The 144,179-nt window shown below is 39.0% G+C and overlaps 6 protein-coding genes and 1 long non-coding RNA gene across 21 annotated transcripts in view; 4 read left to right on the top strand and 3 right to left on the bottom strand.

Annotated features, from left to right (window-relative positions):
- LOC129111554 (inositol polyphosphate-4-phosphatase type I A-like) overlaps positions 1-29,517 on the bottom strand; it is a 34,259-nt gene extending 4,742 nt beyond the window's left edge. The window contains exons 1-28 of one of the 8 annotated variants that reach the window (XM_054623545.1): positions 29,423-29,517; positions 28,904-29,068; positions 22,083-22,165; positions 16,536-16,783; positions 15,406-15,450; positions 15,118-15,236; positions 13,985-14,101; positions 13,667-13,746; positions 13,296-13,407; positions 12,805-12,895; positions 11,924-12,071; positions 11,294-11,424; positions 11,085-11,189; positions 10,892-11,000; positions 10,582-10,599; positions 9,710-9,896; positions 9,409-9,624; positions 8,322-8,463; positions 7,823-7,972; positions 7,336-7,368; positions 6,531-6,703; positions 5,273-5,396; positions 5,082-5,149; positions 4,747-4,946; positions 4,558-4,655; positions 4,316-4,428; positions 4,051-4,205; positions 1,134-1,672 (exon numbers count right to left, since the gene is read on the bottom strand). In XM_054623545.1, coding sequence (XP_054479520.1) covers positions 1,492-1,672; positions 4,051-4,205; positions 4,316-4,428; positions 4,558-4,655; positions 4,747-4,946; positions 5,082-5,149; positions 5,273-5,396; positions 6,531-6,703; positions 7,336-7,368; positions 7,823-7,972; positions 8,322-8,463; positions 9,409-9,624; positions 9,710-9,896; positions 10,582-10,599; positions 10,892-11,000; positions 11,085-11,189; positions 11,294-11,424; positions 11,924-12,071; positions 12,805-12,895; positions 13,296-13,407; positions 13,667-13,746; positions 13,985-14,101; positions 15,118-15,236; positions 15,406-15,450; positions 16,536-16,650 — 3,030 coding nt within the window. In that variant the 5' untranslated portion in view covers positions 16,651-16,783; positions 22,083-22,165; positions 28,904-29,068; positions 29,423-29,517 and the 3' untranslated portion in view covers positions 1,134-1,491. Of the gene's footprint in view, positions 1-1,133; positions 1,673-4,050; positions 4,206-4,315; positions 4,429-4,557; positions 4,656-4,742; positions 4,947-5,081; positions 5,150-5,272; positions 5,397-6,530; positions 6,704-7,335; positions 7,369-7,822; positions 7,973-8,321; positions 8,464-9,408; positions 9,625-9,709; positions 9,897-10,581; positions 10,600-10,891; positions 11,001-11,084; positions 11,190-11,293; positions 11,425-11,923; positions 12,072-12,804; positions 12,896-13,295; positions 13,408-13,666; positions 13,747-13,984; positions 14,102-15,117; positions 15,237-15,405; positions 15,451-16,535; positions 16,784-22,082; positions 22,166-28,903; positions 29,116-29,422 lie in introns of those variants that run through there. The other 7 variants (XM_054623539.1, XM_054623538.1, XM_054623543.1 and 4 more) reach the window with 7 other exon arrangements.
- A 1,408-nt stretch (positions 29,518-30,925) lies between these two features.
- Positions 30,926-38,501, top strand: LOC129112005 (sodium/hydrogen exchanger 2-like). The gene is made up of 14 exons (XM_054624178.1): positions 30,926-31,217; positions 31,608-31,933; positions 32,631-32,768; positions 33,676-33,926; positions 34,650-34,867; positions 34,954-35,153; positions 35,402-35,491; positions 35,585-35,655; positions 35,792-35,959; positions 36,401-36,506; positions 36,684-36,800; positions 36,894-36,987; positions 37,063-37,456; positions 38,330-38,501. The coding sequence occupies exons 1-14, from the start codon at positions 30,926-30,928 to the stop codon at positions 38,499-38,501; spliced, it is 2,637 nt and encodes an 878-aa protein (XP_054480153.1).
- Positions 38,502-75,168: 36,667 nt separating this feature from the next.
- Positions 75,169-102,211, top strand: LOC129111693 (inactive dipeptidyl peptidase 10-like). 8 transcript variants are annotated; one of them, XM_054623749.1, is made up of 27 exons: positions 75,169-75,249; positions 78,827-78,941; positions 79,039-79,134; positions 86,090-86,184; positions 88,168-88,242; positions 89,791-89,843; positions 89,944-90,025; positions 90,868-90,988; positions 92,206-92,360; positions 92,928-93,025; positions 93,160-93,283; positions 93,370-93,408; positions 93,562-93,669; positions 93,752-93,843; positions 94,462-94,509; positions 94,607-94,725; positions 94,838-94,885; positions 95,528-95,620; positions 95,703-95,772; positions 96,157-96,285; positions 96,370-96,435; positions 97,467-97,521; positions 98,237-98,336; positions 98,753-98,811; positions 100,573-100,645; positions 100,858-100,931; positions 101,189-102,211. In XM_054623749.1, the coding sequence occupies exons 1-27, from the start codon at positions 75,193-75,195 to the stop codon at positions 101,309-101,311; spliced, it is 2,367 nt and encodes a 788-aa protein (XP_054479724.1). In that variant the 5' UTR covers positions 75,169-75,192; the 3' UTR covers positions 101,312-102,211. The 8 variants fall into 8 exon arrangements, with proteins under 8 accessions (XP_054479724.1, XP_054479730.1, XP_054479731.1 ...); XM_054623755.1 differs by lacking the exons at positions 75,169-75,249; positions 78,827-78,941; positions 79,039-79,134 and adding exons at positions 84,739-84,758; positions 84,919-85,007 and having other exon boundaries at positions 89,791-89,851; XM_054623756.1 differs by lacking the exons at positions 75,169-75,249; positions 78,827-78,941; positions 79,039-79,134 and adding exons at positions 84,770-84,853; positions 84,919-84,973 and having other exon boundaries at positions 89,791-89,851.
- A 3,450-nt stretch (positions 102,212-105,661) lies between these two features.
- LOC129111694 (tubulin alpha-1C chain-like) lies at positions 105,662-110,800 on the bottom strand. Its single transcript, XM_054623758.1, has 4 exons — positions 110,689-110,800; positions 107,476-107,698; positions 107,002-107,150; positions 105,662-106,923 (listed from the first exon to the last, which is right to left on the bottom strand). Exons 1-4 carry the CDS (start codon positions 110,689-110,691, stop codon positions 105,949-105,951), a joined length of 1,350 nt encoding a protein of 449 aa, XP_054479733.1. The 5' UTR covers positions 110,692-110,800; the 3' UTR covers positions 105,662-105,948.
- A 2,781-nt stretch (positions 110,801-113,581) lies between these two features.
- On the top strand, positions 113,582-116,400 carry LOC129111691 (uncharacterized). The gene is made up of 3 exons (XR_008532340.1): positions 113,582-113,667; positions 115,371-115,501; positions 116,318-116,400. It is a non-coding gene; the product is annotated as an uncharacterized LOC129111691 (long non-coding RNA).
- Positions 116,401-117,627: 1,227 nt separating this feature from the next.
- On the bottom strand, positions 117,628-122,066 carry LOC129111690 (nuclear receptor subfamily 4 group A member 2-like). Its single transcript, XM_054623748.1, has 6 exons — positions 121,380-122,066; positions 119,149-119,278; positions 118,903-119,057; positions 118,596-118,795; positions 118,172-118,350; positions 117,628-117,875 (listed from the first exon to the last, which is right to left on the bottom strand). Exons 1-6 carry the CDS (start codon positions 122,064-122,066, stop codon positions 117,628-117,630), a joined length of 1,599 nt encoding a protein of 532 aa, XP_054479723.1.
- A 2,605-nt stretch (positions 122,067-124,671) lies between these two features.
- gpd2 (glycerol-3-phosphate dehydrogenase 2 (mitochondrial)) lies at positions 124,672-143,681 on the top strand. Its single transcript, XM_054623747.1, has 17 exons — positions 124,672-124,776; positions 127,796-127,902; positions 130,433-130,604; positions 131,052-131,176; positions 131,267-131,364; positions 131,553-131,716; positions 133,559-133,723; positions 133,998-134,142; positions 134,674-134,867; positions 135,226-135,360; positions 135,442-135,617; positions 136,944-137,075; positions 137,156-137,314; positions 137,797-137,909; positions 138,096-138,174; positions 138,285-138,383; positions 141,214-143,681. The coding sequence occupies exons 2-17, from the start codon at positions 127,801-127,803 to the stop codon at positions 141,337-141,339; spliced, it is 2,184 nt and encodes a 727-aa protein (XP_054479722.1). The 5' UTR covers positions 124,672-124,776; positions 127,796-127,800; the 3' UTR covers positions 141,340-143,681.
- The last annotated feature ends 498 nt before the right edge of the window (positions 143,682-144,179 follow it).

Here is a 144,179-nt window from a genome sequence, read left to right as displayed (position 1 = left end):
ACTTTGTTTTCACACTTTAGTGCTCAGTTTAATTAACAATTAACTGAATAGATTGATTCCTTTTTTAAAACCCAATGAAGGGTAAAGTTTTACTCTAAATAAATACATTAAGCTGCATGTAAACAGAGCAATAACTGACCCAGATCTGCTGGAAAGTGCACAGGCTTGAAAAGCAGGAAGACCTAAATAAATAAAATCAACAAATACTGCCTGGAAATGTATATAAATATAAATATATATAAGCAAAAGTAAGTTTACTTAATTTGGTACAAATAAAAGCTTTTTTTCCCCTCCACTTTAGCTTGTAAGGTGCAAAAGCACATGGAAGACAATGATAAATCAAACAAGCAAACAAATTGCACAAACAAAGATAAATAGATTTCCATTATAATAGTTACCATCAACAATAAAATCTTTCCTGAAAGCAAGATTTATATATAATCTGCATTTTTCTTTTATACATATTCACAACAGGGTGTCATTTCTAGTTTTTGTTTCACAAATATACAAACTGTCACTTTGTGTTTTCTGTCTCTTTTGTGTTTTGTTGTCAGTGAATGAAGAATAAGGCAGAGCAGTCACACAGATCATAAATCTATCCATTAGAGGGCGCTATCCACTTCAAATTTATCAATGAGATTAAGAGGTGAATGCACGGTTTAAGACCATTTTTCTAAATCCTAAATATAAACTACTTGTACTTGTACCTGTTCAATTTGAGGAGATTTTCTTTTGTGTTAAACAGATGCAATACAGCTGTTTTATAGCACAGTTTGGGAAAACGCAGCATTAATATTAAGCGGCTTTCTCACCCAAAAATGGAACTAAATGGTCTCAAGAGAGGGGAAAAACTTTAAAAATCATACATCTCTGGTCACTCATTTTAAATGTCACTATAGCAAATGGTAACATACAGGTGCTGTCATTGAGCTACAAAACATTTTGATTTACCAGCATTTCAGTGAAATAATTACAAAACTATTATATATGCCTGTTCAATTGTCTGACAACAGGAACAGAAAGTATGTAAATGAGAGCAGAAGAGGAACATATTTCTCTATTTTCCTGTACCTTTGAGGCAGAGATTCACCTGAAAACACTACTGTAAATTACACCTACATAACCTGTGTGTTTAGATTCAGCAGGGTTAGCGTGGACAGCGTGGAGCCATCTCAAAGAGTGAATGATAATATCTGTGTTGATATTTTTTTCCAGGCCAAACGTGCAGCTTTTTGCAGCTTGAAAAAAGGGAAGAACAACAAAACAAATCAAAAATAAGAGGTGGGGTTTTGCTGCTGATAAACGGGGCATCAGTTGCGTACAGCCCTGAGTCGGGGTGGGACAGTGTGTATATGGTGTACAGTGTTAGTGTGCATGAATCACATACACACTCACAGCTTCAGAAACACCCTCAGGAGTCAGTAAGGAGTTTTCCCACCCTCCATATAAACGCTGGACTATGTTCACAGTCAGAGAGCAGCTCGTGGCCGTTCAGCTGCAGCGGAGTTTGGCCAGGAAATAGGCCACGCTGAGGAAGATCCACACCACCAGGAGGTTTGGGCTGAGGGCCAGCAGGGGCAGCGAGTACAGGAGGCTGGGGTCCAGATGGAAGTCACGCACCGGCAGCAAGCCGCTCAGGTTCTTCTGGATCACCCCCTCCCTCGTCCCAATTCTGCCGGGTCACGTGAAGGTAGGAGGAAGAGGAGGTGGTGTGGAGCAGCCAAAATAAAGGGTTGGAGGAAGGGGAAGTTGGTGGAGGAGAGGTTAGGAAAGGAAGAGAGGAGGGAGGATTGAGAGAGGAAAGACAAGGAAGAGGAAAACAAGGATGAGGAGAAAGTATAAGGGCAAAAAAAGATGGAGGAGGAAGGAGACGAAATAGGAAAGAAAATAAAGGATTGCAAGAAGGAAGCGTGTGGCAACAAAGCCAAAATAAACAGATGGCATGTGTATGCAGGCAAAGAGGTGAAATGTCAAAGTAACAGGTGATACAAAGAAGCCACAGCAACGACGACAGACAGCAGTTCCCATGGTGTGACGTAATAATAATAACAATAATAATAATAATAATCGTATGGAGGTCACAACAAATGGAAATGAATCAACCAGAATAAAAGAATCCCGCAAAAATGAGCAACATCATGACAAAGTCAAAACAGAGGAAGAGGAGAAAAAAACGAGAAAGAGAAAAAAGAGAAAATTAAGAAAGATGTTTGTACGTCTTTCAGAAAAAGGACAGAAGATAAGAAAAAAACCAGTAATGGCTCACCATGTTTATTAATTCTAAGACATGGGGTGAGGAAGGAGGAAGGAAAGGAAGGAAACATGGCAGGAAAAATGTCTGTGCGTTATAATGACATGCCTTTTTCATTCTGACATGCTAACGAAGCTAACATGCAGTGCTATTGCATACTTCGTTTCAAAATGTATTTCAAGGGTGTATTGTCAATTTATTTATTTTTAACTACTTAGTATGAATAAGAGGGGAAAAAGGTGTAATGAAGGAAAAGGGTGCAGTATCTCCAAGCTTTTTCCAACATGCATCACAGCTCAAAACCATTCCTAACTGCAATAACTCAAGCTCTTATAATGATCAAAAAGCTGTTTTCATGCTCGTCGGCTGATGAGGCAGAGAGGCAGGAATAAGGGAGAGATGAGAGGAGGAGAAAAAGGGGGGAGGAAAAGGTGAAGAGATGTCGTATCATGCGAGTATCTGTGCGGCAGTGCAACTTTATTGAGCACAAGAACAACGCAGACAGCTGTGATTACATCTGTTTTTACAAAAACAAGTCACATAAAACTCCACTTTTAACACACAAACGTTTTTTGAAACAAAGATACAAACACTTGAGTTTAAACTGATATTTTTTCAGGTTGTTTCTGAGAGAAGTCAGACTTTTTCTGTCCTCTGGAACAAAATCACATTTGCTGTAACACCGTGGATCAATATCAATAAAGCTCTGTTGGGGAATATAAATTCCCTGTACACCTTGAATCTTCTGTCACTGTCATTTATAATATTGGTTGACTTTTTCCAGACAACAAACTACGTTAAATATGTTTTGTAAAACATTTTAAATGAGACGCTTTCTGGAAATGTGCTGTTTTTTGACGCAGGCATTCAGTTTGTCTCCTTTCCATTAAGGGAATTCTTACTTATCTCTTTTTACTTACAGTTTCTTCTCTTTCTAAATTATATTTCTGCGATATTTCATTTCTTTTTTACTCATGGAGGAGTCTGTTTTTGCATGAATGTGTTCGCCATGCTGCAAGACAAATTTCCCATGCCGAAAAACAAAAAATGCTTTTGACTAAAACTCTCTTGACTTTGCTGCAGTTTAAAGGAAAACTAAAGTTTTCTTTATATCCTCTGAACAGGCGGCATCAGACAAATTATAAAAATGAATGAAGGAAAGTAAAAAAGACGGAGGGACCAAGGGAAAGAAAAGGTGACGACGATGGAGGGTCAAGTGCTCCCATGACAAATTCAGTAAAAGAAATACTCTGCCAGCCTTTTAGCAACTCAGACTATAAAGAGCTTTACAGAAAGGACAGACAAGACAAGACAATGTTGGACAGACAGAACAGACAAGAAGACCAACAAGCACTCAACACACATCAAAAGAGGATCCTCTCACTTTAATATCAGTTTGTGTTACCTCTCTTCTCTAGACCCTCATCACAGAAAAGGTCAACTAAATTCAAACCTTTTTGACAACAGTCTGGTGAAGTAAGCAACCAACTGAATATCAAAATATTCAAGTATCCCCTTTGAGATGAACCGGCAACTCCTGTTTTTTCTTTTTTTTTCTTTTTTAAATCGCACATGGGCAAAACATCCTTTTACACACATTTGTTTCCCTTTACTGCTTTTATTGTTTAGTACTGCATTTTGCAACATCAGTGGGTTTATATAGTAGCCAAATAATAATAAAAAGATTCTTAACCCTATGAAGTAACCCTTGCAGACAGGAAGTGAGGTGTTTTGCCCAGGTATGATTATCAGGTGTGTGTTTTATTTTGTTTCATTCGGGCACTGAGAGGGCGTCCTACCTGCGCATACAGTCGAGGGCCTGCGTGAAGACCTGCGGCGCCATGCCATGCTCGTGCTGCAGGATCAGGCACTGCTCCAGGGTCACCGACATGGCCGTGCGGTCTTTGGCGCTTTTGCAGCTGGTGAAACGAACGCCGTTCAGCCGGCGGCAGATCTGAGACGGAGAGGGAAGAAAAACATATGTCCCATTTTATCACATTCTGATTTATTATACGGTGTTTTATGATCTCGTATTTGATGCACAAACAAAGCAGAGAGCTTCACCTCGGCCGCCTGCCAGAGGATGTCCACGTTCTTGTTTTTCCTGGCGTGGACGTTCTGCCCCAGAAACCTCAGCAGCTCTGGGAGACAAGTCTGAGAACGAGACCTCGGGAGGCCTGAGGGGGAGATGGGAAATGTAGGTGAGAGGGAAAAGTATACAGTACATGAGTAGATGTACTTCGACCGCTGAAGATATCTAACTAAAATGTTATTGCTCTGGAACAAACCAGAACTTTTGTACTTACAGTCCTCCGGCAGGACTTCTTTGAACTGTTCATAGTATGAATTCAGCCTGGTGAGACTCTCCAAGTTGATGATCTCCTGCAGAGATGTGTCTCCAAACCTGAACACGGAGAGACAGCAGCATGAATTCATCCATTTATGCACAACATCTAGTGAAAAAAACATCTTCTTTTCCTCTCCTACTCACTCACTTCTCAGCGAGTGTCTGCTGCTCGTTGATGCCGACGTTGAAGTGCACCGGCTGCACCCTCAGCAGCATGCCGCTCTGGATCTCCCGCGGCAACGCGTCAAACATGGTTCCCGGCAGCGGGATGCGGACGTTGAATCCGTCCCGGTTCCCTGTGATGATCGGCAGCATGTCAGGGGCGGAGCTGCCGGTGGCTTGGGTCACCTGGAAGTGAATGTATGAGCATGAATAATTTTTGCTGCTACACTCGAGCAAAACGAAAAACATTATCAATTAAAACCACAATTAAAAGTAGCTTTTTACTTTATTCCTCATGAGGATTATTAAACGTCTTCCTACCTTAAAGGTGACGTTGCGTAGATCCATGATGCCAACGCTCATGTCCTCCAACATGGCCAGCTCCTCTCCTGAAACCACACACACGGTTAACAGAGAAAAATCTGATTAATCTCTGTTGGGAGTTTAATAGTGTGTGTGTGTGTGTGTGTGTGTGTGTGTGTGTGTGTGTGTGTGTGTATGTGTATTCGTACCGTAGGTGCTGAGCAGGGACTCAAACTGAGCCAGCAGGCCGATGGTGTACAACTGTCGGAGGAATCCGTTGTCACGGAGACAGTTCCTCAGTTTGATAATGAAGCCGCAGATGAGAGCGGTGAGCTGCAGCACAACACACACACACACACACACACACACACACACACACACACACACACACACACACACACACACACACACACACACACACACACACACACACACACACACACACAATCAGCTTTAACATCAGTTCATATAACTGCAGCTTTTATTCCTACTTTGATGCAAATTATTTTCAGTTAATCATCTGTCAGATCTTAAATCCCTCAACTGTGTTGTTGTTTTGTCGTGGTCTACATCATTTATGTAATGGAAATCGACATACGGTTTTATATTTAGACGCAGTAAAGCTCAGATGCTTCCGAGATGATATAAGTTGACGCATGTTGATGGTTTCTGTGCATCCATGTGAAAGAAATCCTGTGTTTTATATAACAGAATGAGGGAAGTAACCATGGGGAGCAGGGGAATCAGAATTGTCTGTTAATGTTTTGTCCTTGCTGAATTAAATGATTAGATGTTTTGGCTGCTTCTTATTCAGTGGGGTATAGCACTTTATTTATTGTACATTAAAGAGGACAAAGCTAATACAACTATTTACTTCACTGGTATGAAATTTGAAACTTAAATTTAATTCAATTAATTTATTTTTGATTTATTTATAATTGATTTTGGGATTGCAATTTAGAATTAATTTTCATTAATCTGATGATTATGTTCTTAATTAATCTCAGTTAATGATGCCCACTACAAGTGTCAAAAATATACCTACATAAAAAAAAGCTGTGTAAATATAACCGTTATTGTAACCGAGCCAAAACTCCAGAAATATAAGGCTGCAAATATAACAAGTTGTAATAGAAAAAAGCAAAACCTCAACTTATGTTAAGGTTTGGCCCAGAGAACTAAACGTCTGGAGAGTGGGAGTGAATGGGTCTGCAGGTGTGGAAATCCCGTCTTCTGTCTCAGTTTCGTATATGTTTTTATTTCCTGGCTCTTACTTTTTATACAAGAGTTCAATAGGGATATAAATACTGTAGAGCCACTAAGCGCTGTTACTTCTCACCCTCCAGTTCTGTAATATTTACAGATTCTCTATCGATTCCCTTGCTGTGAGTCATTCTAGGATGAGCCGAGGTAAACGTGTGTGAATGTCTGAGTAAATATCACGTCTCTCTGTGTGTTTGTTCTGACCGTCTGGCAGAAGACGACGTCGCGGCGGTACTGCAGAGACAGGTCCATGGCTATCGTCGGGGCGCTGTCCTGCATCAGCAGGAACACCATGGACTTTTTGGCCTTGTCGCTCATCATGACGACGCACTCGGTGAGCGTGGTGAGGAGAGGGTACAGCGCCTCACTCCACTCGCCTGGAAACACACATGCAGCATAGAAATAGTGGGAAAGTACAGAGGTTAGACTAAACACCAACACATTGATCCTCACACAATGCAGGCTAACGTTAAAGTGAAAGTTAGTATCAATAATGCCACATAAAGTGAATTTTTTAAAAAGTTGTTAAGACAGAAACTGAAAACAGATGAAACAGAGAAGCAACAGGAAAAGCAGAAGCGCTGGTAAAGATTACACTCCACTGGGTAAAGCTCCAGGACATTTTAAGTTTAGTCTCTTTCTACACAAGGTACTTGCAGAATAAAATAAAAACTTTATTTAATCCAGAAGATGAACATACTGCAAAAGTCTTTAAAAATACCTAGTATAAAGCCATTTACAGAGACCAATTTAATGTGCAAGGTGAGAAAAACTGACTTATTCTGTGGCCTAATCTCACATGATAGATAGATAGATAGATAGATAGATAGATAGATAGATAGATAGATAGATAGATATTTTTTTATTTTCGTGTCATGCACAAAAACGTGCCCAACCCTCATGGGTTTACAAGACACCATACAGTACAGCTGCAGTGGATAATGATAATTAGTGATAATTAAATATTTTCTGTTGAGTCCTGGAGCATGGGAGGGATAGCAGCTCTTACCTGGATACGCCTCCTCAGCACTGGGGCTCCCATCTGGAAGAGGGGGATTGAGGTGCAACATGCATGATTAGCTGGCGCTGAAAGCCACACAAGGCAGCAGAAACACACACAGAAAAAGACTCCAAAACCAGGGTCAAAGATCCATCCAATAACCATTAAAACAAAGGTGCATAGTAGTGGCCTGTTGGTCCCTTTTCCAGCTTATTCCACACCACGTTTCTGAACTCCCACTTGATTGCACTGTTTTGAAGTAAAGGTTTGGATAGACGTGACCCTGGTCTTGTACAACATATAGAGTGAGCACAACATCTCATATACAACCGCCGTTTTTCTGCTACATAAATGCTGCAACATTGTGGACGGACCCAACAACAAAGATAGCACACAAAACAAAAAGCTTCACACTGGAAAGTTTCTTTCTGCTCTTTAAGCTGACCTGAAAATATGAGTAGAAGCTTAACAAGAATAAGAAATGAAATAAACCTACAGGTTTCCTGTGCAGAGGAGAGGGCAGGCAGAGAGGAAGAGGATGGTGGTGGTGATCGTGGTGGTGAGGATGATGAAGATGATGGTAATGATGGAGATTCCTCTGATATACTTTCTGGGTTGATCCAGAAAGCTCGTCTTTTTCCTTCACCTTTTCACAGCCATAAACAGCATACTAATTAATTATATTTCTGCTATAGTTGTTTATTTATTGCTATTTTTAATTAGTTACAGGCCTGTGAAAACTGTTTTTAGAAATTGCATAATTATAATTTAGTTAAGTTGTTCTCTTTTCTAGTCACTAAGTTGATATACTTTTAATGTTAAGAAAAACAACAAAGATATATAAAACAAATAAAAATTCTAACAAAATGAAAAACTGCAAATAATATCTACTTTATTACTTGTCATATTTCTACTCCAAAAAGTAAAAGTAAAATCCAGGGTGTTAGTTACAAAGAACAGAAACCTAAAAAGTATTTTTTGCGTGTGTGTGTTACCTTTCTTACTGGCGCCGCCCTGCAGGTCAGAGTGGGTACTGTCCTGACTGCCGACGCTGGGCCTCCTCTCCTTCTGCAGCAGCTTGTCCACACGCTGGATGATGCACTCCAGAGACTTATCCACGTTCACCCAAACCTTCTCCTGAAAGGACACAGACACAAGGCGCTGTAATCAATGATTCAAAGCTTTGGAAGAAAGGCTAAAAGGGCTAATAGAGAAATTACAGCAGGGAAAAGAACATAGCCAGAGGGGAGAGAGGATGCATAAGAGATGAGATGAATCACATCAGTATGCAAAGCAGAGAGCACCCCACAATTTTTGCTTGACAAAGACTTTATGTAATGCAAGCAAATGTAGAGCTCTGACTCCATTACGTAACTACAAACTCTTGTCTCGGGCTGCCCAGGGGATAAAGATGCTGCAAATTGAGACTCAGTAACATTACACATTTGTTTTTATAGTGTTTTTTGGTATAAAAAATGGAAAACAAGTATAAAATGTCTTTAAGTTAGTGGTTTGTCATTTTAACTTGTGTCCACATATTTTATTTTGACCCAATGTGTGAATATTTGATAAAAACAAACAACAAAAGTAGAAGTCATATTAAATGCTGCGATTTTTAACTTGACTACAAATAAACCTCATTACAATATTTTTGATATTCATGCTGTAGTACATTTTCTGGCAATTCACAAAAAGGATTATGAATAAATAGAATAACCGGGTGGATATTAACACTGGGCAATACCGATTAACTCAAATATTGTGATTCACATGTGTATGCTTGACTTTTGGAAATAGTATGTACAAAATAGTAAGTTCAAAGGTCTACTTTCTAGCTTTTCTGAGCACATTACCACATCTCACAGTCTTCTTCAGCAAACAAATATTTGTGTATTAATATAATATATTATAAAATCTTCCCAACATGTTCAGTATTGTGGTACAGCCAAGAGTCTTAATATGAAACAAAAAAAAGTCAGCAATAACACGAAGTAGTTCCTGCAAAATGGGACACAACTTCAGTCAGAAAAAACTATAAAACTGCTTCGATTAGTTTGGGTTACTCCTCACTAACTAACTCACCCACTCCTCTTCATGCCAGTCTACGTGCAGAGAGGATCGACTGTTGGAGCCGCTCCACTTGGCGAGCAGCGTGTCCTGGTCGTTGCGCAGGACTACATGTTCAGAGTCGGCGGAGGGAGACGCCTTGGATGCGATGTACTCTGGCCGTGCTGCGTTCAGGGCCTGAATGGCTGAAGCCAGCAACTTGCAGTCGCATACTGTCACCAACTGACGAGTCTGAGGGGGAGAGGAGATATCCATTAGATCTCATCAGTCCAAAATTAATTCTTTATGAATGATATATAGTGCTTAAGTAAAATACTTTATCAGCCAGAATAGCGAGCGTCCTCTCTAGTCCGCTGGCAGATCGGTCCTTGGCGGCTCTGGAAAGCCTTTCAGCGTAGTAGCTGACTTGAGTCTTCAGCGTGTTGATGTGGGCGATGATCTCTTTGGCTCGGACGATGTCCTGAGGTATGTAGACGATGGACTGTGAGCTGGAGAGGGCGCTGCTGCAGAGAGCAAAGAGTGTATGCTGATGACACTCTCTTATATACTCAAAATGTATAAAGTTGACTGTTGAGCCACCATCTTTTTATCTCAACATCATATCATTCTCATGCACATGCCTGTTCTTAACAACAGTCCTATCCAGTGGCTTAGCAAAATGCTACAGGTAAAAACATAGACAACATTAAACTGACTATAATAAACAGGACAGGGAGTGAAACCGCTCACTTTAGAAATTCAAATAGATCTAAAACATTCTCATCAATGCCTTAATGTCATCTTTACATGTTTTCCAAGTGTAGATATGTTTTTACTAGACGACAGATTTGACAGAATTTACAAAATGAGCGGTATTTCAACAAACTTTGTGTTCTGTGTTGTAAAATATCTGGGTGTGCTTGTTTTAGGAAAACATACATTTTAGTTACTTTCAAACACAACACTGTTAATGCCAAATGCATCTTGTGTTATTTGTTTGCTGTTAACACAAGCAATGTGACGTGTTTGCAAATCGCATTCAGTCCCCGTAAACCGACTCACTAGTTCATCCAAAATGCTTTAAAAATCAGTTAACATTGTTGTACGACTCAGAGAAACAGTGAAAGTATTTTTTGTGGTGGTACGAGGCAGTGAGAGGCAAACAATGTACGAACAAATGAAAACAAGCAAAGCAGTGCAACAACTCACCATTCCTCCTCATATACGCTGATCAATAAAAAGTAACACAAACAAAATTAAGAGGAAGCCAGAAAACTGAGTAAATGCAATAGATGAAGAAACAATGCATTCATTTTTTAAAAGTAAAAATGACCCTTTAGCAACCAAATAAAAAAAGATACATCTTTTATGTGGATCAAATGTTTAAAGAATTTAAAACAACACAAGTAAAATAATGAATAAATTAAAAAAACAGCAGATTTCACTGTTTGAGGGGGAAAAAAAACATGCAAGTTGTCATTGTTGATCTGTTTTCCAAGTCTGATGCCTCTGAACTTACTGTTTCTTTGCCTCCTCAAACTTCTGAATAAGTTTCCTCAAACCGTTGTTTTTAAAACCCTGGCAGTGAGCCGCCGGAGCTCCTATTGTTATCAAATCGTACGTGTGTTCTGCAGAGGGAGAGAGGAGGAAAATCATGTGTGTGAATAGAAGAAAAAGTGGTTTGTTTATATTAGTTTGTTCTCGTGTCTCACCGAAGCCCAGCTCGTCCTGAACCCTCATCCTCTGCACGTGTAGGTTGGTTGGCATGAACTCGAGCTTCCTCTCTGCCTTCAGGTTACTGGCTTTGAACGATGGACCTGACGTGGAGACGGAAAGAGGAGCAGGGGGGAAATAATTATATTTGAAAGGAACTTTGATGGTTTTACTCTATTTCTTTAAAACGACAAGAGAAACCTCTAACCTCTGTAGTCGTTGAGGTCCGACAGTGTTTCCTGGTATGCAAGTATTATGGTCTGGTACTGGGAGACAATCTGTCGCCTCAGATTCTCCCAGCAGGGCGATAACTCTCCCAGCTCCTCCAGCTCACACACCCTGGAGAGTTGTTATGGAAAAATGGGAGTTAAGCATCTCAGAGATGTAAGATCAGGTGTTGTTAATGCCACATTACTACATTTTTATGGAGATGCATTTAAAATTACTGTTTTTATTTTGCAAGTAAAAAATGCCAAACATCCGCCTGGTTCAAGCTTCTCAACTCGGAGGATTTTTGCTGCCTTTGTTTATCTTGTGTGACAGAAAATGGAATATCTTCAGCAAACTGCCGGCTGCATTGCAAAAAGAGTCTTAAAGGGAGAGTTTTGATTGTATGAAGCGTGTAAATTGAGTGACTTTGGTGTTTTAATATAAAAAATATATATATTTTGATTATTTTAGGTGTCTAAAATACGTCCACAGCTTCTGTGTTTCTCCAAACTCCATCTACTGTAGTAATACACTGACTATGTAGAAATACTTCATACAACCACACTTCTAAACATCTGAACTACCCTTTTAAGTGAAATATTAGAAATATAGATGTGTATGTTTGTACCTGGCTGCGTCCTCCTCCAGCAGCAGTTTGACAAACTGTCTGGGGACGTTTAACGAGAGGACGCTCTCAGCCATTTGCTCCAGCACCCGTAGGTGGTTCCCATCAGTGGTGGGGAAGCGGTACATCCTGGACATCGTGCCTCCAAACACTGACGACACAGAAATGTGTAATTAGCCTGGATTAGATTGTGATAGATCAGACTGTTTATCTGATCTTAGTCTGCTGTTATAGGCTTGAATTCACTTTAGTAAAGTTAAGTTATAGCCTCTTAAACATACTTTACTATACAGAGTGAAACAATTATTATTACACGAAAAGAACATCTAAAGCTTAATCCGTATTGTTTTACTACTAAACCAATAGATACCATAGAAATGTAATGGTCCCCTTCAAACATTTGTGTTATTTTTGGATTAGCGATCTACCCCGGAGGTAAATAGATCCCTTCCACTCACTGGTGACGATCAATATATTTCTGCCTGATAATTAGATTTACAGTCTGATGTATTGGTAAACATGGAGCCATGTGGGTTTTAAGAGGAAGAAGATGGAAAGAAAGGGAAAAATATTTCATTATTTATTTGATTATACCTGTAATATTATCTATATTCATATTTATTTTTATTCCCTCACTTTCTGGACATTGTGGTGTACATTTTTATGATCAGGTAAAAAACCTGATCATAAAAATGTACACTTTCATTAAATTATGAACATTTTACGTCCCCATCTACTTTCTATTGTCTTTTTCTAAATATTTGAATTTTAGAATTATTATGTAGATCTTGTAATAATATTCTTACGTGTGAGGAAAAAGGATTCATGGCTTTTAACTCATAAAGTCAATATGGAATGATTCTGAAAATAAAGAGCCGTCACACCTGAGCGCAGCAGCGTGTCTTTGCATAGCGAGGCGTACTTTATCCGGACTCCCATCGACTCAGTGAGGCTCTCGTCGACAGGCAGCATCGTCTGCAGGACACACACACGCACACACACACACCTAAGTACTGGTGCTACACGATCATCAAACGCCTCCATCTGCCGGTCCACTCTTTCAGGCCTACACTCACCTGTACAGTGCGCCTACACAAACCCAATCCACTAACATAAGTCCTTCTACTGCCACATGAGGCTGTGTGATTTGTGTATATTCTGACATAAAGAAGGTTAAGTGACTTATTGTTGAGTTATAAAGCACTACACACAGACAGGAAGCCTCAGAGATGCACATGAAACACATTTAGCACAACAGTTAAGAGATGATTGCTGTGAACCGCGGGAAATCAGACTCACTGTTAGAAATAATAAAGTATAATCTGAAATGTAATGAAATTACATTTTACACGGTGTCCCTCCCATTAGCTCTTACCCGTCCATTGATACTGTCCGGCAGGCGGCCGACCGACATCCTCTGATCCGCTCTCTCCTCCATCTGCCAGGCAGCTACGGTTAAGTTCCCCACCCGCTGGTTCTCTGCTGATCTGTCCAGTGAGGCACATTTACGTGATTTCTTTCATATGAAAATACACAAGGGATAAAACCTACACTTTTTGGATTCACTGTGGAGTTTTTGAGATGCCAAAAAACATTGAAAAAACTAATTTATTTAAGTTACAAGTATACAAAACAGAAAAAACCTTACATATTATTCTTTGAATTTATTTTAATATCTCAAATTAATAAAAAAACTTTTATTAAGATACAGCAGAAAGAAGCTAGAAGAGTGTGTGTGAGTGTTACCTCAGCTCCAGCTGTAATCTGTGGCTCTTCTCTTGCAACAACTCTTTAACAGGAAATAGTGCCGAGCCCAACATATACATCTAAAGAGACAGAAAGACAATATTATTGATTTGTTCATATTCAGCGATTTCCTTATCTCTTCTTATCAGGTGTGAACTCCTGAGAACAGCTGCACGGACGAGACGGTGTTTGTCTTTGTGGAGCTGAAGTTGCAGAATCTTGAATCCCATTTGTTATGTGGGACAAAAAGTCAAACTTAAGCAAACCTTAACTCAAGAGTGTAATTATAATAAAGAGCTGCATGTCTCTGGATCGTACCGTGCCCTGTGAGCGGTCCTTGACGTCGTAGACGGCCAGCTTCACCTGCGTCTGCTGGTTGATGTTGGACTCCTGGAAGAAGGCGATGCTGCTGAGGAAGGTGGGGTTACTGGTGCCCTGTGGACGGACGGACGGAGTCACACTAGAGTTAATTCAACACCATTTTAATAAAAATTTACTTTAACAATCACTTTGCTTTTCAACTTATGTTACAAGTAAAACCCTCAGTTGTGTTCTTTAGTTTAAAAAGCACCTCTGCACAGTTTACTATGAAAGAAACTCTTCTGTAGCAGTGGGAATTATCACATTAGATTTTAAAAAGGAAACTGTCATTTGATGCCATTTTACAAAGTTTTGCTTTTTTACATTTTAAATATGTTTTGTGCCAAACATGGTCTTGTTCCAGCTTCAAGGATTTTGCTGCTTTTCTTTGTCTTGAGTGACAGTTAACGGGATTGTTTCAGGGGTTTTGTTCTGTGCTCAGACTAAATAGGCAATTGGAAGACATTATTTAAGGGTTCACAAAATTTTATAAAGCAAAAAATTCATTTTTAAAGTAATCAGCAGATTAATCAGGAATGAAAATAAGCATTAGTTGCAGCCTTTTTAAGAATGACATGCTAAAAACACAGTTATTGCAATATTAAGATGCTTTCTCATTGTCATGCATAACAGTTTCAACTAAAGACACAGCAAAATAAAAAAATACAATATCCGTTGTCAGTGTGTTGTATATTTTCTTTTCCATTAAAATATTTTTTCATGACTCATTCTGTGCTTCTACAGAAAAATCTCTCCAGCTAAATGTGATTTGAAACGACCAGCTGAGTGCAAACTGCACTTGTTCTCGTTTATGGCAATGGATTGTTGATTATCAGTTGGCAAAAACATTTCCCAAAGTGTGTGGCTGCTGCTGAATTTATTAATTTCTCCCTCGTCCTCCACCTCCTGATCTACAGTAACAACGTAGAGGATGGAGGCGTAGGTGGAGACAAACATTGAAACAAATCCCTGAACAATCCTTCTCAAAATGACACATATTTAACCTGTATATAAGTCACATGATGGTCTGAGGAGACTCTAACTGCTGTTTCACTGTGACTTTAAGGGATTAGGAGTCTAGAGAGACTGACCTCGATGACCTCGGTCTGGGCGTGTTTAGTCCAGAAGGCCTGCGGTGGCGTCGTGCAGCTCACTGCTACAAAGCTGTTGGGTTTTCGGTCGAGAGCAGGAGTCAGCAGGTCTGTGCAGGCTGGAGGAGAAACAGGACATGAGCCAAGAGGCAGGAGAACAACCCAATGCTTTTATTATATGTGGATTATTTAGACAATACATGATGAACTGATAATAATAATAATAATAATAATAATAATATTAATCGATGAGTTCAAGTTGCTAAAAGACTGAATTGTGTAACTCACACACACTGAACTCAAGCACAGGCTCATCTGGGTCCTGACTGTTTCCTGGAAACCAACAAACAAGTCACAAAAACATGAGATATAAAAAAAGACAACAACTTCTGATACACACAATTCATTAAAAATTTTAATCAAACATGAACATTTCAAAATACCACAAGGCAGTTTTTACTGTTGGTGCTCAAAGCCTCTAAATTATATTTATATGGAAAATCACATTTTCTGGATTAAAGAAACTTTTAATTATTTCATTCTTTTATTTCCCCCTGCGGTGTAAACACTTAAACCAACTGTGATAAGTTGACAAATGAGCAGCTCTCAGGCCTCATTATGTTGCTTCAAGGCAATTGTGGTTGCAGAGTGTGTAATTTTAGTTTTAGTGGCTGACATTAATAGCAGGCTTTGTGTATACTGAACCTCTTGTATGTTATTAAAATTAAATAAAAATAACGCTTCTTTCATGCTAACTAGACAGAATGAGGGACAGGATCAAATAAGAAAAATTAGGACAAACTAAAAGAAATCAAAATTGAATATGTCTGTGTTTTAGAAATGTGAACATGTATTTCTTACATTTAACAGACTAAATTAATAATTATTCATGACAATAAGCTCTAATCAGGATGTTTTCCAATATTTACTCATTAAAAATTCAGCATGGACAACTTTTAAATATTGAAACTACCCATTAATATTATCCATTTATTTATTTGTGCTCATAAAAAAGGGAAACAATCCTATTCTTCATATTTATAGTTTAACGACCGGCCTTTAAGTTGTCAATGATGAGTGGCAACTTCCCTTTTGATAAATAAAAGGTGGGGTTACTGGTGCCCTGTGGACGGACGGACGGAGTCACACTAGAGTTAATTCAACACCATTTTAATAAAAATTTACTTTAACAATCACTTTGCTTTTCAACTTATGTTACAAGTAAAACCCTCAGTTGTGTTCTTTAGTTTAAAAAGCACCTCTGCACAGTTTACTATGAAAGAAACTCTTCTGTAGCAGTGGGAATTATCACATTAGATTTTAAAAAGGAAACTGTCATTTGATGCCATTTTACAAAGTTTTGCTTTTTTACATTTTAAATATGTTTTGTGCTCTGTAAAGAATCAGATGTCTCTCACCTGCGAGAGCCAATCCGATCATCTCGCTGGACAGCTCGAATGTGCTGGCCCGGTACACCGACCACGGCCTCTGAATGCGGGAGCCGCGCTCGCCACGCTCTCGGAACCCCGCCATGCCTGTCCGGGAAGAGCGGGCGACGGCAGGAGGCCTGAACACACACCCTCACACACACGGTCACACACTCCCATGTGAGGTGACCCTCTTTCTGCGCAGATCCACGGCTGCTCCAGAAAGCAGTGTGTCCTCTCTAGATGAGAAAAGACAGGTTGGTAAAAAATTATATGAAGTAAAAAACACATGCATTTTAAATTAATCAAGTTGGTTTTTTTCAGATGGTTTAATCAGACCAAAGTTTACAGAATCCACTTGTTATTTTGAAATGTATCAAGTGAAGCTAAACAGTAAAATCAAGTGGAGCTACAAGGTTTTAGTGAGTTGGTAATCAATGTTTTCAGGACAAATATTTGTTGCATGCATGCACAAAGGATTTTAATGGCAGCATATATTGGGATCTATATTTTATATTTAAAAACGTAAAAAAATATATTTCTTGAAAGTCAATGACGTTTTTTGTTCAAAACTTTTCTCATAAATCAACTGTGGTTTTTTATCATAAAGTTTAATGTTCAATGTAAAATATCTTTAGGTCAGTATCAATATTGGTGTGAAAAATGCAATACAGGTCAGCAGTAGTTCATGTTCATTTGTATTAATATATAGATTTAACTTATAAAAAATAATAATACAAAAAAGAACAATTTGAACAAGTAGATACATAAATGGCATCTAAAGCATCTGAACCAAAGGGACAAAACATGTACACAAGATTTCATTTGGTATTCACATTCTAGTTATAGTAGTCAAAAAGGTGAAAAGCCTTGTTTATGGATCATTTTTATGCTTTTAAAGTGCTATAAAAAAGAGGAAGTCTCACTGCTGAAAAAGGCAAATTGGTCAACAAAAAACCCCCCAAAACGTTCATGTATGAATTCCAATAAACTGATGTGCCATGTGATCGTGTGAAGGGAAAGCATGAGGAGACAGAAATAAGGAACAAAGTACAGAAAGTGAGACAGAATATAAAACTAAGAATCAACTGCAACGCAAAAATCAAATAATATAATCTATATTCACATTCACCACCCACACAGTCTGCAGCATTTGTTCATATGATTCTCATTTTATATCTTATATTCAAAGCTCTGGTAAACCCTTTTGCTTTTGATGCTTTCATGAATATCAAATATTCAGAAAGCTTTAAATACATATCAAACAAGAGGTCCCAGTTTCACATTTTATATAATGAAATGTCTGTGCACTGGCAGACTGAATAGAACAGTCAGTAATGCGGCAATGGAAAACACAACAGTTGCTTGCATCCCACATAGAAACTTTTAAATTAGCATTTTATGTGCCTATTTATTCTCCCCATATGATGATGTTGCTAAGAGACTGAAGGTTTTTCTTTAGGTCCTCCACATTTTTTTTTTTTTTACATTTCTTCTTGCCCTTCTTTGTCTTTATATCCATACGTCTCTTCTATATCCTTCGATGTGTTTTGGGAGTTTTTAACTGTTGTGCTCCCCTAAATCTACAGGTTTTTTTTCTCTTTTCCCCCTTATGTTTCCCCCCCTACCTGAATCTTTTGGGATCTGTTTCCCTGCTCCACTCTTTCCCTCCTGCTATCTGTCCCTCTGTCCCATTTTGGTAAAGAGCAATTAGCCCATTTGCAGCAAGGCAGCAAACGCAAGGGACAGTAGCTGGCTGTGGTCTAGTTAGACAATGTGTTGTAGTCTATTCTGGTAGATTTCTGCTCTATTTATTGAAGAAAAATGTGTGTCAATAAATCAGGTTTAGGTTATAGTTCTATAAACCTCATGGCTGAACTGTTATGGAAAAAACGTAGCAGAAATTCTGTTTTTCTCAAACGAATAGACGTTTTACTTGGTCATTAGTTTTTATGAGATTAAGCTCTGTTATAAACTGGACTCTTAATAATTCATCTTTTTCAAATAGGCCCATTCAGTGATCTTATATTAATTGTGGTTCTGGGTTAATAGTTGGTGGCCTACTTCCTGATATGTGGTCCACCGCTGATCTCCAGCACTTACATCTGCCCCACATCTGTCAATGCAAACATCTGGAGCACTAGCTGAACTCCTTTCTGGACGGCAGAGAATCTACCGGATTTATATTTTAATTTATTTGTTCCTTCCTTTATGCTCAAAACATATTTTAAGTGGTAAACTCTTTCTATAAGTTTTATCATTGAGATATTTATATATTAATAAAGGGATAGAGAGAGGAGATGCTCAAAAGGTTCCCAGCTAGGACTTATAAGATATGTTTAAGAGTTTAGTGGAAACAGAAGCTCACAGACAAAATATCAGAAAAAATATTGAGATCTTTTAAGAATATTTTGCCCATGAACAGACAAAGAAGTTGTTCAACTAAATATGCCGGCCAGCTTTAAATTATGGCGATCAAATAACCTCACAACCGTTGTGATGAACGATAGAATACCTGCCTACCGTGAGTTGTAAGAGATTGCGTTACAAAGCTTTGTGCAGCATTAAAACACAGTAATCTGTCACTCCACCTGGACTAACTGGATTGTATTTCATGCATCACACCAACGCAAAACCATTGCACTGTTTCAACACGGCTCAAACCTCTGCAAACACTTATCCCACAACTTTCTGTCGCACCCAAACATCTCGTTCCTATTATAGCAGCAAACAAACATTCAGTCTATTTCTCTGTAAGTGCTGGAGTCACGTCAAAAGACTCACCTGCAGGACTACAAAAGACTGCTAAACAACACCAAGAATCTCTGGAGCCGGCGACATTTCTGCTATGTCTCTGTGGGGAGTTGTTTGTGACATGAGCTTTGACAGCGGGGTTTGAAGGCACCACCAACACTCAGCAGACACTCAGTCATCAGCCTGTGGGGCCTTTTAGCTGAATGTTGTGCTGATGAGCAGAGACTCTCAAATATTTTGCATAGAAGAGACAAATATCAAGCTACGGATTTATGAATCCCAAACACACACACACACACACACACTGCAGATCAAAGACTAAAGCTCTGTCATCATGGATCTGGTTCTACAAGCTCCTAATATAACACAATGCCTAATGCCAAAACCTGCAACAGAGACAGTACTTTTCAAATACTTATGGTAGAGAACAGTAAAAGTAAAAGACAGCATGCATTCACTGTTTTCATCATGTATTTGGATAAGTTTAGATCATCAATTTAAACTTCTAATATAAACCTCTGACCTTCAGAATAAAAGGGGGTGGGCGGTTGGAAAATTTGTTTATAATGAGTTATGTATTTATGTGGTGGGAGATTCAGAGAGATGCCAATCAAAATCTATACCAACCCACACAACACTAAGAATAAGTCTGTAAGTGCAGCATGCAGCACAGCATTGTGTTTCCAATACTTTTTAAAACCGTATTATATATTGTGAATACCAGATGCATTTCCTTGAAATATCAAAAAATGGGTAATTCTTCCTCTGCTGCAGGTACAAAACACACATGCTGTGTTTCTACCTCGGTCATAGAAACAATAACGTACTCCAGATATAACCAGACTGGATGCATCTCTGGTCTTTGTTCCAAAACCTAGAAGGAACTTTCCAGCGTCTCAGCCAACTGGAGCTACATTTTCCACTCACAAAGCCAAAAAAACACAGAGGAGCTTAAATCGAGCACTTGCTTCCAAGTTTACTTATCAAAAGGTGGATTTCCACACATCATGCCATGCTTTTTAATGGACATCAACTTCCTGACTTTATTTTATGTTACAGGTCTGTCAAACACTTTTTCTGAGACAATAAAGGAGGAATTAGCGTTCAGCACAATTCCCTTTAGGTATGACCTGCAACAGATGACAAATATAACACCTCAAATCAATTAAGTCACTTGGCAGGCCTGGCGTATTTACTATCTCATCGTAACAGTCCAGTGATGCCAAAAAATTAACTACCGAGCAGCAAACACAAGGAAGTCCAACAGAAACTTCACTGAGGGGGGAAAGCCGCCATATAAGGGAGCTCCAAATTTAGCCTGGTGTATCAGTGAACGCGTGTGTGTGTGTGTGTGTGTGTGTGTGTGTGTGTGTAGGTCTGTGAGTCACATGAATTGGAGCACACACATTGAATAGGCCACAGTAAATCTGGTCCAGAGCTACTGACACATAAAACCCCAATCCAGTAGAAACAGGCTTAAAGATCCATTAACAACATCACTTATAGAGGGCTTTAAAAGGTACATTTCATAAGTTTTGTTCTAAAATACCACAAAAAACCACTCTCTAAAGTATGAATAATTCAGTCACCAAAGGACCTGATTACTCAATACCCTAATCTGGATAAATGCAGTAGAAATATTCTTGTTTAAATATTTAGCTTAGAGCGAACAATGCATTTGTTGGAGAGATCTGACAGGTTGATTTAGTTTCATTTGGCAGCACAGGTCTAGTATTTACAGTCAAATTTAACTTGCATGTTTTTGAGTTCTTTATTATCGTAGGTGACTTGATCCACGTTTATCCAACATTAAAAAGGAGTGGAAGTGGAAGAAGTGCTGCAAAATGGCTGAGAGATGAGGATGGGATTGTACACAGCTGATGACCTTGACACTCCAGCTCGCTGTTCCCAAAGCTATAAAAAAATTTAATGGTAATTTATTTGTCAAGGTCAAGACTAAACCTTTAAATCTCAGCTCATGTGAGAGGTATTGAAGGGGCCATGATGAATGACTTGTTTAGGTTGGAGGAAAGGCTGCAAGAGTCAATCCATCAGTGCAGAGATTTCCAAACAAGATACATCATCTAAAGCCTGTTGTGAAATTTACAAGACAAGACAAGCTTTAAGTAGCTTAGCCACTAATAGCACAGACAAGATCCTGCATGTAAGGCCATTAAATGTAAGAAGTAAGAGGATCTTGTACTAGAAATGACCTGACGCTGCATATATCTTATGATGTATGTGTGTGTGTGTGTGTGTGTGTGTGTGTCTGTCTCAGTGTCACAACGGACTGTGTGAAGGAGGACAGAGTGCGTGAGAGTGAGAGTCTGCTTGACCATACAAGGTGAAACCCCATTTTGCAGCTTCCTCTTTGCCAAGAGGCCTTCGAAGACGGGGCATCACACCACACGTTCCTGTGTGTGTGTGTGTGTGTGTGTGTGTGTGTGTGTGTGTGTGTGTGTGTGTGTGTCGGGTCACATGTGTGCAACAAAACGACCACGCCAAAATCTAAATAAACATCTGATAAGTTTCTCTATCAGCCGAGGATGCAGCAGATGGCATTAAAGCTAAAGCAACACTTTATTTCATAAGAAGAAGAATATAAAATGTTACTCCTGATCTGGCACAGGAATCCCATGATTGTTTTGATGTGTTATGCGATGGGAATTTCTCCCTATTTTTAAATATTTAATAAACCAAACAGTGTTTTTGTTGGTTGTAGTTCTGGTAATATGATATTCTGAGAATGTTTATGGGCTCAATGACCATTTAATATCTACTCACAGTCTATTGGTGGGATGAAGGAGATGAGGAAGTAAGCTGATCCAGGTTCAGTCAGTCAGGACCGGGTAGCCAAAGTTCACAATCTGAGAAAACATGAAACGGCAGGTTTTACTTCTAAGATAAGATAAAATAAGATAATACTTTATTAGTCCCGCAGCGGGGACATTTGCAGGATTACAGCAGCATAGGGTAAAGTGCACACAAGAGACATAGTAAAATAAAAACAAGATAAAAATAAAATGAAATAAAAAACAAGTATTATAAATAAGCAATAAAAAACAGTAAAATCCACAATAATATATATTGTATATTATTGTGGATATATAAAATATTATATGTACAGACAGAAAAAAAAAAATAATGTACTTTTTGCAAAAAATCTATACATAAAGGTTTGGATTTCAACCTAAAGTTAAAACTGTCTTATACAGATCATTACATGCTTGTTTTTGTTTGTTTGTACACATCATTTTATCTATCTAAAAGTGTGATATTTGTTGGTTGGCCATTATCGCTCACTATCTACCACAGTGACCTAAAAATAAAAACGGACGCGTGGTTCTGTCAGAAACAGATTTGCCCCCGTGTGGATCTATTGAGCCAATAACAGAGGTGTTCTCTGTCTCCATGTGTGTGTGTGTGTGTGTGTGTGTGTGTGTGTGTGTGTGTGTGTGTGTGTGTGTGTGGACCCTGTGGGATCGGCATTAGAATAAAGCATGAATAATTTCTTTAGAGGGACGGAGCAGCTGTAGCCCTTTCACATGAAAATGAGCATCACCCACACACTGCGACACACACACACACACACACACACACACACACACACACACACACACACACACACACACACACACACACACACACACACACACACACACACACACACACACACACACACACACACACACACACCTTTCCCCCGCTGCGGGACTAATAAAGGATTATCTTATCTTATCTTATATTGAGTTTCAACCCTTCACTTTCAGCCACATCACCAACTATCTTATTTATATGACACTATAAACACTGCTGCTGGGCAATAAATTAAAATAACATTTGAATTCAGCTATTGTAATATCAAGGTTGGTTATATCTTAAATACATCCTTCTCAAGTACATTTAAACTGAGTGAGATAAATGTATATAGCTCTTAAATCTTCCAGAACTATATTCCACATTATCTAATTCACTCTAATAAATTAGTTTAATTACAGTAATGATTAGTTATCAGTGTCTCTCTCTGACATCTCCACATTACAGCTGAGCAGTACCAGCTTAAGTGAATGAAAACATTCTCAATGCTAAATAAAGTTCATTACAGTCACAGTTTTAAATGTAAAAGAGTCTAGTACAAAAGGAGAGTAAAAGCCTCCCTCAGTGTGAGTGTGAAACTGCTTCTTGCTCAAGAGAGCATCACTTCCTTCTGTTGTTTCAGGAAGTGTCCTAAACGAGTTGGTCTGGCTGACAACAGAGACCTTCAGTCAGATTTCAGTCTGTTACACAAACACCTGGCTGCACTTCATATATGTCTGTTTCATCACCACATTCTTGGCAAAGAACGGTTTTAAATATCTGTAACATCTGTCTACTTTGAGGCACATATATCTGATATCTCAGAACAATGCGTGCATACTTTAGCATTAAAAAGTGAAGGAGGATTAAGATGTGGTCTATGACTCAGAGTGATCACAACCCTTATCTCCTGTGAAAGTGAAACTGCACAGGAATACATTATTTCAACCAATTGTTGGATTTAAATGCCACTGAACACAGAACCGTTTCTCACTGCTGCTGCTTAACACAGAGCTGGGGGATTTCCTGACACTGACCAAACCTGGAAACAAAACTGAGTGTTGAGTCAAAAATGAAGCAGGAGATTTATAAAAAAAAAAAAAAAAAAAAAAAAAAAAGACCTGAAAGCAGAAGTTTGCTGGCATGCTTGGCCAAGTCTGACGGAAAACGGCAAGAAACTCAATATGGAAGTAATCAATAATATTGATATGTTGGCCAGCGCTACATGTTAGCATGCTGAACATTAATATACAGCCAAAACTGATGGGAATGTCATTAGTTTTGCATTTGTTCTTTACACCAAATTAAAATGTTGATCTCAAAAAGCTCAAGATGAAAAGTCAGAGGATCACCAAATATATTACAGTTCATCCTGAATGACAAGAATGTTGTTACTTTAGTCAAACAAGTTAAAAATGCAACTAATAAACCTGAATAGCAGTGGTGTTTTACTCTTTGTCAAAAAAAGATTTTATGGCCACAAATTATGCCAGATTATGTTTGTTATGAGCAACCGTGACCTCGTCTGGTCTGAGGATGTGGGCATCAGCAAATTAATCATCAACATGAGGAGACAAAAACATACATTGGGGTTGACTACAACCAATGAGTCACCTCAATGAAGTCACATGGTTTAATTAGAAAAGACAGGTTGATTAAATTGCTTTTTAACACTCTAGAAATGTGCATTGCTTTGACAGAGAGGAGCAAATGTTTCAGGTGGCAAATGGTAGAAAGTTTGAAATGTTTTTGGTAAAACGTCAAAAATGACAAGACAAAACCCCGAACATATATAATTCAGAAAAGGGCGCCTGTCTGATCCTGGACTGTAAATGTTTTTACAAAAAATGAAGCTTTTAAGAATAAAGTGCATGCTGTCTAACAGGTCTGCTTCATGTCTCTGGTTTGCATGAGAAGCCAGAGAACATGTCTGCAGCCTTCTTTGCCACAAACGATGCGGTTTGCCAGGACGCACATTTGTCTGCTTAACGTCACAGGGTTGCAGAAGAAAAGCGTAAAGTGTAACACAAATGTGCACATGTTCATTTATTTATCAAAGATGTTACTGCTCTGATATCTTGCTAGTAACTGATGTTTTGCAATGATTATAGGCAAAGGAATTATCATATATTTGTTTCTAAATCTCTTGTAGAATATCTGTTATCCCAGTATAACCTGAACACTCACATCTAGCTTGGCAAGCTGACCGGCCGGTGTGACACAGCCTTTTCTGCACTTGCAGTCCAACTGAATTTATTTGGTTTACATTTGCACACTGTAAACATTTATCTGATCCATATCTGTGCAGAACTGTGGTTCAGTTTACACTATAACTAAGGAGGGGAAGGGTCAGAGGTCAACAAGTTTACTGCAGAAGCGGTCGACCACACAAAGACTAGCAAACGTCATAAAGATAACTGTTATGGCAGTTTAAGAAAGCAGCGGAGCCATTGCATATATTTCACGATTGTGGCTATCTTAATAAATTGACTGCATTAATTGTTCCAATTTTTTTGTGGAATTTTCAGAAAATAAACCAGTAACCACTTTACACACATATTAACATCTGCCTACATCCGTCTCATACAAAACCTCGTTAATAGCAAGGGAGAGACACAAAACAGAAGGTTAAACATTACTGTCTTCGTCTGATCGTATAAAGCTTATTTAGCTGTTTCATTACATCCTCCAGCCAGCGTTTATGAGATACATGATGGTCTTTTTCCATCCGAGAGGAATCAGTTCTAGAGCCAGCAGAGAAATAGGCCACTTCAACTCCAACTTGGTTAGTGGAAATCTTTAAGTCCTCTGGGAACGGTTAGGATCAATAACTGTCTCTGGTATGGTACATTTGAGAAAACACTAACAAGCCCTTTCCAAGAAACAGATCCAAAACTATTGGTTGATTTGTCATTTTTTAAGGAGAAAAAAAAGCAAAAATACTCAATAGTCTAACTTCCAAATTTGATCTGAAACTTTGTAGACTCAACGGTTATTTAATAATCTAGAAAATAATATTCCGTTCGATAAAGATGCACCAGAATCTGGTTAGCTTACTTCTTCCAAACAATATTCTGGGGTCACCTTGAGAGTCTGTCTCTATCTCTGCTCATTTTGAGTCACTCTTTCTGCACAATAACCAACATTTATTATTACTCATCTCACATCTTAAAGGCTTATCTCTTCCTTCTCTTCCTGAATGTCATATTGCAAAATGACAGGCAGCATTTTAAGTAGAAAACGGAAAAAAAACACAGTACACCTGCCTGTGCTGAAACTTTGTAGTACAGCAGGGTACAAGTCTCTTAACTGACAGCAAAGACTTGTTGGTGAAACTAGTACATCATCGCTTTGCATCTCAGCAAGAAATTCTACAATTGGTTCAAAGTTAACCTATTAGCATCCAGCATGATTGTGCATTTTCTCCCAAATGCCCAAACACAGCTCATATGTCATTCTGAAGATTTAAAAACCAGCGTCACAGTTCAAATCCTGGTGGTGATGGCGGCTTAAAGCACCGGCTAAACAGATGGCAGCCTGAGTTTACACACACGTACCCGAGGACGTCTGCTGCCGATGGATGTAAACAAACCGACGCTGCAGACGGCGTCACGAGGCAGAGACTGCAGCCAGCCGTCGCCCTCTCCTCTTCCTCCTGCTCTCTATCTCCTCCTCACCCTTTACTCTCTCTCCCTCTCTCTCAAACAGCTCGCTGCTTCACAAACATTCAAGCCAATTAACTCTTTCTCTGCCTGATCTGCAGCCACAGCAGCATCGTGTCTTCCATCAGGGATCAAACAAACATTGAACATTATAACCTTCATGAAGGGGGGATTTATTACAGGACGTTCCAGATCTTTACCTTAGAAAAACATCTTCTCTAAAACCGGCAAAGTATCTATGTATATCAGGAATTATGTAATCATCAAATCAGTAAACAAGATGACATTTGATGCCACCTCTTTGGTATTTAACAGTTTGATACTAAAAGCTGTTTTTGTCAACACACGATCGTTTATATCTCTTAGAGGTATAAAATCCTCAAATTTGAGAAGCTGGAACCTGTGAATTTAATCAGTTATCAAAATAGTTGCACGTTATTTTTTCAACTTGTCAATGAATACACTAATTGTCTGAGTTCTACATGGAAGAAAAGTAAGTTGTGCTTAATGGCAGTAAACAAATGGGCCAAAGAAGTCTGGCTAACCTGATCTAAAATAAATATATTGATCACAAAAACATATAGATAACAAATGCATCAAAATGTATTTTAAATAGGAGTCAAAAGCGTCAAACAGCTGATATTTTTAGCAGAGGAGATGGCGTGCACACAGAATCTGTAGGGACACAAATCACGTTATTTGCCACGCCATCCATGTGGTGGTCCTAGCTCTGCAACACACACACACACGGCTCACTTTCCCTTTTGATGCCTCTCCATTTCCCCCCAAAACTCATCAATAATTAATTTGACTGTTGCATGAGAGCAGCAGCAGAGCAGTGTGTCTGTCTGTGATCTGTAAGTTAAACCCTCTCAACTGTACGCTTCTAGAGAGGTTTTGCCTCCGTCTTATGGTAATAATTAAGAATAAAGTTGCCTAATTGGGTAGAAAAGAATTGTGTGCATTTAATCTTCCTAATTTGAGTCTTGCACATTTATTTCTTCCTCTCAGTTAAGATGTTTTTTAAATAAATAATCAATCTGTTTTGGAATGAAAGTAACAGTGAATGAATCCTGAAATGTTAAACTTGTAATATAAATTATCAAGAAAAACAGGCCCAATTTCAGTTTCAGCTCGTCAAATGTGAATATTTTCTTGCTTGCATACTCTTCTTTGATAGTAAACTGAATATCTTTGGGTCTTTGACCAAATAAGATGAATGAAGACACCACCGTGGGTTCAGGGAATAAAACAGGCTAATGACATTTATTTTATTCTGTATTAATGGACTTTATTAACGCATCTGTTCTTATATTTGTTGTTTGGGAACAATCTGTTGTCTTCATTATGTATACTGTGATTATTAACTTTATATTTCATGTGTTTCTGACTTCATATCTGCATTTTGCTCCCTGCATCAAACATGATGATGAGACTGATGACTTATGGAGCGATCCATTTTGGGTGAAGAGGATGACACGGCTCATTGTGTCTAAAACTCCTCATATGTCATCTATACGCTTTCTCTTCCTCCTTCTTTTGAAAACCAGATGGGAAATGAGAACAGCGGCTGACACATGCTCGCTGTATATAAATATATATTTATGTGTGTCTGTATATGTATGACGAGCGCAAGAAAGGCAGATGCAGAGGAAGACACAGATCAAGATGAATCAACAGGCGTCTGCTCGACCCGCTTGAGCTGCGTGGGTTTGATGAGTCACCACACAAAAACATGTACACGCACACAAAATCGAAAATATGATGATATGAGAGGCCATCTATGTGATTTCAAATCAATCGCACTTAATCAATAATGATCCGACCGGGTCAGTGATAAAATATGCTTCTCCCATCTGAATCAAACCAATTAACAGAAGTCAGAAGAGATTAAACAATAAGCTGATTTATTAATTAGACGACTGACAGACAATCAGCCAGCAACTACTTTGTAAACAAGTAAAGATGCCAAATATTTTCTGGTTCTGTGTGACAGAGATAATGATTTATGTGGAGATGCAAACAGTGGGGTTTTCCAGGACTAAAAGGATTACAAAACAGATGCAGAAAAGGTTAAGAATAACTTTTGAATTGTTGGATTTATGCTGAAAACAAAGAGATTCAGTGACTGCCATGTTGTATTGGGAGCAAAGAAAGAGAGCATATAGGCACCATAAGTATGTTATAATCCCCAAACATATGACTATAACTCAAGTCATGTGATGACAGCTCCACTCTCTGAACAAAGGCAGTTGAAATAGGGCTGCCAAAGGTTTCTTAGACTATTATTTTTGTCACAACTTTCATCTGCAACTTGGAAACATTTAACTCTCAAATCATGAAGGAAAAACCTGACAAAACTCTCACCTGAAGTCACTTCCTGACTCAAAACTTTCTCCCTAAGGGCCTCATTCTCAAGCAGGTCACTCTCCTCCTCCTCCTCCTCCTCTTCTTAAAAAAAGAGCATCATCAGCTGTTGCAAATCGATGTCCAGATGACCTTGACTCCTGCACGGCGAAACTCAAAACCTCTCTGCAGGGACAGCATGCAAAACACACTCAGAACCTGTGTGCAGCATCCTGCATCACACACACACACACATGTTACACTGTGAAATAACCAGAATGCATGTGTGTGTGTGTGTGTGTGCAATCTTTTGCAGACTTAGGCTATGATTGCTCCATCAATGCTACATCATTAAATACATGTCTAATCATGACATTGCATTAAATACACCATTGTTTACCAACATGCGCAGCAGCAAAACCAGCTTCCGTTTCCAAAACTTACTGACAGTATAAACATAATAAAGCCACAAAGGGGTGAAAAACTACAATACCCAATGCATGTTTGGATTTAAATGCACAGCTGAAGGCCGTGACTTACCGCTCTGGTTGAGTTGCAGGTCAAATTCCCGTCTGTAGGGTAAAAGTGAACTGTTGTGGGGAGCATGTCCACATACTGCCGCACTGTTCCCTTTCTGGCTGCAGTCTCTGCAGCGTTGGCCACGCCCCCTACGTAGCACGTCGGTGACGTCATCACGCAGACTCTCACGCAAGCCCCATGTGGATATTCTTCAAGACAATGAAACTATGAATAAAAAGACATGCATAACTGTTAAAATCAAGTACTTTTCTTTAATATTATTATAAGGTATTGTCATTTTATGCTTGTTTAATAATTCCACTACATTTCTGGGGAAAATATTTCACATTTTTACTGCTACATACAGTACCAGTCAAAAGTTTGGACACACCTTCTCATTCAATGGTTTTTCTTTATTTTTATTTTTATTTTTTTCTACATTGGAGATTAATATTGAAGACATCCAAACTATGAAGGAAAACATGTGGAATTATGTGGTAAACAAAGAAATGCTCAACAAACCAGAATATGTTTTATAAAATAAGATAAGATAAGATAATCCTTTATTAGTGCCGCAGCGGGGTAATTTGCAGGCTTACAGCAGCATAGGGTAAAATGCACACAAGAGACATAGTAAAAGAAAGACAAGATAAAAAATGAAATAAAAAAACAAGTATTATAAATAAGCAATAAAAAACAGTCAAAGACTTGTTGGTGAAACTAGTACATCATCGCTTTGCATCTCAGCAAGAAATTCTACAATTGGTTCAAAGTTAACCTATTAGTATCCAGCATGATTGTGCATTTTCTCCCAAATGCCCAAACACAGCTCATATATATAAATCAACAATAACTGAAATATTATATTTACAGACAGAAAGAAAATATTATTATTATTATTATATTTTAGATTCTTCAAAGTAGTTGAATGAGAAGGTGTGTCCAAACTTTTGACTGGTAATGTATATTTCATTTACAGCTATAGGCTTGATCCTACTTGCAAAACTTGCTATAAACTGCAAGGATTGTAGTAGTAATGTTGTCCATAATTGCCATAATTAAAGTATAGTTGACTTATGTCGCCATCATGTGGAATTTAAGTGGTATTACAAGTGTCAATACTTCTGCATTAACCTGCTTTGTCCATGTTTGTTATGGTTAAATTAAACACTGATTCTCTCTAAATTAAGATAGTTGGATTTGTGTAATACCAGCACTATTGCCCAGCTGTTTTCTTATTATAATGAGGACATGCACTCCCAATGGGCTCCACCCAGAAGTCAGGACACATAGTTGAGACAAGCAGGTTCTGCAACAGTTAAAACCTGAATTGAGTTACACCTCAAACAGGATCATGTTAACATGATTCTTTCTTCAGTCGAGACCTCGTTGTTAATACTTCTAGGCCTAAATATTTTTTATTGGCAACAGCCTACTGAAGCTGCACAATAGACTTATTTTCAAAACCATGGGACTTCTATAAGACACACTGGAAATACTTGAGATCTGTGTTGACCAGTGGAAATGGGGACCTCTGTTTTGTTTGAATCCAGGACTGAGAGACGAGTCTTCTTCTTCATGCTTCTGCTCCTCTTTCTCTGCTTCTTTGGAGGAAGATGTGAGCTCCAGGAACCCAAACCTTCGGCGCAGACAGACTTCCCAGGTGTCAAACCGTTCAACAGCGAACTGGATGAGCCCCAAGCCTTCCCCGATGAGGAGAGGGCCAACCTCCCTGTGTTCACCATGGACTACCCTCGGATCCAGGTCCCCTTCGAGTTCACACTCTGGGTCCTGCTGGCCTCTTTTGCCAAAATTGGTAAGTCAGGATGAATCACTTGGTTTATATCAGGGTTTGCCAGAAAGTTACCTGTACTTAAGTACAATTTTGAGGTACTTGTATGATACTTATTTCCATTTTCTGCTCCTACTCCTGCAAATATTGAACTTTCAACTCCACAACATTACTTACTTTGTAGATACAATACAATCAACAATCATTATGTAATATTATTAACTATAATTAAACTTTCTGGACTTTATACCACATCTTGTAAAAGAGAGGTGTTGTTAATTTTACTCAAGTACAAGATCTGAGTACTTCCTCCACCTTTTATGCAACCTTAAATAACAGCAAAAGTTTATTTGCATCACAGCAGCTTTAGGTTTTGTATTGGAGGACATAATCTTCTCATTGTCTTCTCTCCAGGTTTCCACATTTACCATAAAATCACCATCTGGATCCCAGAGTCCTGCCTCCTGATTACCATCGGCCTCATCGTGGGCGCCATCATGCACTCGGTCAAAGAAGAGCCCCCCGCCGTGCTCACCTCCAACGTCTTCTTCCTCTACATGCTGCCGCTCATCGTCCTCGACAACGGCTACTTCATGCCCACGAGGCCGTTCTTCGAGAACGCCGGCACGGTGCTGTGGTACGCCGTGGTGGGAACCCTGTGGAACAGTGTCGGCATCGGGATGTCCCTCTTTGCCATCTGCCAGTTCGAGGTGTTTGGACTTCAGGATATCAACCTGCAGGTCAGTTAAATCCACAGGAAAGGTCACGTGCAAGTTTGTCTGTTTTAATGCAACGTGTGTGATATTTATATATCATTTAGTTTTTAGTTTTCTCAGTGAAACAAGAAGTTGAAGGACCAGAAATGCAAATTTTAATGATGCATGCTTTTGAGGGGAATTCATCCCTTTACTACTATCTTCGGTGGACAGATAGTGGCACAAACACTGCATACAATAAGGTTTAGAGTAAGTTTCCTAACATGTTTGAGAAATAGGTACTTTGCAACCCATCATCATACTTATTCTATCAGCATTTAAGTAATTTCCTCCTTATTTTTATAGCATTTTGTGTAAAAATGTTTGGAATAAAAGCAAAAATCTGATCTAAATGGCTCAAATGTTGCTCAAAAACAAAAAACAATAATCGGGGAAATGTAAATCTTAAACTTTCAAAAAGCAGTTGTGAAAAAAAATCTATTTAGTAGCTGTACTGGGGCTTTTAAATGATGTGTGTGTATGTGATGTGATTGGAAGCTGTTGTTTGTAAGGTCATGAGTAAATGTTAAACATCAAATAAATAAATTCAAACATCTACAACTTCATGTCAAGTGATCAAAAGCTTCCTTATGTCTAATAAGATTATTGAAAAGGAGGTGCATGCAGCGATGGATTAAGTCCTCACCTTATTTTTAAAAAATTTCACTCATCTTCCCTGCAGGAGAACCTGCTGTTTGCCTGCATCATCTCCACCGTGGACCCCGTTGGTGCTCTGAATGTGTTTGAGGACATCGGGGTCAACGAGCAGATGTACATAGTCATATTTGGAGAGGGGCTCTTCAACGACGCCGTCACTGTGGTGAGTACAGGAAGTGTCAGAAAAATTGTCATAGAATACTTAAAAGAATACTCAAAAGTATGCCGATTAGCTATTATCAGTTATTAGTTGCAGTGTACCCTTGGATGTCCAGACAACTGTCACTGGTTTTCTTTGACACTGAAGAAACCTTAAAAACTTGATGTTTCTGAAGCAAGTTCTGCAGAAATATGGAGCGCTTTTTTGTATGATTTCTAAGTTGATTTATGGATGTTTATGAATGCACAGCTCCAGAGATATTTATATACTCTGGAAATTTAACTGATTGTAAAAATGTGTGCATCATGTCTGTGTGTTTAGATTTGTTTTCTGACAAGCAGCTTGAATTTTCTGCTCTGTCACAGTTTCAAAAATATATTTCTGCAGAACATCCCTCAGCTGAAGTCAGAGGGAAAATAGATCACTAAAGTGTAATACTTACAGAAGAAAGAAACTCTTTGAATTTTGTGTACTGCTAATTGGCAGAATGCAACATTAAATCAGTAAATCTCACATTTCTCTGCTGGGGTGTTGTATATTTGTGAAGAGCGGGTTCACATGCAGTAGACGGGTTTGCTCCTGCAGGTTTCCCTCAGTCCAGTTCGGCCTGTTTCCCCATTTATAGAGTGGAAATGTCATCCATAATAAGTCCGCCTTTGTTTTGTCTGGAGAGCCAAGTTTCACCTCACATTTCCTGGCTCTAATTGTCTTCAATTGCATTTCCAGTGACATCAGTCATGTTGGCACATGATAGTCAGCCAGACCCAAATCAGTTTCAACTTTAGTTTAACTGGTTCAGATTCTTAAGTGGTTGAGTGGTTGAACCTGCTTGACAACATCTGTGTGCAGTAACCCTGACTGAAACCTGCTATGTTTTACTCATAGTCTGTATCTGTCCATGTCTCTCCAGGTCCTTTACAACATGTTTACCTTTCTGGCCGGCCTGCCCGTCGTTGAATCCGCCGATGTGTTCCTGGGAACGGCCCGGTTCTTCCTGGTGGCGGCCGGAGGCATCCTCTTTGGCCTCCTGTTTGGATTCGTGGCCGCGTTCACCACCCGTTTCACCCACAACGTCCGTCAGATCGAGCCCCTCTTCGTCTTCATGTACAGCTACCTGGCATACCTGTTGGCCGAGTGTTTCGCCATCTCCAGTGTGATGGCGTAAGTTTAGGCCAAACAAAACACCTTTGCAAGAAAAGTCTTGCGTTCAAAGTTAAATCTATATATATAAAGTATTGAAAAATGTCACCTTATTTACACAAATCATAAAAACAGATGAATTATTTTATTAATAAGTCTTTTAGGACTCAATCAGGATCAATAAGTGAATGATAAATGTTTTTTTTGGCTCCTTTTTTTCCACTTTTGGAGATTAGTTAACTGATCAAAAAGCCAAGATAAGAGCTGATCAGATTGTCTCATAATGTCGTCTCATAATGTGGCCAAAGCTTCACACTAAGATATAAATCTCGACCCCCGAAACTTGCTCCTCCACCTAGTTTTCCAACCTTCTGTTCAAGTTCAAAAGTGACATGTGTGGCGTCATGTGACAAAAATGTGATTCACTTTCATGAAGGTGAAAAGGTGCTCGCTCAACTTTGCTGGCAGTTTGTAAATAGGACAAAGTGTACACTGGAACAAAGGTGAAAAGAGACAAGTTTAAAGGCAAAAATAGCTTAAAAGCTTAAAATAACATAAATAAATGCATTTTTAAAGAAGTAGGGCAGTTTAAATCAATTTGTCAACAAATATAGCTCCTCCAGTGGGCACTAATACATGGAGAGAAGTGTTTGAATAGATACAGTTACATAAAACATGTCATCATAGAGGTCATTATACATTAAAATACATTAAAATGCCTGCTCATCATATATTTTCCTGCAGCATTACAACCTGCGCCATCACCATGAAGTACTACGTGGAGGAGAACGTGTCCCAGAGGTCCTGCACCACCATCCGCCACGTTGTCAAGATGCTGGCCACCATCTCCGAAACCCTCATCTTCTTCTTCTTGGGCGTCGTTACCATAACGACGGAGCACGAATGGAACTGGGCCTACATCCTGTTTACGCTGCTGTTCACCCTCATCTGGAGAGGGATTGGTGGGAGTCTTAATTTAAATTCAGCCTAAACTGTCTGTCCCTTCCTTTAAATTGTCCTAATTAAAATCCAAATGTCTTGTTTTAAGGCATCCTGGTCCTGACCCAGATCATCAACCCGTTCCGTACCATCCCGTTCCACTTCAAGGACCAGTTTGGCCTCGCCTACGGAGGCCTGCGAGGGGCAATCTGCTTCGCCCTGGTCTTCACCTTACCCGATGACATCAACAGGAAGAACCTGTTCGTCACAGCTACAGTCGCCGTTATTATATTCACCGTTTTCATACAGGTGAGACCTTCAGCTGCTTTATAATAATATTATTTTAGCAGCTTGGAATGAAAGATTTGAAATGCAGAAGAAATAAAGTGAAGCACAATATATATTATTATATGCATTTCCCCATTTAATAATGTTAAAGGGGCATTTATTTACTTCGGCCTTTAATAACTTTAAGGTTGATTGTTTATTTAATTGTATTTTGGTCCTACAGACACCTATCACAAATTAAAAGCCCTAATAATTGTTGTTTTTTTCAGGGCATCAGCATCCGTCCAATAGTAGAATATATGAACATCAGGAAAACCAACAAAGACCTGAACAACATCAACGTGGAAGTTCACACCAGGGCAAGTATCCTCCTTTACTTTCTTCTTCTTCAAAATTTCTTTACGTCAAATAGTACATGTTTGAATCACATTTATTGTTTATGTTTTGTGCAGATGATGGATCACGTCCTCAGTGGTATTGAGGACTTGTGTGGACAATGGAGCCACTATTACTGGAAAGACAAGTAGGATCTGTCTATCAATGTTTTTTTAATTGATATAATGTATTGATTTGGGGAATTTCCTGCAGATTTAGACGGACCTCCTCATTCATTTAGATCAGTTGACATGTAGTCTGTGTTCTTTTTATGTTTCTGCCAGGTTCAAGAAGTTCAACGACCGTGTTTTGAGACGCATCCTGATCCGAGACAACCGGGCCGAGTCCAGCATCGTGGCTCTGTACAAGAAGCTGGAGCTGCAGAACGCCATCGGGTTACTGGACACACCTATGGGCGACCTCAGTGCGGCACCCTCTATCGTTTCTCTGCAGTACGTCCAACAACATGTCCTTATTATTAAAGAAAGACTTGAATTATTTCTGTAAAGTGGAAAAACTTTCATATAAGGATGTTTTTTTCCTCTATAAAGTCTGTATTCTTTAACACTAGTAGGTTATAAATACATTATCTTTACTCTTCAACCCAACCTCACAACCTGGCAACCCAAAAGTGGTACTTATTATTGCATTATAGGAGTTATTAGTGAAACTGTATCTGCTCCTAACTGTATGCTTGCATCAGCTAAATGCATGAAACTATATCTGATTAGGCTCCATCTGATGGGAGAAACAGCATCATCAGCTGGAGCCTAATCAGATATAGTCATATATTCATATAGTCATCCTAATTGCCGCCTTTCTTTATGTCGATAGCAATAACAGAACATTTAAATGTACGTCTGCTCATTGCTTTCACCTCCTTATTATGTCAGCGACGAGAGGAAGGATGCAACTCGACCCAGGAAGAAGTTTCTGACTGCTGATGTGAGGAAAATGCACGACATCCTGTCGAAGAACATGTACAAGATCCGACAGAAGGTAACGACACCTGTTTGTTGGGACTATTTTTAGCCGCGGATTAATCCACATGTGTTGCTCTATTGAGGCAGCAGGACGGTTCCTGTGGGATTGATTCAAAATATACTACAGCGTGTGTTCATGGTGAAGAAGGAACATTGATGTGTTTCTATTAACAATGTTTAACATGTTTTCCAGACGATGGCGTACACCAACAAATACAATCTGCCCGACGACAGCCTAACCAGGGAGATTCTGATCCGCCGCCACGCCAGCATCAGACGCAGCGTTCGTGCTGAGAGTTTCCGCGAGCTGGTGGGTTTCTGTTTTAGAGAACATTAAGTATAAACTCACTATATCACTTTCACCCCCTGACCTTCCTGACCTTTACTCTTCCTCCTCTTCCAGCCTTCACAAAACATCCCCAGGTCTCAGAGGTACTACTCCCTCCAACCAGGAGGAGATCTAGAGAAGGCCTTCCCCCTCAGAAGACGAAATCACGGTGAGGACTTGTTTAAATAAACTGGTTCAAACGTAGACTAAATGAAATAATGCTTAAATATTTGTGTTATGTCAGGTGGAAGTGGAGACGTGGATTTCTCAGCTCAGACACCGCGCTCCTCATCCCGCTCTCTGGTCCCCATGAGGAGGTTGAACACCATCATGGAGACTGGAAAAGCAGGGGAGCAGCTAGTTTCTTCTGCCCAGCTACACTCACCTCCTCCTGGGGTGGATGGTTCGGACGAGAGGGGTCCTGGAAGTCTGGAGGGTTCAAGCCTCGACTCAGTTCCTGCAGACTTGAGTCGTCTCTCGGATCGGGTAGACGGAGAGGAAGACCCCGCTGACTCTGAACCTGCAGGAGAACCAGTGCGACCACCCCAGCTACCTCCACCTCGTGGCTGGGTACCCGAAGACCAGGACCCCAGAGAACAGGAGACGGGGAACCCTTTACTGAGACACTTATCACACGGGTCTCGAGGCTCAGGGAGATCTTGATTGACTTTCCAAAGAGGAAGAGCTGCAATGAAGCATGAACTAATCTTACTAATTGAGACAAAAACTAAAAACACAAAGATCAAAATATTGTTGAAAATATTTAAAAATGAAATATTTATTTATGGCCACGTTGCATTTTAAATATTTAGTTCTGGTGAGATAATTCTACCTCCTCAGATCTTTCTCAGAGAAATGTGTGTAATAAAAACTGAAATCTGCCTATTTTATGTGCAAACACGTTCTCCAGTGTTACAATATTTTGTGCACACACACCATTTTTTATTTGTCGGCTTTGTATATATGTGTTTTTATGTTATGTTTGCATGATTTATGGTGGTATTGGCCAATAAATGGGAGTCAATAGCTTACTTTTGAATATTTAAATGTGCTTTTTTAAACATTTGTGGTGAATTTAATGACTTAATGTTGCTAAAAGTACTGCAATGAGAATAAATGTGACTTTACCTGATCTATTTACTCTAGTACTGTCCTTAAACAACAGACAAAGGGACTCAACACCAGGAAGTGGATCTAAACAAACCTTACAAAATCAGGGTCTAAACCCAGGGGAATAAAGTGGACACTAAAATGCTGGAACACGAATAACAAAGAGCTTAGACGAACTCGTCCAGACAAAGTGGAGCTCACAGACTTAACACACAAGAGAGGAGGGGTAATTAGCAACAGGTGAAACTGATCAGGGCGGAGCAGGAATCGAGGTATCTGAAACAACAGAAAACAGCTAAATGACTAAATAAAACAAGAAATGAAAAAATGAAAATAAATCTTTTGCAGGTGGCAGTGAGGCGCCGGGCCACTCTCTATGTAGTGAACCTCCTGCTCCCCAGCTGCTTCCTCATCACAGTGGACCTCTTCAGTTTCCTGATGCCTCCCCAGGATGTGGACCGTTCCTCCTTCAAGATGACACTGATCTTGGGCTACACTGTCTTCCTGCTCATCATGAACGACCTGCTGCCCGTCACTGGAAACACCATACCTCTCATTAGTGAGTGTTATTAAGGTTCAGCAAAGGTTCTCTGTGTACACTGAAATCCGTGACATCTGCAGCTTGCTCTTAAATGTGCTTGTTGTATTCTGCTGTTGCTCTAGTTGTGGCTGAGAAGCATCATTCATTGTTTTAATGAGTATATGAGCAGCTGCATGAGTGTATACTGCCTACCTTATGGTCAAAAGTGTAAACAATGATATAATGATAATGCACCTACTCTATCACATATTAGCATAGTCAATATATACTGCGTGAGTGTAAAACAAAATGTTATTTTGGGGAAAAGCTATCATCCCTCATTCATTCCTCCTGTTCAATTAAAGCAACTACAAAGACCATTCATTTTGTGTTGATTTTGGCACCAAAGCTCTCCTCATGGCCGGAGGGTGAGACGCTTCTCCGGGGTAATGAGCTCCCTTCCTCTTACATAAGTAAAACATTTTTTTTTACTTGTTTGTTTTATTTAACCTTTATTTATCCAGGATAATTCCAATTTCCTTTTCTCTTGGTCATAAAAAACACACATACCAGGCTAAAAAGAACAGCAAAAAGGTTAAAAACAACATAAAAAAACTAAAGAAATTGAGTATTTCTACACTGTTGTATTGCTAATTTAGCTAATGGGCGGCTGTGGCACATGAGGTAGAGCTGTGGCACATGAGGTAGAGCTGTGGCACATGAGGTAGAGCTGTGGCACATGAGGTAGAGCGCTGATGAGCAAGACACCTAACCCCAAGTTGCTCCCCGGGCGCTTCATTGCAGCCCACTGCTCCTCCGGGATGGGTTAAATGCAGAGAAATAATTTCCCCATTGTGGGACTAATAAAGGCTTAATTATTATTATTATTAGTACAAGATCTGAAGTACTTCTCCCACCACTGTGCATTCATTAATAAAAGTCTAACTGATCTGTCTCCTCTTCCACATCTGCTCTTTTCTCCTCTTGATGCTTTTTTTATGTAACAAACAGCAGCAGGTTCTTTAAGTTGAAGCCGTGTGAACATCCTGTCAAAACATCTTTCATCCGAAACACTAAACTCTCTCTCTGTAAAACGCTTTTTTGAAGAAGAATGTCAACTTCAGATGTAAAAAAACGCCTGCAAATATCTTTGCCTCGGGCGCATTTGCATGCTGATGCTAAAATAAATATTTACGCAGCTTCATGTCATTTTATTTCATCAGATAAAAGGAGGACTTCCGTGAAACTTTCACACATCAGATTGCGTGTCAGCCAATCAAGGACTCAAAGGTAGGATTGATTCGTTCATGCTGTGCTCCCTTTATCACACTTTTATTAAGCAATGCATCACAAACACATAACAGATTCATATGTGACAGCTGCAGACATTTTGATTTTGTTTTCGACCAAGCTTTTAATCAGTTGTTCAGTACATAATTTAACATAATAATTTGGTTATTCATATTGTAATATTACCTTCTTGAAAAGGTGGAAATGTTTTAAATGAAAGTTGTATGCCTTTATCTTACTTCTCCTACTCAAACCAAATTTCCAAATCTGTTAGCATTTGTTGCAGAGTTTCTCTTTTGACACTTATTAATTCTGACTAAAAATAGCCTGCAAGAGGTTTAAATGTAAAAGTTTGGTAAATATCTATGCGTTTAACACAGTATTTAGGATAAAAACATCACGGATGAAGAATCAGTAAAAGAAATGTAAACGCTGCAAACAGAAAGTCTACATTGAGCGACAGCAGTGACCCTCCATCCATAATCAGGGAACTAAAAGAATCGGGAAACTAAAAGAACAAGTCACCACACAGCATTCAACATCATACAATTAACAACTAAAAGCAGATCTTCCAATAATGCAGTTTAATAATCAATCTGTGTGTTCTCCAAACATGTGATACTGAAGAATCGGCTTTAATCGGATATCTGGGGAAAGATCAAGATTTGACTCTTGCCATCATGACACCAAAGGTAACATATCTTCTCCTGGTGCATATTCTGTATGTTATGATGTATTTCAGAGGCTAAATACAGTATCAGATATCAGTTGCATCTTTTCTGTAACTGATAGCCTTTTTCTTAAACAATCCAGAATAGTTTGAATGTTTTTAGTTGCTTATATTAAAACAATTGTTGTAATTGTTGTATGATTCTAGTGGCTCCCTTCGTCAGCCAGGCCCACCCTGGTCATGCTTCTCATTCTTATGCCAGGTAAGATTTTTGGTCACACAATATTGAGTATTAGGCATGCTAGTATCACAAGTTTTTTGCAAACGAGATAAATAACAAGGTTAAGTAGAATGAAACAGCTATGGAGAATGTGCACTGCATGGCCACGTATTCAACGTATAATGTAGCCTAAGGGCAATATTTTACGACAAATACTGGAAGACTTACATTTTTTGTATTCTGCATTAAATTGGAAATAAGTTAGTAGAAATCCCAATGATTACTGGTAACTAATGATGACACCACCCCTTATTTTTTAATCCATTTTGTTAGTTGCAAGTCAGCTGATTTGTTGAAAGTAAGCCATAGCATGTTTACGACTGGATTTTCAATTTTTTAATCTTCCCGTCAGCTGTGAGCAGTGCCTTCAAGGTGAACTGCTCTGAGCCGAACCAAGTAGCCCTGCTGGAAGGTCTGAGGCCATTGTTTAACCTGAGCGCCATACGACCCGTCATGAACACATCAACCTGCACCTACGTCGGAACATACTTCATCATGTATGGGATACTCGGAGTGGTATGTTTCAGCTCTCATGAGATAAGAATAAGTAGCATTATACTGTATACTGAGGAACCCTCTCCATTATATATGTGGGCTCCATTGAGACTTCCTTGAGGATTCAGTTGGTCCTCAAAAAACACATTAGAAACACTGTCACAGTTTTTGTCTTAAAGCAGGTTTTTTTGTCTTCCAGGATGAAAAGGCTCAACTCTTGGTCACTTACCTTTGGACTCATTATGTATGTACTGCAATCGTCCATGTTAGTTTCTCGCTCTGTGATGTAGGGATAATTGTGGGAATATTTTTCGTGAATGATGTGATTATTACTTATACGACGTGCTCTGTGCACTGACACCAGCTTTGTGATTTTAGTGGTGGGAGAACGAGTTTGTCAGCTGGGACCCAATCCAGTGCGGCTCTGAGAAGATTACACTTCCCAGAAGCAAGTTTTGGGTGCCAGATATTGTTATCGATGAATTGTGAGTATATATTATGTATATATATTATGTAAAACTAAACCATGTTAGACATCAACGTTTTTTAAATTGCTAAATAATTTCCAAAAACAGCTGGGCCCAGTAGTTTTTACCAAATGTTACTCAAACAGGAGTAAATAGTGCATTTTTAAGGACTATTTTCAGCCGCGGATTAATACACAATTGGTGGTCTCGAGAGTGTTTCCGGGAGCAGCACGATGTATTTGGAATCAACTCACAATACACTGCAGTGCACATGTTCGCTGTAATGAAGGAAAATGTCACAGAACAGAGTAATTCATTTATGAGTTTTCAGGTTATTTTGTAAATTCAGAAATTAGAGGTGCCATTGAGTAATTTTGCAGGTGTTTAACTCATAACTCCTCTGCTTGTTCCTGTCTTTCAGTATGGATGAAGACACAGCCCCCCCTGTCCCGTATGTGTTCCTGAGTAGCGATGGTAGGGTAACAGATAATCATCCACTCAGAGTTGTCAGCTCTTGTAACCTCGATATCTACACCTTCCCCTTCGATATACAGAACTGCACTTTGACTTTCACCTCCTACCTCATCGCTGGTAAGGCACTTCACCAATTGTCTTGTTTCCTGTCTTCATAGAAGTTTACAGTGTTAAGCTTGTTACAGACAACAAATTTGAATAAGATATACATAATATATATACATTTTTTTAACTATGTATTCCTATATTTCTGCAATGTCATGTGGATATGTTAAGTGACCTTGACTTTAGAGGATATTATGTTTCTCTATTCTCTCCTCCCAGCGCGCGACGTTAAGATTACCATGGGGAGGAGTGCAAAGGAAATAACAGATCTCTCCAAGAGGTTTATGAGCACCATGGGGGAGTGGGAGCTGCTGGAAATCACCTCCTACAATGACAGCAGCCATCTTGGTAGTGAAGACGGGGATGAGCTTAAATTTTATGTAGGTTGATTGTCTGTAAATTGCAGATATTGCACCTTATATTGCATTTCAGTTTCAGATTATGAGTGTATTTGGTTTGAAGCACGCAAACCTATGTTTTGAAATTTCTTAATTTACCTTATTGTTCTGTCCGTTTAACCTTCGTTCATCCTATTATAAACAGCAATATTTCACAGCAATTAAATTTGCATAGAATGGGTACCTACCAATGTGTTTTGCATCTTTTGCAGGTGGCAGTGAGGCGCCGGGCCACTCTCTATGTAGTGAACCTCCTGCTCCCCAGCTGCTTCCTCATCACAGTGGACCTCTTCAGTTTCCTGATGCCTCCCCAGGATGTGGACCGTTCCTCCTTCAAGATGACACTGATCTTGGGCTACACTGTCTTCCTGCTCATCATGAACGACCTGCTGCCCGTCACTGGAAACACCATACCTCTCATTAGTGAGTGTTATTAAGGTTCAGAAATAGAAAATAGAAAAAATAGAAATGGACGGTCTTCTCGTTGATTGTATAGCCTACTTATGATGTTCATATAGAGGCATCACTATTAAATTGAGACTGTTTCATAAGCAGTTAAAAGTTCCTCACAGTTCCTTAACTTTAATTTCACCCTGCAGAGGAGATGTCTATCCGTGGTCCTCAGTGGACCGTTTGCCATCATAATTAAAGAGATTACAGGTTTTCATTGCAGAAAAATCAAAGATATTATGCACATGAGCAGGTATTGTGAACAATCGTTAAAATTGGCTGCAATTTTGATTTCCATGCCTAATTCCAAAAACAGATACTTTGGGCAAACAATGTTCAGATTTACGTATAATGTCCATATGAATTTCCAAAAGGGGTACAGGGAGGTTTTCATGTTTTACCAGCATAGGCATCTGTCCTCTGTATGATTTACAGTAAATAATAAAAACAACATTCTGACCCCTCTCCTCGGTCTCTCTCTCTTGCAGATGTGTTCTTCTGTCTCTGCTTGGCTCTAATGGTGACCAGTGTAGTGGAGAGTATCCTCATCACCAACCTGCTCGTTGGCTCTGGTGTCTCCTCTCCAATCCCCACCTGGGTGCAAGTGCTTGTTATCCAAATTCTGGGCCGTCTCGTTTTCCTGACTCCGAAGACTAAAGAACCAAGAGATGCAGGTGGTTAAATATACATTATACATTTTGAAATGTTATATTACAGAATATGACTTGATATACTGTGCAAAGTAATTCCAATGGATCAGTATGATTGCTCATACGCATTCACACATTGTAGTGGTGAATGTAATAATATATTTTTCCCCTTGAAAACTAGAAATGAAACCCAACGCTGTGGTGGCACAGGGAAAACCTGATGATGAGTTTGCAGAGGAGATGGGGCCGGTGGTGGAGGACAAGGCTCTTCAGGAGCTGAAGAGCCTTGCCGAGAACCTCCAGGCCATCCGCCTCCAGGTGGACCAGCAGCTGAGTGGAAGCGAGGGCTCGAAGGATTGGATCCAGGTGGGATTTATCATGGACCGCCTGATGTTCGGCCTCTACATCGTCTTCGTATCAGTCAGCTTCATTACCATCATCATTCTCTGGTCTAGGTCATACAGTCAGTAGACAACTGTTGTCTGTTTTAAGGGGCTCCATTTATGTAGCTAGTAACTCAAAAGTATGTTGAATTTGAGCAATACATAATATTTTTGTTGTTTTGTTTGGAGCCAATACATTTTTACATATTCTAAAGTTATTGTGTTAATTATAATCACAAATGGTCATGGTGTTCCTATTTAATTAAATTAAATCTGCTACATTAATTGGATGCAGTTCTAAGCCTCATGTGTTATATTGTGTGATTCTAAAATGGAGGAAAACATTGTATTCCAAATAAAATTACTTGCAAAGATTCTTTCAGTTTTCGATTGACATTCATTTCAAATATAATAATAATGTTCCAATTATTTTCTTATTTATTTATTCAATTAAATGCCAGTTTTCAATCCTATGGGGGGTGTCAGATACTTCATTCAGCTATTTAAGTCAGTATCGGAATGATATCTGTATGGATTCATCTTTAATGTGGACATCCAATCACAAGATTTTGAAACATTGCTGCATTACTGAGGTCAGACACTGATATTTTGCGATAAGGCTTGGCACACAGTCATCCTAAAGGTTTTGGATAAAGTTTACAACTTTAATCTCTGTATCTGCCAGGAATAGAGAACTAAAGCTGAAAAATATACATGTTTTGTACGGTGCTTTGTGACAAACCTGTTTCTTAAATGTGCCAAAAAGAATTTAAAGGTTCAAAGTCCCACTGAAAATTTATTTTTAGAAGCTTACTTTCTAACCTTCCTGCATAAAACTTAGTTATAATTTATATATTTATTTAATACATTTATTTTTAAAAGGAAACAGTTTAAAAAATACACTTTTTGGGGAGAACTTTCAAAATATTAGACTAACAAAATAAGGCAGGTTGCTTCAAATAAAAATGAATAAAATAAACCTGATATTTGAAAATACTTAAAAGCATAAAATTCTAACTTTGAGTACAAAAACAATTCCTGACAAATACCTTTTTACAGTGTAGTCATGATTGCAGGAAATGAAAACATTATAAACGTCTTGGCTTTTATTGTGTACATCAGCTAACAAGAGAACAAAAGTAATTATTCATTAACTTAACGAAGTGTAAACTCTCCCGGCGGCCTGCAGCCATTACACTCTGCTTCCTGCACAGTCGCTCTAATCAAAGATCTTCCACTGTGATTAGTTGCATTTAATTATTTACTGAAAATCAACACAGAATGAAATTAACTATTTTTTATACTTGGGTAAAGAAAAAATAACTCATGATAAATAAACAAATCTGATTTAGAACTTATGCCAGAAAAGGCTTTGTAATGATGTAAATATCACAGAACAGATGAATTAATGAACTTAATTTGAACAAGAATTAATTCTTAGAAATGTTATGTACCATTATCAGACTAATTCAACAAATTCAATTACAGAAATAAATAGCAATTTTGGGCTCCATAAAAACTAAATAACTTTTGATGTAAATATCACAGAACTTAATGCCTTAATTTGAAACATTTTCAAAAACAAAAATTACAGAACTTAACAATTCCATACAAAAACAATTTTATTTTACATTTATTTTTAAAAATAAAAGGCAGTAAATACAAAACTTTGCAATTGAGCACGTTGGGGACGTAAAAAAAAAAATATATATAAGGAAGTTATTATATGGAAATATATTGACTTAAAAAATTCAAAAAATTAATTTGAACCCACATCTTAAAGAACCCATATTATAAATTATAAAGTGAGATTTCTATGTATTTTTATTATAATTGTTTAATATAAATTCGAAAATCACGTAAAAAAAACCACCCAACTAAAATATATATATAGACAGTTTTAATGTAAACATTATAAATTCCGGTTTATTTCCTGTTGCAGTGTTTGTGATTGAATCAGCTGACAGGAAGTAAACATGGAACCAAGCTGTTGCCTAGCAACACAATTCCTGTAAAACAGAGCTGAGGAGCAGAGACAGTATGAGAACAAATAATGTGTTTATCGAATATTAAAGCGTGTAAACATGTTCTGGTAAAAACCACCGACCAATCAATTGACAGCTCGATACAAATCAATAACGATGGGGAAATGGAATATTGGAGTCTCCAATGTCAAAAGTGCACTGGAAATATAAAGCTCTTCAAATATTAATCATGGACATACATTTTTAATGGGGACAATTTTATATAATTAGATAGAGCGGCTGGCACTGGAAATATAGACAAGCTCTTCAAATATTAATCATGGAATGCACATACATTTTTAATGGGGAATAAAACATTTATTCTTATTAATGATGGCATCAAAGAAAAGCAACATTTAGTCCACACGTTGAGTCATTTGAACGACATTAAATGGTCATTAAATACAATCCTGCACCAAAATGAGACAATCATAAAGCATATTATCAGAAACAATAAATAAAAAAACACAATCAACATTTCTGCTACGTTAAACTTCTCCAATGCATTTTGGAAGACAGCTGTTGCCCTATGCAACACAATTCCTGTAAAACAGAGCTGAGGAGCAGAGACAGTATGAGAACAAATAATGTGTTTATCGAATATTGTACTTTTTACCCCACTGTATTTATGTAATAACTTGCAGATTTAGATAAATAATGCAAAATATATAATCAACAGATAAATGATGTATTATCATTTATAAAGATAAGACCCCTGGGGCTAAATTCTTCAGCAGCCCAATTACTGAGCTCCTCCAGGATGGGTCAAATGCAGAATGAATTGTAATTTCCCCATTGTGGGACTAATAAAGGATTGATTATTATTATTATTATTATAACTATAATACTGAGAAAAGAGATTTTTTTTTTACAAGGGGGTCTTGTTCATAAAAAACACACGACAGGCTAAATAAAAAACTGTAAAAAGGTTAAAAACAACATAAAAAACATAAAAAGTTAGGAGTATTTCTACACTGTTGTATTGCTAATTTATAGGTACAAGATCTGAGTACTTCTCCCACCACTGTGCATTCATTAATAAAAGTCTAACTGATCTGTCTCCTCTTCCACATCTGCTCTTTTCTCCTCTTGATGCTTTTTTTATGTAACAAACAGCAGCAGGTTCTTTAAGTTGAAGCCGTGTGAACATCCTGTCAAAACATCTTTCATCCGAAACACTAAACTCTCTCTCTGTAAGACGCTTTTTTGAAGAAGAACGTCAGCTTCAGATGTAAAAAAACGCCTGCAAATATCTTTGCCTCGGGCGCATTTGCATGCTGATGAAGAAAGCGTCTTGGTATGTGGGAGGCAAACTGGCAAACATCCTGGTTTATGAACTGTCTGTCAGCTGCATGTGAAGCAGCACACACTCGCTTTAGTGAAGAAGAAGAAGAAGAAGAAGAAGAAGAAGAAGAAGAAGAAGAAGAAGAAGAGGAGGAGGAGGAGTGAGCATTCATTGCCAGAGAGAAAGACAAAGGATGTTTATTTGAATGTATCTCCAACAACGAGGGAGAAGAGCAGATCTGCAGCTTTCAGCATCATCAGCATCACTTTCTGCTATAATAAAACTTTACGCAGCTTTATGGGATTTTATTTCGTTGGATAAAAGGAGGATTTCCGTGAAACTGTCACACAAAGATGAATCAAACGGCGTCCGTCTCTCATCAGATTGAGTGTCAGCCAATCAAGGACTCCAAGGTAGGATTGATTCGTTCATGTTGTGCTCCCTTTCTCACACTTTTTACAATCAATGCATCACAAACATATAACAGATTCATATGTGACAGCTGCAGACTTTTTGACTTTATTCTTTGTGTTTTCGACTAAGCTTTTAATCAGTTGTTCATATTGTAATATTACCTTCTTGAAAAGGTGGAAATGTTTTAAATGAAAGTTATCACAAGTTTGTATGCTTTTATCTTACTTTTCCTTCTTAAACCACTCATTTTTCAAATTTCCAAATCTGTTAGCATTTGTTGTTCCCTTTTGCCATTTATTCATTCTAACTAAAAATAGCATACAAGAGGTTTCAATGTAAAAGTTTGGTGAATATCTTTACATTTAACTGGGTATTTAGGACAAATGTACTGTGTATGGACAGTTTATTGACTTCTGTGATGAATTTATCACTCTATTATTTGTTATCACGCTGGAAAACTGACCGATTACATAACAATTAAGAAACAACAACATGAAAACATCAAAATGTTCATTTGTGTCTTTATTCACGGAAACTAAAGCCACTAAATCAAACTGGATCATCTATTCATCAACCAGATCAAAGTGCATTCATGTATTGGTGACTTCTTCTTGTTTTAATGGGTGATATTAACAGTTAAAATGCAGAGACACAGTGACAGCAGAGAGCAGCATGAAGACAAGGACGTTCAAGAGCTTCATTATTGCTCAGTTTATGCAAAGCTTCTAGACAGAAAGATGAAGAGCCAAAGAATAATCCCGTTCAATTCTGTGCTCCAGCATGGAAATAATCTGGCAGGATGGAGGTTAATTTATGCAAAGAAAACATTACACTTTGCTGCATTTTTTTGCTTTTATTCGCTGCCTTTTGAAGATCTGAACATCTTCACATGCTGTAAAATGAACAAGGATGATTTGTTGCTTTTCACGTGCATTATTTAGCATGAAGTGGTTTTAATTGTTTCATAAATCACAGCTCAGTAAAACGCCATCTGGTTTTTAGCCGCTTCATAAATAAGCCACTGCCTCTCGAGATACATTAGCTCACATTTAGTGTTCTTGCAGGGTGTAAAACACATTTTTGGGACATGCTTTAACACATGTAATACCTGGGAAACATCACGGATGAAGAATAAGTAAAAGAAACGTAAACGCTGCAAACAGGAAGTCTACATAGAGCGACAGCGGTGACCATCCTTCCATAATCAGGGAACTAAAAGAGAAAGTCACCACACAGCGTTTAACGTCACGTCAATCATCTGAACACAAATCAAAAGGTGCTCTGGAGGCGTTAAATCTAAACATAGTCATCTCCGAAGCAGAAACAACAAATACAAACTGATTGACATTCATATAGAGGCTCTAAATATGCATCAAAAACACCTTTTTTTTCTAAAACAGTGCTTATTTTGCACGACTTGAAGGAATACTTCACCCACACAATGACCATCGTTTCCTGCATCGTTTTAAATAGACAAGACACTTCTTCTTTCATCTTTAGAAGGAAACGGATCTGCTTAAAACTGTGTGATTTAGATATTTCTATTTGAGTGAAAACAATGTTTTTGTTTTTATACAGTGGAGAAAAACTATAACTCAGTTTTGTAATAATCAGTTTAAATACTTTCATCAGGGGGCCATGAGCAAAATGACCATTGTGTCACTTACTTTGAAGATAGATGGTGACTAAGCAGATTTTATATTCACTAAGAGGGGATTTTATACACTTCAAAGCCACATCTATTTGCAACTATTAAACTTGTCCTGCTCCAAACAGTTTGTGATATTTGAATTTTTTTGTTTGAGGTTCCTCAAATTAGTTGAGTTTCCTCAATGATTTCAAACTTTGTCTTCAAGATTGAAACCACTTTTATTACATCACTAATTATTTTCGGACCAACAACTGAACCGTCGACCCTAAAACCTGTGAAACTGAACAGATTGCCATCATAACGGCCCGTTTGGTTCCCACTCGCAGTCAAAAATCACTGAATATCATCACTTGCCCTGTGTCATCGCTGCCATCTGTTACCGTGGAGAAAAGACATGGAGTAAAGGAGCATGTTAGCCTTTGAGCATTTCTGTGCATCAGTAAAGCCTAAATATGATTATGATCCATATATAAAATGCTTCAATGAGTCAAGAGATCAAAAGATTTGTTCTGTATGAATCCTAAATGCAGAGTTGAACCAGTTTCATTTGCACATCCTACACTGTGATGGTGTGAAAGCCAGACTGTGCGTGAGAAGAAAAGTCACGCTGCCAAGTTCCCGACTATGTAATGAGCATGAACGTGTTATAATAAGTATTCAGATGCTCTACTTCAGTAAAAAGTATTGTACCACACTGTGAAAATACTCCACTGCAGTAAAAAGTATTAAAATATCAAGCAATCATATCAAGTAAAAGTACTCATTCTTTTAGTGGTTTTTATTCTTATTAGTGGTCAGCACTAAGGCCTCACAGGTCCTAGTCTGGGCTAGATCTTTAGTTAAGGTTTACTCTGGGTGCTCCGGTTCCCTCACACACTTTAAATGAATTATAATAATAATAAATAGGCTAATTTAATAAAGTAAAAAAATTAAAATAGTCAAGAGGACATTATGAGTGTATTTCCACCAGAGGTCCTACTGAAATGAACACTGTAACTGTTGTGATAGATGTTCTTTCCGAGGGTTACCGGATGTCCCGGTGTCTCCCGTAATAGAATCCCACAGTAGAAAATGAATGAGTGCTGGTCTTATTTTTCGTTATTAAAGAGCTGTCTTTTGCAATACTAGTCGACACTACTGTCAATTAATTTGTTAGGTATTATATAATATATGTTTGCATTAATAATCATAATCTGTAGTGGAGTGTTTTAGAAAAATAAGAATATTTGGTATTAGTACCTTTGCTTTGAATCTCTTAATAGCTCTGTTGAAGCAGAGTCGGGCAGTGGAAGAGTACTGTTACGTACAGATAACACAGGATATCGCAAGAAGGCCGCCCAAATTATCAGGATGGAAGATGAGAAAACCAAACATGCTCAGTTGGATCTTGAAGATAAACTCCTCCAAAGAAAAACTGAGGAAGCAGAAAGATTGCATAGGCTCAGGATTCCTGGTTTCAGGCTCAAAAAGGGGCTGACAGGTTGTCTCTAGAGGAGGAACAGCTGAAGGCCCAGAGGACCAGGGAAGAAAACATTCAATTTCTGAATTTCAATGTCTCCCTTGCAGCTAAAAAACATGAGCGGCTGCTGGCTCTGGAGAGGAAGGACAGTGAATCTGCAGTTAAAAATGCACTGAGGGATTTCCACCAAATCCTCCCCAAAGTGGCAGAGGTCCTTCCTCGGTGTGAGAGACACACCAGCATGGTAGCACAGGGACCAACCTGTCTACCACCCCTTACCTATAGAGGTAAGGCCAAAAGGAAGCTGTGGAAGTCAATGACACAGACAAACAGTTGGACAAGGTCAAGGTTTTCACCCAGGGCCACAAGAATATGATGAAAATATATCCGACTCCCCCAACGGCAGAGCAGAAGACAAACTCTAAAAGATGCAGTGGGCCCAGTCAACAACAGCTTTGATTTACGGAGACATCTGCAGAGGGATAACCTGGAGCTGGTCAAAATAAAGAAAATAAAACCAAAAATGGCTAAAGATGAACATCAATATGAGGAAGGGAAGAACTCGGACCGAGAGAAAACGGCCCAAATAATCAGGGATGAGAAAACGAAACGTGCTCAGCTGGACAATGAAGAGAATCTCCTCTGAAGGAAAACTGAGGAAGCAGAAAGGTCACGGAGGCTCGGGACTTCTTCACGGATCGTTGAGGACGAGCTAGCAGACGTTAAAAAGGAACGAGCTGCTGCCATCCTGCCGGTTACCCCATACACTTTAAATAGTTATAATAATAATAATAATAACACAAAGGCTAATTTAATCAAGTTTAAAAATGGAAAGAATTATGTATTTTTACTCAACAATTTAACTGTGGTGTTGTTGTGATAACTGTTCTTTCTTTAGGGTTACCGGATGTCCCGGTCTCCTCCCGTAATATAAATCCCACAGTAGAAAATGAATAAATGCTGGTCTTATTTTTCGTTATTAAAGAGCTGTCTTTAGCAATACTAGTCTGCACTACCTTCAATTAATTTGTTAGGTATTATATAATATATGTTTACATAATCTGTAGTGGAGTGTTTTAGAAAAATAAGGTATTAGTATCTTTGCTTTGAACCTCTTAATAGCTCAGTTGAAGCAGAGTCGGGCAGCGAAAGAGTGCTGTTATGTACAGATAAAAGAGAGATCAAGCATTGACAACGTTAGCGTAATCCCTTCAAGGGCCCGTTAGAAAATGCAGATGGCAAACAAAAAAATGTGCAGCTACGCTTTGGCAGAACATCACCTTGTTCAAGTCAAAGAAAAGGCTCTGCAGAAAGCCAAAGAGAGACGGCAGGGAAAGAAAGACGCCTAAATGCTCTGACACCTGGATGACCCCGACGCACAGGAACAAAGACGGCAGGAGGGCAAAAATTTGAATTTAGTAGGCGGCCCAAATAATCAGGACAGACGATGAGAAACCGAAACGTGCTCAGTTGGAGAATGAAGGGAAACTCCTTCAAAGAAAGAGTGAGGAAGCTAAAAGGTTCGGTACTTCTTCACGGACCGTTGAGGAGAAGCTCGCGGCCTTAAAAAGAGGCTCGGACCGAGAGAAAGAGGCGCAAATAATCAGGACAGAGGTTGAGAAAACTAAACATGCTCAGCTTCATTTTGAAGAGAAACTCCTCCGTAAGAAAACTGAGGAAGCAGAAAGGTAGCGGAGGCTCAGGACATCTTCACGGACCGTTGAGGACGAGCTAGCGGCCTCCGCCATCCTTCCTCCCTGTCCCTGTTTTCTTCCCCTTGAGGCTTAGTGATTAGCACTAAGGCCTCACAGGTCCTAGTCCGGGCTAGATCTTTATTTCAGATTTACTCTGGATGCTCCCGTTCCCCCACACACTTTAAGTGAATTATAATAACAAATTTAGTTAATTTTACAAAGTAGAAAAGAGTCAAGAGGACATTTAAAGTCTATTACTAATCATAATCTGTAAAGTAACCACTGCTGTGAAATACATGTACTAGAATGTTTGGTACTAGTACCTTAATAAACACGTGGTTAGCTGATACCCGCTAATGTTATGTTTTTTAAATTTAGCAATATAATCAGAGGTGGTCTCTTGGTGTTTTTTCTTTACTGTCCCACTGCACAGGTTTACCTTAATATTTTTAATATTAGTAGTTCCTGGTTTATGACTGTAACTGGAAACTGTTCAGTAAAAACAGAGTTTTGATTGAGCTGTGGCGCATGTAGATAAACGTTAGCACAACGACTCTAAACCAGCTGCTCAATACTGAACACATTATCTTGTTTGACTAAGTTTTTACAACAAGGTATAACATTGTCTTCACACCTGACTAACGTTTCCTTGGTGCTTTGTTTTAAAAAAGTAAAATAAATGATCATTCAGGAGGTTTTTACCGGGAGCCAAATTATCTGCAGAGTTCTCCTCCAAAAAGTAAATGGATCCATTGATTAACTTTAATATAACATATATCATTCAGCACAAGGAACTCCTCCATTATTTCAACATTATTGTTACAATATGTTAAGATAATGTTATTAAGAACAATACAAGCAAGTGATGAACATTAACAGCTATCAGCTAACGTATGAAGTTAACGTTAGCTAGCTAATGATGTTACATGACACAGAACAAAAATCACTACCATCGTCAGTACTGAAATATTTTCTGATGTATAAAGTGACCTGTAGTGGCTGAAAAAGAAGTATTATAAGCTGCTTAGAGCTAGTGTTAGGAAGTTAAACAGGTCATTATTCTCTCTCTAATATCTATTTAATATTTCTGTCTTGTAGCATCTTCAAAGATTGGCTCCCGCCACAAAGTGTATAAGCATAATTATTCAACACGTTATAAATTGAAAACGCAAAAGATTGAAACCAATTCCTTCCATGCTTTTTATTATTTTTGAAGCAACAACTGAATACTCTAAAACCCTTTAAAACTGAACAGATTGCGATCATGACGAACCAATCGCAGTCAAAAAAATCGCAGAAAATTGTCATTAGCCCCGTGTTGTCGTCATGGCCAACTGTTACCGTGGCGATGGATGGTTAGATAGCATTCTATCCTTAAATTTAAAAAATAATTGAAATTGAATAAAAACAACACACATCAGAGCCACGGAATGTGATGATGTCACAAGAGCTTCATATCCAAGCCACGGAATGTGATGATGTCACAAGCATCCTTTGATCTTTCGTTAGATATCTCTATGAATCTCTCAATAGCTCAGTTGTATCAGCGACGGTCAATGAAGCAGAAGGTTTACGGACAGAGAGGAGATCAAGCATTGACAACATTAATTTAATCCCTTCAAGGGCACCTTAGATAATACAGATTGAAAACAAAACGGAGATGGAAAACCAGGCACTGAGGAGGAGAAAACAAAAAAATACTTTAGAGGAGGGATGCGTTTCTGTGAAGGAGATGCAGGTCAGACGGGAAGAAGATGTGAAAATTTGCAGCTATGCTTTGGCAGAACATCAACTTGTTCAATTTGAAGAAAAGGCTCAGTGGAGAGTGACTCAGGAACGCATCACCGTTGTTCCCCAAAGCACAACCTGTCTCCCTCCAATTAATAATAGAGGTAAAGCCACTGCAGCTCCTATTAATCTGATGGGAGGTGGGGTGAGTTTTAGCTGCGCTGAGGGCAGCAATTACTTGACGGCAGACACCTTCAGGCCGATGCCTCGATACCGCAGGGCTAACCCGACGCAGAAGCAGGGTGGCAAAAGACTGGGTAATATTCCCATGGCAACTCCAATCTTCTATCCAGTGCCAAAGGTGAAACTGTGGAAGGCAGTGACACAGATAGACAGCTGGACAATGTAGAGGTCAAAGTCTATCCCGCTCCCCATCAGCAGAGCAGAAGACCTCCAAAAGATGCAGTAGGCACAGAAAGCTGATCGGCTTTCACGGCGGGCCAGAGGCCACGTCTGTCAACAACAGTGGGGAGAATATACGGAGAGATCTGGACAGGGACAACCTTGAACTGGTAGAAATGAAAGTTGACGAACGGAAATATGAGGAGGAGATGAAAGTAGGACAGGAAGAAGATTTGAAGTGTCATGAGGAGAAAATGACACAGGAAAAGCTGCCGTTATGCTTTAGCTGAAAATCAGCAGGCTCAGATTAGGGAAAAGGTCCTGCGGAAAGCCCAAGAAAGAGAGAAGAGTAAGAACGATGCAGAAATGCAACGAAGACTTAACGACCTCGACGCACAAGAGCAGAGACTGCAGGAAGAACAAAAATATAAATTAAAAAAGATTAAACTAAAGAACCGTCTGGAGGAAATCACAAGAAAAAACTTGGACCGTGAGAGAGAGGCACAAATTATCCTGCTAGAGGATGAGAAAACAGAACGGGCTCAGCTTGACCTTCAAGAAAAACTCCTCCAAAGGAAAAGCGAAGAAGCAGAAAGGTTGCGGAGGTTCAGGACTCCTTCACAGGCCGTTGAGAAGCTCGCAGCCTTAAAGAAGGAGAAAGCTGCTGCCACAGCTCTGAGGGAGGAGCAAAACCCAAAGTGTTGGGCGGAGAGAGAGGCTGAAATGGCAACGAAGAGGAAGATGGAGAAACAAAAGAGGGCCGAAACACTTCAATCCATCTCCACCCACAGAGAGAAAAGAGTTCAGGAGAAGCTGCAGAGGGAAGAGGCGGAGCGTCAGAGCGGCGTGGCCTGGCTGGAGGCTCAGAAGGAGGCAGACAGGTTGTTTCTAGAGGAGGAACGGCTGAAGGCCCAGAGGACCAGGGAAGAGAAAATTAAATTGCAGAATTTCAATCTCTCCCTGGCGGCTGGAAAGCAGAAGCAGCTGCAGGCCTGTCTGCCTCCAATTATTAATGGAGGTAAAGCCACTGCAGCTCCTATTAATCCGATGGGAGGTGGGGTGAGTTTTAGCTGCGCTGAGGGGAGCAGTTACCTGTCGGCGGACACCTTCAGACCGATGCCTCGATACCGCAGGGCTAACCCGACGCAGCAGCGGGGCGGCGGCAGACTGGGTGGTAATCCCATGGCAAGTCCCATCTTCTATCCAGTGCCAAAGGTGAAGGAAACTGTGGAAGGCAGTGACACAGATAGACAGCTGGACAATGTAGAGGTCAAAGTCTATCCCGCTCCCCATCAGCAGAGCAGAAGACCTCCAAAAGATGCAGTAGGCACAGAAAGCTGATCGGCTTTCACGGCGGGCCAGAGGCCACGTCTGTCAACAACAGTGGGGAGAATATACGGAGAGATCTGGACAGGGACAACCTTGAACTGGTCCAAATGAAAGTTGACGAACGGAAATATGAGGAGGAGATGAAAGTAGGACAGGAAGAATATTTGAAGTGTCATGAGGAGAAAATGACACAGGAAAAGCTTCGCGTTATGCTTTAGCTGAAGATCAGCTGGCTCAGATTAGGGAAAAGGTCCTGCGGAAAGCCCAAGAAAGAGAGAAGAGTAAGAACGATGCAGAAATGCAACGAAGACTTAACGACCTCGACGCACAAGAGCAGAGACTGCAGGAAGAACAAAAATATCAGTTAAAAAAGATTAAACTAAAGAACCGTCTGGAGGATATGGCAAGAAAAAACTTGGACCGCGAGAGAGAGGCACAAATTATCCTGCTAGAGGATGAGAAAACAGAACGGGCTCAGCTTGACCTTCAAGAAAAACTCCTCCAAAGGAAAAGCGAAGCAGCAGAAAGGTTGCGGAGGCTCAGGACTCCTTCACAGGCCGCTGAGAAGCTCGCAGCCTTAAAGAAGGAGAAAGCTGCTGCCACAGCTCTGAGGGAGGAGCAAAACCCAAAGTGTTGGGCGGAGAGAGAGGCTGAAATGGCAACGAAGAGGAAGATGGAGAAACAAGAGAGGGCCGAAACACTTCAATCCATCTCCACCCACAGAGAGAAAAGAGTTCAGGAGAAGCTGCAGAGGGAAGAGGCGGAGCGTCAGAGCGGCGTGGCCTGGCTGGAGGCTCAGAAGGAGGCAGACAGGTTGTTTCTAGAGGAGGAACGGCTGAAGGCCCAGAGGACTAGGGAAGAGAAAATTCAATTGCAGAATTTCAATCTCTCCCTGGCGGCTGGAAAGCAGAAGCAGCTGCAGGCCTGTCTGCCTCCAATTATTAATGGAGGTAAAGCCACTGCAGCTCCTATTAATCCGATGGGAGGTGGGGTGAGTTTTAGCTGTGCTGAGGGGAGCAGTTACCTGTCGGCGGACACCTTCAGACCGATGCCTCGATACTGCAGGGCTAACCCGACGCAGCAGCGGGGCGGCGGCAGACTGGGTGGTAATCCCATGGCAAGTCCCATCTTCTATCCAGTGCCAAAGGTGAAGGAAACTGTGGAAGGCAGTGACACAGATAGACAGCTGGACAATGTAGAGGTCAAAGTCTATCCCGCTCCCCCATCAGCAGAGCAGAAGACCTCCAAAAGATGCAGTAGGCACAGAAAGCTGATCGGCTTTCACGGCGGGCCAGAGGCCACGTCTGTCAACAACAGTGGGGAGAATATACGGAGAGATCTGGACAGGGACAACCTTGAACTGGTCCAAATGAAAGTTGACGAACGGAAATATGAGGAGGAGATGAAAGTAGGACAGGAAGAATATTTGAAGTGTCATGAGGAGAAAATGACACAGGAAAAGCTTCGCCGTTATGCTTTAGCTGAAGATCAGCTGGCTCAGATTAGGGAAAAGGTCCTGCGGAAAGCCCAAGAAAGAGAGAAGAGTAAGAACGATGCAGAAATGCAACGAAGACTTAACGACCTCGACGCACAAGAGCAGAGACTGCAGGAAGAACAAAAATATCAGTTAAAAAAGATTAAACTAAAGAACCGTCTGGAGGATATGGCAAGAAAAAACTTGGACCGCGCGAGAGAGGCACAAATTATCCTGCTAGAGGATGAGAAAACAGAACGGGCTCAGCTTGACCTTCAAGAAAAACTCCTCCAAAGGAAAAGCGAAGAAGCAGAAAGGTTGTGGAGGCTCAGGACTCCTTCACAGGCCGCTGAGAAGCTCGCAGCCTTAAAGAAGGAGAAAGCTGCTGCCACAGCTCTGAGGGAGGAGCAAAACCCAAAGTGTTGGGCGGAGAGAGAGGCTGAAATGGCAACGAAGAGGAAGATGGAGAAACAAGAGAGGGCCGAAACACTTCAATCCATCTCCACCCACAGAGAGAAAAGAGTTCAGGAGAAGCTGCAGAGGGAAGAGGCGGAGCGTCAGAGCGGCGTGGCCTGGCTGGAGGCTCAGAAGGAGGCAGACAGGTTGTTTCTAGAGGAGGAACGGCTGAAGGCCCAGAGGACCAGGGAAGAGAAAATTCAATTGCAGAATTTCAATCTCTCCCTGGTGGCTGGAAAGCAGAAGCAGCTGCAGGCTCTGGAGAGGATGGACCGTGACGCTGTAGTCAAAAATGCACTGAGGGAGAGACAACTCCGGCAGGACGTCCCACAAGTTCTCCCGGAAGTAGCAGAGATCCTTCCTCCCGCCATTGTTCCCAAGAGACCAGCCTGTCTGCCTCCAATTAATAAAGTAAGGAGTAAAGCCACTGCAGCTCCTATTAATCCGATGGGAGGAGGGGTGAGTTTCAGCTGTGCAGAGGGGAGCGGTTACCTGTCGGCGGACACCTTCAGACCGATGCCTCGATACCGCAGATACTTGACCCAACAGCAGGCACTCTACAGGTCGGACACTCGTTCACCAAGCTTCCGCCGATCCTAAATACACAAAGGCAGTCCGAAGACTGATCATCTTGACCAGACGGATCTCCTCAAACCCCACCATGTCCCGTCACTTTACTCCTTTCGAACACATCCTTCTTCCCTCTAATTTTGTTCTTCCCCTTATTTAATTTCCCCTTAAATCTTAGAATTAGTGTATTTTCACTGGAGGAAGGAAAATATCCTTCCTCTGCTGAAATCAACACTATTTCTTTGTACTTTTTAATCCAGGGTTTAGTCTTGGCTATACATCTTTATTTTGGGTTTTCTCCAGGTGCTCAGGTTCCCAAACACAATTTAAATTAGTTATAATAATAATAATTACCAAAAGGTTGATTTAAAATTGTAAAAAAAATTGTCAAGAGGACATAGTTAGTGTGTTTTCACTGGAGAAACTATATCCTTCCTCTGCTGAAATGAACACTAACTGTTTACTCTTAAAACCAGGGTTTAGGCCTGGCTAAATCTTCATTTAGGGTTTTCTCCGGGTGCTCCGGTTCCCTCAAAAACATTAAAACAATAATAATAATAAATAATAATATATATTAAATATACTATATCATTCATAAATAATATATAATAAACATTAATAAAAATACAACGTTTTGTCTGTCTGTTTAGGGCCTTTATATGGTGCATATTCCTAAATAAAAACAAATTTCAATGAGTTTAATTACCAAAAAACAATTGAAACAGAGTAAATCTGCATATCTCAGGGCAAAAGTGAATCCCACATGAATGCATGTCTCATTTTTGCCACTAGAGAGCGGTATTTAGCAAGACTAGTCTGCACTTCTGTCAAGGCTTGTGGATGCAGGAAATTGTGATCTGCAAATCAACTAAAGTAACTACAGCTGTTAATCTTTTTTTTAAGCTAAGTCCTAGGATACGTTAGTAAGATGGAAAGGATGTGAAAATAACCTTTACTGTCCACCTTTATTCAGTATTTTAAATGCTGGTTCTTATTTTCAATGTGTTTATTTTCTGCTCACAAGAATCATCTCAGGTTAGACTGCTTTGAAAAACAATTTCCCAAACCAAGGTCACTGCACATCCCTGCACAAGAAGAATAAACTACTGTGTTTCTCCTCATCCAGAATCCGCTGCAACACTCAGGAAAATATCAGGTATTAGATAAGTAGTGTTCAAACTCTGGGTGCTCCGGTTCCCTCACACACTTTAAATGAATTATAATAATAATAATAAATAGGCTAATTTAATAAAGTAAAAAAAAAAAAATAGTCAAGAGGACATTATGAGTGTATTTCCACCAGAGGTCCTACTGAAATGAACACTGTAACTGTTGTGATAGATGTTCTTTCTGAGGGTTACTGGATGTCCCGGTGTCTCCCGTAATAAAATCCCACAGTAGAAAATGAATGAGTGCTGGTCTTATTTTTCGTTATTAAAGAGCTGTCTTTAGCAATACTAGTCTGCACTACCTTCAATTAATTTGTTAGGTATTATATAATATATGTTTACATAATCTGTAGTGGAGTGTTTTAGAAAAATAAGAATGTTTGGTATTAGTATCTTTGCTTTGAACCTCTTAATAGCTCAGTTGAAGCAGAGTCGGGCAGCGAAAGAGGACTGTTACGTACAGATAAAAGAGAGATCAAGCATTGACAACGTTAGCGTAATCCCTTCAAGGGCCCGTTAGAAAATGCAGGAGAGGAAGGACAGTGAATCTGCAGTTAAAAATGCACTGAGGGATTTCCACCAAATCCTCCCCAAAGTGGCAGAGGTCCTTCCTCGGTGTGAGAAACACACCAGCATGGTAGCACAGGGACCAACCTGTCTACCACCCCTTACCTATAGAGGTAAGGCCAAAAGGAAGCTGTGGAAGTCAATGACACAGAAAAAACAGTTGGACAAGGTCAAGGTTTTCACCCAGGGCCACAAGAATATGATGAAAATATATCCGACTCCCCCAACGGCAGAGCAGAAGACAAACTCTAAAAGATGCAGTGGGCCCATTCAACAACAGCTTTGATTTACGGAGACATCTGCAGAGGGATAACCTGGAGCTGGTCAAAATAAAGAAAATAAAACCAAAAATGGCTAAAGATGAACATCAATATGAGGAAGGGAAGAACTCGGACCGAGAGAAAACGGCCCAAATAATCAGGGATGAGAAAACGAAACGTGCTCAGCTGGACAATGAAGAGAATCTCCTCTGAAGGAAAACTGAGGAAGCAGAAAGGTCACGGAGGCTCGGGACTTCTTCACGGATCGTTGAGGACGAGCTAGCAGACGTTAAAAAGGAGCAAGCTGCCGCCATCCTGCCGGTTCCCCCATACACTTTAAATAGTTATAATAATAATAATAACACAAAGGCTAATTTAATCAAGTTTAAAAATGGAAAGAATTATGTATGTTTACTCAACAATTTAAAGGCATACTGTACGGTTTCCAGTGATATGCACTTTTTAATATGTTGTTGAAATTGGTTTTTACATCCTGACAGCAATAAATAACTTATGGGCAATGAAAAAGAAGCGAAACAAAAACGAATTCTGTATCGGCTATAAACCTGTTAAAATGCTTACCAATCGGAGACATTGTACCCGAATCTAAAGAACCAATCACAAGCCTGCGCGTTCTCTCCCCTCTGTGTACGAGCCTGAGCCGGCCTGAGCGCGTTCACGGAGGGCAAAGAAAGCGTTGTTGTCATAGTAGCGACCGTTAGCTCAGCTCTCGCTCAATGAGGCAGCAGCAGCGTAGCTACCTGGTTGCTAAGTAGCAGCAGCGCTCGTGCACGGCTCTGTGTCGAGGGGTGGGGGCAGGGAGTCCTGAAGGGTGGGGGAGGAGTTAAACGGAACTCCGAAGAGAAGCTAATTTCAAATCATGCTAGCTCTCTCAAATCGTACAGTATAGCTTTAACTGTGGTGTTGTTGTGATAACTGTTCTTTCTTTAGGGTTACCGGATGTCCCGGTCTCCTCCCGTAATAAAATCCCACAGTAGTAAATTAATAAATGCTGGTCTTATTTTTCGTTATTAAAGAGCTGTCTTTAGCAATACTAGTCTGCACTACCTTCAATTAATTTGTTAGGTATTATATAATATATGTTTACATAATCTATAGTGGAGTGTTTTAGAAAAATAAGGTATTAGTATCTTTGCTTTGAACCTCTTAATAGCTCAGTTGAAGCAGAGTCGGGCAGCGAAAGAGTACTGTTATGTACAGATAAAAGAGAGATCAAGCATTGACAACGTTAGCGTAATCCCTTCAAGGGCCCGTTAGAAAATGCAGATGGCAAACAAATTTTTTTTGCAGCTACGCTTTGGCAGAACATCACCTTGTTCAAGTCAAAGAAAAGGCTCTGCAGAAAGCCAAAGAGAGACGGCAGGGAAAGAAAGACGCGGAAATGCTCTGACACCTGGATGACTAGATCTTTATTTCAGATTTACTCTGGATGCTCCCGTTCCCCCACACACTTTAAGTGAATTATAATAACAAATTTAGTTAATTTTACAAAGTAGAAAAGAGTCAAGAGGACATTTAAAGTCTATTACTAATCATAATCTGTAAAGTAACCACTGCTGTGAAATACATGTACTAGAATGTTTGGTACTAGTACCTTAATAAACACGTGGTTAGCTGATACCCGCTAATGTTATGTTTTTTAAATTTAGCAATATAATCAGAGGTGGTCTCTTGGTGTTTTTTCTTTACTGTCCCACTGCACAGGTTTACCTTAATATTTTTAATATTAGTAGTTCCTGGTTTATGACTGTAACTGGAAACTGTTCAGTAAAAACAGAGTTTTGATTGAGCTGTGGCGCATGTAGATAAACGTTAGCACAACGACTGTAAACCAGCTGCTCAATACTGAACACATTATCTTGTTTGACTAAGTTTTTACAACAAGGTATAACATTGTCTTCACACCTGACTAACGTTTCCTTGGTGCTTTGTTTTAAAAAAGTAAAATAAATGATCATTCAGGAGGTTTTTACCGGGAGCCAAATTATCTGCAGAGTTCTCCTCCAAAAAGTAAATGGATCCATTGATTAACTTTAATATAACATATATCATTCGGCACAAGGAACTCCTCCATTATTTCAACATTATTGTTACAATATGTTAAGATAATGTTATTAAGAACAATACAAGCAAATGATAAACATTAACAGCTATCAGCTAACGTATGAAGTTAGCGTTAGCTAGCTAATGATGTTACATGACACAGAACAAAAACCACTACCATCGTCAGTACTGAAATATTTTCTGATGTATAAAGTGACCTGTAGTGGCTGAAAAATAAGTATTATAAGCTGCTTAGAGCTAGTGTTAGGAAGTTAAACAGGTCATTATTCTCTCTCTAATATCTATTTAATATTTCTGTCTTGTAGCATCTTCAAAGATTGGCTCCCCGCCACAAAGTGTATAAGCATAATTATTCAACACGTTATAAATTGAAAACGCAAAAGATTGAAACCAATTCCTTCCATGCTTTTTATTATTTTCGAAGCAACAACTGAATACCCTAAAACCCTTTAAAACTGAACAGATTGCGATCATGACGAACCAATCGCAGTCAAAAAAATCGCAGAAAATTATCATTAGCCCCGTGTCGTCGTCATGGCCAACTGTTATCGTGGCGATGGATGGTTAGATAGCATTCTATCCTTAAATTTAAAAGATAATTGAAATTGAATAAAAACAACACACATCAGAGCCACGGAATGTGATGATGTCACAAGAGCTTCATATCCAAGCCACGGAATGTGATGATGTCACAAGCATCCTTTGATCTTTCGTTAGATATCTCTATGAATCTCTCAATAGCTCAGTTGTATCAGCGACGGTCAATGAAGCAGAAGGTTTACGGACAGAGAGGAGATCAAGCATTGACAACATTAATTTAATCCCTTCAAGGGCACTTTAGATAATACAGATTGAAAACAAAACGGAGATGGAAAACCAGGCACTGAGGAGGAGAAAACAAAAAAATACTTTAGAGGAGGGATGCGTTTATGTGAAGGAGATGCAGGTCAGACGGGAAGAAGATGTGAAAATTTGCAGCTATGCTTTGGCAGAACATCAACTTGTTCAATTTGAAGAAAAGGCTCAGTGGAGAGTGACTCAGGAACGCATCACCGTTGTTCCCCAAAGCACAACCTGTCTCCCTCCAATTAATAATAGAGGTAAAGCCACTGCAGCTCCTATTAATCTGATGGGAGGTGGGGTGAGTTTTAGCTGCGCTGAGGGCAGCAATTACTTGACGGCAGACACCTTCAGGCCGATGCCTCGATACCGCAGGGCTAACCCGACGCAGAAGCAGGGTGGCAAAAGACTGGGTGGTAATATTCCCATGGCAACTCCAATCTTCTATCCAGTGAAGGAAACTGTGGAAGGCAGTGACACAGATAGACAGCTGGACAATGTAGAGGTCAAAGTCTATCCCGCTCCCCCATCAGCAGAGCAGAAGACCTCCAAAAGATGCAGTAGGCACAGAAAGCTGATCGGCTTTCACGGCGGGCCAGAGGCCACGTCTGTCAATAACAGTGGGGAGAATATACGGAGAGATCTGGACAGGGACAACCTTGAACTGGTAGAAATGAAAGTTGACGAACGGAAATATGAGGAGGAGATGAAAGTAGGACAGGAAGAAGATTTGAAGTGTCATGAGGAGAAAATGACACAGGAAAAGCTTCGCCGTTATGCTTTAGCTGAAAATCAGCAGGCTCAGATTAGGGAAAAGGTCCTGCGGAAAGCCCAAGAAAGAGAGAAGAGTAAGAACGATGCAGAAATGCAACGAAGACTTAACGACCTCGACGCACAAGAGCAGAGACTGCAGGAAGAACAAAAATATAAATTAAAAAAGATTAAACTAAAGAACCGTCTGGAGGAAATCACAAGAAAAAACTTGGACCGTGAGAGAGAGGCACAAATTATCCTGCTAGAGGATGAGAAAACAGAACGGGCTCAGCTTGACCTTCAAGAAAAACTCCTCCAAAGGAAAAGCGAAGAAGCAGAAAGGTTGCGGAGGTTCAGGACTCCTTCACAGGCCGTTGAGAAGCTCGCAGCCTTAAAGAAGGAGAAAGCTGCTGCCACAGCTCTGAGGGAGGAGCAAAACCCAAAGTGTTGGGCGGAGAGAGAGGCTGAAATGGCAACGAAGAGGAAGATGGAGAAACAAAAGAGGGCCGAAACACTTCAATCCATCTCCACCCACAGAGAGAAAAGAGTTCAGGAGAAGCTGCAGAGGGAAGAGGCGGAGCGTCAGAGCGGCGTGGCCTGGCTGGAGGCTCAGAAGGAGGCAGACAGGTTGTTTCTAGAGGAGGAACGGCTGAAGGCCCAGAGGACCAGGGAAGAGAAAATTAAATTGCAGAATTTCAATCTCTCCCTGGCGGCTGGAAAGCAGAAGCAGCTGCAGGCCTGTCTGCCTCCAATTATTAATGGAGGTAAAGCCACTGCAGCTCCTATTAATCCGATGGGAGGTGGGGTGAGTTTTAGCTGCGCTGAGGGGAGCAGTTACCTGTCGGCGGACACCTTCAGACCGATGCCTCGATACCGCAGGGCTAACCCGACGCAGCAGCGGGGCGGCGGCAGACTGGGTGGTAATCCCATGGCAAGTCCCATCTTCTATCCAGTGCCAAAGGTGAAGGAAACTGTGGAAGGCAGTGACACAGATAGACAGCTGGACAATGTAGAGGTCAAATTCTATCCCGCTCCCCCATCAGCAGAGCAGAAGACCTCCAAAAGATGCAGTAGGCACAGAAAGCTGATCGGCTTTCACGGCGGGCCAGAGGCCACGTCGGTCAACAACAGTGGGGAGAATATACGGAGAGATCTGGACAGGGACAACCTTGAACTGGTCGAAATGAAAGTTGACGAACGGAAATATGAGGAGGAGATGAAAGTAGGACAGGAAGAAGATTTGAAGTGTCATGAGGAGAAAATGACACAGGAAAAGCTTCGCCGTTATGCTTTAGCTGAAGATCAGCTGGCTCAGATTAGGGAAAAGGTCCTGCGGAAAGCCCAAGAAAGAGAGAAGAGTAAGAACGATGCAGAAATGCAACGAAGACTTAACGACCTCGACGCACAAGAGCAGAGACTGCAGGAAGAACAAAAATATCAGTTAAAAAAGATTAAACTAAGGAACCGTCTGGAGGATATGGCAAGAAAAAACTTGGACCGCGAGAGAGAGGCACAAATTATCCTGCTAGAGGATGAGAAAACAGAACGGGCTCAGCTTGACCTTCAAGAAAAACTCCTCCAAAGGAAAAGCGAAGAAGCAGAAAGGTTGCGGAGGCTCAGGACTCCTTCACAGGCCGCTGAGAAGCTCGCAGCCTTAAAGAAGGAGAAAGCTGCTGCCACAGCTCTGAGGGAGGAGCAAAACCCAAAGTGTTGGGCGGAGAGAGAGGCTGAAATGGCAACGAAGAGGAAGATGGAGAAACAAAAGAGGGCCGAAACACTTCAATCCATCTCCACCCACAGAGAGAAAAGAGTTCAGGAGAAGCTGCAGAGGGAAGAGGCGGAGCGTCAGAGCGGCGTGGCCTGGCTGGAGGCTCAGAAGGAGGCAGACAGGTTGTTTCTAGAGGAGGAACGGCTGAAGGCCCAGAGGACCAGGGAAGAGAAAATTCAATTGCAGAATTTCAATCTCTCCCTGGCGGCTGGAAAGCAGAAGCAGCTGCAGGCCTGTCTGCCTCCAATTATTAATGGAGGTAAAGCCACTGCAGCTCCTATTAATCCGATGGGAGGTGGGGTGAGTTTTAGCTGTGCTGAGGGGAGCAGTTACCTGTCGGCGGACACCTTCAGACCGATGCCTCGATACCGCAGGGCTAACCCGACGCAGCAGCGGGGCGGCGGCAGACTGGATGGTAATCCCATGGCAAGTCCCATCTTCTATCCAGTGCCAAAGGTGAAGGAAACTGTGGAAGGCAGTGACACAGATAGACAGCTGGACAATGTAGAGGTCAAAGTCTATCCCGCTCCCCCACCAGCAGAGCAGAAGACCTCCAAAAGATGCAGTAGGCACAGAAAGCTGATCGGCTTTCACGGCGGGCCAGAGGCCACGTCTGTCAACAACAGTGGGGAGAATATACGGAGAGATCTGGACAGGGACAACCTTGAACTGGTAGAAATGAAAGTTGACGAACGGAAATATGAGGAGGAGATGAAAGTAGGACAGGAAGAAGATTTGAAGTGTCATGAGGAGAAAATGACACAGGAAAAGCTTCGGCGTTATGCTTTAGCTGAAGATCAGCTGGCTCAGATTAGGGAAAAGGTCCTGCGGAAAGCCCAAGAAAGAGAGAAGAGTAAGAACGATGCAGAAATGCAACGAAGACTTAACGACCTCGACGCACAAGAGCAGAGACTGCAGGAAGAACAAAAATATCAGTTAAAAAAGATTAAACTAAGGAACCGTCTGGAGGATATGGCAAGAAAAAACTTGGACCGCGCGAGAGAGGCACAAATTATCCTGCTAGAGGATGAGAAAACAGAACGGGCTCAGCTTGACCTTCAAGAAAAACTCCTCCAAAGGAAAAGCGAAGAAGCAGAAAGGTTGCGGAGGCTCAGGACTCCTTCACAGGCCGCTGAGAAGCTCGCAGCCTTAAAGAAGGAGAAAGCTGCTGCCACAGCTCTGAGGGAGGAGCAAAACCCAAAGTGTTGGGCGGAGAGAGAGGCTGAAATGGCAACGAAGAGGAAGATGGAGAAACAAAAGAGGGCCGAAACACTTCAATCCATCTCCACCCACAGAGAGAAAAGAGTTCAGGAGAAGCTGCAGAGGGAAGAGGCGGAGCGTCAGAGCGGCGTGGCCTGGCTGGAGGCTCAGAAGGAGGCAGACAGGTTGTTTCTAGAGGAGGAACGGCTGAAGGCCCAGAGGACCAGGGAAGAGAAAATTCAATTGCAGAATTTCAATCTCTCCCTGGTGGCTGGAAAGCAGAAGCAGCTGCAGGCTCTGGAGAGGATGGACCGTGACGCTGTAGTCAAAAATGCACTGAGGGAGAGACAACTCCGGCAGGACGTCCCACAAGTTCTCCCGGAAGTAGCAGAGATCCTTCCTCCCGCCATTGTTCCCAAGAGACCAGCCTGTCTGCCTCCAATTAATAAAGTAAGGAGTAAAGCCACTGCAGCTCCTATTAATCCGATGGGAGGTGGGGTGAGTTTCAGCTGTGCAGAGGGGAGCGGTTACCTGTCGGCGGACACCTTCAGACCGATGCCTCGATACCGCAGATACTTGACCCAACAGCAGGCACTCTACAGGTCGGACACTCGTTCACCAAGCTTCCGCCGATCCTAAATACACAAAGGCAGTCCGAAGACTGATCATCTTGACCAGACGGATCTCCTCAAACCCCACCATGTCCCGTCACTTTACTCCTTTCGAACACATCCTTCTTCCCTCTAATTTTGTTCTTCCCCTTATTTAATTTCCCCTTAAATCTTAGAATTAGTGTATTTTCACTGGAGGAAGGAAAATATCCTTCCTCTGCTGAAATCAACACTATTTCTTTGTACTTTTTAATCCAGGGTTTAGTCCTGGCTATACATCTTTATTTTGGGTTTTCTCCAGGTGCTCAGGTTCCCAAACACAATTTAAATTAGTTATAATAATAATAATTACCAAAAGGTTGATTTAAAATTGTAAAAAAAATTGTCAAGAGGACATAGTTAGTGTGTTTTCACTGGAGAAACTATATCCTTCCTCTGCTGAAATGAACACTAACTGTTTACTCTTAAAACCAGGGTTTAGGCCTGGCTAAATCTTCATTTAGGGTTTTCTCCGGGTGCTCCGGTTCCCTCAAAAACATTAAAATAATAATAATAAATAATAATATATATTAAATATACTATATCATTCATAAATAATATATAATAAACATTAATAAAAATACAACGTTTTGTCTGTCTGTTTAGGGCCTTTATATGGTGCATATTCCTAAATAAAAACAAATTTCAATGAGTTTAATTACCAAAAAACAATTGAAACAGAGTAAATCTGCATATCTCAGGGCAAAAGTGAATCCCACATGAATGCATGTCTCATTTTTGCCACTAGAGAGCGGTATTTAGCAAGACTAGTCTGCACTTCTGTCAAGGCTTGTGGATGCAGGAAATTGTGATCTGCAAATCAACTAAAGTAACTACAGCTGTTAATCTTTTTTTTAAGCTAAGTCCTAGGATACGTTAGTAAGATGGAAAGGATGTGAAAATAACCTTTACTGTCCACCTTTATTCAGTATTTTAAATGCTGGTTCTTATTTTCAATGTGTTTATTTTCTGCTCACAAGAATCATCTCAGGTTAGACTGCTTTGAAAAACAATTTCCCAAACCAAGGTCACTGCACATCCCTGCACAAGAAGAATAAACTACTGTGTTTCTCCTCATCCAGAATCCGCTGCAACACTCAGGAAAATATCAGGTATTAGATAAGTAGTGTTCAAGGTCAGTGGATTTAATTATCTACGGAAAGAAGAATTTTGCAATGAACCATAAAAAAGTATGACACTAAACACATGACATGCTTCACCAGTAAAACCAAACAAATGAAAAATTCTTGATACAAAAACAGCTTGTGGCGAAAACACAGAATTAAATGTAATAAAAAAAGGACAATTACCACAAAAACATTCATACAAAATACAATATAATACTGTAAAATGCGCAGTATATCAGAATTTGAACTGCAGGAAACCTTAAAAAAACGGTACTATAGTCAGATTTACACCCAAAAATCCCATAAATTACACTGTTTTAGGGTTTTCTTCACACTAAATATTTGCCAGTAAAGGTGTAACAGAAGAAAAATTAACAAGCAGATGTTCAGTGAATGGTGGCCAGGAACAGTCGGTCCAGTATGGAGCTGAATAAAAATCACTGAGACAGAGATGAGACTAATAAAATCTTTTCCTCTTAATCAGTAATGAACTCTGTGATCCATGGCGTCCCTTCAGGTGGTTATATTTTCAGGTAATAGAGAGTTTCACGGGAGAAAAGATTGAATGTGGAGACAGTAAAGAGCTCTCACTGTGAGAAAGTCATTTTAAATCCTCACCCTCAAACCTTAATTGGACCTGAAATCTTTAAGCTACCTTAAAAGGGGGGATTTTTTCTTTTAGTTAATACACCTTATTGATATAATTTGCTTTAAAGTGAACGTGGAGACCTATTCAAAACAACAAAGAGGTGATCTTTGAGGTGAAAAATATTAATTATATAAAAAATAACCAACATAATCTCTTTTAAACCCATTTTAACTTTAATAATTGTCCTTTCACCACAGAATCCGGGTGAATTCAGCCCAGAGCCTCAAATTCCCCCTGACACAGAATTAGATTATCAGAGTAACGACGCCAAGTGAAACTGGGTTGGCTTGTTTTTTTAAATAAATTAATGACACCATTTTTTAAGTGGTTAAAATCAGAACAGAGGGGTTTTGTGAGTGTGTGTGTCAGACGTCTGTTTACTCTGAACGGAAAAGTCAGACAGAAAAGACGCTGCTGCAGGAGAGGAGGCTGTCTTTTACTGGATTTTTATAGTTTTACAGAAAGGAATTCGTTTTCTATTGGTTTTGGACAATATTGCTCACTTTTGAGGCATCATATTTCCGTGTTTTGACTGAAGAGACGTTGACGTGATGGACCCAGAGCTCAGGTACCCAGAGGTGAGGTGTCAGCACGCTTTTATTTATAGAAACCCACAACACTGTGCTTCTTATAGAAGGTGTTGAGTGAGTGTTTTGACATGCGGGCCTTCAGCGGTGGCTGAATATTCACAACAACAAAAAATAAAAACATCCTAAAGTTTCCATGATAGTTGGAGAATCAGCAGAGAAGAGTGACGCTTGTGTTTTATCGTAGAGTCCTAGGAGTGTGTGCCATCTCCTGGGAAAGTTATGGCTCGTGGAGAAACAGAAACACATCCTCTGGGATTTAAAGTGTGTCGGCTTGTGTGAGTGTTGAATGTGCTTCTGGGTGATTTGAACACATGACGCTGAGGTTGAATGGTGCACAGTTTGGCCAATGGAGAAACAGGAAGTACTCGTCTCAGCGGGGAAAAAAGACGATTTAATTGAGGAGATGATGGAGTTTGTATCACATAGTGAAGCAAAGGAAACTTAGAAATAAGAACAAAGATTGTGTCCAAAACAATAACATGTTCATGTCTTTCTGTTTTGGGCATGAATTGTTTTGTCTATAAGTATCAGTATCCAAATTATCCAAACACTAAAAGGGACATCTTCCAATTGTTTGGTCTGACCAACGCTCCCAAACTTAAAGAACTGGGTTTAATATCACAGAAGACGAAGAAAAGCAGCAAATCGTTGCAATTAAAAAACCAAAAATGTGCAATATTTGTTTGTTTTTTTGGCTTAAAAGTTGACAATCAAATAACAAAATTGTTTCCAATTATAACATTGTTTTTGTTGACAACTAAATGGTTAATTGACCCGTCTGTTCATACATTTGTCAGTCTCTTATGCTAGTTTCTGGTTGTGTTGGATCCAGAAACGTGTCTACTAAAGACATCTGCACTCACACTAATTAAACTAATATGACTAAGGAGTCTCTGGAGGCCGAGACGTCAAACATCGGCGCAATTTCCAACCGTTCAGTTAGTTTTTTGACAGTATTTCTCCGGATGCTCGGCTGGCAGAAGCCCCATCACGTCCTGCAGGGCGGTTAATGGGTCACTCAGGAAACCCTGACCTACTTTTTTCTGGGTCAAGGTAGTGGATCTTCTACTATCCGATCCACTGACAGATTTCAGTTTGTCTTTTAGTCATGGAAGCTTTTATTAGCTGTTGTGTAAATAATTACATTTTGATCTAGAGAGTTCATTTTGTGGTTTGTTTTTGAAAAACCTCTGCATATATTAAAGTATGCGTGCGTATTTTCATGGTGATGATTAATCTGTTTTGCAGGTAGCTGCTTTCATGTGCCAGCTGCACTACTACTCCCACACACAGCTTATTGTTTGTGCCAGTGCTGTTTAGCAGTTTAGCATTTCTATAAATGGACATTTAGGCCCTGAGCAGATTTAAAGCATTCCCACACTTCTGCAAAACCCAAGGAATATGAATTAATGTGCAAGGAAGGGAGTGTTGTTTGTTTTATTATGATTATCTACAGGTTGGTCCGTTCTTTATGAGCGGTAAGACAATGGCTTTATTCTTTTTTGTTGGCTCTTTGTTATAAGCTTTTATATTTTGAAAAACTACATGAAAACAAACACTGTTTTGTGTTGCTACGTGAAGTAAAATCTGAAATATTCCATACATATAATTTACCTCTTTGTCTGGATAGAGTCAAAGCTGTTAGGACGGTTGTAATTTACATATTTGTTCTGGGTTGAACCTCTTATTTTTGCCATTTCAAGCTGCATATATTATATTTAGCTCTTTACCACACTGGAACAATGACATAATAATGGACACAACATGGATGCATGGACAAATATACAGAGAGAAATGCTTTCAAGTGATTAAAAAAATGGTACTAGAGAGAATAATCTTGATAACAATCTCCTCCAAATATGTAAAAGTAGCTCATTTACATTTAATTTTAATTATATTATCACAAGGCTAACATTTGAGTAGCCATTTTGGATTAAAATCAGAATAACAGGTGTTTTTTTACTGCATGAATTTCACATTTGGTCTGACGAAATCTTAAGAAGACAACTGAGTAACATCAGCCTGTATAATTAAGTGACGATGCATTGAAGCACTTTCTTCCAGACTTTAACCGGCTCTTATCAGGACTTCACCTCGGATCCTTCTGGGTCAATTAACCCACTTAGGAGGCTTCCTTATCTAAAAAACACACTATTAAACCTAACGTCAGTGGTTCCAGACTCAGAGACCTGCAGGTTTCCGTGCAGGCAGCAGGTTAATTACATTCACCTGGAGTCCCAGGTGTTAGTCTGTCCCTGATTAGGAAGCAGAAGAAGTTAAAGACTCTCAACTGTTTTGTCTTGTGACCCATAAAACAAAGTGCTGCTGGCAAAAAAATAAAACATAAAAAAGTTAGAAGGCTTAAAGTAACAATGGAGTAAGAGTGTTTTACTTTGGATTTTTCCAGGAGGCCAAGAGGCTCAAAACTACCTCATATCTTACAAGAAAAAAAGATCATAAAATAAATCTGTAAAAGCACCAAACAGATAAAAGTGTGATTTAATCATTTAATATGTTCTAACCTTCTCCAATAAATCAAGTCATCGGCTAAATAATCATTTGGTTCTGCAGGCTGCATATTAGTAGTTGTTGCAAAGCAAATGCACGCTCATAAATCAACATGAGTGAACGTGCATGAGTTTAAATTGACAAAAAAAATGCATGAAGGCTGGTGCACAAATACTAGAAGTCGTAATGCATCTACAAATATACACGATATGTTGTTGTTTGTGGATTTCAGCCTTCGGGAACGTTAGTGAACTTCCCAAACACCAGCAGAGGTCAGAGAGAGAGAGAGAGAGATCATTTCCATGTGCTCTCTGATTCCCTCGTTAAATATTTAATGAGGAGGGCGAACAAGCTTTGAGGATCTTTTCTTCTCCACGCTCTTTACTTCTTCCTCTCTGCTTGCCTCAGGATTTTTCGATCTGCTGCCACTTTTCCTCCAGTCTTCACTCGACCATGAACACCTGCTATTTCAGTCCACATCGAGCTGTACGCACTCACGTTTCTGCACGTCTCTTTATTAGAGTATCCTTCCTCAACCCTTCAATCTGAAGATCAGAAAATGATATAATCCAATAAACCTGCATAATGAGTCTGGAAAACAGATTAATCAAACTACAGATGTGAATTTTCAATTAATTAGTGACTTAGATAATGACTGATGGCTTTTTAAATGCTTTCAGCTCCTGTAAATCAATTACTTCATCTCTGAATATATGTGTATAAGTACATTTACTCAACTACTGTTTTCAGGTACCCTTAATTTTATGCTACTTTATACTTCTACTCCACTACAAATAAATTCTTTAAAAATGAAAATATTGTTCTTTTTACTCCCAATATATTACCTAAAGTTACTAGCTACTTTGCCGATTCAAAGTATATTTTGAATTCTTTACTTAAGTGATATATTTTACTTGTAACAGTTTGTTGTTTCTACACTGTGGTATCAATACTTTTACTTAACTACAAGACCTTTATTTATGCGTTAGGCTCTAGAAGGATGATATAATCCCTTTACCTTGCATAATGAGTACTTTTAATTTTGGTACTTTAAGTATTGCTCATACTTTTCTGTCCTTGTGGGAGCATTTTGTCATTAGAAGATAATCAAGAAGATGAACGCATGAAGAGACTAATATCTGCAGGCTGGTTTGTCTATTGTCGTCCATCTTTATTTGCGTTATCACCTCCTGTTATCTTCATTATTTTGGGATAGTGGGCTCAGTATTTGGCTTTGGGTTTATATCTTCGGGGCTTCTCTTTGTGACACCTATCAGTTTGCATCCAGTCACATGGCAGCAGGAAAAAAAGCCAGCTGGTTCCTGATCTGCTCGGTTGTCTCGTTTCGTTCCCCTCAGAGGAGATTTTCACATGAAGCCTCGGAACGTTTCCTTCTCCGATTAACATGCACACGGCTATAAGCCTGTTACTGGTCCCTGAAGTGATACTGTAGGAGTAGTAGAGTGACGTCATCAGGGGTAAAAATACCACAAAGTGCAAGACCGAGTCCCTATGGGAATATTACGCTGCCATATGAATACTCACAGGATAAAACTATGAATATAAATACCATGCTATGGCATGTTTTAATCATTTTAATTAAATAAAGGCATGTGCAACATCATATGTCAGGAAAACAGATTCATTAAACTACAGATGTTAATTTTTGTTTAATTAATGACAAAGATAATGACTTTTTAAATGCTTTCAGCTGCTGTAAATCAATTAGTCCATCTCTGAATATATGTGTATGAGTACATTTACTCAACTACTGTTTTAAGGTACTTTCAATGTGCTGCTACTTTATACTTCTACTCCACTACAAATAAATGTTAAAAAATGGAAATATTGTACTTTTTACTCCAATATATTATTTGATAGCTATAGTTACTTGCTATTTTGCAAATACAAAGTACATTTTGATGCCAATACTTTTGTATCTTTACTTAAGTAAGGTATTTAATGCAGGAGTATTACTTGTAACAGTTATTCTACATTGGGGTATGAATACTTATAGATAGATGGATAGATAATTATCCATATTTGTACAGAAAAAAAAAATAGACACTGAACATCTGAATATAGCTTGAAAGTGACACCGGATGTTTGCAAAAACATTCCCAAAATAAAAGCAATTGACAAAAAAATACATCAAATTTTAATTTTAATTACTCAAATATAAATCTAGAAAATGTTTTATACAGTTATTATATTAATAAACAACATATAAATTACTTTTAAAAACTATTTTGTGCGACCACAAAGCGAAAGCCTGTGATTATTGTGAAAGCAGCACCCTGAAGTGGTCCTTGTGCTGATTAAAGCCAGCTTGACGAGTCTCTCTAAATTGACGCTCCGACAGTCTCTGGATGTTATTACCGGGAGGTCCGCTGGACTCAGGCTGAGGAAGAGGACCAGGGCTTCGGTACAATGACTGCATCCAAAGACCCGACCAAGAAGAAGCCAAAAGAGGCTCAGCAGGATGAGGTATTCAGAGACAACACAGGGGGATATATTTATTTATTTTAATTAATTCATCTGTGAGGAGGTGAACCTTTATTTTATTTATTTTAATTTATTTGTAGATTAAAAAATGCAGCACACTGTGGGAGTTTTAGTATGTTAATATTGTCATATTTTAAAGGAATTAATGCAGTCTCATTTATCCCCACTGTTGTCTTCAGGAGGTCAGCTGTGGTTGATGATGTTGTCTGTGTTTGAGCAGGTGTGATATCATAAAGTCATTATCATAGATGGAGCATCTGTCTGGAGCATTACCACATCTGTGCAGCTGCAGAAAACCTCTTTAAACAGATAATACTGTTATGGAATAATGACATAAAATGCTAAATGATGTTGGTGTGGAGAAAATATGGAGTATTGTTTTGTTTCTAGGCTGAGGAAGTCTTGCTGTAATATATTGGCAAGGAAATAATATTTTAAAAGGAATGAGAGTCTTTAAGAAGTAGTGTTGGAGTTCTTTCATATAGGCTAATAAGGCAACAAAAGCATTGCGTTATATAAGACATAAAAAGGGATTAAGACGAGATATTAAAGAAACGCAAGCGGAATAAAACAGGAGTCAAATATAACAGTAGATAGAAATAATCTAAAATTGACAAAGCAGGAGAGTAAAGGTTATAGTGCAAAATACCAGAAAGTCTTCTCCAGTTAAGAAAGTACATCATAATTGTAGTATTTCACTTTTATTTTGGTAAAAAAAAACTTGCAGTCAAACTGACAGTGTCCAGTTTTAATGTCTTTATTTAATGTTTGGATTTTCTCAGTTAATTTAATGGCATTAGTTTATTTTTTATCCATTGTTTGTTGTGTTTTTTCTGAGATTATTTCATCCCATTTCTCAAATAACTGGGCTATTGTTTGGTAAAACTGGTTAAATAGTGATTGTGAGTATATTTATATAACATGGGTTATGTTGGTATAAGCATGATTGGAGATGTTTATGTTATAAAACAGAAAGTCCAGCACCTAGATGTCAGTGTCTTAGGTCACTGACATCTAGGCTCAAACAGCATGTTTTAGTCCTAAATATACATTTATTTATGTGTTTGTTCAGGTAGAAACCTGTATGGGTTTCCATCAACCTCACAGTCTTCTCTCCTTTCCACATTGTCGATCCATTTCTGTGTCTTTATCCCTTTAAAATCAACACACACACACACACTCGTAAACACAAACACCGACACACACACTTGATTTCCTCGCTTGCTTTACTTTCCGCTGAAGTGGGTCCGATCAACAGACTGTTGCAGTGAACTGTGTCTGCTTAAGCTTCCTTTTAGGCACACACACACATTAACACACACACACACGAACACACACACACACACACACAATCAGCAGTGAGTGTATTCTTCTTTGCACACCACTGGGCCATCGACTGCTGTCTGAGTATTAGTTCAACATCTCGGAGCTAATTCTCTGCATGCTGGCTCTCTCTGTGTGTGTGTGTGTGTGTGTGTGTGTGTGTGTGTGTGTGTGTGTGTGTGTGTGTGTGTGTGTGAGAGAATCAGTTTCTCTTGCTTCATTAATTAAACAGTTTCCTCCTCACCCAGCGGTACATGTGATACAGATTGTTCTGGACACATTAGTGCCTTTTATCTTGATGATTATAGTCCTTCAGTGACACTGCAATCAGTACTATATAGTAGTATTAGTAGGAATAGTATAGTGTACTCTACTGTATACATGATGTATCCAGTTTCTTTTAAGGCAAAGGCTGTTTTAGAAAAGATTTATGCAATTTTTCTGTAGATTAAAGATAGTGAGCATTAACTTTAGAGACAGGCTAGCTGTTTCCACCTGTTTCCAGTCTTTGTGCTAAACTAAGCTAATCTAACCAGCTGCAGAATGGCTTCATGTTTAATGTGCAGACTTTGGGTCTCATTCACCAACTCATCCTCCAAAGAATTTTCTTCTTAAAACTCACTTACAGTATGCAGTTTTTACTATTAATTGACATGTTATTTGGCACATTTTACAGTCAAATGAGTGCTGTCATGTTTGTGCAAGATAATTTGTTATCATAGGGAATTTTAATTACAACGGCATTTTTATCCAGCTATTTCCTAGCGGCCATGATTGTGATAACCAGAGACATAACCAACGTTTTCTATGTTTTATTTATCTGGAAGTTGGTTTCTTGTCAGCTATCAAGATGTTTCTGTCTCTTCTCAAACACAAAAACAAATCCCATACTTTGAAAGCAACATGTGTTTCCTGCTCACTCGTCTACACGGTAGTTTTACAGAGGAAACAAGCAGAACTTCTGCAAAAGAGTCAACATTAAATGTGACACGTTTGATGTGAGGACGAGGCTTCACACTGACTTCTTTGATGTATCACTCTGTCTTTTTTCTCGAGCTCTGAAGAATGGTGAATTAAACGCCATGTGACAGCTACCTATTACAGAACCCTGCAGAGTCGCTGCTGGAAAAGCTCGTCCACGCACCGGTTTCTCGCCAAATCCATAGTTGAACTGAAAAAAAACCTTCTTGCATCATTTTTCTCTTTTTAAGTCTTCAGGTAACTTTCATCATTCTAGCCTGAAGTGAGTGAAAAGATGAGTCCAGAGAAATTATGTAAATCCAGTAGCTTCTCGACAGTCGGGTTAGAGATGTCATTATGTAGAAAGTTACAGATTTCAACGTCCAAGAGTCTTTTGTTCGGATGAGAGCATCAACATTTTTCACATCAAACAAACAAAAGTACTGTGCACAAGAAGATTTGTACTCTGATGGCTCTTTTTTTGTGGATAATCATCAGCTGCACTGCAAAATTCAAAAATCAATTAATCTGGTTGGATACCAGAGATGACTGCTAAGTCTGCTTCAATCATCATGTTTTTTTCTTTTCTCCCTTGAAAAACATCGAATATAGCCTTGTTTTATTCAGGATATTCAGACAGGAGAAAAAAATATGTATAACAAGTCTCTGATTTGTTGAGATCTTGTTCTTTCAGAAATCTGGTTGCCTTTTTATTCCTCTTTCTTTCTTAGACCCTGGTTTTATAATCAGATATCAATTTTTAGAAATGACGCACAGGCTGTTCTTTCTGTGGAGATGGGGAGAAGTAATAAAGGATTACAGTAATCTGTCAACAAAGGAAACAAAAGAATAAAAACAAGGAATACATAAGATAATTTATCATGCATTTATAACAAAATTACACATGAACATATCTCCTTAGATTTATCTTTTTGAGGTTATAAGTAACTAAAATACTGGTTTTCAAATGTTGTTACTCTTGTTAGAAGTCCCTTTCACAAATATAGGGAAAACAATTACATTAAGAGCATTAATATGCATCAAACAACTGTTTAAAATCCAGCACATCTGATGGAAAGCCTGAAACCAGAAGAGTGGAAGATGAACGCCCTTTGTTTTAAGATGACAGCAATCACGTATAAGTACAATGCCTGGGTGTCCACATACTATTGGCCATGTGTGTATTTTATAACTTGTAGTTACAGCCTACATTATACACGGTCCGATCAGGGTGATGCACCAATGCTAACTCTGTGTTTTTTGTGTGTGTCTGCAGGAGTTTGTGGACGTCAGCCCCCCACAGAGGAACTGGAAGGGCATCGCCATCTCTCTGCTGGTGATCGTGGCGGTCTGCTCGCTCATCACCATGTCCGTGGTCGTCCTCACACCTGGTAGGTCAGCTGTTTATGTGCTAGTTTGTTCTCAAGGGATGAAACTGTTTATAGAATAGACTGGATTTGACTTTGAGTTTACTGTGTTTTCTCCCAGCGGAGCTCCCCAGCAGCAGCCAGTCCAGACTGACGGTGGCGGATCTGTATAAACCGGAGTTCAGCGTCCACGACCCCGAGGCCAAGTGGATCAGTAGTGAGTACCGCAAAGATAGCAAGAAAACAAATTGGAGTGACCAAATCCACGAATATAAGCCTTTTTTTGCAGCAGTACATTTTTTTTGTTGTCAAAAAACTTGCACTCACATGCAAATTGATGGCATCGTTGCGTAGCCCAACTAATCACGAAAACAACAATATAAGGAATGTCTGGCTGTCACTCGTGGTGACTCTGCTAAAAGCTTGTACTACATTTCCCATAATGCATTTGACCAATCTCAAGAAAAACTGCTGTGAACATTTAGTGTTGTTCCGTAAGTGGAGAATGACGACAAGATCAACGAGAGAGACGGAGAGTTTGTTCTGATCATGAACAAGGGACATTCATGTCATCTTGTGTTTTAGCTGCAGTGTATTCTGGGTGATTTGGGGCTGAATCAATTGAGCAGCAGTGCATTTTGTTGCTTGTGAAATCAACTTAGAAAAACAATGTTTTCATAATTTTCTCAAAGGTGATACAGTCTTGCATTAAATTATGAAACTGATGATAAATGTACGAGTGAAAACAATTAATTAAGACTTCGACAGCATAATAAACGTTCAAGATAAATCCAGCAATGTCACGTCGTGCAGAAACTCCTCTGTTGTGTTGAATGTCTGCAGAGAGTCCGAGACATGGAGGTGATGCAGCGTGACATTGTGATGATAAAGAGTGACGGTGATGTAACCGAGAAGAATAAAACAGTGTGACATTGAGAAGAAGTCAGGGAGGTCACATCTGAGAGACACAGTTTGGTATTTTTATCTCATTAGAATAAAATATTTGTGCTCTTTTGAAAGGTGTTGGGTGGAACAGCTGGTCATGTCTGGCTGCTACTGAGATTTAAAACAGTGTCAGGTTGGACAGATGGTTTGAAATCAGAGGGGTTTTACACCTTTTACTGAGAACAGACTTTATGATCACACAGCTTCAACCAATTCCTGTAATTCGTCATCTCAAAGCTAGAAAGTGCAGACTTTCGGCTAACATATGGGTTTAATAAAAAGCCAAATATTGTCCAGATAAATTCATCACACCTAAGGAAGACGATGGTTTTCTTACCAGGTCAGGAAAAAACTCTCCACCTCAGTTTTATTACAGACATTCATTCACCAAGACTATAATTGATAAAAGGGTTCTCATATAGAAGGAAAAAACTCCATGATGCATTTGAGGTCATATACAGGTTTTTAGAAATACTGACGGATTGAGTTTGCAATTTTTTACGAGTAAACTTAATTTATTAATGCAATGTTTCAGCTGTATTTCCTGTAAGATTTAAAAAATGCAATTATATCCAATATTAAAACAAATTGAATCATGAATTACTGAAACTTAAAATCCACTTTAATTAAAAAGAAAAGTAAATTAAATCAAATAAAAATGTAAATTAAATCAGAATAAATGTTTTTGCATTGGATTAATAATACCATTTAATTAAAATAGACAAATATTAATATTTAATTAATAAAATATATTAGATGTTTTTTGTAGGTTCACATATAAGAGACAAAATAAAATATTTATTGGGCAATTAAGAGCTTCTTTTAGCCTTAGGATGTTGAATTTAGTTTATTTCTTGAGCATCTCTCTGTCATTTATCGCTACACTTGTTTGCATAAACACATAAACTCCTGCTGACCTGCATGTTCAAACACAGATGGCCTCACAGTAGACAGTAGCATCGACAGCCTGCTGTGGCTCAGGGTCGAACATCCTCCCACTTTGGGATTAACCATATTAAATAAGCAATAATAATAATAACAACAACAACAACAACACTGTGCTTATTGGTAAAAGTGTGCAAAGGTCACAGGAGATAAACCCCAGCTTTAAACTTGATCCTGTTCTTATTGAATCAATGCTACAAACACATGCAGTCCTTAATGAAGCCTAGAATTAAATGAAATATTAAACCCCCACATTAGAATAATAGAAGCAGGCCAGTGAAGATACATTTATAAAAGAGAGTTGAATGAGAATGAGCTGGATAACCTGATCTTTTGTGCTAAATTATTCTTAGTCTTCAGCTCCTGCAGATGCAAAACCAGCAAGCGTGAACAAGTACTCAATAAAATATTTTAATCATGTCTCTACATTTTTACTGGAAGCCAGAGGAGTAGAAATACTGAATTAATATTGCAAAACTTATGTGGACCTGGAGTTAATGCACCGTTACATCACGTCTCTTGTTTGTGCTTGTTTGTCCGCTGAAGATTTACATCATAGGTTTAAGTATTTAAAACATTTGGTAAAGAGACAGATTGTGGTTGTGATTAAATATCAGAAAAGTCAAAAGTAACAAGTTTTTATTGTATTAATATTCAACTAAAACCACAATATTTTCCCTGACATAAAACTAAATTGCATTTCCACATGTGTAACACAATGGAAAAAAATTGTATTATATAATTATGATTTGTAGGAGACAAGAAAGATGATTTTTTTGATTTTGCATTTTTAATAATAGAGTTAAAATGTCAAGAATAAAGCTTTCAAACTTTCAGTATTAGTGCCAGAGATAAGAAAAAATTATCAGAAGAGGAATAATTCTTATTTATTTTGAGAATAAATGTAAAACTACATGCACTTAAATGTCAACTTTTTTTGTAATCTTTTGACTTGAGGTAGCATAGCGGTTAGAGAAGCAGCACATTGTCTCCACTTCGGAGCAAAAGCGTCAAACAATTGTAATGTAAATCTTTTTACCTCACAGCGGGAGAAATGTTGCTTCCACTTGAGTCCACTGACCTTTTCTCCTCCTCGATCTTCCTCCAGGCCGCAATCGCCAACACCTCATTACATTTTCTTCACACGTTATATAAGATGGAGGTGTTGCAGCACCGGCCTTGATCTGTGGCCGAGGACTTTATTCTGTCTCCGTGTAGAAAGTGCCAAATGTGGAAACTCTCAAATGTCGTTTAACTGGCGAGTTGACAGCGAGGACAGATTGTGTTTTGCATTCGTGCTCGGAGAGGAAGGAAAAAGATAGAGAAGGAAAGTAGCAGCTGTGGAAAGGAGGCGCTAAACATGACACCCACATTATAGCTTTAATGGTTAACTCAGGGGAGACTTGAATGGGGGGACAGAGGTGGAGAGAGACGGTGAGTGATGGTCGTCCCGCTTTGGATATGAAACAGATCCACCGCCTGCTGCGTCCTTCACTTCCACCGGGAGATAATGCTAATGACATGTCCTCTGGCCTGTGGCTTCTCATTATGGGCTCTGGTTGGGACGGCTCCTATCACACACACACACATATATGAATATGTGTGCTTGTGTGGATCTTAATTCTACGCCTCAAAGCGGGGACACGCATGTAATCGCAACAGGATGTTTAGAGTCATATCCCAATTCTGCAGTTTCCCACAGTTTTATGAGGCTTTTTTTAGCGTCTTTATGCTCCTTGTTTGGGTTATGTGTTTCTTTCTCACTACACACCACCTGCTCAGTGTGCAAATCAGGTGCCTTTGAGACAAGGTCAATCAGATCAGGTAGATAAATCACTAACAAAATGATGGATTGGCTGTGTATTGTTAGCAAGTTGATAGCTGAAGGCTTACATCACCTGGGAGAGTAAGAAGTTACTTGTTTTGTAGCACAGTGAATGGATTTTCAACCCAACAGGGTCAGCCGTCCCATTATTACCAGTTTTTATTGAGATCGATGATGAAGTTGGGAAATTACCCTGCTGACATGTTGCTTGGTGTAAATCTAACGTTGGCAGGGCGATGAGAGCCGAGGGCCCCGAGCAGACGAACGTGGTCTGGAGCTGAATTTACTGCCGGGGCCTCTTGGAGGAGTTGTCGATGTAATTCAAACATGTCTGTAATGGAAAATCTTTCTCGACGAGCTACAACTTATTTCCTTTTCTCTCCTCTTAACATCCGAGTCAGACTTCAAGAGCTGCTCAGCCTGAAATAAACAACACAAGAGACACTTACAGAGGAGAGACAGAGAAGATTGAGGATGTCAGAATCATGTCCAAACACTTAGAAAAACTAAACAGTAGAAGAAATAATTAAGATGTGAGATTGAAGCTCCTTGAGCTCAAACAAGCGCTGAATATAACACATCAAATCATCAACAAATCAAAACAAAAAAATATTTTCCTATGGTTCGCTTCATATGTTTAGATAACGACAGTAAAACACTTGTTTTTCATATCGTTGTTTTTTCAATATTCATGTTTTTTTCACAACTTATGACAAAAAAACAAATTTCCAATAAGACCTATACGCTCGCTAAAGTCAATAGAGTGCTGCAGGAATGAGTCCTCAAACCAGGAAATGAGTCTGAATATTAAGTTATAAGTAAATAAGTTTTTCTAGTTAACACAATCTGAAGCCATTTTAACGTTTTATTTCACAATATATATAATATGTCAGTAAATATCCCACTCGTGAATTTTAAAGCTTTTATGTTTCTTAAAAAAGGCAGTCACTAACAAGTGTCTAAATACGATTACAGAGTAATCTCAACTCAACAAGCTCTGGCATTTCAGTGAACAGAATCCCATCATTTCCTAACCAGGGTTTTATTTTGACCATGTTCTGGACCATTTAATTGTTGAATTTATTAAATTAAAGATATGGAACTATACACATTATGATTAATTGAGTACCAGCTTTTATTTGACAACCATGAAGACAAATATCAACGCTCTGCAGGCTTCGGTGCAGGAATCAGGAAGCCGTACTATCAGTATTGTATTACTGCTCTCTGTTCTTGTTCATGATCTTCAGCATTATGGATGCTACACTGACTTTTGAACCACATAAACATATTTCAGAGGAGACGGTTTCATCTCTTATTTTCTGTTTTGACATTCCTATACGCTGCGTATTCACAGGCTAAAGGTTGTAGTGAATTATTCATGGAGTCATTGTGTATTCCTAATGTACCGTTAAATGTAAACAGAGAGCTTCTTCATATCAGATGAAGAAAACATTCAGGTACTTACATAAGAGAAGAATATAGTGTGTGTGTGTGTGTGTGTGTGTGTGTGTGTGTGTGTGTGTGTGTGTGTGTGTGTGTGTGTGTGTGTGTGTGTGTGTGTGTGTGTGTGTGTCCCCAATCAGAGCGGGGCATGGACGAGTGATTCGCGCTGCTCGGCTTGTCAGCCATGATTGCTAATGAGGTTCGCACAAACAATAGGTTACATCTTTAGCAGTGACCCGTATGAGTAAAAGAACATGAATAATGCATTCATTATGATGATGTTGTGTAAAATATGTGGAGACAAGAAGCAGAAATAATAAGAGCAGCATTTCTACAACTGATTCTAGAAGTATGTAGACACCTAAACATCATGTACAACAACTCTTTTTAACACAATGTATAGTTTTCCAGTGTTTAAAGTGATGTATCTGGATGTTAATTAAAAGAAAAATAAACAATAACTTCCAAAAAGATCAAGATAAATTAAAATAAATCAACAAAAAAAGCTGTTTTTGCTTTAAAAAATAAATAAATTTGATCCTTTTTCTCATGCATATGTTGCTTTGTTACAATTCTTTATCAATTTACATTTAAGGCTGAAAGCTGCTTGTTCCTCCTGCAGCAGTGAGTGATTTCCTCCTCTGCAATCAGCCACGAAAATCATTCCAAATGAGCTTCAGGTGTTCATCAGGGGGGAGAGGGAGGAGGCACAGCTGCTTCTGGTTCAGTTTGACCAGGGATCTTAGTGAACGTGAAACAGTTTGGATTCAAGAAAGTAAAATATGATTTACTTGGATGTAAAGGAGATGTATCATATTGTGTGTGTGTTTGTTGTTGCAGGATGTAGGAGATGCATTAATGTGACAGCAGGTCTGGAAGGTGAAGCTATGACCCAGTATGTACGATAAGAGAAATCCAGGACAGCAAGTGTGCGTGTCTGCGTATGTGTGTGTCTGTGTGTTTGTGTGTGGTTAAATGCCAGCCAGTGTGGCTTTTTGTGTGTTGCCGTGAATTCCAAATGTTCCCAGACGGACAGACGGTGGAGTTCAGAGCGATGGCCGATGAAGCGACAGATTCCCCAGTGTAATGGAAATCACAGAGGAGAGAGTTCTCCGTCTGTAGAAGCTGCAGCTGCTTCCTGTTTAGACAAAAAAATGAATAATACCCAAAGGAGTAACATTCATTATCATATGTCTAACCTCACCTGCTGATTGATCTCATTTTAAATTAACATGTTTGTGTTCTTAAAAGGCCACTTGGAGATCCAACATGTAAATGAAAAACTGTTACATGGACTCATTTACCATTTATATGGTGCATTATCATTTGTTGAAGTAAAACATCTTGTAAATTTTCCTGTATTTTCCTGTTTTAAGTCCAACAAAATGAGTCTCTCCACACAGGTGTTTCCACTAATCTGCCTGATTAGACCTGTCTGTCCTGCAGATAACTAACTAAACCTGAGTAGACATGTTTTATTTCTAGAGACTATTGTTTTGGGGACATATTTAGAGCAGTTTAGCTCCACAACCTGAAAGCTACTAGCTGGTTCAAGTCAAAAAGTGAATATTGGCTTTTAAAAACAAAGAGTAAATGTAAGCATTTACAGTCAGAAACTGGTATTTACAGTAACTAACCTTCCAACACAAGGATGAACACAGCTTTAGTCCAGTACTGGGAGTCTACAGTTCATTCAGACATTTTGACACAAAACAGAAGATATGAAGATACTTTATTTATATTTATTCATAACTTTTCTACAGTATGTGTGCATTAAAAGTGTTTCAAACTGAAAAACCCACAGGTGTGTCTAACGAGCTCAAGTCTTAACGAGCACAATTAGTCCTCTAGCTCTCTGCAGCTCTAATTTAATCTCACACTGCATCATATTTATATTCAAAACGCCTTATTTACACATGTAGTAATTTGTGTTTTTCTATCTAACAGGTGAGTTCGGTTGTTCTTTGAGCTGCTCATGTTTGAAATAATGTTTCTGTGTTTGCTCTCTCAGATTCAGAGGTGGTGTACAGGAACCGCGACGGTCACGTCATCAAGTTCAACTTCGCCTCCAACGAGACGGAAGTCATTCTGACCAACAGCACGTTTGTACGTTTTTTTTAACTCCTTTTCTACCCTTTTCTGTTATTTTTCAGCATATTATGTTTGTTTTTTTACTAATGTAGAATTTTTTCAACAAACAGTGAATTTAAGCGGTTTAGCATTTTTTTTTTTTTTACTTATTTGTTCTTATTTCGTAGGACAAAATGAAAAGTTTGGTTAATCTAAATTCACCTTCAAGTTCAATTTAAACACTTTTGTCTTGAAGTCAGGTGTTAAATATAAATCACACAGGCTTGAACATCCATCAAAGTATATAAAACATAATAAAACACATAAGAAATGTGTACTTAAACGCACCACACAAGCTCACATACAACAAGCTCCATATGCACCAATATTATACTGTAAAACGGACCAATATTAGGAAATATTTTTGGATTTTTGGTCCATGTAAGACTCTGAATTGTCCTCAGGTTACCATAAAAACACATGCAACACTTTAAATGAAAACTACAGAGCCTCAATGCTTCAAAATACCTTTTATCTTGTATTCTTTATCTGTGATAGTCCAAACCTTAAGAAAGAGATCTTCTTCTTGTCTTGGTGGGATTGGATCTCCACAGTAAAGAGAGGAAACGTGTGAGAGCTGCTGCCAGACTCTCAACATGATAATATCCCGCTGAGAGCGCCGTGTATCGAGAGCTCTGGCTTTAAGGTCGCTACATCTGCTCGCCTCACCTCAATTTACCTCAATCACCAGGAAGAGAGCAACTCAGTGTGAAATATAGTATTCCTGTGTGCCTGCTTGTTACGCAATCAGATCACTGAATAGTCAGTGAAATGATCACATTATGTTTTCTATTCTTTTGATTTCAGTTTGTTAAAAGCAGAACAAATCTAGCTGTTTGCATCGTTGTAATCCTGCTTTTCCATAAAACTCATATACTCTTCTAAAGCTTTTATTCTTCTCCTCTCACCCTCTCTTTAAAGCATCTTTTTTAATATTCATAAGGGTTTGGGCTGTTTTCCTTTTGCAGGGATTTTAGCAGGATTGTTTTAATGGTTGCATAAGGGGATTGGATGAGGATTTTTACGGTAAGCTTGTCAAACTATGCAACAGAAATCAAAAAGCAGAGGTGGAATCGTAGTTAAGAAGTCCCTGATTTGACCTTCTAAAACATTTCAAAGTGCAGCACCTAAACTAGAAACAGAACCACCTCACTGCACAGATTCATCAGGGAAATCCAGGACTAGAACTCAGCTAAATTAAGGACTTTTAAATGTTTTATTGCACACAAAAACACAAGAATTTCAGAATTTATGAGTCTAAGAACCAATGAATCATCATTTTTTTGAATGAGATATTGTATTTACGCTCTGACTAAAATGTGTTTCACTGCAAGCTGCATTTTCTGAACATGGTCTATAAAGTATCTGTCCACCTCGTCCTCTCCAGAAATGTCATAACCTGCTGCGGCTCCCTCGTGGTTTTATGGCCTTTATGTGCTGTTTTTTCGATTATTTTATAACCTGCTGTGTTTTATGTCATGTTCATGGGGATGACAGCTGGTATAAACAATGTTAGCAGACACAAAAAGAGCAATCATAACCTGTCAAATATAAATCAGTTTATGTCGAGATTCACTTTTTATTTTTCTCATGTTTTCTTCTTTTCTATTCAGAAAATATTTAAATAATCATTTGTTGCAATGGAATTTGGTAACAAACATTCATGCATTTTGGCCAAATACCTGCAAAAACTCACCGGCCTTAGCTGCACTTTGTGTTTGGCACAAATGTTAGCATGCTAAATCTAAATTAGCCTAATAATCGTTACGTAATACCGCTGTGCACTTGCATATTAGTTATTTACTACATGATACTGAGCACACAAATCTTGGATTCCATGCACTATATCAGGTTTTTTTTGTGTAACTTTGTCAATAAATGTCCTCGAGGGGAAAAATAAATCTGAAAAGTCTAAAAACTCTTCTGTGGTTCAGCTAATTCTTTTTTCCTTTTTGTTAGGTGGCCTTCAAGGTGGTAAAGTACTCGCTCTCTGCAGACTTGAAGTATGCGCTCTTCGCTTACGATGTCAAACAGGTGAGTTTAAAACTTAAATACATCCTTCAATCAAACTTAAAAGCTTTGCATGAACCCTTTGCAGTAGAGACGCTTCTTTGAGTATCATGAAATGCTTTATATCCCTAAAATCTTTACAACCTCAGCAAAAAGGTTTTATAAGTCAGTAAACTATAATAATTAATAAAAGTATTAGAAAATACAAAAATCTGACATGTTTTTCGTAAGAATCTACAAAATAATCAAAATTGTCGATCAGAAGGATTTCCAAATGTAACACCCCTAAAGTTATTTGATCTTTACACATTGTAATGCAAAATTTTATGAGAAGATCAAGAGCTAAGGTGCTCTAGTTTTGTTTGGTTAGTTTCATGAGGATGTAACGACGCCCACAAACAAGGTGACGATGCCAAAGAGAAGCCTTAGCTTTCTGCTGCCAAACGAATAAATACTCTAGCTACGATTGTTTTAATCCAAAATATATCATGCAAACAACAATCTCTGCTTTTAAAAGGTTGAAAATCACAAAAGCATTGCTGTGTTTGGATGAGTGACCGTCCTTTTTTCGCCTTCTCTTTATTTCCTGGCAGGCTGTTATTTACATGGAGCTCCTTTGCAACACCCTTGGAATCCATCACTCACTTATTAGCATGCACAAACGAACCCACCCACTCGAGGGTATTTATGCTCTTTTGCAAGACCACTTTGCTGCTCTCTGTTTCTCAAAATTGGAATTGAAAGATTAGCTCAGATGCTTTTTGATAGTCGTCCTTCAACAGTTAAAGGAAACAGTTTTTGGTGTACGAGATGTGTTTTTGTTATCCCGAACGCGTGTGTGGTTTCTTTCTTCCCTTCTCACAGTCGAGGTCTCTTTCATTGATTTTTAGATTTGTTTGCAAACAGATGCATCCCGGCTGAGGTTTAGAAAGCAGAGGATGTCTGGGTCCTGCAGTATATATTCTGTAAAATCAAAAGCATGTCCTCTGTATTTATAGAAAACATTGGTTTCTCCTGCCTCATTGTCTGCACATCTCACTCCTCTTCTGCATAGCGAGGCTTAATTGATTGCATTCCAGTTTTATTAGTTGCCAGAGCAACGTAAAAATCCCCTTGAGGTACGATTACTCAACCTGCTCTCGACTGGATATCTTCATTTTCCTGCTCCGTTATGGGTGAAGGGAACCCAGCTGTGACGGAGATGAATTGAAGGGAAGAGATGTTTCGGGCCCCAGAAAAATTTAATTTAAAATCAAAGTGTTTCAATTTGTGGGAATGTGTATGAAATGATACTCAACACAAGCATCCATTTGATGTAATGCAGTCTAAATATTTCACTCTGTGGAAACACCATGCGGCTTTCATGCAGAGCTGCAACTAACTGATATAAAAAATACTTTTTTCTATTTATCTATCTATTTCCCTGCTTTTGTTCGTTCTTAGCTGCTCAAGTGACTTTGTTTCCTTATGTTATTATCTTCAGTTTCATATTTATCTTCATATTCTTGACTGAAATGCTACGAGGTCAGATGATTGTTTTTACTTCGGTGATGAGCTGAACTCTCGTTGCAGATGTACAGATATTCGTACACGGCGTCGTACATCGTTTACAACATCTACACCAGGTGAGCAGGTAGTTTTCTCTCCCTGATTCAGAAACAGATGGTGGTAGTTACTGTATATTTATATTTATATATATATATATATATGTTTGTTGTGTAACAGGGAGGTCTGGGAGCTAAACCCTCCGGAGGTTCACAACGCGGTGCTCCAACATGCAGCTTGGGGAAGACAAGGACAACAGCTGGTACGTTGTTTTTTTATGTAATCCATTCTTTCTATTGCTTCTCCTTTTTTTTTTTTTTTTTTTTTTTTTTTTTTTTTTTTTTTTTGTAAATTCGTGTTGCCTTGTCTTCTTCTCGACGTGCCGGTGTTTGACAAGTTGGAATATTTTTTATTGGAAGCGTGACTTTCTTTTACCAGATTAACTTATTTTTAAGGTCAAATAAAGCCACCGTGCACATTGTTTTCAATGAGATCCTTCCATTTGTAGTCTTTTACTTCTAGAACATTAATAAAGTAAATCTGGGATCACTGATTATCTCAGAAGATTGCATTCTCAAGGAAGTCATTTCTGTGCTTTATAAGCAGTTTTTAAGTCAAACAGACTTTGCTGCCTTTTGTGTGGTAGCTTTCTATATTCGGGTTGCAGCTGTAGAGGCTGTCTGGTTCTGATTAAGTCTCTTCCTATAAGCCAGTGTTGCATTTTTCTTTCTGCTAACACAGGGTACCTTTATGATAAATGTTTTATTTGATGCCACCAGCCTTTATGCAGCGGTACGACAGACCTGAGTTGCTCCCAGTAAAGTTTCCCACCTCAAGATGGCTGCTGTGTGACTAATGGATATGCAGAGCAGAGCTGGGGGAAAATAAATGACTCCTCAGGATATTGGTGAACCTGCAGGCTGATCCTGTTTGGATTTGCAAATGCAAATATTAAAACACTGATGGAAGAGAAGGAACAAACACACACGTTTTTGCTGTGCGCTGAGATAAAAACAGGAGCTTTGGTATGAAAAACTCTGAGAGGAAATCAAAAAGAAAAACTCATAATAATCAAAACCTCCATTATCTTCTCTTTCGCCTCAGATCTACATCTTTGAGAATAACATCTACTACCAGTCAGATGTGAAGAGTAACTCTCTGAGAATCACCTCCTCTGGGATGGAGGGAGTCATCTTCAACGGAATCTCCGACTGGTTGTACGAAGGTGTGTGTGTGTGTGTGTGTGTTTCTGTATTTGGGAGTTTGACCAATGAGAATCTGTGTTTTTAATTCAATTTTTAGTCTAAATATCTGGAAATTTGACTGATTTAATGCATAAAAACGTGGTTATTCAGATTAACCATTTTCCAAAGTGTTAAATCCAATATATTTATATTTAAATTGCTGCTAATGGAAAGCCAATATTTCTTACTGCTGCTGTTTCACATTAAAAGCATTCAACTGGTCAAACAATGGCTGGCTTTTATTGTGAAGCAGTCACAGGAAATGCAATATATTCGTCAAAAAAATAATCGCTAACAGGACTAAATATATCAACAACAACAGTTTGAGTAAGAAGTCATCAGATGTGGAATGTAACTAATTAAATTGGTCAAAAGTCATTTTGCATTATGAGTACTTTTACTTTTGATACTTAAAGTACATTTGATAGTTATACTTTTTGAGTTGAATTCAGGACTTTTGTAACAGAAAATCTTCAGACCAGGGTTATTCTAATTTTACTTAAGTATCTGAGTAGTACTTCTTCTGTCACTGGAACTTATTTAAATGTGTAATAAGTCAATATTCTGATAATTTTAAGCACACTGGTGGAACGTCTCAAGCTTTGTGTGATTTAATGGTGGAGGATGTACTTTTGGGAGTACACTGTGCATCCTCACTTTAAAATGTTTCATAGATTTGCACGACAGACGAGACAAACTCAGCAGAACGGCAATGAAAAATCAACACCCAGCCTCTGCGATCCATTAAGTCGCTGTGCAAACAAACTCAGTAATGTGCTGACGGTCTTTGCACAAACACAGACTGTGTATTCTTATAGAATAATTTCTCTGTAATGCGTTTCTGTTTTCTCTTTTTAAAAATTTGCATTTACTTTAGACTGCAACCATTTGGCTGATGTTTTATGAGGGAAAGGGTAGAATGAATGTTAAATACTCTATTTCACCAATAAAATATGCTTTTTCCCTATAAATTTACCATTTTAAGCATTTGTGTCCTAATAAGAGGCATTTGACTACAGTTTCCTATAACATCCTACAAGAAAAGCAAAAAAAACCCTTCAAATTGAACAACAGGTGCAGAAAATCTGTAATAATAAAATAAATATATACAAAACCATTATTCGATATCGCACCTCTGAGCTCTATGGCTGCAGAAAGGACAAACAAATGTGTAGTTTTTGTGTATTTTTCTCGTCAGAGGAGATTCTGCGTTCTCACTTGGCTCACTGGTGGTCGCCCGACGGAGAGCGACTGGCCTTCCTCACCATCAACGACTCACTGGTTCCCAACATGGTTCTGCCCCAGTTCACTGGGAACACCTACCCCAGAGGACTACAGTACCCGTATCCTACGGTCAGTCTGCTGCAGGGGCGTTGTGGGAAATAAAGTCCATACATCATGTGGGAAGTTGGAGAAATGCAAAAACATTTTACATAGTTTTGAGTTGATTCCTTACTTTATTCTTACTTGCTTATATTTTTTATATTTTATACATTTCTGTCATTTAAAGTGTTTTTTTCTGTAATATTTTAAATAAAGCTAAGAAATCAACCAATACTCCAATTTAAGAGCTGAAGAAATTAGGATTTTGACTCAGTAGTTATAATAATTTCCTTTTTTTTAAACATTCCCTAGAAAAATATATTTGGTAAATGAGGGAGAGTGTTTAATTGATTAACTTCCAATTTATTCCGAAAAAGTTCAAAGCAAAAATAAGGAATACTTTCAGAAATGTAATTACATTTTACCTGTGAAATTAAGTGCCACTGCTTTTTTTTCTGCGTTTATTAATAACGAAAAAAACTAACGTATGCTCTGAAAGTGCAAAAACCTTTTTACTTTGCACAGTAGATTTAAGATTAATGTATTTATCTCCACATATTATATATCAACTTCTTTATTATTGTTTGACACCTGCAGGCCGGTCAGAAAAACCCTGTCGTCAAGCTGTCCGTGGTCAACCTGTTCGGAGTGACACACACTCAAGAACTGCAGCCTCCTGATCAGTTCAGGCTCAGGTGACACACACACACACACGCACACACACACACACACACACACACACACACACACACACACACACACGAACACACCAGTGAAGCACAAAAAAAGGGCACAGAGTGACTGTCCTCTCTCTTTGTCTCCTGTGCAGGGATTTCTACGTCACCATGGTGAAGTGGATCAGTAATACTCACCTGGCGGTTCGCTGGATCAACCGTCCCCAGAATGCATCACTGCTGACGGTGTGTGAAGCCACCATCGGAGTCTGTCTGCAGGTGGGAGTTGCTGAAGACAACAACAACAACTTTTTCCAGATTTTTATGAAATATAATCAAATTTCTCATTCTTGTGTTTAATCCAGAGACATGAGGAGTCTTCAGAGACGTGGCTCTCCATGCAGGTAAACCTCATTTCTCATTTCTCATATTTCACAACAATAAGCTTCTGCCTTTTATATACTGTTATTGTCCTCACAGCAATATGTGTGCTATTATAAAGGGAAGAGCAGAAAGCGTTCATGCACAAAGTCTGTCACCTCTGTTTGTCCCTGCAGAGACAAGAGCCGCTGTTCTCCAAGGACAGGAGCAGGTTTTTTCTCTCTCTTCCTGTGAAACAAGGAGGTCAGGGAGACTTCCACCACATCACAATGTTCTCCAAAAAGGTAACACGAGCCCCATTCTGCATGTTAAAATCTACCGAAGGATGGGTGGTGTATTTAATGTTGTTTCCAATATCGATTTTAGTTACGAAGTGACCAGGACGAAGTTCGACACTTGACGTCAGGAGACTGGGAGGTGACAAAGATCATCGCTTACGATGAAAACAACCAGATCATGTAAGGGCGTCTCACATTAAATACAAACAAAACACCTTTCTCTGCCTGAATTTTAACAGTTTCAGCTTAATTTACTCTCAAATAATTCTCAAAAATGCTGTCGAGCTGTCCTAATATTGATACTGTACATTAATTTGGGTCCCATTTAATTAATGTTCTGCATTTATAGCGATTATCAGCTTTTTTTTGGCCCTGAGCTTCAACTTTTGGCTTCCAACATGAACCGATTCCTGATCTGCAGACCCGTATTCTCAGGAAATAATTCAATATTGTGTCTTCTGTGATTATAATAGTGTGTCCCCACTTCAAACTGATGAAAGAAGAAAACACTTTAGCGAGAAGCCTTATTGTTATCCTGATAAAAGCAATTTTCTGAGTCTTTGTGCAGCATTTCTGTCTGTTTCTCCACCAGAAAAAAAACCACTACTACAAAATCAGCTGTATTCTGCAGAGAGAGAAGGTTTTTACAACACGCTTTAAGAGCCGCCGGGCTCATGACTGTAGAAGTCTGTTTCTGGTTGGTCAACCACGATGCACGGTGACTCGTGGAGGAGCATCATGTAAAGCAGATCTCTGACCTTGACCTACTTTAGCTGCTCTGCTTTCTCTTCCTCACAGATACTTTCTGAGCACAGAGGACGCTGCACATCAAAGACATGTATACAGGTAAAATACACCCAATAAATACATCATATTGTGTGTTTTCAAGGGTCTTTTGTTGGCGTTTCTCCAATATTTTCCACCTATTGAATGTAATGCACAGTGTGTCCACCCTCGGCCTGTTTCCGCGACGATGCCTCACCTGTGGACTGAGGGAGGAGTGTTCGTTCTTTGACGCCGACGTCAACACGGACGCACAGTACGCCATCCTGCAGTGCAAAGGTCAGGGATGCATTAAAAAATTAATATTAGATAACAAATGTCCAAAACAGGAAGTAGATTTATCAGCGTTTCTTAACAACAACACTAAATATTTTATTCCTTTTCATCTCAGGTCCTGGTGTTCCAGCTGTGCTGCTTCTGAATCTGGACGATGTGGACTGTAAGTCGTGTTTATTCTCCTTTTTTAATGACAACACTTTGTGTTTATATAATGTTTGTTCCGTCTGGCAGATATCATTTTTTCTCTAAAATGGAAACTAGTTTGTAGCAATTAAGCGTCATCATGTTGTTTGTATTAAAATATCAGCAGCTGTTGGATTTGACTGTTTGCAATCTGTCCCGTTTCGTATCACATCTTAAATATTCATCAATATTCGTTTCCACACATGTTTTTTTAAGAAAGCAAACATTCAAAACTCTTGTGCATGCTTACAAAAAATAATTTAAAATGAAAAATCCACAAGAAATTTAAAAAAAGTGTTGATTCATATCATATCCTCTACTTTAGTTAATAAAAAGTGTGTTATTTTGCATTGAAAACCTGCCTTCTGTGTGGATTAGTGGTTATGAAATAAAAATGGAGTCTTGTCCTTCCGCTGCTGCAGCCTCTGGATGAATCGCTGAATATTTCATGTGAACTGTTGTCCAAATAGATTATATTTATTGCTTCTAAGCCGAGAGGAAATATGAATATATGAGCAGGTTCAGGCTCTTAGATATTTATAAAAAATACTACTTCATATAAACTATACATGTTAGTTTCATTTCTTTTAGCAGATTAATATATTTTTTATTTTGACAGCGTACTTCATCTTGGAGAACAACGTCCCTCTGCGGTCGGCGCTGGAGACTAAAAAGAGGATCCAGACGGAAATCCGGATGATCACTAATTATGGTAGAAAATGATCTGCACTAATGGCTGAACGAGTGTTTGATCCGTCTGTCCTTCAGCTAACGTCTCCGTCTCATCCTCACAGATCTGCCTCTGAAGCTCATCTATCCTCCCAACTTCTCCGAGTCCTACCTCTACGGCCTTCTCCTCATTGTGTGAGACATAACACTTTATTACATTTACATCTTTTTACCATTTACATTTACTGCAGCGCAGCGAGCTTCAGAGGACACTGTCTTCAAACACATTTTTACACATCAACAGCAGTTATAAATGAGCTTAAAAGATGATCAAATGTAAATGTATCAACAGAGTTAATGTCCTATAATCCTTTTTTAATGCAGAATAGCTTCAATAAATTCAAGCTGTCTGAAAGTTGTTGGTGGATCAAGTACTATGATCCTTTACTTAAGTTAAAGTACCAATACAACAAGGTACAAATACTCTGTTACAAGCAAAAAATGCATTTATATCCATAAAAACAAAAAAGTCTCTCTAAAAAAAAAAATGTGTGTTTATTTTTGGATTCATCCTCACAGTATTAGTTCCCCGGGCAACCAGGCGGTGACGGAGGAGTTCATGCTGGACTGGGACTCGGTGCTGGTGGGGTCAGACCAGGTCATCGTAGCGCGACTGGACGGCAGAGGGTCGGGGTTCAGAGGTCAAAGGTACCGAACATCCACATAAATATTCAGCATGTTTTTCTCACTAGTGTTTTCATCTCTCTGATCCTCGTCTCCGTCACCTCTCAGGGTTTTAAAGCAGCTCCATGGGAGGCTCGGCAGCGTGGACGCAGACGACCAGTTAGCAGCTCTGGAGTAAGTGACTCATCCTGTGTCTGTCTTTAAGGTGCTTCTCTCATCTTTAGGCTTTCATGGAAGGTTTTATTAGTGCAACTTATCGTGAAAGGATAAAAACACGGAGGGTGTGGCATGATTTTTGCCATTTCCGTCTTGTGCCGAAGCTAAAGACACTTTTATCTAAAGCACACTCTTATATGTGACAGAAAAATGGAGCTGCATCATCTTTAATATTTGTTTAATCGTTATAGAGCGTGTGTTTTTAAAGAAACAGTCTCTTCTAAGATGTGAATTTGTCAGTAAATTGAATATGTTTGGGGTTTTGCACTCTTGGTTCGAGAAAGCAAGACATTTCAATATGAAAACTTAGTGTCTTCATGCATTCATTATATATTAAATTGTATGTACCAAATGATTAATCGATTGTAAATATTGTCAGGTTAATTGTTACAGAAAATAATGCTGATATCCATTTGTTTAGGAGTCGTGTTTTAGATCAGAATAAGGAATAAATTCAAGTTCTGTAACAAGACCAAATGGTTTCCTCTGGATGTTAAACAGTTTATAAAGCAAAACTACTTTGAAAAGCAAGAAAATCTGAATTATTTCCCTGCTTCTCTTCTCTGGGTTATGTGTTATCTCCTCTAGTAGTCACACATTAAGATGTTTTAACACACAACAATAAAAGCCTTGGATTCAGTTTGGCAAGTTGAAGTGAGTATTGAAAATTGATTTAGTCTGCAGAACAAGTGTGTTCAGATGGAAGGCCTCCAGATGTGTTTTTATAGAAACTAAATTTTATCAGAAAATTCGTCTCCACTGGGTTCAACATCACAACAGTATTAATTCAGCAGAAAAACACAAACAAAACGTGCTGTTTTTAAAATATATAAAACACAGTAGTTGAAGCTCTCTTCCTGATTTTCTCATTTATTTTCCCAGCAACTCTTGCTCACATGTGACCTTTGACCTCATTACTGTTGGACTTCTGCACATTGAAACAAACCTGAGTCCACTTGTTATTAAGTTAAAATGTTTTTCCTCCTCAGATATCTGGTGAATCTGCCGTTCATCGATCACAGTCGTGTGGGAGTCTTTGGAGAGGTTCGTCTGTTCCTCAAACAAAGGACAATTATTGACGTTCTATGAATATTTCTATTGATTAAACATGGGTGCTTTAATGCAGATATTGCACATGCTCACTAGTATCCTGGTTTAGATCATATTTAGGATATAATAAATGATAGCAGCAACTATACAATCTTCTGCATTCCACATTTCCAGCTTAATATATTCAGGTTTCTTACCTTTTTATATATATATATATATATATATATATATATATATATATATATATATATATAACACACAAAAAAAAACAGCCACCTTTTCTTAATATAACTAGTGCAGTCAGCTGAGACAGGAGCTGCTAAAAACCAATTTGTTGAAATGCTTGATATGCTGATAAAGGCCCATATTCAATTTGTAAAATAATTACTCTCACTGTGAGACGAATATGCAGGAACTTGGATAATGAACTCACCTGCATAAGAAATATTGTCGGTGCACGTTCTTTAATCTCTTAGAGCAGCGGCTCCAAACTTTTTATGGCTATAACGAAGTAATATTTAGTTGAAGGGTTGCTTTACTTTGATGATTAGCATGAAAATTGGATGAAAATAGTTGAGTAAAGATGCGATAAAGGTCTTAAAAATGAGGGTAGTAGAATTATGTTTTTTCTGCTTTGCTATCACCTGAATCAGAGCGTATTTTAATACATTTAGGCATCAAAAAGAGCTTGTTTCCGTTCCTCCAACAGGACTACGGAGGCTTCCTCACACTCACGATGCTGAAGTCGACTGAGAAGCTGATCAGATGTGCAGCCGCTCAGGCTCCCATCACCGACTGGTCCATGTACGGTGAGCACATTTAAATCACATATCTCCTCTTCTTTTAATACCACTCTGCAGGGACGAGGAGATACAGTACGTATTACTGCTGCAGCGCTGACGTCCTTATCCTACAGGCTGTATTGTCTGGGTAATGTCACTTTAATTATCCTCAGGTTCTGCTTTCGGGAATTCAGTCTTATTGAGTTTTTAGGATGAAAAGCTTTTCTTCAGTCGACCGGGTATTAGAGCTCCTATACAGCTGAAGAGAGAAGCTGCTGTATGTGATTTTAGTTTCATATACTGAAGTGTGTGGATCCAAACATGTAAAGAATCTCTCTAAAGACAGATTGTTAAGAGATTAACTGCAGCTCCAACATTTGTTTTTCTTCCATAAATCTCCAAACCTTTCTTAAATCAACATCCTGCAACCTTTTCTTTTCCAGCGTCGGTGTTTTCAGAGAGATACCTCGGTGTACCTTCAACTGAGGAGAACGCATACCAAGTGAGCTGCTTTCATTTTTACCCATCATCCATCTGTTGCTGAGCTTATTTTTTTTTTTTTTTTTTTTCTATGTTAAAAATCGTATATTTTCCTGCAGCCAGACCCATAAATTTGAGAAAAAAGGTTGCTGAGGCATCAATAAATCCTCTAATCTGACACATCTGCACACCAAAAACACAGAAAAATCAACCAAATATATTAGTTTGTGAACAAAATCCTACATGGACTGCCCTTTGATGGAAATAGAAATTAAACTGATTGTTTTTAAGTCTGACCTCCACGATCCTCAGCTCTCACTCCTCCACGTCATGTTTGCTTTCAATTTAATCACCTTTACTGGCAAATTTAACTTAATTTCATCTAATCAATTTATATGACACAATGCACTTGCTAAGCTTGCAATAATGGTTTAATTATGTCTGTTAATTAAGCATTATGACGGAATATTTTATACTCTCACTGTCACCGAAAAACATTTTCTTTTTATGCAAGAAAAAAGCAAATTGTCATTATTTTGTAGGTCTATTTTGTCTCCTATATGCTGTGAATCATCTTGAAACTGTTTCAGGTTTATTCTTGTCCTTTTGTACCTCTGCTTTAGAGAAAGAAGAGTTGTTAGAGAATAAATAATTCAAATCAATTTTACTTCCAGACTTTAAAAGAGCCACACGTGAAAGGTCCCTAATTAAAAAACGTACTTTGCTCCAAATATCATTCCAAATTCCTCACTTTTCTGTCCACAAGATCTCTCTCTAATTGAAAATGAACACTGCTTTGGTTCACTTCACAAACAAAACTGTTAAATAATAAAGAATAAAATGTGGCCACAAGCATATCAGGCGCCAACTCCTGTCCTTTTGCAACAGCGAGGAAAGAAAACACACATGTGAAACAAATGCCAGAGGTGTTGGCTAAAAACACACCACACAACTGTCCTCTACGTGAAGGTTGCAGTCAGTGTGTTTTTCCTCAGAAGTGGGTTGCGATATAACTGGGACGGCTATTTTGGTGACTTTCTCTCAGCAGGAGGGGGGTGGTCTGCTTTTTAAATCATCCAGAGAAGAAGAAATGTGTCACGATCTGATCAGACAATAATCAGCGGGACATTGTCGCTCATCCTCAGAGACTCAAAGAGAAGCTGACAGGTTATTAAATGTCCAGAAAATCTCACCAACTGGGGGGAAAGAAAGTGATTGAGAGGTTGAGATATCCTCTAATATATAACGTCCACACTCCCTTGTGCAATAAAATTTAATCTGGCTTCTTGTTGCAGAGGGAAAAAAAGAAAAATACAAAACCCATCACTGCAAATGTGAACATGAAATGTACATTTTCATTTCTAGTCAGGCTGCTCCACTGGAAAGGTCAAAACATCCCTCTGTGACCTTTCAAAGGTCCATTTTCTGCTGCTAGAGTTCATCATCACAACTTGTACTTGTACACTACATGCTACTTTATACTACTCGAATACATTTATTTCACAGCTGTAGTTACTTTTGCAGATTAACAGTTTAACATTTAAAAAACTCTTGTCTGGAGGATGAATATGAGGATACAACCAGGTAGCTTAGCTTAGCATAAAGACTGGAAACGGTAGGAAACAGCTAGCCTGGCTTTGTCAAAGCTAACAGGAGACTTTGTGTGTGGTTTCAATATTCTCATTTAACTCTCAGCAAGAAAGAGAATATTTTCCCATAATGTCAAACCATCCCATGCTGAAATTATAAAATATAAAGTATTGATAAATAATTTCTCTTCCAGGCATCCAAAGTCCTGACCAACATGAAAGGTCTGCAGGGAGGAACTCTGTTTCTGGCTCACGGCACAGCCGACGGTACGGACGTCTCCCTCCATATATCTTCATTTTCACTCACTAACCTGTAACGTGTGTTATTAAAGACAAACTGAAGGTTGTTTTTTTAAATCAGCCTCTCTACATGATGCAGAGCTTTTGAAACTTGATGGATGAGAGCCGGAGCTTTTTGTATCCAGCAAATTAATCCCAGTTGACACTTATTTGCATGCGTTGTTTGTTTTGTTCTGCAGCAAACGTCCACTTTCAGCACTCGGCAGAGCTCATCAAACACTTGATAAAGATCGGGGCCAACTACACCATGCAGGTAAGTACTGAAAGACCAAACGACAACATGTGTGCAGTAATTAAAGTCTGTAAAAACTGTTTTAATACACTATCATATATGTAGAGGCTGTAGTATGAAGGTTTGCAATCCTGAATGACAGTGTAAAAAATCTCTGTTCCAAGCTCCATAGGAAAAACATGCATTTTAAGAACGATACTGAGAAGAACCCTTTTTAAAATGCGCTTTTTGAGTTTTGGATGAACTTCTGTGTTTTCATATCTTCTCCCCTCATTCAGATCTACCCAGACGAGGGTCACTTCCTGTCAACGGGCAGCCGGATTCAGCTGATTCACTCCCTAATTGGTTATTTCAGAGGATGTCTGATTGACCCATCATTATTACTCGACCACCACAAATGAGAGGCAAACGTGTGTGTGTGCGTGTGCGTGTGTGTTGTGTGTTTTATATACCTGTAGCACAACGTTTAATGGACGAAACAATCTTCTCAACATATCACATATAGTTTCTCAGTAGAATAAAGCAAGTATCATAATGCAAATAGAGTTCAGTACCTGAAATATTTCATCTCTCTCGCTGACATAGCGGAGAAAATGTTACATTTATGTGTTAAATTCTACAAAATGTGGGGGATGTTTGGAGGAGGAGATGATTTAAAAAATGACTATTTTTGATGCTAACACTCTCTAAAGCATAACGGGCACAACAACTACTGAAATTAGCACAAATTCTGGCTTTTTCATGTTATTTTTTTGCCTTTGTGTTGTGTGAAGGTGAGAAAACAGCAAGTTTTAACGAGAAGTGACTCATTAACGCATAAATAAGCAACAATCAAAGTTTAGATTGGACAAAACCATCCAACATCTTGCCTCTGCTAAATATATTTTCTTTAATTCTTCTTCTCTCTTCAGTGTTTTTTGTTTTTTTTGTTGCCTAGTTTTATGTAAATAGATTTTTTTTTTTTAGAATCCCATTATGTATTAAGATCTTTCTCTAAACAGAGTGTTTTTTGTTTTGATGCTAATTGCACCAATCTGGTCCGTCAGACATGAAACCAATTAAAAAAAAACGCATCATCCTTGATCCTCCAAATCTTCCTGAGAGACTAAAACTCTATCTGAAGGTGATTAACATGCACGGGAAACATTTGGGAATGTTTCTTAAAACCAATTTGTCATATTTAGTGTTGTATATTTATGTGTTGACAGCTGAACTGTTTTACAAATATGGTTCCAGATTTGTGAAGTCATTAAGCCTTTAATTAGACAATAATAGTGCTAAACAGATGTATTTATTTACTACACTCAGTCAGTATTACATGAGATATATTTATTTATATATACTTTTATTTATTTACCATTTCAAATCACCTTTTTTTTCTTTTAGCTTAAATGGGTGATAAATGTATGTTGTCCCATAGCACAAGTCTATCTGCAATATCTACATCTGCAGCAGTTTATTGCAGTTTAAGTTTGTTTTTTTACATAATATACTGTGTGACCTTTTCACGAAGAGTTTGCATTGCATTTTGGCTTTAATATCAGTTCATGTTTAAGTAGTTTCAGTAGTTTTTCTATGTTTGTTTTTTTTTATACGTTCTACAGGTCGCCAAAATGGTTTTAAACCACTTAATGTTACTTTTAAATCCACGTCTTACAAAACATACCAGTATTATTTGTGTTTTGTAAACTTGATTTGAAACTCGTGTCATAATGTATTAATTAAAATGCGTCTGGATGAATTATATCAAGTGCAATTTGTGTTACACCAACATACCATAACGAGTGCGTTCCTCACTGTAATTATGTACAAAACAAATGAATGTCGGCCATTAATCACAGTGATGAATGTCCTCAGTGCCGTTGAGCCAACATGTGCTCAGTGAGTTCAATTTTTCAGACGAGAAAGGAAACATCTGTTATCTCAAATTGTCATAATCCTCTATATCGCATGGCTATTGGTTGCCATGCCAACGTGTTTAGCAGCCTTTGGATACGGCTACTCTATCTTTAAAGTCACCTACATGCCGGTTATATTGTTTCTATTGGGGTTTGTACTGTATTTTTAATTTATTTATAATTTTTTTTCTTTGGGGGGGGACTGTGGGTGAGGGATGAATTAAGAAAAAGCTTATTGTATTTTTTGGCTGTTTTAATATTAAAGAACAATGAATGAGTCGTGTTTGAGTTGAATTTTTTGTCTCTTGCAGAGCTGGAGGAAGAACTCTGATCCTTTACTGTAGTAAAAGTAGTACTACCTCAATCTGAAAGTACTCCATGACAAGTAAAAGTCCTGAATTAAACTACAGTACTTGAGTAAATGTACTTTCCAACACTGGTGTTGACCATTCACTTACTGTCCTGCAGGTGTTTCCCACCTCCAATGATCACCTGACTGTCTCACCTGTTCTCAATCACAAAATCAGCTTCCCCAAAGAAACTGGAGGAGCTCCAACTGATTGTGTATGTAGTTGTGAAAAAGCTCCATGAACACCTAAATAAATATAAAGGTAACAATGTCACTGTTGTAATACCCCACATATTATTATTATTATTATATTACAGTTCATTATTTAAGATGTAGCAAGTAAAAAAGACAGATAGGCAAGTTGATTTCTTGGATACATGGATCTTTTTGTGTCTCTATTTTGGTCTTTTTGTGTTTCTTTGCAGATGTTCTGCTCCTTTTTTGTAGTTGCTTTGTGTTTCTTTATAGTCATGTTTCTTTGTGGTCATTTTTTGTCATTTTGTGTCTTTGTTGTTGTATTATGTCTCTTTGTGGTCTTTTTGTTTCTATATGGTCTTTTTGTGTCTCTTTTTGATAGCTTTCCCCCTTTTTTTAGAGTTGCTTTGCATTTCTTTATAGTCAAATGTCTCTTTATGGTCATTTTGAGGGTCTTTTCCTGGTTGCCACATGTCTCTGTAGGTGAAGGTCATGGGGGGGTCCTGACTCTTAGTGCCCCTGAGCCCAGTGGTCTAGTTCACTAATCCATCCATGACTACATGTAGTAAACACTGCACTGATGCAGGTGTCCAGGTTGTTCCTATTATCCTGCTGTTACGGTCGTGTCAGGGTTGTTTGTTGCTGCAGCACCAAACTGTAACCCATCTGTCCTGACCCCGCTGTGGTCACACGTCCATATCAGCACCTTTTAATTTCCTTTTGTCATAATGAGTAGGCGTGGTTGTGTTTATGTGGCAGCATGCCGTCCTGTCAGCAGTCTGAAAACGCCTCACCATCATTCTTTTTTAAAACGCATACACAGAAAAAAAATGTCATGAAATAGGAGACAAAACCGATTTATTTCTCCCGCTGTCCTCCTTTGTCCTTTTATAAATCCCCTGTCCACACTGCAGAGACTCCGCTCCAATTCAGCCTTAATTACATTAAACCAATTACAGAGCCAATATGAAGGCCTCTTCCTCTGAGGAAAGGAGGGAGCAAGTCCAGCAGCAAACTTTAGAAACTGTGATTTAAGACTTGAGCAAGGAAATAAGTCTGTCTCTGGTGGATCTGCACCGGAAATCTATATAAAGGACATTTTCTACTGTTGAAAAAGATTAATTAGCATTAGTTTAAATGAGCTTTACCTTAGAATATTAGTCAGCACAACACAAATAGATTTAACTGCTTATTTACTGTAAAAATCTGCAGACAAACCACACAAATGTATGTTAATTAGATAATTTATTTAGCCAGGATTGTCCATTGAGTGCATGTATGTGAGTGTGTGTGTGTTTCTGAATATTGTGCATGTGATAAACCTCAGAGGTGGCCTTGAGATTCCTCACTTCTTGTTTCTTTCCTGTTCTCTTGAGCTTTCTCTCTCACAGTAAAGCAACACCGCCATCTGGTGGTGAAACAACCACAGCGCACCCAAAAGTACTAACTGAAAATACTTCACAAGTAAAAAATCCTGCATTTAAAATTTAAGTTAAAGTAGACATTGATCAGTAAAATTATTCTTGTCATCGTTCTATTGTATTTGATGTTTTGGCTGCATTTGTGTGCATGTTTTTAACTAGTTTAATCTACATTAATGCATCATATTCTATAAGATCATATGTTCCTGTGAGAACATCTTGTCTCTAAAAGGAACAAACAGCCTGTTGTTTTCCAGCTGATCCAAGAGGCTTTTTAAAGAGTTTATTTAGCTGAAGAAGTTGAATAACACAAAGGAAACACTTCATCCTTCAGTGTATCACAATGTGTGGTGTATGGTATGTATGGTTTTCACTGGGGGGGTAAAGGAATGAATGAAATGCACTTAGTAGCATTCCTGTAAGCTCACTTGTTTGAGAAATATGTTGTCATGAAGGATAATAAATAGTTTAATTTGAATGTGATTAAATGCTTACTTATTTTTTTGCAAGGATGTGTAGAGGTTTTCTTATTTCTACATTTAATGATTTCCCTGTGAACTCAATGTATGGAAGCACCCGGCCAAGACACTATGCAGGCATGAAGTTTACAAAATATATTAATGAGGTAAAAAAGAAGCCTGGAAAGCAAATGATCTCAATGCATGTAGGTTTCCAACTCGAAGAATAAGTCCATTCATTTAAAGATACAGGTTTGATAATTTATCAAACTTGTTTCAGCTTCTAAATTATAAGGATTTGCCAATTTTCTACCTTAATTTAATTGTAAAAATAATTATTTTCAGTAGAAAATATCAAAATTAAACAGACAATTTAAATATGGATAATTACAATAAAGCAATTCAGAAACTGTTATTCTTGGAGTCAGTAGAAGTTGGTGTTATCAGCTTTATTTAGAAAAGGATGTAAAGGCACATTCTCTCCCATTGGAGAGTCATTTTTTCAATACACCAAACACCATGGGATTGAGTTCAGACAAATCGCTGCTCAGCAGTAACATTAGTGTTTATTAGAGGTCTACATACAAGTTGTTGAACTGCACATTTACACTCGGCATGCTTCTGGAGGAGATTTAAAATCATAAACTGTTGGGATTGAGAGAGAACTTTACCCTTTCTTTAAAACGGCTCTACTTATAATCATATACTTCTGTTTTTTTAGTACTCCTCTCCTTCTTCATCTTCTTCCAATGAGTCCATGCCCACCTCCTCGTAATCCTTCTCCAGGGCGGCCATGTCCTCTCTGGCCTCTGAGAACTCCCCCTCCTCCATCCCCTCTCCAACATACCAGTGCACGAAGGCCCTCTTGGCGTACATCAGGTCGAACTTGTGGTCAAGTCGAGCCCAGGCCTCGGCGATGGCGGTGGTGTTGCTCAGCATGCACACGGCCCGCTGCACCTTCGCCAGGTCTCCACCAGGAACCACGGTGGGTGGCTGGTAGTTGATGCCAACCTTGAAACCAGTGGGGCACCAGTCCACAAACTGGATGCTGCGCTTGGTCTTGATGGTGGCGATGGCGGAGTTGACGTCTTTGGGCACCACGTCTCCACGGTACAGGAGGCAGCACGCCATGTATTTACCGTGACGGGGGTCACACTTCACCATCTGGTTGGCGGGCTCGAAGCAGGCGTTGGTGATCTCAGCGACCGTGATCTGCTCGTGGTACGCCCTCTCTGCGGAGATGACCGGGGCGTAGGTGGCCAGAGGGAAGTGGATACGAGGGTAGGGCACCAGATTGGTCTGGAACTCCGTCAGGTCCACGTTCAGGGCGCCGTCGAAGCGCAGTGAGGCGGTGATGGAGGACACGATCTGGCTGATGAGACGGTTCAGGTTGGTGTACGATGGGCGCTCGATGTCCAGGTTCCTGCGGCAGATGTCGTAGATTGCCTCATTGTCTACCATGAAGGCGCAGTCGGAGTGCTCCAGGGTGGTGTGGGTGGTCAGGATGGAGTTGTAGGGCTCCACCACGGCCGTGGACACCTGTGGCGCGGGATAGATGGCGAACTCCAGCTTGGACTTCTTGCCGAAGTCTACAGAGAGACGCTCCATCAGCAGGGAGGTGAAGCCGGAGCCGGTTCCTCCACCGAAGGAGTGGAAGATGAGGAAACCTTGGAGTCCCGTGCACTGATCCGACTTCACGAGAAAAGGGAGGATTAATATTTAAGAAGTTTTAAAAACAAGAATATCAAAGATTATAAAGCTTCTTCGTACCAGTTTGCGGATCCTGTCGAGAACGTTGTCGATGTGCTCCTTTCCGACGGTGTAGTGACCTCGGGCGTAGTTGTTGGCGGCGTCTTCCTTTCCTGAGATCAGCTGCTCGGGGTGGAAAAGCTGTCGGTACGTTCCTGTACGAACCTCATCTGAAAGGGGAGAGAAGATGGCGTGTTAACGGTGTTTGATTTAAGGCTTTAAATTAAACATGCTTGAAAAATATCAGGGTTTTTGAATAACTATGTGTATGTAAACATATAGAATGGAAAATAATTTGAATATGCAATTCTATTTCCAAAATTTCAAATGTAAATATTTGTTAAGAGCTGATCAAAGTGGGCGTGGCCAAAATAAAACCCAACTGCTGACTTGCAAACTTGAATTGCTTTAAATTAACTTTGGTTGAAATATAAACTCATAAATGACCTGGACTCATGGTTTTATCTTTACAGCTCATTAAATCTAATTCCTCACCGATCACAGTTGGCTCCAGGTCGACAAAGATGGCTCTGGGAACGTACTTCCCGTTGCCGGTCTCGCTGAAGAAGGTGGTGAAGGAGTCATCATATCCTCCTTTGGGTCTTTCGGTGGGCATTTGGCCATCGGGCTGGATGCCGTGCTCCAGACAGTACAGCTCCCAGCAGGTGTTGCCCATCTGGACTCCGGCCTGGCCGACATGGATAGAGATACACTCGCGCTGTGGAGGGAAAAGAAATTGAGATTTTATTGTTAATATTTAAAATATTTAATGTCTTTTGCTGCAAAATGTCAATACTGAAACCGCGCAAACCAAACCCCATTGGAATTTACACATATTTAAGTGAAACCATGTCACTGGATGACTTTATGCAAATAAAACCAAAGAAGTGATGAGTCATGACTCAACATCAGACGCTTTTGCATTTCACATTAATTGCGCCACAACCTGGTTTCTGCAGATTCAGAAAAATGTGCATGTCTGCATCTTAAACTTTGCAGAAACCTGTTACATTTCCACAACGTCTGACACATCAGATGAGGAGTCACCGATCTAAATAAACTAGTCGAGGTCATTAACACGCTCGTATCAAAAGTAGCTAAAGGGGCCAAAGTGCTTCCACACCCTGCTGAGGTATTTCTAGTGACTTGTAAATGATGTGGGTGGGGTTGGAGGCTGCAGGGTGGAGGAATTGGTGCATGCTGACAACTGAAACAAGCTAGATCTCATCAGTTTGAAGGGAGATTTGGCCCGAGGGAGCAAAAGCTGCAAAGTCATCCGTCCTGTTTTAGTAGCTGACCCTTTAGAAAGAAGTTAAAATGTAAAAAGTCAGTTTATCAAGTCACAAATGGTCTTTTCTTGTCTAGTGATAAATGCAGCTGCAGCCGACCTCTGACCTACTTTATTGAGGGAACACTTAGGCCGGTGAATTATTCATGCTGTTGTGAAATTCCTGTGGAGTCGGCCTTTCTCTCTCTGAGCCAAAAAGCCGAGCCTCCAAACGCCATGACAGTGCGGCTCGTTGTGTTTTTAAACCGATAATTCGGCCTTTAACTTCTTTTTATTATCAGGAATTATCTGGAAGGAGTGACCTACTTTCTTTCTAGTAATCCACATTCCTTAGGAGATTAGGTTTAAAAAAAAAATATATACATAAAAACCATTAAAAAAAAAGGCGTTGGCTGATGAAACTAGTTCGCTAAATGTAACATAAATGGTTGTTTTGGGAATAAATGGCTAAAAGTAAAGGTTGAAATAATGTTATTAACATAAAATGATGATGTATTGTCTTTTAATGGAATGATATTGCGATTAAATCATAAATGGAGATATGACACAATCACATTGTTTAAACTTGTAAAAACAAGTTAAATGTCATTATAATTTTATTATTATAACCATCATTATTAATTCATTAATCAATTCAAATTATTGAGATATGAAAGACCTATACTGTGATGTGATATAATATTTTGGCCATATTGCCTAAGTGTTTATACAGTGTGCCAAATGATTCAGCAGTATTTTATAGTTTTAATCATTACCATAAAGTATTTAATCAATAGTTTAGATATCAGGTTTCTGGCTCGGTAACATCAGACCAAACCACAAACGACCTGCGTCAGCGTTCAGCCTAAATACTGAACACCACAACATGCTTTTGTCCTTTTCATTGAGGGGCTTTTGTTTTGAATTCTGCTCCCTTTTCTCTCCCCCTCCCCCCCCGAAGCAGCTCGTGATGCAGCCGGAGGAGTGGAGGAGTGGAGGTTGGGGGAGGGAGGAGGCAAGGCCGCATGGGAGCTGCCAAGTATGGCGATGGCAGCTATTTTAGGTGAAGCTCCACGCGGACAGATGAGCTGCGTATGCCCCACTGACCTGATTAAATCATGGACACAATGTGCTTCAAATGCAGGATGAATCATCCAGAATGCAACATGTTTTTGGCATCTTTATTCTGCATTTATTTGCTGTTTCATGTGAGTCAGATATCTGCGACAGGATGTGAGAAAAGTGGGAGTGGTAGTGTCGCAACACGCCTCATTGGTGCAAGAGCTTCACTTCCTGGCGATGGCGCTGGAGTAAATGACTATCTTACTTCCTGCATCTTGTGCTGTAACTACGTCACAGCTGATGTTTGGGCCTAAACATGAGACAGCAGACACAAGAGGGGCTTTGTGTTTTTAGGGGTTTTATGTTCTAAGAGAGATCATTCATTATTCTGAAAATGATCTGGTGGGAGGTTTTAATTCATCTTTTTTCCTCACAATGGAGCATTAAATCTAAATTAAACACTATTTTAAGGAGGAATATGTGCTCTTAAAGCAGTGGGACCCTCCGAGCCTCCTCCTATATCATGCTGAATCACAAATGTTCTAACAGGAAGTGACAGCAGACCATAAACCAGTTGAGGAACCAGACTTTTCTGGTCTTCAAAGCTGCTACGGACCATCTGTGACGTCTCTACAAATGGCCTACAAACATTGCGACACGCTCTGTTTGCTCTAACGAGGGAACAAAGTAACCAAAAAAAAAAAAAAAAGGGGAAGGTCGGCTTCCTGAACTCAAGCTGAAGATTTAACATAAGACTCTTCAGCTCTGGTAAAAAATGTTGATCCACGGCTCACATGTCTGACCTCATGTTCAACATGAAAAACAGGCCTCAGCTGATATTATTTTGCATTTTAAGAGTGTTTTCTCTAATTTTATTCATTCAAAGAGGCCCAGCTTTGGGCCTAACGCTGCAGGAACGCAGCAGCTTTTGTCAGCCCGTGGAGCAGTGAGCAGCAGAAATAGAAATGTAAAATACACAAAGCGGCCTCTTGAAGCCACATCAGCATTCCAAAAAAGCCGGGGCAAACAAGCACGCCCTCCTGACATATGGAAACAGTTAACCTTTACCAGAGCTGTTTCCACACGCCTGGTAGGCTGTTTCCACTCATTCATTTTATAGATGTTAAAAATGTTAAACATTTAAAAATCAGCTTTTATGTGTTGCAGAAATGCAGAAATGTTATTTTGGTAGAAGCATAGGGTTATTTGAGGAAAATCAACAGAACAAATTTGAATCTTGAGATAAATTTTGGAGGGAAAGTACGCAGATGCAACAGGAAAACTATGATTACATGCTTCCTGTGACATATTTAAGAAAGGAATCAAACAAAGCAATGCTTTTCTTTCAAGTGTAAGCTCATTATAATAGTAATACTCACCATAATGTAGTTCTGATTGTCCTTTAAGGAAGAGAAAATTCAAACTTGCAGGCTCTCACAGGGTAACCTATAATGAGATCTCTGTGAGTGAAGTCCTTTCTGCTGTGACGCACTCTGCTTTATAGCTACTGCAGAGGGTGGAGGAGGTGGAGGAGGTGGAGGAAGAGGAGGAGGAAGAGGAGGAGCAGCTCACAGCTGCAGCTTTGTCATGCAGTGAGGCACCACTTCCTGCTCGGCCCTTTCGGAGTAAAAGAAACACTAATACTTAGGAGAGAGGGAGAGAAATGGAGTACTTCTACTTACTTTTAAACACATTTATTTGACAGCTTGAGATGCTTTTCAGACTTTATATTTAAAAAAGTTGATCACATTAAAGTACATGAAGCATAAATACAGATTAAATATTACAAATACAAAACAGCAGATGTTGTATTATGTATTAGTACTTTATATGATATTTTACTTCAGTTTAAGTAGTTACACCAAAATATATCCTGCATTTTAAATATTAGCATCAAAAGTGAAGTAAAAGTTTACATTTATACAGTTTATATTTCTCTCTGAAATGTGCAGGAGTAGAAACACAAGTATAACACTGAAGTACTTTAATGCAGTACTTGAGTAAGTGTACTTTTATTCCACATCTGCACAAAAGTAGCCCAAATTATGCAGAAACAATGCTCTACTTCACCCTGCTACAACAATAACAACCATAACAATACAGTACAATAATACAACAATAAACCACTTTTGATACTCCAGGTTAATTGTGTTGCAAATACACTAAATATGCAAATATTTGTACTTGTAATGGAGTACCTCTGCACCATGTACTGCTACTCTTACTTATGTCAAATATTTAAATACTTCTATTTAAACACTTTATATTCCCACATTAAACTGATAATACTAGAATAAACTTATTTGAGAGTTCATTCTTTATAACAGAAAGTCTTTCATGACTAACCAGAGGGGCCATGGAGCTTAGAAGACACGGGGGAAGAAGGGTGGAGCCACCAAAAAGACAGATGCATTATGGGAAATGTAGGACTGTAGGAGGCATGACTCATATAAATGGGTGAAGTTGGGAGATTTCATCATATCTGACCATATTTTAATCACTAGGAGAAATAATTATGTAGTAGAATAAAAAATATTTGGGGAAATATTCACATACATAAACTAAATAGAAGAAAATGACTTTTTATCAATGTTTATTTGGAAATCTAATAGAAGAAAGACTTGTGTTTTGTCAGACTGTAATGCAGCTTACAGCCATTAGATGGCGTCCTCATCAACTTCTCCTCCTATTTCCGCACTGCAGCTTCAGTTTACACCATGATGAAGAGGAAATATCCTCCATGTCATTGTTTTGGTCATTTTAAAGGAGAAGGTCACAGTTTTTGTTTCAGATTTAAGTGACTCATGGCAACTTTTTCATAGCATTTAATTCTAAATTTTGATCTGAGTGGAATATTATGACCAACACCAACACAGAGCCAAATGTATGTCAGTTTATTATAGCATTTACTCAATTATATCTTATATATGTCCTATTTTAGTGAGCTATTATCTGGTATAAGTTTGTTTTATCTCTCTCTCCAGCTGCTATGGAGGTTTTGTTCACACTGTGAGAGAAAATATACAAATTGTGTGATTTTTGCTTATGTGTTAAAAATGTGACTCCACATTATTAGTGAGATTACACAGCTGCACTATGAGGCTTTGTGACATTGGGTATAAGGTAAGAAAAGAAAGCATTTTTGGCACCAACACATCTCTAAAATTCAGTTTTTCACCCCACAAATGTTTTTCCATTTACGGTGTTTGTGAACGTCGCCTGTCCATCACTCTTTGCAGGAATGCAGAGCTGATCCCGGAGCCTTCAGAGGCCTGAGCTCATCGCACCAGGCCTCCGCCTCTGAATGTGAACGTCCTCATAATCCTCAAACAGACCCCAGAGTCCTCCAGAGCCCATGTAGCCTCATCCCTCCACCGCTCGCTCCTCTTCAAACACTCCTCTAAGCATCTTTTTTCATTTATTTGGAAAAGGAGAGATAGTTTTGCGATAGACGGATAATGGAGATCTTTTTCAAGTGTTGTGTTTCGGCCTCCTCCCCTCGGAGCGCTGCAGATTACTTTTCTTTTACATCTTCCTCAGTGGTGAAACTATTTATTTCCCTCCCTCCTCCTGATGCTTTGGATGCTTTATATTTTGACCTGTTGTAGTGACTTGAATGTGATGGAAACACTTTGTGCTGCAAAAAAGTCTCCATCTTTGATTATTTATTCAAGCCATGCATTTGTAAAAACAAGCAAAAACACACTTAATCATACATATTATTAATTTTGCATAAATCAAATGAGGTCACATTACATAAATATATATATTTCGGTAGAAACCGTGTTGTCAGATTAAAGGAAATAACACAGAAGACAAAAAAATCAATGGATAACAATTGAATTCTCTCCTGCTTCTTTCTCTTTTCAACACTTCTCTATCATAATTAGTGATTTAATATTTCTCATTCATTTCTCAGGAGGCTTCAACCTTCTACTGTTCATATAAATGTACAAACATTAACTCATTTTGCTTGAGGGCATCAGCCAAACACCTGGAAATATACATGTACATGTGAATATAAATGACTGTGTCGTTTGTTCTAACTATTTATGTGTAAGACTGCAACATTAGAGTGGAATAGAATTTATGGGTCTAATATTATGCAGCATATAAAATCACTGGAGAAACAAAAGGAGGTGATTTCAGAAGTGTTGCAGCACAAAACCGGCAGAGGGCGCTGTTTCTTTCAGAGTAAATTGAAGCAGACAGAATTATTGTGATGAAGAAGTAAAAAGTTTGTGCATGATGCACATGTGTTGTCCTCCCTAACTCAAAGAAGCAGGATTTAATCTGCATAAAAGCTCCAGAAATGACCAAAACACTGGAGTCAGAAGGAAGAAGTTACCTCCAGCATGGTGATTATAAAATATATCAACTATATTATGTGTTACATTGTCAAAACAGCTTGTTTAAACTTTAAAACCAGACTATATTTGTGTCCTAAGTGGAATTAAAAGGAAATAACCCAATAACAGTCATTATTATGAATTAAACAGCCTTCTCCTGACAGTGAAGTGTTTGTGAAGCCTGATCACACATTGTGCACTAATGTTTGATGATGCAGCTCACAGGTTCCTTCTCATGCATACAGATAGAAAAATGAGATTCTGTCTGCTGCTCAGAGTCCCTGAAGCCTGTTAGAAGGAAAAGCTCAGCTCAAACAAAAAACAGACGGATACAAACACTGTGTGCAAACAGAACAGCCTGGAAAACAGAACAGATTAATCAAGAATACAAGTACAGTTTGAACAGAAGTGGTGCATTAGGGTTAAAATAAGAGGAAAGAAACTAAGGACTACATTTCTAATATGTATAATAGAAATGTATATATTCTACAATAAAAGCTGCAGTGTTTAAAATATTGACTATAGAGAGGTTGTGCAAATCTTCACAGTATAAAAATATGTGCAAATAAGAACCTAGAGATTTGCAAAAATGTGCATTAATGTAAAGCATCCAAATGTATGTGCATAGTTTTTTTATTAATGACACGTGTGTCGTCCAACAACCAGTTGATTGTTTGCCATTCGATTATGACTTGATGCTCAGAGAATGAATCCTAATGAAGCCGGTGACATTGTTTGGGGTATTCCCAGTAGAAATATTGTCACTAAACAAGATTGTTTTGGGCTCCTCTAAATTATAATATTATTATAAATGAGCTCTGCATTGGGATTAAAACTGTGAAGTGGGATATTTCAGGTTCTTGATGCATCACCTGGGATCCTCTGTGTTTATTCTCTCTTTTGTCCCGCGGCTGAAATAATCCAATCCACTGATTCAAGTGTTCAGACGGCTATTAGCTGTTAGCAGAGAATGCTAATTTCACTGAGACTCCCTGAAGGATTTACCCGCAGAAATAAGGAAGTCTAATCCCTTCCAATTATTGTCTGTTGTTTCCCTGACAGGAAGGTTTAGAGACAGAGTTGCTAAGTGGATCCTTCACTCTGTTTTCATACAACATCCACTAATTTACTAAACAAGTGAAGCTCTTAGACAAAGAGTCAAAATTATACTACTCTTTATTGTCTAACAGCAGGTGTGGCTGTTTTTTCTAAAAGGGGATGATTTATGATTGTTTATTCACAACAATAGATCAATAAAATGATATATGTGTGACTGCAAACAAACTAATTGATCAGTAATCTGTAATGGATTACATGTTGAAGGTAAACCTGTAAATCCGTCTCTGGGCGGACGGTGATAACGGTTAAGCTCTATTGAAGCTGGATGGATGCAGAGATCAAAGTCAGAAAGAAAAGAAAATCCCCCCAAAGTCGAGCTCTCGAGATAAAAATACTTGATGCTCCAGGAGGCTTCAGGGAACCCCGAAAAACAACCTGTTTCTGGGGCGAGTTGTTGCTTCTTCAGGGCGTCTTATTGGTTTCCTCTTGTCAATAATAGTGACTTTTTATATACTCCATTTAATAAGATAAAGGAAACTGACATTTGTCTTTGCATGCAGCACATTAATACAATGGCTTGACATACATTAAATGACAAAGTATGTGGACGCTTGAGCTTTACGTGATGATTGAACACCCGTTTCCTCTGACAGACTCCACTCTCCAGATGTTTTGGAACACAGCTGCAGGGATTTGCTCCCATTCAGCCGCAGAATCCTCAGTGTTGTTGGATGATGACGTCCGGCCCACAGTGTTGGATGGTTGCGGTCAGCGCTTGGTTGAGGTCAGTGAAGGTCAAGTTCTTTCACACCAAACTGGGAAACATTTGTGTTTGGAGCCGGCTATATAGCAGCTGGTAAATGTGGAGCTCATTTTAATGACTTTATAAACTGCTGGGTAGTTTAATCTACAATAAAACATCATCATTTATAACTTAATTATATTAGATAATATTAATCTTCATCTGCAAAGTAACTAAAGTTGACAGATAAATGTAGAGGAGTAAAAAGTACAATAGTGCACCAGAAAATATATACCTCAAAGTTAAGTACCCTACCTGAGAAAATGTACTTCCAACCAATAGTTTTTTCTACTCTGTTTACATAGAAATACTCAGTAGTGCAGTCTTTTAATATCCACATGTATAATGTTGTGCTCCTGCTGTGAAATACTGGGTATTGTATTAAACTCCCTCTCCGGCTGTCAATCAGCTCCATTATCAGAATAAATTGGACGTTTCTCCGATGCGGCTATTGATTAATTCTATCTCAGCGCCGCACTGAACAGCCTCCATTATTGATCTGCAGGCCTGTTAAAACCTCCTCGGGAACATCATCCTATTTTGTTTTTCTTATTTATATAGAAGATGTTTTTTTTCAGACAATAAAATCAATTTCTTGCTGCCAGATAGAAGACGTCACATAGTGGAAGACAAGAATGAGGCTGAGTACAAATCAGCCGGGATCATTTCTACTGATTTCATTTCTTCTGTTTGAAAGGCTGCTGATTTAAGGATTGGATTGTAATTTTAAAAAGGAAGTCTTCGATTTGTATTTAAAACTGTGATCAGCAGCCGTACGTTTATGTATTTCCCCTTTAGTTTTTTCTAGGTGCAAGCTCTGAATTGGAGGACCTTAAATGGCAGAAACAGACGTCTTTAATGCCAGACGTAACCAAAGGGCTGCAGAAATGTCAGGTAGCCAGCAGCCATAAAACACACACACGCACACACACACACACACACTGCTACCCTCACGTCTTGCAAAATGAAATATGTCAGCTGCCTGACTGAAAGACCTCTAAGAGATTGAGGGTTGACCTTTGACCTTACACACACATGCACATGCATGCAAATATGTAGATACGGGTCTTCTTATTTAACCTCCCAACTTTGTCTTTCTCACGTCTTTTAATGGTTAAAAAATGAAAAAGTATGCAGTGTTATTTTTTTCTGGGAAAAATCTGGGACTTTTAATCTGGGACTGATTAAATAAACGTTATATAATATGCATATCATTTAATGAATATATCTCTAGTGTTAGGTATCTTAGATATTATAATTAATGTCTATATGACTTGTACAGATATACAGGACAGCCTATGAGCTGTGCAGAATAAAAACACACATCCATAAAATAAATGAATAAACGCATGGCTGCATAATTTTAAAAGGTCATGTTACAAAGTAAACAATATTTAATTTCACTGTAAAAAAAAAAAAAAAAAAAAAAAGGTATTGTATGCCAGGAAACAGATGTATTTAATTAAGTTAAAACGTTTAAAAGATTTTATTGATATTTACGAGGAATAACATAATTTTGAAAATAAAATAAAGAAATTAAGTTTAAAAACAACAACAAACAGTTCAGCAGCAATAACGGTCATTTATTTATTAAAACATGAACAATGACAACAGATCATGATGGAGTCTACTTAATATTATATTATATTAATCACTATATGTCATGAAAAACGTAAACATGATAACATCTCGTATCAAAACTGCCTCAAACAATTTAAAATGGGTCGAACATATAATTCACTTCTAGTCATCATGACAGGTATTTCAAATCATAAAAAGTAATACAAAGTAAATTGAAATTACTACCTTTAATGTATTTATTCTTTCTTGCAGACAGTAATACAATTTGTCATTTAGATCAATGCATGATCTGAATTTTGCAAAGCAGGTTGCTTGATATTCTGAAGATAATTACCAGTAAATGGTCACAATTATTGAAACAAATTAGTATTCATTCTCATCTTTACTTGTTTTGAGAAAAATGTGATTTAACAACTCAATATTAGATATTAAAATGTCATTTTTTAGCAGAGCACAGTTTTCAAACTGTCAGGAATGACTGAATTAAATCAAAATAATTGTGGAGAAAGCCTGTTCCTCTCGTGTCTCTAAAAGGGCAGCGTGTCGAGGAATAACTTATCTATGACTGCGGGCGGCGGCACCAAATCCTCCAGCTTCAAATAGAAAATCCTCTGCAGGCCTTGGATGCACAGAGTGCGAAGTTCACGCAGTTTTTCCAAAAGTCTGGACAACTGGTTGGACCAGCAGTCCGAGAGTCCGTCGGCGTCCTTCAAACATTTGACGATGTTGTTCTGCAGCTCCTCCACTCTCTTCTGCTCCTTCAGTCCGTGTCGCTCTGCTGCTCCGTAAATCACAAGCAAACATATGAAACATATTCACAACAAGCTTTTATTTACTTTAAACCTCTTGGAAAATAGTAGACGGCTATGCTGCTAGTGTTAGATTATCATGTGTCCTACATTCCCTAAACGTTACATGTGATTTACAGCAAAGAAAAATGTATTTCTGATGATTTAAAGCTGCATTTCTCTGCATAATCGGATTTACAAATATGTGAGTTTGGGCTCTTTTGCATTTCATATTTCAAAAGACTATAAATGTGCATAAACAAAATGTCTCTGAGCATCTCACCGGTGACCAGAGCGAGGGTGCATATGCAGGAGAAGGTGGACACGTCCAGGTTCATCCTCTGCAGGTTAGCGGAGAACTCGACGATGCTGTCGATCCACTCACCGAAGCCCCGCAGGCACTGGAGCCGGTGCCACACGGACCCGTCGCAGAAGACCAGCTTCCCTTCCTCCGGGTTGGATCTGAAACAGAACGACAGCTTGTGCTCAGATTTATAGACCATAAGACAATAAATGTCCTTTTGGGGGCGTCTGCAGCTGCTAACAAATCTTCAATTCGTGCCAAAAGTACTAAAAAACAAATCCATTCCAGAGTTATTGGCAGATCCTTCAACAAACATATTTACATATGAACTTTGGGGCCAAATCTTCTGACATATTTTAAGGAAATGTATCAGAAAATAAGTGCCTTTGTCTTTGCTCTTTACCTGTACGACAATCTCAACACAAAGAGCTCCAGGAAAGCGGAGTAGAAGAGGAGGTCCTGGTCGTGTTTGGGGAGCGATGTGAAGCCCGGGATCTTCTGCGCCCAACCTCGGATCACCTCCATCGATCGGGTCAGGAGGTCATAAAACTGTCGCACATGTTGAACGTCGTCACCCAGTGGATTACCTGGACTCTCCTTGAGCTGGTCAAAGGTCACCAGAGGGATGAAGCAGAATACCATTAATTACAGCTCTGCTATGACTTCACGTGTGAAGAGGCTCTGTTATGAAATCACACCACACTGCTTACGTGGTAGTCGAGGCGAGAAGGAGGAGGGTTCGATTCCACATGCGCCCTGACGAGTGCACTCAGGAGGTTGCTGACAGGAGACGAGGAGTCCTGAAGGGTTTTAGGTTTGGACGGCAGGCGGCCCCTCCGACCTTTCAGGCCGTCTGTCCTCACCACTGCAGGACACCATAAAGGAGGTGTTTTTAGTTTTACTGCTGGAATAAGAACCACCACATTCTGACCCTGAAGGTGGTTGTACTGGTTTACCTTCTTTGACCATTCCCACTGCAAGGCACTTCTGGAAGCGACAGTATTGACATCGGTTCCTCCTGCGTTTGTCCACCGGGCAGCTTTTGGCGGCCAAACATACGTACTTGGCATTTTTTTGAACCGTGCGCTGAAAGGAGGAAGAAAAATAATTACATATGTTGCAAATACAAAATGTAAAACTATAATATCTGAGCTTCGGACACTTGATAGGAAATGTGAGATTGCTGCATAAAGGTTTCTTTGAGTGACATTAGTTTGAATTTAATTCTGACTCCTTTTCATAAAAACACATTTTTTTTGTTTTTTTGGTGAAGCTATATGAAACTTTACTTCCTCGAAGACCTAAGATTAAATGTGTTCTATCTTACATGTTCTCAGATTCTAAATCAGTTATACATGATCTGAAAACCGCTACAACTGACAGACAATGACACCATTATAACCAGGAAAACTGCACACAGAAGCATCAGTTTGCTCTTTTGGATGCATTCTTTGCTGCACTTTGGCACCAGTTTGAAGAGCATCTTTAAAGAACATTTAGGGACAAGATTGTTCTCTGTTGAACCAATTATCAGTGAAGAACTGTCCTCATAAGGTTGACTGTATGGCACCAAAGTGGCCTTTCTCAAGGTGATCTAATCTGGAGGAAGGGAACCTTTTTAAGAGGAACTTAAATAATCTTTTTTTAATTGCTCTTAGACCCATTTGTGTCAAGAGCAAAGCAAGAAGCCTTTAATGGTCATTTGGAAATTAACAGCAGCCCCTGTGGGCCATCTGAGCCGGCGTAAGGCATTCAGCAGGCGGACAGGGCAGTCTGGGTAAATACCGGGTCGTGGCCGATCATAATTTGGAGAATCGCCCCGGGAATCTCCCTCAGAGAGGAGAAGGGGGATGTTTTTTATTCATGGCACGTTGGTGGCCGTTTTAATACAGGACATTTGCCCCAAATACGCGCGTGTCAAGAGATCAAAACGTGCTTGTGAAGCACAATGTGCAATTTAGGAGGCCGGTCAGAGCTCCCAGTGGGGCTTTTAGTGCAGCTTATTAGTGGAAGTTGCCACTGATGATCCTTTAAAATGATTTAAAGACTCATAATTTTAAGAGTCTTTAAATCATTTTAGTTTATGTAAAATCTCCCCTCATTCAGTTTGAACAGACAGAAGGTTTATTAACCCTCTCTGGACTGGAGTTTGACCCATATGGTGCTGCATCACTTTAAATTCAACGCACATGAATGATTAAGCAAGAACAAAGCCACGAAAAAGTCAGAAAACTGATTTTTAAGATCAGAAGAGAAGCAGCAAAAACACAGTGAGATGTTTCCACCGCCGTGGCAGAAACATGCAGTCATGATTCTGCCACTGATGATCCTTTAATCAAAAGCATATTCATGTCACTACAAGCGTCTGACTTTAGAATTCGTATTCGTTTACTGCACTTATCCTATTCGTAGTAGTTTGTAGCACTTATTATATTCGTATTAGTCTGTTGCAATTATTGTTTTCGTAGTAATTTGCCTCTGCACTATACTTTTGCTCTGGTTTATGCTTTAAGATGCTTGTTTAAGAAAGGAGATGCACTTAAGACTTCTGGTGACTAGTAGTTCTCTATGTTGAATACACTTATTGTAAGTCTCTTTGGATAAAAGTGTCTGCTAAATGACTGTAATGTAATGTAGATATTTAATTATTGAAAGTCTTTGCATTGTTGCTTTGCCATATTTGTTTCATTAGAAGACATTACATTACATTACATTACAGTCATTTAGCAGACGCTTTTATCCAAAGCGACTTACAGTCAGTAGTATATTACATATCATTCACCCATTCACACACTGATGACAGGCTACCATCAAGGTGCCACCATCAGACTCTAACTAACATTCATCATCCAGTCCACACCGATGGCAAGCCTTCAGGAGCAACTTGGGGTTAAGTGTCTTGCCCAAGGACACATCGACTGCCGAAGCCGGGTATCGAACCACCGACCCTCTGATTGGAGAACTACCTTGCTCTCCACTAAACACTCACACATGTATTTAGTTTGAGAAGTAAATTTCTTAAATACTATTACATACCATTTATAAACATACATACATATACAAGACAGTGTGTCCTCTCCAATATATCCAGTCAGGCAACATTTAGACTTTTCATCTAGTAAGTCATCATGTTCCTGCACATATCCAGGTTATCTCCCATGCACTATTAAGATGGAGTTGGACCAACCTTGAAGAAGCCCTTGCAGCCCTCGCAGGTACGCACCCCGTAGTGCTGGCAGGCTGCGTTATCCCCGCACACTGCACACAGACCCTCCGAGCTCTGTGCTCCTCTGCCGGGGTTGCAGGAGGTCTGGTAGTCCATGAAGTGGTGCCCATGTGTGAACTGGAGAGGATGAGGAAACCCCACCCCATGCTGCTTCTCCACAGGGCTGTCCAGAGGCTGGTGCATGGACACATGGAGAGATCCTGCGTTGCTTTGCGCATGTTTCAATGAAAACAGGGAGAATCTGGAGAGCGCGTTTTTCCTTTGATAGTCTTGTCTGAAAGTGTACAGAGAGCCAGAGTCCTCCCACAAGTGTCCCTGTGGAGGCTGGAAGGTGGGGTAGTAAACGGAGCCCGGGGAGGAGAGCATCTCGGACTGGTTGGGTGGATACCTTGGACACCTGTGCGCATCCTCCAGCTTTACGCACGGCGGCTCCTCTCCCTGCACCGGCGTCTGGAAGAGGCAGGTCGGCTTCACGTCGTACCCTGCACCGTGAGAGTCCACCAGAGGGCCACAACTGGGACCAGACGTGGCTGCCTCGCTGTTTGTGAGGTCCATGCTGAACTTGACAAACTCCGGGGTGAGGAAGCTCTGAGAGGCCGGACTGGCTCCCTGGGGAGAAGAGCCGCACTGGGTCTGGACGCACGGCATGGCCCGGCACGGCCCTGCACACATGGGCACAGTGTCAGAGGAGACAATATATATAATATGACTATATCTGACATTAAATATGACTTTGAAATGTATTCAGGAAGGTCCTGACATTACAAACCAGACCACATGACACATTTAAAAACATGACAATAAGAACATGACAATAATAACATGACAATAAAAACATGACAATAAGAACATGACAATAATAACATGACAATAATAACATGACAATAAAAACATGACAATAATAACATGACAATAATAACATGACAATAAAAACATGACAATAAAACATGACAATAAAAACAATAACATGACAATAAGAACATGACAATAATAACATGACAATAATAACATGACAATAAGAACATGACAATAAAAACATGACAATAAAAACCTGTGCAATACATTACACTGTGCAATAATAGTTAATATAGTTGTTTTTTTCTGTCTGTAAATATTATATTTCAGTTATTTTTTTTTTTTCTACTGTTTTTATTGCTTATTTATAATACTTGTTTTTCTATTTTTTATTGCTTATTTTTATTTTTATTTTTTATTTTTATCTTGTCTTTCTTTACTATGTCTCTTGTTTGCACTTTAACTCTATGCTGCTGTAATCCTGCAAATCTCCCCGCTGCGGGACTAATAAAGGATTATCTTATCTTATCTTATCTTATCTTATCTTTTCAATTCAGTTTATTTTCTATAGCCCAGAATCACAAATTACAAATTTACTTTACAATCTGTGCACATGCATTTCTCTTTAAAATGGAAACAAACCAAAAACGCGCATCTGGCAGACATGTCCACTTGTTCAAAGGTAGAAAACACCTTTAAGACTATTTTAAATCTGACTTAAACATATTTAGTAGAAACAGCATTATAACATTTATTACCTAAAGGCTTTAGATGTCTTATTTCCAGAGGGTGTTATTTCCTGCTGTTTTCCTGCAACCAAAAAAGAAATAAACATAATTTGCAACATTTACAGTGCCATGCATGATATATATATATATATATATCTTCACATAATACATAATATAATACAATACCTCAGACCTCCGGGCAGTGCAGGAGCACAGTGACAAGTATTCCCATCTCTGATCTATTAAAGCTTCAGCTGCCTGCGACCAAAAAAGGTCCTCTCGCTGTCTGGAGAGCAAATGCAATGACTGCCCACTGCTCCCAGTCTCGTCTTGCACACTGGCTGCCAGTGACACCCACAATGTGCTTTTGTTTAGGTGCTGCGCTCCTGTGCCAAACCCTTTTTACGCAGAGCCACAGATGGGAGGAGCCACAGAAAGTTCATGTTATTGGGAATAATGTGTGCACTTTCTTGCAGTTTGCATCAAAGGCCTATTAATAAGGACATTTATTGCAATTTTGCTGTTAAACACACGTCTTTTGGCAATGCTTTGGAGTTAATTAGAAGGTTCATCTCCAAAATTATTATATTCCTTTATTGATCCCCATGAGGGAAATCCAAGTGTTAAATACTATACAACTACACAGACAATAAATACACATACTATACAACTACACAGACAATAAATACACATACTATACAACTACACAGACAATAAATACACATACTATACAACTACACAGACAATAAATACACATACTATACAACTACACAGACAATAAATACACATACTATACAACTACACAGACAATAAATACACATACTATACAACTACACAGACAATAAATATACATACATACTATACAACTACACAGACAATAAATACACATAAATACACATACTATACAACTACACAGACAATAAATACACTATACAACTACACAGACAATAAATACACATATACAACTACACAGACAATAAATACACATACTATACAACTACACAGACAATAAATACACATACTATACAACTACACAGACAATAAATACACATACTATACAACTACACAGACAATAAATACACATACTATACAACTACACAGACAATAAATACACATACTATACAACTACACAGACAATAAATACACATACTATACAACTACACAGACAATAAATACACATACTATACAACTACACACAGACAATAAATACACATACTATACAACTACACAGACAATAAATACACATACTATACAACTACACAGACAATAAATACACATACTATACAACTACACAGACAATAAATACACATACTATACAACTACACAGACAATAAATACACATACTATACAACTACACAGACAATAAATACACATACTATACAACTACACAGACAATAAATACACATACTATACAACAAAATAAAGATAAAATAAAGACAAGAAATCTCCTTTAATCTGGGTTTAATTGATCATTTTACAGTTTAAAACACGTTAAGTGAAGTAAATAGTGTATAAAATGTTTATGTTAGAGGCCTCTTGTGCTGAAACAGAGAAAACGACAGCTGTCTATTATCCTGAAGGAGAAACCAGCGTTGCGCAATCCACGACCCTCCCTTTACGTCAACAACGCGGCCCCGCCTCCTCTCTGACGCCATTGGACGAGCGCATCTGAGCGCCGCGTTCTGATTGGCTCTCCGCCGCGTCGCTCAGGAGTGGTGGGGCCCCGCTCCACTTCCTGGTTGTGGCTGTCAGACACCAGCCACGGTTCGGGACAGCAACCGATGTCCTTTGTCGTCGCCCTGCGAGTTTTAATCGGCCACAAAACAAGAAGTCCTGTAAGTGGGGAATGCATGTTGTACCGACCAGTGTTTTTGGGGCATTTTAAAATATATGTGACGAGTATTTAACCTTAAAAAAGCGACATGTTTCCTGTCTTCCGGTGAAGGGTATTTTCTTGTAACGTAAAGGGTTAACTCCTGTCGTAAAAACGATGCTTTACGCTTTCCCCTTTTAATCCACAGCAAGATGTCAAAGACCAGCTGCTTCCTCTTGTGTGGTGACAGATTAAAGGAACTATATAGAACCTGACATCTTAAAACAATATATATGTGTGTCAGTACTATATGCAATACAATAGTTATAATAGTTTCTGTCTGTATATGTAATATTTCAGTTACTGTGAATTATTTACTGTTTTTTATTTTTTTATTGCTCATTTGCTTATTTATAATACTTATTTTTAATCTTTTTTTTTGTTTTACTATGTCTCTTGTTTGCACTATCCTCTATGCTGCTGTAATCCTGTACATTTCCCCACTGAGGGACTAATAAAGGATTATCTTATTTTATTTTACGACAAACTATAAATACAAAGACCTTTAAATGCATGGAAGTGTGAATGGAGCTCACCATGTGTGTCTTTAAAAAGGAAACCCTCTCTACTGATGACTCACAATGCAAGTGAATGAAGATGGTGCTCATCACGAGCAGGAATAGTTTGCATTTCTGGTTCTGTCACTTCTAAGTGTGCAGCTTCAGAGAGGTGCAGCTGGTCAGAAATGTTCCTCGGGGCTAATTATTGTCATGTTTGGCTCCAGTCATGAGCAGCCTGTGGGAGCTATGCTGCAGAGTAGCATTATATGGGGATTTTAAGGGCGATGCACTGGGTGGATATAGAAACAATCTGGCTGAAAAGATGAAAAACATATTTCATTTAAGAAAATATAATGTTTTTGCTTGAATTAAATAGTCTAAAACTAGGAATTTGTTTTGGAGTAGTGCACTTTCAAATAACAGAAGTTTGCATCAATAAGAGTCTACTTTTAATCATGCATTCTTATTTAATTTGATATATCCTGATTTGAATTATTATTATTTTTTTTAGCTAATTCTGGATTATTTAGTTGAGGCAAAGATTTTACATTTGAGAAATCGTCCACATCTATATTATCTAACTGCAGCTGTTTTGTTTTGGGTGTAAATGTTGATGGATAAGCATTAAGAAATTAAGGTTTTAGGTCATTTTGAAACAGTGCCGCTATTGCATAGTGTGTCCACCGGAGGGCGCTGAAGAGTCCATGTTTTTTAATATATATTTAGTAATTGGGATTTTTAAACTCCTAAATATCCATATAGATCTATTTCAGTTTCAAAAAGTCTGTATTGATTGGGCTCTAGTACTTCTGCTGATTTTGTTAAATCAAAAAACTATTTTAATTCTACTATCATAATTACGGAATTGATAGAAGCATCATTTGTACATCTCAGGTAACATAACTAGTATTAAAAAAACTGGCCAAATATTTCTGTAAAGCTGGAATAATATAAAAGAATAAGTAAGCACGACAGGTGTCTGTACTCGGTACTATGGACGCATTTTGGATGGTACGCTCTGAGGTTTAATATTTCACCCAGACTTTTATTATATGTTCTTTATAAACCGTTTAAAAAAGAGGCTAATTTGCACCTTTGTAATCCGAGATGCACAAATATCCCATCATCCTTCTGTGCATTTTTTGTGCTAATTCTTCCAGTAAATAAGTCACTTATTTCAACAAATTCATTAGACATTTGTGCCATCTGTAGCTGCGTTTTAATAAAAATGCATTAGAATCTGCTTCAGCATTCACGTCTCCATGGCAACCTTTATTCTAAGTGCGTTAAACTGGGAATGCAGATACTTTTTTGGGTCGCCCCTGGTGGGAATTGAGGCTCTACATCCTGCTGGAGCTGGTTTCATGTTCTGCTCGTTAAAACAGGAAACAGTCCTCTAACAGTTGCAAATATACTGTTTATTAATTTCCTTTTAAATTACACTTTTTCACTAAGTAAATATTTATTAAATAGCAGATTCATTTTATACAAAAAACACCTACTTTAACAAGTACTTTAGTCCTTCTCTTAGAAAAAATGCTGAATATTCCCTGTAGTATTTTATGTTACTAACATTTTGCATTCATTGCACAGAACAGTTATCAAAGTAATAATGAAATGTGTTCTGCATAGTTGGACAAACATAATGATCTTGCAAAAGGTGATGTTAACAATCATTTTCATTATTGATTAATATGTCAATTATCTTTTATTTTAACTAATCAATCTGTCTGATCATGTGGGGTTTTAAATGTCAAAACTAATCACAAATGCCACATCACAGAGCAAATGTGGAGTCCTCAAAGTGATTTAAGTTCTTATTAGTGATTATGTAATGAGGAATAACCTTTCAAATGAAAAATAAGTCATTTTTCTAAGCAAAAAAGCCAAATATTTTATGGTACTAGCTTCTTAAATGTCATTATTTTCTGATCTTTCTCTTTGTTATAACATTGTAAACTGAATATATTTTGCTGCTTCATGCTGGAAATACTAACTTTTTACTTACTTTATTTGATTTATTTCTTAGTTTATTTTTATCCTATTGATTGGTTTATTGTTTAATCTATTGTACAGTTTTATCAGGGTTTTTCTTGCTTTGTTTGGCCTCATTGTTGAGCTTTTTGTTGTTTTATTGCCTTTATTTAGCTGTTTGTCCATCAAAGCACTTTGTAAACTCGGTTGTTATTCTAGACAACGTTGCAGGCAGAACCTCCAGGGGCCGAGCAAAGGCCCCGCCCGAGAATGATCAAAATGGTCATTTCTTTCTCAGAGTAGTGAAGGTTTCTCTTCATTCCTCTGCCTCTCTGCACCTTCTTTACCTGAACTTCCAGACAAACAGCCTGACTCCCAGCTTTTTTTGGACCCTCCCACCCTCCGTACTGACTCGCATACCTTTTCCACCTGTCATGTAAGAGCCTTAAAACCCTACCGGTGTCCACGCTAAGTTTCCTCACTGCACTTTACTTTTTGCTCCTGTAGGGACGATGGCGTTCAGGAAGGCTCTGAAGCAGACGGCCGTCATCGGCGGCGGGGCGGTCGCCACAGTTTTCGGCCTCTCACAGCTGATCGAGTACAGGAAGACACAGGTAATCTGCTTTAAGAGGTCACTTTTTACTTTGTGTTTGCTGCTGCATGAATTCAAGTTCTGCAGGATTCAGCTGAAAGCAAATGTGTTTATGTTTTTGCTTCTTATTGTCATTATTGTTCATGCTGCTTCACATGCTTTTACATCATGAGACGTGTGAAATTAAAGGATAAAATACTTTTTTCAGTACAGTATTGTGAAGGGTGTTTATTGAAACAAGTCGACCCAGCAGGGAGGGACTACCTCTTGGGGCATGTCCGGTCTAGATGCTGGAATGTGCTCGCTCTCATTTTCAAGGGGTTTTTGTTCTATCGGATCACTTGGAAACAGACCAGTGCTGAATCCTGACATGCTTAGAAATTATGATGATTAAATGACAATGTTTTCTTTCTTTTCACATTGTTGTTAAGACTCTCCATAGAACTGACCACCTCACATTGTTTTTCTTCCACTTCCTGGTCCAATAAAATATGTTCTGCTCATTAATTGTAATTGAGGGTTTGAGGACAACTTGTTTTTTTGAGTTCCAGGAGGTGTGGCTGTTTGACTATTTATATTTATTTAAAATAAACCAGGTTTGTCACCTGTGTTTTCTAAAAAAGGGAAAAGTTGGACATTTTGCAAAATAATGTTTTTCACTTTCCTGCTGAGAGTTACATGAGAAGATGGATACCAAACTCTGTATTGTCTGTATGCTTAATATGAAGCCATGCTAGCAACCTGCTAACATAGCTTAGCATACAGACTGGAACCAGTTGCCAGGCAGCCAGTGCAGACACCAAGGGAAATAAGATGTCAAGCCTCCAAACTGAGCCTCTCATGAACACTTGCTCTTTATAACCACACGGCTCCTTTTGAAATGGACCAGCAGCTGTGTTTCAACCGTGACCTCTGACCTCAGGGCCTATTTTAAGCAATGCCACACAACTACATACCAGACTTAATGTGACTGTGCAACCCTAATGTGAACTCTGTTTTGTGTCCTGATGCAATAATGTCTTCTCTTTGCCCACCGTCGTCCTCTCCACCAAGCACGGATTGGTAAGCAAGAAGTCGACCCTGATGAAATATAATTATTTTTCACAATAGTTTGTAATCATGCATGCCTCTAATCCCAGTAATTGCAACGCTGATGAGATGAATGTCCGTCTTGTCTCCTTTAGCAAGGGCATATGGCTTGGGAGAAGTTTTTCAAGACAGCGGCCGATTGGCTATTAGCGTGGGCCGTGCCTTGCTATTCGCTGACTTAACTTGATTACATGGGGGGGGCACGCTGGCACTTAATTCTGTGGCGGTGTTTGTCTGTATGCATCATCAAAAAAAGACAATGATTATATCATCTTCTCGTTTGCGGCTGCAGACCTAAATTACAAACGCCTGCTACTATTTGCAAGTCAAATGCCACGTTTGCTTCAAAGCAGCTTGATGCAATCATTTAGCTTGAACGGCTAAATAGAAAAAAAATGAATGAATATTTCATTAGAAGTGAAATTCATCCTCGTATCAGAGGAGCTGTTTTTTTTGTTGCTTTTTTTCGTAGTGTCGTATGTGATTATTTCTTTATGATTATTTTGCTAATCATTGTGATTTTTCTTTTTTTTTTTCTTTGCAAAGTTGTGCAGCATGTTGCAGCAGAAAGTTTCCTTTTGCTACTAATCGCATTAAGAATATATATGTTGATGAATGAACTTTTAGCAACACTTCACTTGGAGACTAAAGGTGAGAAGGAGACATCATAAGCACTTTTTAAATCTCTGAATATCTTAGATTTGAGATTAAAAGGTCTTTTTTAAATTTAAAAATGCATTTAAACTACATTTGGTGGAAATATTCAGGATGTTTCCCCAATTAAAGTAGCAATACTATGAAGTAAAAATAGAAAAAGTCTTGCATCCAAAGCAAAGTATATGCATCAACAAATATTTTGCAGAATATTTAACAAAATCTCAACTTTCACTATTCATTTAAGGACCAAAATATTATGCAAATAAATATGAAATGAAGAAGATTATTATGAAAAATGTTTGTTTTTGTTCTCTATTAATGTAAAACAATGAAACCTCTATTTTTCTTTAACTCTATAAATGTATTAACTGGGCTGAACTAAACTTTTTAAAATAGTAACAATAGAGATAAATGCACTTCTAGGCTTCCGTACATCCATTATCCTCCATCCATTACGACACAATAATGCATATTATGAGCTCAGTACAGTGATCTCATTACAGTCAAATCCATAATGTATTAAAATGATTGCATTATTTCACATGTAGTTTTATGAGGTGATTATAATGCATAAAAACATTTCACTGTATTTTTCCAGTGTGCTTATAATGTTTCAAAATGCACCTCAAGGAAAGTGTTGCTATATATTTATGGCTTTTGCATGGTTTATAAAATTAACATAGTGTTTTAAATAGATATTAACATAGAAACTTCTATTCTTGCACCATTCGTGACTCGTTAACGTCGTTAAAATGTGTTATTCCTCATTGTGTTGGTGCTGCTGTGTGTGTTTGTGTCACATCCAGACTCGGTTGGCCCACGTCGCAGCAGAAGCAGAGCTCCGGGTTCCCTTCGCCGACGAGTTCCCCAGTCGGCAGGCCCAGCTGGCGGCGCTGCAGAGCACCGAGGAGTTTGACGTCCTGGTGGTCGGAGGAGGAGCCACGGGGGCAGGATGTGCCTTAGACGCTGTCACACGCAGTGAGTGAACCTCTCTGGGTGCAACACTCCCCGTTAATACAACAGGTTTCAGGCTCTATTAGTGTCTTAATGGAGTCACGATTAAAGGAGGGAGACGAGTTTATAAAGGTCTCTCTCCAGGACGTCAGCTGCTGTTTTAGGAACAGAAGCTTAACTGTAACTTTCTGTAAATACACCGAAGAGATGTATATCAGTGCTGTGGTAATTTATATATAGATTAGTGGTAGACATTTGTGCAGCTTTAATATAGCACCCAAATATTTGCACAATAAGAGATATTTGGAGACAACTTTATATAGTTTTAAAGCATTTCTTTTTTTTGTGTATCGGTGTTAAAGACATATTCTTCATCTTTTCTCTCAGTGAAACTATATACATTTATCAGTCATTGCTGTATTGCATAGACATATTGATATCAAACAGTTCATCCTTTGAATTTCTCCGCAGACCTCAAGACTGCTCTCGTGGAGAGAAACGACTTCTCTTCGGGGACGAGCAGTCGGAGCACCAAGCTGATCCACGGAGGAGTCCGCTACCTCCAGAAGGCCATCATGCAGTTAGACTACGAACAGGTTCCTCTTCACACTCCTTTTTTCTTCATTTTCATCTCCTATTACTTCCTCTTCTTCGACATTAACATGCTCTTTATTTTGTGGGAGCAGTACATGATGGTGAAGGAGGCCCTCCACGAGCGAGCCAACCTCCTGGAGATCGCACCTCATCTATCTGCACCGCTACCCATAATGCTTCCTGTCTACAAGTAAGTGCCAGGAGTCAGACAATACAAAGAAAAATGCACAAAAGAATGTTATCATTGGTATGTTTCATTAGTATAAAGGTTTTTATCTTTTAAATGAAGATAGTTGTTGTTTAATTTGATGGAAAACCCTCAAAACTACCTAAAAATGCAGATACAATCTACCTTTAATCACGGTGTTAATTTCCAAGATGGTGGCAGTTGCCTTACTACTGGGCGGGGATCAAGATGTACGACCTGGTGGCTGGGATCCAGAATCTGAAGAGCAGCTACGTACTCAGTAAGACCAAGGCCTTGGAGCACTTTCCCATGCTGAAGAAGGACAAGCTGGTGGGAGCCATCGTCTACTACGACGGTGAGTGCCTGCCCTTTTTGCTTTGTCACCGGTCAGTGTGGACAGTAATCAGAAACGGCAGCCTCCGTTTGTTGATTACTCATCTTTGTATTTTCTGTAAACACGAGCAGAGCAGCTGAGTCAGTCTTGGTGCTCTCGCCCTTTTTCTGCTGTTTTCGTTGCCTCATAAAGTCCCATCAATATAGTTCTTATATTACTTTTATATCTCCTCTGTCCATTCATATATAGATATTTCCTCTGTGTTGAAAACCTTTTGGACATACATTTTATAGGAAGTCCTGGCTCTAAATAAATTGTAATAATATGATTAATGGTAACAGATTGTAGATGTAGGTGTTGCCTCGTGGCCTTCCTGTCTCCTCTGGTGCCTCACTAAATGTGTTGACATGCTGGAAGGACGCCCATTCTTCCCTTTGCCAGTAAACGCAACATGCTCCTTTAATGATCCCAGAGGAGGACCAACATGTTGAGTATCAGTGTGTCTGATGCTACTTAAAGAGGCTTTTAATGTCTCGTATTTATGGAATTCAACAGTCAAAATCAGTGTGATTAATAGCAGAAATTAAGATCTGATCTGCAGTTTTAGTAACGTGACTCCTGGTTCAATATTTTTATGAAAGAAACATTCACAAATAAAGCAGTTAAAGCTTAATTTACATTATTTTATGCTTTCTAAATACCTCACACTATATTAAACCAAAAGCTTCTTTGCTCCTTAAATGTAAAATAGAAGTGGTCAGATATAACTGGGTTTACTGCAGGCTGAAATAAAAGAAGAGCATTTTCTTGGTGCAAAGCAGCGTATGTTTGATTTCCACCCCCCCACCCATCATCTGCTCTGAGGTGGTGGGTGGGGGATGTTGGAGGGGTGGGGAGTCTTTTTCTCCAATTATGCCGTCTGGAACAATCACGCCGGTGACATTTCCAAATCTGACCTTCTCTCCCGGCGGTGTCGGGCGCAGAGGAGCGCCGTAGACGGTCAGAGCGGCGGAGCAGCAGCTTTTTCTCCCGCTGTCGTGGTTACTGCAGCTGCTGCTGCTGCCACCAACTACAGCAGAGGCACTTTGGTTCTGCAGCACACATGTCGGCCTAACACTCTTATTCTGAACCGGCTGGGTGGTTTACATACGCTCTGAAATCTGAGGGAAATGAATAGTATGTTTAGCTAATAATATTAGAGGGATGGATATCAAAAACTTATTTATTTTGTCATAAACAACCACATTTAAATTTACATTTGAGGCAAAGACATCTGCAACATTGTCATATAATGTCTGTTTCTAGAATAAAATGAGTCATAGAGGAAAATAAATTAATATTATTGTACGTATATTAACAGGATGTTATGGCCATCATTCTCTGTGGCAAATATTTCTATATTTTTTTATGTTAATATGGCAACTAGCATCAACAGAAGAGACCTGTGCACTAAGAAATTCCACAGGAAGAAAGTGAGTGATTTTGCACAGAGAAAAGGCCATCAAATGCAGAAATATGAACTTTTAATACGCTTAATTTTATGCATAATTGTAAATACAAAACACAAATGAGCTGCTTGCATTATCTATAAACAATACTTAATATATTTAAAATAAGCATATTCTCGAGGGTGGCCATTATTATGAGAAATAATCATTTTTGATTTTCAAGTAATTAAGTATCAATAAAAAATGAAATAAAAGTGAGGTTTAGATGAACCAAACTTTGTTTAAATCGTCAGCTTATCAGCACCCATGTCAAATAAATACAGTACACATGAATGAGTGTATTATTCCACCCCATATAACTCAACCTCCACCCTAACCCTCCACCTTTCTTCTTCTTCTCCTCTCTCCCCTTCAGGTCAGCACAACGACGCCCGTATGAATCTGGCCATCGCCCTCAGCTCCGCCCGCTACGGCGCCGCCGTCGCCAACTACACCGAGGTTGTCCACCTGCTGAAGACCAAGGACCCGCAGACCGGACAGGAGAAGGTGTGTGGCGCCCGCTGCAGGGACGTCCTCACAGGTGAGGCATGCAGGTGGAGGTGTTGGTGTTAGAGACTTTACCAACAGTCAACACAACAGTCGAGTATTTCGCTAAAATTATGAGCAGTATTCAATTAAAATGAAGCCTAAGCATGTTTTCAGAGGTCTTTCTTCTATATTTTTATGCTTTTTGTTGGAATACATCATGTAACGTGCAGTATTTCCTCTCTCATCCTGTATCAATAAAATATCTCCTCAGATATCTTCCATCTTTTTAATACCATCTTTGTTTCACTATCTTTCTCTCCTCACAGGAAAGGAGTTTGACGTGAAGGCCAAGTGTGTGATCAACGCCACCGGACCGTTCACTGACTCCCTGAGGAAGATGGACAACGAAGAAACCAAAAACATCTGCCAGCCGAGCGCCGGTGTTCACATCGTCATCCCCGGTTACTACAGGTACCAACACACTCACGGCATGTCCTTTAAAATCAGATTTGTCCATATTTAATCCTCAGTGTTTCCTCACTTTAATGTGTAAATACTAAACTATTATTACATGCATGGGACAATCTTCTCTGGTTGAGACACAGCAGAGCAATAGAGTGGTTTTGTTGAAGTAGGACCTTTTTTAAAGTTCAGCCAAGCTTATTGAGCGAAACCCGAGGGAGAGTGAGCCCTTTGAACAGCGCCAGAAATGCCAAGCACCTAATTCTCTTCTTCTCTCTCGCGCTATCTTCGTCCTCCCCCTCCTTCTCTTCCTCCCACACATCTGTGCTCTTTTTCCATTTGTGTCCTCAACTCCTCAATTTGTCCCTCTCTTCTTCTCTCCTCATTTCCTTTTACTCTCAACACTTCTTTCTCATACTTATTCCCAAACTTAAGACACTTAAGATGGTAAATTAAACATAATATGTTCCTATCACTCCACTATCATCTTGCACTTGTTATAATATATAAACCCTTCTTTGTGGATTTTCTGTCCCACAGCCCCGACAACATGGGTCTGCTCGATCCGTCCACAAGTGACGGTCGTGTCATCTTCTTCCTGCCGTGGGAGAAGATGACGATCGCCGGGACGACCGACTCCCCCACCAGCGTGACGGCTCACCCCATCCCGGGGGAGGACGACATCAACTTCATCCTGAGGGAGATCCGCAACTACCTCAGCCCCGACGTGGAAGGTACAGATCATCTATCCAATCAAACAGTGTGTTTAGTTTAAAGGTGCAGTGTGCAGGACTATGCAGCATCTAGTTTTGAGGGCCAGTGTTTGGTTTGTCCATTCTGGGCTACTGTAGAAACACAAGAGGAGCTGCTACATATGTAGATATAAACAGCTCGTTCAAAACACAACCATTCTTTTTCTAAAGAAACATATTATTATTTAATTCAATTTCTGCAAATAGATCCCCCTAAATGCTACAGACTGCAGCCTTTAAATGTACATATTATTGTGTCAATGCACTGAGTCTAACATTTAGCTCTGGTTCAAAGTGAACTCTCTCCGTTAAAACGTGACCCCTTTTGTCTCGTCCTCAGTGCGGCGAGGAGACGTGTTGGCGGCGTGGAGCGGCATCCGTCCGCTGGTGACCGACCCCAACTCCAAGGACACTCAGTCCATCTGCAGGAACCACATCGTCAGCATCAGTGACAGCGGACTGGTCACCATCGCTGGTCGGTTTCTGGATTATCTCGTGACATCACTGCACAAATACTGCCGCATATTAAGGCTCATAATCATTTGTGTGTTTCTAGGTGGTAAGTGGACGACCTACAGATCCATGGCCGAAGAGACTCTGGACGCGGCCGTCAAAACCCACAGCCTGTCTGCAGAGCCCTGCAAGACCGTGGGTCTGATGCTGGAGGGAGCCAAGGGCTGGACGCCGACCCTCTACATCCGCCTGGTGCAGGACTACGGACTGGAGAACGAGGTGACACACGTTTGCACGTTACAAACAGTATTCAGTTGTGTAAGCAGCAACACTTGGGTTTGGTAAAGTCATTTTAAGTACTTCAAAGTAATAGTAGAAGTAGAACACGGTGTATATCAACACGGACTAGTTTTCTGTGCATCTGAACTTGAATTAAACCTGAAGTTTCACTGTAAACTTTACTTGTTTTGTATCAAACGTTACCATATTTTATAGGTAGACAGATTGTCATTTTTACTATTTAACGAGCAACGTATGAGCCTCAGAGGTGCTGTTTGATTTAAAAAATGAACAATACATTACACCAAAATGTTATAACTATTTGTCAAAGCTCTGCATCCAACAACAGTTTGACTTTCTGAAACATTTTGAGCATGCCGATGCGTAGAAGCACGCAGACCTTTAACTAGCTACAGATCCAAACAAAGCTGTAAGAGCTCACAGACACATTCACTGTCCTCCTCTCCGGCGGCAGAGCTGACATTAAAGCCGCTGCTGTAACAACTCTGACATTTCTACTACACAAAAGAGTGGACATGTGCTGAAATGCACTGTATGATGTACGATTTATCAATGGCATTAAGTAAGGGCACATTGATTTACATCAGCTACAAGCCATCTTTCCAATAATTAGGCTGTGCCTTTTCATTAAACCCTCGAGAACATTGTTTCATGAAGAAAAAGTACTTGTGCACCGAGAGCCTTCAGTACACTTACTCCTCATTAGAGGCGTTCTGCAGCGGCTCTGCTGCTCTCCAATATTCCTAAAAGGTCACTGTTGATATTTGGACAGTGTTTGCCCTTTCACATGATCGGAAAGCCAACGATCTGAATAGCAAATAGCCCTCTCATGCTCTGTAAACACGTGACGCCTCATGGACAAAGTGGCGTTAACACTCATCGCTTAACTCCGGAGAGGTGGAATCGATCATGTGGATATCAGGAGAAGATGTACGATGTTTAACCTGTGATTTTTATTTTGTTGGACAAGAAAAGTGAATAAAAATCACAACAATACACACAGCCAGTTCAAGGCTAAATGCTTATATGTTTCTTGATAATCCTATTTCATACATAATGAACAAATATTGTATTTCAGAATAACTCCAACTGGAGAGGAGTTGTTATTTTAGCATTTTTAGTAGTATAAGTGGCAGAGTTTCTAAGTATTTTCCAACTATAATTTTTGCTGTAGTACTAGGAAGTATTTGACTGTAACTGACAATAGAAAAAGCATCTCAACAGCTTGTTGAAACGTACTGCACAGGATGTTTTTCTTGTTAAAACTTGAATATCTTTCATTCTGTTGTTTGTTTCTGTGCGCAGGTCGCTAAGCATCTGGCGGCGACGTACGGCGGAAAGGCGTTCGACGTGGCCAAGATGGCTCAGGTCACCGGGCAAAGATGGCCGATCGTTGGGAAAAGACTGGTGTCTGAATTCCCTTACATCGAGGGCGAGGTAACGTGGGAGTTTTATTTTAAGATTTTTCCCAAAATAGCCTCAAACACTCGAGCCTCATGTGAGTCTTCTTCCCTCAGGTGCTGTATGCGATCAAGGAGTACGCCTGCACCGCCACCGACGTCATCGCCCGGAGAACGCGCCTCGGCTTCTTGAACGTGCAGGCAGCCGACGAAGCCCTCCCACGCATCGTTCAGATCATGGGCAAAGAGCTGAACTGGAGCGAGGAGCACAAGACGGTACGCTTTAACAACAACACATCCCCTACAATCAGATCATACTGAGGATTCTCTCTGCCTCAGAAAAAACCTGCTCCGTTTTACATAATGCTTTAGTCCCTGGTGGGTTTCTGTTTTGTTTTTTTTCATCTGCACACAATAGAAAAAGGTCCACACCCTTCATCCCTTTACAGGAGGAAGCTCTGTTTGTGTGTGTATGAAAGAGATGAAGTGATACGAGGGGAGTTATGTGTGCATGAAATCTGAACTCTATACTGAACTCACTATAGCTATTTTAAACAGTTATTGTTACATCACAGAGAGGCCACATGACACACACTGTAGAATATCACAAAAACAAGTTATACAAGATGCGAAACAGTAATATGTTTGTATTTAATCACTATATTTTTAAAATCATAGTTAGTAGAGGTGCTCTTGGTTTATATTTAATGTACTAACAGACTGACTTTTCTTTCCTTCTCTGCTGATGTGAAATCCAGGCCGAGCTGGAAGCAGCCAGGAAGTTTTTGTACCTCGAGATGGGCTACAGGTCTCGCTCCGAACAGCTGACCAAGACGTCTGAGATCAACCTGGACAACCAGGAAGTAATGAGGTAATGATGCACCTTTTATATTATCGGTTTCTGTGATCTGATTAAATATAAACATGTGCAACCGGCAGTATGATGGGTATTCTTGTGCAGACAGAATTAAATAAAACGTATGAAATTAAATAAAATGAGTGTTGTTAAATGTTCTAGATACTTTAAGGAATAAATGTGCTGAAATCTGTGTGACAGGTACAAGAAGCGCTTCCATAAGTTTGACAAAGAGAGCAAAGGATTCATCACAACCGTCGACGTCCAGCAGGTTTTGGAAGTGAGTCTCATTCCATCTCCTCTTCTGTCCGTCTGCCTCTCATCTTTACACACTTCTTCATTACACGTTATTGATCCATGGCTCTGTTTTTTTTTTTTTTTTCTCTAAAGAGCATCAATGTCCAAATTGATGAAAATGCGCTCCATGAAATCCTTAATGAGGTGGACCTCAACAAGAACGGACAAGTGGAAATTGATGAGTTCATGCAGGTACGTAACATGAAGACGGTGAGAGCTCAGAGGAGAGAGGAAGCTTCAAACTGTGATGCTTGGTGCAGATTAATACCATTAAAGCATTCATATTTATAAACAATAGTAATACGTATCTTACTTTTTTACATTTTCTTTTCAAGCCCCAATCTTTTGTAAATACCACAATGGAAATTTATTCTCCCTTTTTTGACCACTTGCACTATTTTCTTTTTTTAGAAACGCAGTAATATATAGAAATTAAAATTTGGCTGTTAATAAAAAGGTATAGGTTTAGCAGTTTACGCCCTCTGTGGAAGAAAATACAAAGAAATAAAATTAAATTAGAAGTGGAGTGTCTCACTTCATTCAAGTCCTAAAACCTAATTTTCATAATAACAATTGAACATATGACCATTTCAGACTGTTTCCAATAGTAATTTATGCAGGTTGCTGCACAGAATCCAGATCAAATTTGATTTGTTAAAAGCCTGAAACATGTTGATTTGCTTTGGAAATGAACAAATATTCTTCTTGCACTGGTAAATTCTTTCACTTGTTATAAGAAACTCGGACTTTTAGCAACATTATTTCATATAAGTGAGATTTTTGCAGAAAAGACTGAATTGAAAATCAGCTGAAAATAGAATCGCACATGAGCGCTGGTGTGTGAAGAGAGGAGCCATTAATGCCTCACACCTCCGTCAGTACCAGCAGAACAAACAGGACATGAAGGCTGATAATAGAAACCCAGGGGGACGCAATCCATTAAACACACCTTTTCTTTTTTCTATTTTACCGTTTTTTCCTCTGAGATTTTTTAGTGTGTGCAGCAATATTCCTGAATTTAATCTGTTTTCGATCTCCTGCCTTTATGTATTTCAAAAATTGTTACGACGTTTCTCTTTTTATATACATATTTCCTGCTAAAAGTAGTAGTAAGTACATGAATTTTATGCAGTTTTAAGCAGGTATTTCTAGGTCTATGCATATTTATAGATGTAGATATATATATTTATATTATTGTATATAGTCATTTACACATTGCACCTTCCACATCCAGATAAAGACATCATGTTCCTCAAACATACTATAAATTATAGATCCTAAAAAGGCCATTGTCCACCTGTGATGTGAGAACAATGAACATCCTGCAGAGCAGAAGGTGTGAAGTCCGACGAGATGGAGCTAATTAGAACGGAGAATCTCTGTCAGCGACTTGTGTAATGAGGCCCTTCGTGTGTGCGTGTTTGTCGGGGCTTCCGTGTCCGTCCGCCGCTAAATAAATTACTTTCTCACATGACAACGAAAGTCCAGGAAAGAGTCATTAAAGCAGAGCCTGGTGACAGCCCATGATTTAGTCTTCATTAGTGAGCTGAGGAGACGCGCTGATGGATAAATCAGATAAAATATCTTTTACCTAGAGGCCTTTTTTTGTTGTCCCCTATGTGACAAGACAAACATTATTAGGAATCAAGTATTTATTCATGCAAATGTCATGTTTTATTATGATTCTCAATGTCTGTTTCTGCTTGTGTGGATACCCGACCTGCTCATGGATGACTTAGGGACAACAAACAGGTAGCGTACATGCGCAGCACTGATGGGAAACCAGCACTGTTTAACCTCCGAGAGCCCCGCAAGGCTCAACCTCTCACTTTAGCAATAAAGTTTAAGAAAACTTTATAAAATCCTCTGGTGGTTGAAGGGTAAAAAAAACACTAAAAAGGATCCAAGAAGTGTTAAAGCTGAGCTAGGAAACTTTAGACATCGGAGACAGAAATTTTGATGTTATGTTTTTTTCTTAATGATAAGCGTGGTGATTTTCTTCTTTTATTTCAAGGAAATACTTAAGAGAAAATATTACAAATCAGAACACATTAAATAAAGTATATTAGGAGACATTGATTTACTAAAAATGCAGTAGAACATGATTATTTTTAACACCGAAGAAAAGAAATAGAATAAAAGTTTTTTATAGTTTTTATAGTCAGTAGTTGAACTCTACGCACTGCCAAGAATGGAGGCTAATGCTCTAAAAGTGTATTAATCCGCCGCAGAAAATAGTCCTCTTCAAATTCAATATTTACTCCTGTTTGAGTAACGTACAGTTACTACAATTATTTTTATAACAATCATAATCCTCCCCAAGATGGCAGCATAAAAATACTTAATCATGCAGCAGATTAAACTATGTTTAAAGCAGATAATTGTTCTTAAATAAGGCTAAAAATAGAGACAGTTAAAGGTGTCAGTATGCTTTAAACAATGTCCAATATTCGTAACTTTCCATCGATCTTTCATTTTTAACACAACTACTTCCGTCACTTTAAACGATTGCAACACCATGAACGCCTTCAAGGAAACACTTTGTTTGAAGCATACTTATAACCTTTAACAACGCAGTGGTTTATTAAAGAGCTTTATTAAGAGAATAAGTTTGTTGCTTGTCACACATTGTTGTTTTTGGTCTTAATGGTATTTGTTGACAATAAGGAAAATATAGAATAATACCTTTTTCATCCTTTTTAAAAATTGTAAAATAGAAAAGCCAAGTTCTGAAGATGCTTCGTAGCAAACTGAACACAACAGGTTTAATAGTGAAGGCGTGCTTTTTGTTAAATCATTCGTATTTTAAAGAATCACTCTTTTAAAGGGAACTTTTTTGCATCAGTCGTTCCTAAAACAGCCTCATCTCCCTCCTAGTTCAGCTTTAACACATGAAGAAAGCAGCTGGTGTCGGGTTCATTTCCTCCTAAACGTCCTGGTTAAGTAAAAGGTGATCGGGTAAACTGATAATTAAACATTTCTCTTAATTGAAGTTAACCTCTTCTTTCTGTTTCCTGTGCAGCTGATGAGCGCGGTGAAGAAGGGTCAAGTGTCGGACAGCCGTCTGGCTATTCTGATGAAAACGGCGGAGGAGACTCTGAATAAACGAGGTCCGGTGACGGTGGACCGGTCCGGGGGCGGATTCTGAGCAACCGAGGATGCAAAAAGAAAAAAAAAATCAGCTAGTGGTCCTTTAAAAGGTGGTGACAACACAAAGGGTCTCATGCAAATGGGGCTATTTGAATGACAATAATCCAATCAAGCACGTGCCGGGATGATTTTTGGCTGAATCAAGCGTCGCTCCTGAGTGTGTTTGGAGTGAAATGGTATCTAATGATTGACGCTGAGGTTTGTTTTTGTCCCGAAGAGTCGATTCCGTCTGTTTTCTCAACATCTGGTGCCTCTGGTGTTCCACAACACATCTGTTTTCTACTGTCTTTTAAACTTTGATAGTGTGATCATTGACATAATCTTTGTACTCTCTTCAACACTCCTTTTTAAAACTCCATTTTTTTTAACACTGATTGTTGAGGAAACATTGTCCTCAGTGTGATGCAGCTTTTTTTCATGTGGCAACTAATCATTTTGATGTGTTTTTATTTTACGGCTCCATTATTCCTTAAAGTTTACTGGAAAGAAATGTGTGACATGGTACCAATTGTAGGCAAAATAGAGACATACGTTTAAATCATACAACTAAACATAAATGTAGAATAACGTTCCAGCAATTAATGACTAATATTAAGATATTTTCTTGGTTTAAATGGATCAAATTTTACCTCCAATCAGTAACAAATCACCAATTCTTTCCAGGAAACCAATGAAATAACAATGGACCCCTAAAACAAAGCCTTTGCATTGTTTGGTTTCTGATTTTCGCATGTTACAATTACTCGTAAAGTAATATTTAATGGTTCTTAAAGCACTCTGAGATGTTTCTGAAGTACTTCTACTCTGATCTGGTTACATCTTCTTGTCTACTGTGTGTTTTCCATTTATTGCACTACCAGCAAACTACTAATACTGAGGTTTACATGAAGAGGTTTCCAGCTTTAGCGTAATTGAGGAAGATGCTTTTTAATCTGTTCTTTCCATATATATATATAGATATTTCTATTATTTATTCTTTTTCCTTAATGTCACTGCAGCCAATTATAGACAAATACTTTTAAAGAGATTGAAATATGTTGCATGAGAAAATCCAAGATTTTTTTTTATTTGCATGCTACATGTTTATCTAAATAATGTAAAGCAAAATCTTTATTTTTACAAAGTGCATTTGAAGTGGACTTTATTCTTTTATTTCTCGTGCTTGTGCAGCAGAGAGAAAGTAAATAATCCTGCATGCTGTTAGCGGATGTTTTCGTTGTTTGTGTCACAAATAGGACATTTTTAATGTCGCAGCATGTTTTCATCCGTTTGTGATCTTTTAGGAAACGAGAAGGCAGAACACTGTGTGAATGTGTGATTATGTGCCTTCATGTGACTAAAAAGTGACCCAACTCTTTCACAATGCCACACTCCATGTTAACAAATACAGGAAATGATGTTAAAGAATGTAAAGCTATTTAAATAAGAGTTGTTCTATAAAGAACAGTATTTCAACTGTATTGTTTGTTTGTTTTTTAGAACAGAGGTATTGTTAGAAGGGATGTGACACCATGTTGGAGGGGTTATGAACCAGAATGGAAATGTAGTTATTCTGGATCAGATGGTTCCAGTTTTAAATCCACATTTTTTTTCCAGCTTTAAAGTATTTTATTCAGGTAAAGTTTTTGCGAACTTTACAGCAAAGACCTTAAATATTTTTTTTCTTAAATAGTTTTCTCTGAGCTTTTCTCAGTGGTTGGATAAAAGGTGATGTCATGTACTTCTGAGCACCAATCAGGATTGAGGAAGTGGGTTACTTGAGTGTTACAGTATGTTTTTTTTTTTTTTTTTTTAAAAGCTCCAACACCTTCAAAGAAAATATAGAAACAAGAAGTTAATTATATTCCCTCCAACATGGCAGTAAGTCCATTCGCACTAATCCTCATTACAGACCTCCTGTTGAAGGTTTTATATTGTAAAGGAAGTGTGTGTGCGCTTCCTTATTGCCTTTATATTATGCTTTATATTCATCACTAACAGATTCATCAACATGGACTTATTCTTATGCAGTAAACAGAGACATTCCAAAAGGTTTCCTCCCATGAACCATCACTGTAACTCTTCTTGAAGTGTGTGTGTGTGTGTGTGTGTGTGTCAGTGTATGTTCACATACACAATCCCTCCACGCAGAGGACCCTTCAAACTGCCAACTGCTCGTCAAGAATAGCTCGTGGGCAGCACGACTTAAACCCACAAACCCCCGACGTTTGATTGTCTCCTGTGGATGAAATTACATCTTTATCAAAGAGAATCATGTTCCATCTACTGTAAGAAAACCGTGAGCCAGTCTGCAGGTTAAAAAAAATACAAAAAGCAATTATCTAATTAAATGTATCTTGTTGCTTGCAAAGCTTTGTTTGGTGTTTTTGTGTTTCTTATGTGAGCATCATTCATAGCTGATGTCATAACAGCAGAGGGAAGTGATGTGACGGCCTGTGAACGGGAAAGAAAAGACGGGGACATGTTTCTTTACAAAGGGTCTTTATTTACTTTAATTTGAATTTATTTTATTGTTTTTTGTCAGATTACTGAAGAATTAATCATCCAAATGAAGCGGATAAATTAAGGCAACTCCTATTTCCCTGAAAAGCGACTTAATTTAGTCAGATCTTTCTCTTTAGTAACTTAAATTAAAACCTAATCTGAATATATCTTCTGCCTCACTGCTGACCTCTATTGTTACAACAAACCAACAGCTACTGTAAATTAAAGAAGTGAGGTAACAGTTTATTATTTATGTATAATGAAGCAGAGAGTTCAGAGGGATTTAATGTCCTATGAAGTGTTAGCTGTTGGGTCGGGTTACACCTGGTAAAAACATCCTCACTCAGATTGGTT

Source organism: Anoplopoma fimbria, chromosome 22, assembly GCF_027596085.1.
Source record: "Anoplopoma fimbria isolate UVic2021 breed Golden Eagle Sablefish chromosome 22, Afim_UVic_2022, whole genome shotgun sequence".
NCBI lineage: Eukaryota > Metazoa > Chordata > Actinopteri > Perciformes > Anoplopomatidae > Anoplopoma > Anoplopoma fimbria.
The sequence above is the reverse complement of the archived record's forward strand: the minus strand, read 5'-3'. Positions and strand labels throughout refer to the sequence as shown.

What these genes read in the sequence shown, in the direction of transcription:
- LOC129111694 (XM_054623758.1), bottom strand. An exon ending in CCTGGAGCCAACTGTGATCG is followed by an intron (nt 107,151 to 107,475) that starts GTGAGGAATTAG and finishes CTCCCCTTTCAG; the next exon opens with ATGAGGTTCGTACAGGAACG. An exon ending in TCGACAGGATCCGCAAACTG is followed by an intron (nt 106,924 to 107,001) that starts GTACGAAGAAGC and finishes TTTCTCGTGAAG; the next exon opens with TCGGATCAGTGCACGGGACT.
- LOC129111693 (XM_054623749.1), top strand. Translation starts at nt 75,193, where the DNA reads ATGACTGCATCCAAAGACCCGACCAAGAAGAAGCCAAAAGAGGCTCAG. An exon ending in TTCTGACCAACAGCACGTTT is followed by an intron (nt 86,185 to 88,167) that starts GTACGTTTTTTT and finishes CCTTTTTGTTAG; the next exon opens with GTGGCCTTCAAGGTGGTAAA. An exon ending in GGGCCAACTACACCATGCAG is followed by an intron (nt 100,932 to 101,188) that starts GTAAGTACTGAA and finishes CCCCTCATTCAG; the next exon opens with ATCTACCCAGACGAGGGTCA.
- LOC129111690 (XM_054623748.1), bottom strand. Translation starts at nt 122,066, where the DNA reads ATGCCGTGCGTCCAGACCCAGTGCGGCTCTTCTCCCCAGGGAGCCAGT. An exon ending in AGTGGGAATGGTCAAAGAAG is followed by an intron (nt 119,058 to 119,148) that starts GTAAACCAGTAC and finishes GGTGTCCTGCAG; the next exon opens with TGGTGAGGACAGACGGCCTG. An exon ending in CTTCTCGCCTCGACTACCAC is followed by an intron (nt 118,796 to 118,902) that starts GTAAGCAGTGTG and finishes ACCTTTGACCAG; the next exon opens with CTCAAGGAGAGTCCAGGTAA.
- gpd2 (XM_054623747.1), top strand. Translation starts at nt 127,801, where the DNA reads ATGGCGTTCAGGAAGGCTCTGAAGCAGACGGCCGTCATCGGCGGCGGG. An exon ending in TGCAGTTAGACTACGAACAG is followed by an intron (nt 131,177 to 131,266) that starts GTTCCTCTTCAC and finishes TTGTGGGAGCAG; the next exon opens with TACATGATGGTGAAGGAGGC. An exon ending in CTGCAGGGACGTCCTCACAG is followed by an intron (nt 133,724 to 133,997) that starts GTGAGGCATGCA and finishes CTCTCCTCACAG; the next exon opens with GAAAGGAGTTTGACGTGAAG.
- LOC129112005 (XM_054624178.1), top strand. Translation starts at nt 30,926, where the DNA reads ATGGGGACCTCTGTTTTGTTTGAATCCAGGACTGAGAGACGAGTCTTC. An exon ending in TATTCACCGTTTTCATACAG is followed by an intron (nt 35,154 to 35,401) that starts GTGAGACCTTCA and finishes TGTTTTTTTCAG; the next exon opens with GGCATCAGCATCCGTCCAAT. An exon ending in CTGAGAGTTTCCGCGAGCTG is followed by an intron (nt 36,801 to 36,893) that starts GTGGGTTTCTGT and finishes CTCCTCTTCCAG; the next exon opens with CCTTCACAAAACATCCCCAG.